Raw genomic sequence first — 144,179 nt, 5'->3', positions numbered from 1 at the left:
GTACTCCCATCTCTTTAAGAATTTTCCTGTTTGTTGTGATCTGCACAGTCAAAGGCTATAGCGTAGTCAGTGAAGCAGAAGTAGGTGTTTTTCTGGAATTCCCTTGCTTTTTCTATGATTCAGTGGCTATTGGTAAGTTGATCTCTGGTTCCTCTGCCTTTTCTAAATCCAGTTTGTACATCTAGAATTTCCCAGTTCACGTACTTCTGAAGCCTAGCTTGTAGGATTTTGAGCATAACCTTGCTAGCATGTGAAATGAGTGCAATTGTGTGGTAGTTTGAAGATTCTTTGGCATTGCCCTTCTTTGGGATTGGAATGGAAACTGACCTTTTCCAGTCCTGTGGCCACTGCTGGGTTTTCCAAATTTTCTGACATATTGAGTACAGCACTTTAACAACATCATCTTTTAGGATTTGCTAAAAGATGGAATTGGCTGGAATTCTGTCACCTCCACAAGCTTTGTTTATAGTAATGTTTCCTAAGACCCTTTTACTTCACACTCTAGGATGTCTGACTATTGGTGAGTGATCACACTATCGTGGTTATCCGGGTCATTAAGATGTTTTTTGTATACTTCTTCTGTGTATTCTTGCCACCTCTTTTTTTTTTTAATTATTTATTTTTGGTTGCACCAGGTCTTCATTCCTGCTCCCTGGCTTCCTTTAGTTATGGAGGACAGGGGCTACTCTAGTTGCTGTGGGCAGACTTCTCTTGTTTTGGAGCATGGACTCTAGGTTCATGGGCTTCAGTAATTATTGCACGTGAGCTCAGTAGCTGTGGCTCTTGGGCATAGTTGCTCTGCAGCATGTGGGATCTTCTTGGACCAGGGATCAAACCAGTGTCCCCTGCATTGCAAGGTGGATTCTTAGCCACTGGACCACCAGGGAAGCCCTTGCCACCTCTTCTTAATCACTTCTGCTTCTGTTAGGTCCTTACCATTTCGTCCTTTATCATCCCCATCCTTGCCTGAAACATTTCCTTGATAATTCCAGTTTTTTCGAGTTCTTCAGTCTTTCCCATTCTGTGGTTTTCCTCTATTTCTTTGCATTGTTCATTTAAGAAGGCTTTCTTATCTCTCCTTGCTATTCTCAAGAACTTTGCATTCAGTTGGGTATATCTTTCCCTTTCTCCCTTGCCTTTCGCTTCTCTTCTTTCCTCAGCTATTTGTAAAGCCTCTTTGGACAACCACTTTGCCTTCTTACATTTCTTTTTATTGGGATAGTTTTGGTCATTGCCTCCTGTACAATGTTACCAACTTCTGTCCATAGCTCTTCAGGTGCTCTGTCTACCAGATCTAATCTCTTGAATCCATTCATCACCTCCACTGTGTAATCATAAGGGATTTGATTTAGGTCATAGCTGAATGGCCTAGCGTTTTTCCCCATTTTTTTCAATTTATGCCTGTATTTTGCAATGAAGAGTTCGTGATCTGAGCCACAGTCAGCTCTTGGTCTTGTTTTTGGTGACTGTAGAGAGCTTCTCCATCTTCAGCTGCAAAGAATATAATCAATCTGATTTTGGTATTGACCATCTGGTGATGTCCATTTGTAAAGTTGTCCCTTATGTTGTTGGAACAGGGTGTTTGCTACGACCAGCATGTTCTCTTGACAAAATTCTATTAGCCTTTGCCCTGCTTCATTTTGTAGTCCAAGGCCAATCTTGCTTGTTATTCTAAGTATCTCTTGACTACCTACTTTTGCATTCAAATCACCTCTGATGAAAAGGACACTTTTGTGTGTGTGTGTGTGTTAGCTCTGGAAGATGTTGTAAGACTTCATAGCACTAGTAAACTTCAGCTTCTTTGGCATTATTGGTTGGGGCATAGACTTGAATTACTATAATGTTGAATGGTTTGCCTTGGAAACGAACTGAGATTATTCTGTTGTTTTTGAGATTGCACCCAAGTACTGTATTTCTGAGTCTTTATTTAACTATGAGGACTACTCCATTTCTTCCAAGGGATTCTTGCCCACAGTCATAGATATAATGGTTATCTGAATTAAAGTTTCCCATTCCAGTCCATTTTAGCTCACTGATTCCTAAAATATCGATGTTCTCTTGCCATCTCCTACATTACTACATCCAATTTAGCTTGATTCATGGGCCTAACATACCAGGTTCCTATGCAATGTTTTTTTTTAGCATCAGACTTTACTACTTTTACCACCAAACACATCCACAACTGAGCATCATTTCCACGTTAGCCCAGCAGCTCCATTCTCTCTGAAGGTATTAGTAATTGTCCTCTGTTCTTCCCCAGTAGCATATTGGACACCTTCCGACCTAGGGGCTCATCTTCCGGTGTCATATCTTTTTGCATTTTCATACTGTTCATGGGGTTTTCATGGCAAGAATCCTGGAGTTGCCATTCCCTCCTCCAGTGGACCACTATTTGTTAGAACTCTTCACTATGATTCATCCGTCTTGGGTAGCCCTGGATGGCATGGCTCATAGCTTCATTGAGTTTTGCAAGACGCTTCACCACAACAAGGCTTCCCATACGTAGAAAACTTCTAAATTCCTTAACTTATGTGGTTTTCTTTCATTAACGATAATCTTTTGATGTTCTGACTACCTGTCCTTTGTTGCAAAACTTCTATATAACCTGACTCTTTCGTCCTCACCTCCTTGGAACAGTTCTCTCAGGGTTACTTGAGATGTTGTGTCCCATGCTTGACGTCCTAAAAATTCCCACCAAATAAAACGTGACTCTCAACTTTTAGGCTGTGAATATTTTTAACATACCTGAAAGACTCAAGGAGGACTCAAGGGATCCCAGGACAAGGTATCTCTCATCTCTTGATCCTGTTTTGTATGGTTCACTCTCAGGAAGTTTCTTTCTTTTTTTTTTTTTATGTGGACCATTTTTAAAGTCTTTATTAAATTTGTTACAATACTGCTTCTGTTTTTTATGTTTGGGTTTTTTGGCCACAAGGTATATGGGATCTTAGCTCTCTGACCTGGGATGGAACCCAAACCCCTCCTCCCCTGCCCGCTCTCACCACTTTGGAAGGTGAAGTCTTTATCACGGGACTGCCAGGGAAGCCCCTCAGAAAGGTTCTTATTAAGTAGGATGCCCTCAGCCTCCCAAGGCCAACCACCCACTATCATTTCTACTACTCCAGTGCAAAGAGGGTCCTCTTATTGCAGTGAAAAGGAAAAAAGAGTAATGAGCTTTTCTCTTTCTCTTTCCTGAGAACAAAGTAAATAAAGAGAACAGTGAGCACACGTAGGCCTGAACATTTCTAGTTTTGTTCTTTTTTTTAACTTTAACTGCTCCTAACTCTGCATGCGTATAACTAAATTTGCTCTTCGGCCCTCTAACTCTGCAGGAGCTACACTTCACACCTAATTTTCCTTTGACTCTATGCTAAATATACCCTGTGTCAGGTGTTTACCCTTCAACCCCCTTCTCCTTACAGTTACATATCAGAAAGAAGGCCACAGAGCCACCGAACTGCCAGACTCAATTTCTGGGTTACTGACAGCCAGTCTACGACTGTCTCTGAAACAATGCAAGAGGAAGAAATCAAGATCTTATCACCTTTGCACCTCATCACTGACTCCTGACTGTGAGCCCTCACTTCATATAAGTGCCTAGACTCCTCACGGAGCAGGGACATAGTTCTTGAGGCACGAGCCTACTGTGTTCCCCTCTGCGCCAGCTGAGAATAAAAGCCACCTTTCTATTTCCTCCAAACGCTGTCTCCATGCTCCATATTTTTTAATTTGACTTTGCTGGGCAGAGAAAGCGAAGATTTTAGCCAGCAACACTCTTTCCTAAGAAACCAGCAGAAGCCCTAGGACTGACTTTCCTTGGCTGGCTTGGGGCATGTGCACATCCCCAAGCCAATCGCTGTGTCTTAGGGACTGAAGAGGGTGAAGGGCCCAGCTGGGTCAGGTCTACACCAGGGGGAGCCAGGCAGCCTCACCTGAGTCACCACTGACTATGAGAGGGACAACAGTTGCTACAGCCAGAAGGGGTCTCCAGCATTGACAGAGAAGACGCACAGATACCCCTTCATCATGTCACCAGCTCCTGCCCCCATTCCTCATCTGTTAAATGGAGATGATGCTGCCTACTCCAGCTGTGTCTTTCTCTTTGCAAACCCATGCACTATACAGTTCATGTAATTCTCCAGGCCAGAATACTAGATTGGGTAGCCTTTCCCTCCTCCAGGGGATCTTCCCAACCCAGGAATTGAATCCAGGTCTCCCACATTGCAGGTGGATTCTTTACCAGCTGAGCCACAAGGGAAGCCCTAAAGAGTCAACAAGATCTCCCAAGTCCTGGCACTTGGCAATATGATAAGTGTAACTGTTCTCACCGCCACTCTTTCTAATGGTTCTATTTCTGTTCATTTTCATTAAGACAGAGCTTGGGCTTCAGACAGCCCTCAAGCCAGTGTGTGCTGTAGTACAACTACTTCATGTCACCAACCCTTCCTTTTAAAATAAATTTTGGCTGCACCCTGTGGCATGCAAGATCTTAGTTTCCCAACCAGAGATCAAACCCATGGCCCCCCTGCATTGGGAGCACAGAGTCCTAACCACTGGACTACCAGGGAAGTCCCACCACACTTCCTGCTCCTGCTCAGTAGTACCAGGCAGCCCTGGAACTGGCAAAACTCCCAAAAGTGCTGGGCTTCCCAGGTGGCACTAGTGATAAAAGACCCACCTGCCAATGCGGGAGACATAAGAGACATGGATTCCATCACTGGGTGGGGAAGATGCCCTGGAGGACAGCATAGCAACCCACTCCAGTATTCTTGCCTGGAGAATCTCATGGACAGAGAAGCCTGGTGGGCTACAGTCCATAGGGTCGCAAAGAGCTGGACATGACTGAAGTGACTTAGAACATAGGTACACACCCAGAAATGCTACACAGCAATTGGTCAGGCCATCTCTTGTTATTTATTCACTAAGTCCTGTCCAATTCTTTGCAACCCTATGGACTGTTAGCTCGCCAGGCTCCTCTGTCCATGGGATTTCCCAGGCAAGAATACTGGAGTGCGTTGCCATTTCCTTCTCCAGGGGATCTTCCCCAACCCAGGGACCGAACCCGAATCTCCTGCATTGGCAGGCAGATTCTTTATCACTGAGCTACCTGGGACGTCCCAGGCCATCTCTAGATAGTTGCAAAATGTTTTCAGTGGATCCAGCAGTGGTTGTGAGTTAACACATCTGTGTGTGGTCAAGACACTGTCTTTTTGAGAAGAAAAAAAAAAAAGATTTCAAACATCTGAAAACATGCATTTTCTTGTGATATGAATACCTCTAGTCAAGAAATTTAGTAGCTTGATTCATTTGTCCCCATGGAGAATTCTGATATTTCCTGGCTTCTGATAACACAGCTTGAGGAATTTTTAGTGTTTTGTTTTTCTGACCAAGGTCAGAAGTCATGCAAGAGGCCAAGAGCTCAATATTTATAGTAGGGATAGAATCCTGTGAAGCAGATCTAGAATATTGGCCTTGGAAGCAGCCTGCTTTTGTGTAAATCCCAACAAGCATTTCTTCCACGCAGTTTCCCCATCTGTAAAATGGAACTTGGCATTTGGGTGTGACACTTCAATGAAGAAACTGGGTCTCAGGCAGGCAGGCCAGCACTCAGGGCAGCGCTCTTCCCCCAGTGTGGGGATGACCTGAAGCAGTCGTTCCGGCCCTATGCGGGGGATGTGCCCTGGGGCCTTCGCCTCCTTTGTCTGCCCCTTTTGTTCACCATCTGTCTGGCCAGGGTGCCGCCTGCCGGCTGGACCCCCACCAACTCCCCTCCCCCAACCTGGGGCTGCCCCGGGGCCTCCCTCAGAACAATGCAGGATGCCATCGGGGTGGCCTGGGTCAGGTCTCTGCTTTGTATCCGCCTGGAAACCCCTCTCCCTCCCAGCCAAGCCCAGATGGGCCCTTGGCCGAGGCCCTTGCAGGGGACATCAAAGGGAGGCTTTGTGGACAGGAATGTGAGTTCCAGAAGACAGGGATGGACGCAGGACAGCTCGGCTTTCCAGATGCCTCCTTGCTCACCCCAGGCCTTGGTCTCCTCGGCAAGGATAGTTCTGAGCTTTTGTGGGAACCAGGCAGGTCTGGAGGCCCAAGTTTGTTTGGATTTACCAGAGCTTTATCCAAAGTTAATTCTGTCTCCTGAGAACTAGTCTTGCTCTCTTTGGGGGCACCAACATATTCAGTGTGTTCAGGTGGCATTCTTTAAGGCAATTCTCTCTTTCCTATCATTTGCTCATGATGACTGGATTTTTTTATCTTCCAGCTGTATTAAAATATTGGCATATGTCATGTCATGTGTAAGTTTAAGGTATACAATGTGATGGTTTGATATACTCATACATTGCAAAATGATTACCGCAAAAAGTTTAGTCAGTACTTGCATTCTCTCCCATAGTTCCTTTTGTGTGTGTGTGTGTAATATTTAAGATCTATTCTTTTAACAACTGTCCAGGAGAGCGGCCGGATCCCCGCAGCTCACCATGCGCCGGGCGGCCTGCGCCCCTCGCCGGCGCCTGCGGGCGTCCCTGAGCGGACTCCTCGGCCCGTCCTAGCGAGGGTACCCCTGCCCCGGCTTCAGCTCCCTGGCCAGCCCCGTGCCCGCCCTCCGAGGAACCGCGCTCCCCGCAGGGGCGGGCCCTCGCCTGTGTCGCGGCGCCGGCAGAAGACTCATCTTTGAAAATATGTATTTGAAAGACAGTCGCGTTCTATTGAATACCTTGTGCTGGTGCTGCCATGGAAAGATCTGGTTACACTCTGGGGAGGTCGGCTGCGGCTGCAGGACTGATCCGCCTCGGCCCTGAGATGAGTGCGCGGCCTGAGCGGGCACACCATAAATAGATACACAACCATCAAGCAACTCGGGGATGGAACCTACGGTTCCGTCCTGCTGGGAAGAAGCATCGAGTCTGGGGAACTGATTGCTATTAAAAAAAATGAAAAGAAAGTTTTATTCCTGGGAAGAATGCATGAACCTTCGGGAGGTCAAGTCTTTAAAGCAGCTCAACCATGCCAATGTAGTAAAATTAAAAGAAGTTATCAGGGAAAATGATCATCTTTATTTTATCTTTGAGTACATGAAGGAGAATCTTTACCAGCTCATTAAAGAAAGGTACAGGGTGGTCATCATATTCTTAGAAATAAATGTGGCAACATGCAAAAAAAAACCACAACAACAACTCTCCATTGTACAATTCACTATTGGTAATCTTGCTGGCCAAAATCTTGGCCTTTTTTTGCCCACCGAAGTTGATGAAAAATACAGAGACAGAGGTTGGAGAAAATAGAAAAGTGGTTTTTATTCTCAGCCAGTGGAAAGGAGAGCACGGTACGCTCATGCCTCAAGAACTGTGCTCTGTCTCCATGAGGAATCTAGGGGCTTATATAAAGCAGGGCTGACAGTCAAGAGTCAGTGATGAGGAACAAAGGTGACAGGATCTTGATTTCTTTCTCTTGCATTGTTTCAAAGATAATCATAGGCTGCTGTCAGTAACCCAGTACTTGAGTCTGGTAAGTTCAGTGGCTCAGTGGCCTTCTTTCTGATATATAACTACAAGGGAAAGGGTGTTACAATGGTAAACAGCAGATAAGGAAAGTATCTACCACAGAGTCAAAGGAGAAAATGTGAATTGTAGCTCCTGCAGAGTTAGGGGGCAGAAAAGCAAACTTAGTTATGCTGCTGCTGCTGCTGCTAAGTCACTTCAGTCGTGTCCGACTCTGTACGACCCCATAGATGGCAGCCCAGCAGGCTCCCCTGTCCCTGGGATTCTCCAGGCAAGAACACTGGAGTGGGCTGCCATTTCCTTCTCCAATGCATGAAAGTGAAAAGTGAAAGTTAAGTCACTCAGTTGTGTCCGACTCCTAGCGACCCCATGGACTGCAGCCTACCAGGCTCCTCTGCCCATGGGATTTTCCAGGCAAGAGTACTGGAGTGGGGTGCCATTGCCTTCTCCCAAAACTTAGTTATAGACATGCAGAATTAGGAGCATTTGAAGTAAAAAACAACCAAGGAATGTTAAGGGGCCTGCTCACTGTTTTCTTTATATTCTTTGTTCTCAGGAAAGGGAAAGAGAAAAACTAATTGCTTTTTTTTTTCCTTTTCACTGCAACAAAAACTATAGTCACCATTCTGTACTCTAGATTCCCAGAACTCATGTATCTTATAGCTGGAAGTTTGTACCCTTTGACAAACATCTCCCCATTACCTTCACCCTCCAGGTAATCACCATCTTACTTGCTGACTGAAAAGTTACATGCAACCTAAAGGTTAAGAGTTGTATTTTATTTGGTGGAAATTGGGGGACCTCAAGCCTGGGAGACAGCATCTCAAGTAACCCTGACAGAACTGCTCCGAGCAGGCAAGGGTTATATAGAAGCCAGGTTATATAGAAGTTTTGCAACAAATTGCAGGTAGTCTGAACATCAGAAGATTATTGCTAAATGAAAGAAAACCAGATATCCTAAGTTAAAGAATTTAGCATTTTCTAGACATCACTTTGCCAACAAAGGTCCATCTAGTAGTCAAAGTTTTGGTTTTTCCAGTGATCATGTATGACTGTGAGAGTTGGACTATAAAGAAAGCTGAGTGCTGAAGAACTGATGCTTTTGAACTGTGATGTTGGAGAAGACTCTTGAGAGTCCCTTGGACTTCAAGGAGATCCAACCAGTTCCTCCTAAAGGAAATCAATCCTGAATATTCACTGGAAGGACTGATGCTGAAGCTGAAACTCCAGTTCTTTGGCCACCTGATGCGAAGAACTGACACATTGGAAAAGACTCTGATGCTGAGAAAGATTGAAGGCAAGAGAAGGGGACAACAGAGGACGAGATGGTTGGATGGCATCACCGGCTCGATGGACATGAGTTTGAGCAGCTCCGGGAGCTGCTGATGGATATGGTAGCCTGGTGTGCTGCATTCCATTGGGTTGCCACCAGTCAGACACAACTGAGCGACTGAACTGAACTATGTAAGGGAAGATGCAAGAATGTAGGCTCACTGAAATCATTCCTTTCATATGCCATCTGGGGCCAGTATCCTGTGTTCTCACATCCTGAGTTTCCTTTCCTTAAGGCTCACCACAGGGAGCGGCTGTAGTCTGATGGCTGCTAGATGGCAGGTATTCTTTCCTTCCTGAGTTCCCTCAGGGCTTACCAGCTCATGGGGGTGGCAGCAATCACTGATGATTGTGACATCCTTGTTTACTGATATGGCAGGAAATACTCCATTTCTCATACTCTCTATTTCTTCAAGTTCAGCTTTAGAAAGATTTTACACTTAAGTAACACAGTTTTGTCTTTCTCTGGCCGACTTACTTCACTTAACCTAATGCCCTCAAGATCCATCCATTTTGCTGCAAATGGCACGATTACCTTATTTTTATGACTCAATAATATTCCATTTTCTTAGCTTGTTCCTATTTCTCAGTTATTGTAAATAATGTTGTAGTGACCCTGGGGGTACAGCTGTCTCAACGAGATAGTTATTTTCCTTTGAATGAATACCTGGAACAGGAGGGAAGGGGGCAGGGCACAACTTGGAAAGAATGCCATAGCCCAATCAGTTCAGTCACTCAATTGTGTCCGACTCCTTGTGACCCCATGGACTGCAGCACACCAGGTTTTCTTGTCCATCACCAACTCCCAGAACTTGCTCAAACTCATGTCCATCAAGTCGTTGATGCCATCCAACCATCTCATCCTCTGTTGTCCCCTTCTCCTCCTGCCTTCAATCTTTCCCAGCATCAGGGTCTTTTCCAGTGAGTCGGTTCTTTCCATCAGTATTGGCCAAAATATTGGAGTTTCAGCTTCAGCATCAGTCTTTCCAATGAATATTCAGGATTGATTTCCTTTAGGAGGAACTGGTTGGATCTCCTTGAAGTCCAAGGGACTCTCAAGAGTCTTCTCCAACACCACAGTTCAAAAGCATCAATTCTTTGGCACTAAGCTTTCTTTATGGTCCAATTCTCACATCCATACATGACTACGGGAAAAACTATAGCTTTGACGAGATGGACCTTTGTCAGCAAAGTAATGTTTCTGCTTTTTAATATGCTGTCTAGGTTGGTCATAGCTTTTTTTCCAAGGAGCCAGCATCTTTTAACTGCATGGCTGAAATTACCATCTGCAGTGATTTTGGAGCCCCAAAAAATAAAGTCTGCCACTGTTTCCACTGTTTCCCCATCTATTTACCATGAAGTGATGGGACCAGATGCCATGATATTAGTTTTCTGAATGTTGAGCTTTAAGCCAACTTTTTCACTCTCCTCTTTCACTTTCATCAAGAGGCTCTTTAGTTCCTCTTCATTTTTTTGACATAAGGGTGGTGCCATCTGCATATCTGAAGCTATTGATATTTCTCCTGGTAATCTTGATTCCAGCTTATGCTTCATCCAGCCAGGCATTTTGCATGATGTACTCTGCATATAAGCTAAATAAGCAGGGTGACCATGTACAGCCTTGATGAACTCCTTTCCCAATTTGAAACCTATCTGTTGTTGTTCCCTGTCCAGTTCTAACTGTTGCTCCTTGACCTGCATACAGATTTCTCAGAAGGCAGGTAAGGTGGTCTGGGTAGTCCCATCTCTTGAAGAATTTTCCAGTTTGTTGTGATCCACACAGTCAAAGGCTTTGGTGTGGTCAATAAAGCAGAAGTAGATGTTTTTCTGGCATTCTCTTGCTTTTTTCTATGATCCAGTGGTTGTTGGCAATTTGATATCTGGTTCCTCTGCCTTTTCTAAACCCAGCTTGAACATCTGGAAGTTCTCAGTCCCCATACTGTTGAAGCCTGAGTGAGAATTTTGAGCATTACTTTGCTAACATGTGAGATGAGTGCAATCATGTGGTAGTTTGAAGATTCTTTGGCATTGCCTTTCTTTGGGATTGGAATGAAAACTGACCTTTTCCAGTCCTGTGGCCAAGTTTTCCTGCTGAGTTTTCCAAGTTTCCTGGCATGTTGAGTGCAACAAAGGACACAACATAAGCTGAGTAGAATCAAATGGGTCCAAATGGGTTAGAGTCCCAAACTGGATTTTGGTCAGGTTTGAATCCCAGCCTTCTTACCTATCACTTTGGCTCTCGTTGAATTTTTTTCTGTGAGGAGACATCAAGAACCTGAGCTTCATTTGGTCCTAAAACCAGATCTGTGACCTCAGTGGGAAACCATGGGTGTCACTGGGTTCAAGTCCCAGCCATGTGGCTTAGGGTCCCAAGCAGAATTTTGGTTCGGTTCAAGTCCCAACACATCTGTTCAAGTCCCAATCTGAGGTAAACGGTTTCAGCTTAAAGTGCTTCATCATCAAGAAGATTCATAGGAAGGCTAAGGAAGCAGTTACAACAGTTCCACATCAAGATGATGGCTACATGGGGATTCCAGCCCACATTGATTGAACAAAGAGCTGCCCTGCCCCTGGGGCCCCTAAATCAGGTATCCAGAGATTTTTACTCTCTGATAGGTAGGGTCCATGCTTCTACTCAGCCTTGAAGCAGTTACAGAAGATGGACCATTGCCCTTTTGCTTCCCTTAATATGGGAGTAAGATCTCTGAGAGAGAAATGAAACAGGAGGGAAGTGGGCAGGGCACAACTTTTGATAGATGACGTGGCCCAAGGACACAACATAAACTGATTAGAATCAAATGGTCCAAGAAGGCTGAAAAGTTAACTTCAACTAGACCTTGGTCCTTCATCAGCAATCTAAATGACACACCTAGAGGCTCCATGAGAGTTCCAAAACACTGTTAAAAGACCAAGGAGTGTACGGTGGCCCAGTTCCTAGAAATCTCCACCCCTTCCCCAAAATAGGTGGAATAATCTTCCCGTTTATTAGCCTATGAAATTGTTGTTGTTGTTCAGTTACTCAGTCAGGTCAGACTCTTTGCAACACATGGACTGCAGCATGCCAGGCTTCCCTGTCCTTCACCATCTCCCAGAGTTTACTCAAACTTATGTCCACTGAGTCGGCGATGCTATCCAACCATCTCATCCTCTATCACCCTCTTCTCCTCCTGCCCTCAATCTTTACTAACATCAAGGTCTTTTTAAAGGAGTTGGCTCTTCCCAACAGGTGGCCAAGGTATTGGAGCTTCAGCTTTAGCATCAGTCCTTCCAATAAATATTCAGGATTGATTTCCTTTAGGGTTGTTTGGTTTGATCTCCTTGCTGTCCAAGGGACTCTCAAGAGTCTTCTCCAATACTGAAACCATTTACCTCAGATTGGGACTTGAATCCATGTTCTGGGACTCAAACTCAGCCAAAACCCATAGTACCCGGATTCAGGACTTAATGAAGCCCAGGTTCTTGATGTCTCATCACAGAAAGAATTCAGAGAGAGACAAAGTGATAATTAAGAAGTGGATTTAGTATGGGCCATACTTCCCTGATGACTTCCCTGGTGGCTCAGATGGTTAAGCATCTGTCTATAATGTGGGAGACTCAGGTTCCATCCCTGGGTGGGGAAGATCCCCTGGAGAAGGAAATGCCAATCCACTCCAGTACTATTGCCTGGAAAATCCCATGGACAGAGGAGCCTGGTAGGCTACAGTCCATGGGGTCTCAAAAAGTCAGACACGACTGAACGACTTCATTTCACTTAGTACGGGTGAGTGCTGCCGTGAAGTGTGGCATGGTTAGTTTTTATAGGCTGGGTAATTTCATATGTTAATGAGTGGGATTGGTCGTGGGGTTGCTCCTCCCTGCCGCTGCCCTTGGCCTCGGGCTTAGGGGCGTGGGGTAGCTCCTCTATGACCTAAATCAAATCCCTTATGATTATACAGTGGAAGTGACAAATAGATTTAAGGGCCTAGAGCTGATAGATAGAGTGCCTGATGAACTATGGAATGAGGTTCGTGACATTGTACAGGAGACATGGATCAAGACCATTCCCAGGGAAAAGAAATGCAAAAAAGCAAAATGGCTGTCTGGGGATGTCTTACAAATAGCTGTGAAAAGAAGAGAAGTGAAAAGCAAAGGAGAAAAGGAAAGATCTAAACATCTGAATGCAGAGTTCCAAAGAATAGCAAGAAGAGATAAGAAAGCCTTCTTCAGCGGTCAATGCAAAGAAATAGAGGAAAACAGCAGAATGGGAAAGACTAGGGATCTCTTCAAGAAAATCAGAGATACCAAAGGAACATTTCATGCAAAGATGAGCTCGATAAAGGACAGAAATGGTATGGACCTAACAGAAGCAGAAGATATTAAGAAGAGATGGCAAGAATACACAGAAGAACTATACATAAAAGATCTTCATGACCCAGATAATCACGATGGTGTGATCACTCACCTAGAGCCAGACATCCTGAATGTGAAGTCAAGTGGGCCTTAGAAAGCATCACTACGAACAAAGCTAGTGGAGGTGATGCAATTCCAGTTGAGATATTTCAAATCCTGAAAGATGATGCTGTGAAAGTGCCGCACTCAATATGCCAGCAAATTTGGAAAACTCAGCAGTGGCCACAGGACTGGAAAAGGTCAGTTTTCATTCCAATCCCAAAGAAAGGAAATGCCAAATAATGCTCAAACTACCGCACAATTGCACTCATCTCACACGCTAGTAAAGTAATGCTCAAAATTCTCCAAGCCAGGCTTCAGCAATATGTGAACCGTGAACTTCCTGATGTTCAAGCTGGTTTTAGAAAAGGCAGAGGAACCAGAAATCAAATTGCCAACATCTGCTGGATCATGGAAAAAGCAAGAGAGTTCCAGAAAAACATCTAGTTCTGCTTTATTGACTATGCCAAAGCCTTTGACTGTGTGGATCACAATAAACTGTGGAAAATTCTGAAAGAGATGGGAATACCAGAACATCTGATCTGCCTCTTGAGAAATTTGTATGCAGGTCAGGAAGCAACAGTTAGAACTGGACATGGAACAACAGACTGGTTCCAAATAGGAAAAGGAGTACATCAAGGCTGTATATTGTCACCCTGTTTATTTAACTTATATGCAGGTACATCATGAGAAACGCTGGGCTGGAAGAAACACAAACTGGAATCAAGATTGCCGGGAGAAATATCAATAACCTCAGAAGGCAATGGCACCCCACTCCAGTACTCTTGCCTGGAAAATCCCATGGGCAGGGGAGCCTGGTGGGCTGCAGTCCATGGGGTCGTGAAGAGTCGGACACGACTGAGCGACTTAACTTTCACTTTTCACTTTCATGCATTGGAGAAGGAAATGGCAACCCACTCCAGTGTTCTTGCCTGGAGAATCCCAGGGACGGGGGAGCCTGGTGGGCTGCCGTCTATGGGTTCGCACAGAGTCGAACACGACTGAAGCAACTTAGCAGCAGCAGCAGCAGATATGCAGATGACACCACCCTTATGGCAGAAAGTGAAGAGGAACTAAAAAGCCTCTTGATGAATGTGAAAGTGGAGACTGAAAAAGTTGGCTTAAAGCTCAACACTCAGAAAACGAAGATCATGGCATCCGGTCCCACCACTTCATGGGAAATAGATGGGCAAACAGTGGAAACAGTGTCAGACTTTATTTTTCTGGGCTCCAAAATCACTGCAGATGGTGACTGCAGCCATGAAATTAAAAGACGCTTACTCCTTGGAAGGAAAGTTACGACCAACCTAGATAGCATATTCAAAAGCAGAGACATTACTTTGCCAACAAAGGTTCGTCTAGTCAAGGCTATGGTTTTTCCTGTGGTCATGTATGGATGTGAGAGTTGGACTGTGAAAAAGGCTGAGCACCGAAGAATTGATGCCTTTGAACTGTGGTGTTGGAGAAGACTCTTGAGAGTCCCTTGGACTGCAAGGAGATCCAACCAGTCCATTCTGAAGGAGATCAGCCCTGGGATTTCTTTGGAAGAAATGATGTTAAAGCTGAAACTCCAGTACTTTGGCCACCTCATGCAAAGAGTTGACTCATTGGAAAGACTCTGATGCTGGGAGGGATTGGGGGCAGGAGGAGAAGGGGACGACAGAGGATGAGATGGCTGGATGGCATCACTGACTCGATGGACGTGAGTCTGAGTGAACTCCGGGAGTTGGTGATGAACAGGGAGGCCTGGCGTGCTGCGATTCATGGGGTTGCAAAGAGTAGGACACGACTGAGGGACTGATCTGATCTGATCTGAATGAGTGGGAGGATTTTTCCATCTATTTTTGGAGAGGGGGTGGAGATTTCCAGGAATTGGGCCTCCACTCCCTCCTTGGTCTATTGACAATGCCTTGGAACTGTCATAGCACCTCTGGGTGTGTCACTTAGCTTGCTGATTCATGATCAAGGTCTAGTCTTGTCCACCATCTTGGTCCCATTTGATTTTAATCATTTATTGTGTCCTTGGGCTATGTCATTCTTTCAAAAGTTGTGCCCTGACCCTTTCTCTCCTGTTACAGTACTACACTTCGAAAGCATCAGTTCTTTGGTGCTCAACCTTCATGGTCCATCTCACATCCATACACAACTACTGGAAAAACCATAGCTTTGACTAGACAAACCTTTGTTGGCAAAGTGATGTCTCTTCTTTTTAATACGCTATCTAGGTTTGTCATAGCTTTCTTCCAAGGAAAAAGCGTCTTTTAATTTCATGGTGGCAGTCACTTTCAGCAGTGATTTTGGAGCCTTTGAAATTACCCAGCTCATAAGAACTTACCATGTCACATTTTGGGGCTCCACACTCATCCTCTGCAATGGCCCACACTCTATCTGAAGAGTGTACTTCTCTCTGACTCTGAATAAATCCACTTCTTACCTATGACTGTTTCTCACTGATTTCTTGCTGCAATGAGACATCAAGAACCTTAGCTTCATTAGGTTCTGAATCCAGGTCTGTGACCTCAGTGGGAAGACAGTGGGTTCTGGCCAGGTTTGAGTTCCAGCCACTGCGGTCAAGTCCCAATTTGAGGTAAACAGTTTCATACCAGAAGTGGAATTGCTGGATCACATGGTAAATCTATTTTTAATTTTTTGAGGAACCTCCAAACTATTTTCCATAGTGGCTGTACCAATTTACATTCTTACCAACAGTGTATCAGGGCTCCCTTTACTTTGGTGGATTTTTTCCAAGTTAGACTCAAGCACAAGGAGATCTTGTGAACAGAGGGAGGGACTGGAGAAAGGTAAGATGGAGAAAGAAGCAAATAGATTCAAATAACTGGTGGAGGGGAAATAGTTCCATTTTCATTTATTTATTTATTTTTTTGGCCTCACTGTGCAGCATTGCAGAATCCCAGTTCCCTGACTATGGACCAAACCCACATCCCCCCAGACTGGACACACAGAGCCTCAATGACTGGACCGCCAGGGAAACCCTTCTGTTTTTAATTATATACATAATATGAGGCTTTGAATGTTTAGATTTTAATATTTCAAATAAAATAAGTGAGGAAAGACACTCCCAAAGGAAAAAGATCATAAATAAGCAGATTTGTCTTCACAGAGAAAGACATCAAATGAGCTCCTTGTAGAAGAATTTTATCTTCACTGTGCTTTTGATCATCATTAATTGAGATGGTTGGATAGCATCACCAAATCAGTGGACATGAATTTGAGCAAGCTCCGGGAGATAGTGAAGGATGGGGAAGCCTGGCATGCTGCAGTCCATGAGGTCACAAAGAGTCAGACAAGACTTAGCAACGTAACAACAACAAGATAACCCTGGGCAGCAGGTAGTATTATCACAGCAGAGCACAAGAAATGAAAGCTCAGAGAAGGTAAGTGTCTTGTCTAAAGTCACATGGCTAGCCAGTAGAAGTCAACTCATATCTGAGTTTTTCTGGTTCCAAAGTCTGTGCTCATTTCAGGGCTCCTGGTCTCCCATGAGACATCAAACATCCTGTGATCAACCTGCTTGCTCACTTGATGTCAGTAAAGAAGGCCCTTAGGGCCAAAGTCTCCATCTCGTGAAGTGAGGAGTTCTCATCCCACTGTGCAAGGCAGTCCTAAGGCTTACGTGAGATAATAGATATGGAAGCATTCTAAAAAATATAAAGAGCAGCTGTTCTCTGTACAGGTGCTGCTTTTTATCCCAGGAGCCCTGTTATTGGTTTTAATTGGCAGCATTTACAGTCTAGGCATGCTCCACAGTGACTCAGGCCTCTCCCCCATAGACATGGGGAGGAATGCAGCAGCTCCAGTCAGAGAGCTGGTAGCTGATGTAAAGCCCCCAAGAAGGAAGGGATGAAGATAAAGAGGCAAAGGCAGCCCCAGCAAGGGCAGGAGGGATGATGAGCATCCTAGCGGCAGAGCCAGAGAGGAGGTCTGACAGCAGAAAGAGAAAATATGCACACAAATGAAAGGAGGGAAGCCATAGGAGAGAAGCCATTTTAGCATCTTGACCTTCTAGTGACCTTGGATGCTCACAACACACACACACACACACACACAAACACACACCCCATTGAGTGTCCCTACTCAGCGTGTGGTCCAGCGTGTGCTTTTTCTACTATTAAATAATGATCTCCAAGATCCTACTTTATTTTCCCTTAAGTATAAAAAAGGCTGATTTATACTTCTATTAACATTCTGTATTTGTGTACAGATACCAATTTTATTGCCCATATTTTAAACTGATTTACTTATTTTCTTATTATTGAGCTGCGAGAGTTCTTCATAAATTCTGAATATAAGTCCCTTTTCAGATATGTAAATGGCATGTATTTTCTCTGCATTGTGGCTTGTCTTGTCATGATTTTTTTTAATGTTTATTGATGCACCATGTCTTAGTTGCAGCATGAGGGATCTTTGGTTGCAACATGTGAGATCTCATTTCCTGACCAGGGTTTGAACCCCTGGTCTCCTGCATTAGGAGCACAGAGTCCTAGCATCTGAACCATCAGGGCAGTCCTGTCTTTTCGTAATCCTAACAGTCTTTCAAAGAACAGAAACTTTTCATTTTGAGTAAGTCCAATTGACCGATTTTTCTTGTAGGGTTCAGGCTTTTTGTGCTCTCTTAAGAAAAGACTTTTGGCTTAGGACTTCTCTGGTGGCTCAGTGGTAAAGGATCCACCTGCCAATGCAGGAGACATGGGTTCAATCCCTAATTCTGGAAGATCCCACATGATGAGAAGCAACTAAACCCTGAGCCACAACTATTGAGCCTGTGCTCTAGAGCCCAGGAGCCAAAACTAGCAAGCCCTTGTGTTGCAACTACTTACAAAGCCTGTGCACCCCAGAGCCTGTGCTCCCTAGAGCCTGTGCTCCCTAGAGCCTGTGCTCTGCAGCAAGAGCAAACTCTGCAATGAGAAGCCCGTGCAAGCAACTGCACAGTTAGTACCCACTCTCAGCAACTAGAGAAAAGCCTGAGCAGCAACGAAGACTCAGCACAGCCATAAATAAGTTGATTAATTAATTTAATTAAATATAATAGAAAAGAAATCTTGGCCTAAATGTTAAGTCAGAAATATTTTACATTAACTCTATGATTCATTTTGGATTGATTTTTGTATTTGGTGCAAGTTTAAGATCATGGTCCTGTTTTTGGTGTTTGTTTTTTAAAAATAGTGTTTTCTCCATTGAATTACCTTAATAATTTTGTTGAAGAATAATTGACTATATACGAATGGGTCTATTTCTAGGCTCCATATGTCTGTATGATCTGTGTGTGTACCAATTTCACACTGTCTGAATTATGATAGCTTTATAGAAAGTTATGAAACCAGGTAATATGAGCTGTTTAGATGGGTTAACTATTACAGATTCATTGTTTTTCCATATGAATTTTAGAATCAGCTTGTCAATTTAAAAAAGCCTCCTGTAATATCGATTGGGATTGTATTCAGTCTATACATCAATTTGAGGGAACTGAATCTTAGTAATGACACTTTTAATTTATGAAGATGGTGTATCTGTTTATTTAAGTCCTCTTTACTCTCTCTCATACAAATCTTGTGCATTCTTTAAACATTTTGTCCCTATGTATTTTGTTTTTTATGCTCTTATAAATGGCACTATTTTATAAATTTCGATGTACAATTGATCATTAATGTTATGTTAAAATACAATTAATTTTTGTATTATGACTTTGTGTTTTCTGATTTCACTTATCTCAGTTAATAGACTTAATAGATTTCTTTGTTGGTTCTTTGGGATTTTTTTCCTGGATGATCATGTCATTGGCAAATAAGGATAGTTTTGTTTTTTTATTTCTGATTTAAATGACTTTTGTTTTTGTTTGTTGCCTCACTGCTCTTGCTAGGATCCCCAGTATGATGTTGGTAGGAATGATGAGAGTGAACATTCTTGTTCCCATTCGTAGAGGAAAGACTTCAATTTTTTACCAAAGGTATGCATTTGCTTATTTAACTTATATGCAGAGTACATCATGTGAAATGCCCAGCTGGATGATGCACAAGCTGGAATCAAGATTGCCAGGAGAAATATCAGTAACCTTAGATATGCAGATGACACCACCCTTATGGCAGAAAGTGAAGAGGAACTAAAGAGCCTCTTGATGAAAGTGAAAGAGGAGAGTGAAAAAGCTGGCTTAAAACTCAACATTCAAAAAATGAAGATCATGGCATCTGATCCCACCACATCATGGCAAATAGATGGGCAAACAATGGAAACAGTGAAAGACTTTATTTTCTTGAGCTCCAAAATCACTGCAGATGGTGACTGCAGCCATGAAATTAAAAGATGTTTGCTCCTTGGAAGAAAAGTTATGACCAACCTAGACAGCGTAGTAAAAAGCAGAGACATCACTTTGTCAACAAAAGTCTGTCTAGTCAAACTTAGGATTTTTTCAGTAGTCATGTATGGATGTGAGTGTTGGACTGTAAAGAAGGCTGAGTGCCGAAGAATTGATGCTTTTGAACTGTGGTGTTGGAGAAGACTCTTGAGAGTCCCTTGGACTGCAAGGAGATCAAACCAGTCAATTCTAAAGAAAATCAATCCTGGATGTTCATTGGAAAGACTGATGCTGAAGCTGAAACTCCAATACTTTGGCCACCTGATTCGAAGAGCTGACTCATTGGGAAAGATCCTGATGCTGGGAAAGATTGAAGGCAGGAGAAGGGGTTGGCAGAGGATGAGATGATTGGATAGCATCACCAACTCAATGGACATTAGTTTGAGGAAACTCGGGGAGATGATGATGGACAGGGAGGCCTGGCATGCTGCTGTCCATGGGGTCACAAAAAGTCGGACACAATTGAGCAACTGACCAGCAACAAATCAGTTTAGCTGTAGGTTGTGAAATTTCCCTTTGTCCCCTTCTAATTCTTGATTTGCTGAGCATTTTTATCCTAAATAATTGAAAAAAAAAAAAAGAATTTTTAAATGCTTTTTGCGTCTACTAAGATGATCACATGGTTTTTATTTTTAACCGGTTGATGTTGTGAATGATCTTGATTGACTTTTGAATGTCCAGCCAATCTTATATTCCTGGGACAAACCTCACTTGGTTGACTTGGTTGTGATGTAGTCTCTTCTTTATATATATATATGTGTGTATATATATATAATTTTATTTCTTTCTTTATTGGTTGTGCTGGGTCTTCACTACTGCACAGAATTTTCTCTGATTGTGGAGAGTGGGGGCTACTCTCTCTAGTTGAGGTAGGTTGGCTTCTCTTTGTGGTGGTTTCTCTTGCTGTGGAGCACACACTCTAGGGAAGGTAGATTCCATAGCTGTAATTCCTGGGCTCTAGAGCACAGGCTTAATAGCTGTGGCACATGGGTTTAGTTGTTCCATGTCACATGGGCTCTGCCCAGATCATGGATCAAACCCATATTTCCTGCATTGGCACTCACATTCTTTTCCACTGAGCCACCAGGGAAGCCCCTGCAGTAATCTCTTCTTTAATAGAGTGTTGCATTAAATATGTTCATTTTTTAAAGGATTGTTTATGTTCATATTGGTCTGTGGTTTTCGTTGGTTTCTTTTGGCCATGTCTTGGGCTTTGGTATCAGGGTGATGCTGGACTGGCTCCTAGAATAAGCTGGAAGAGTTTGTGTAGAGTTCTAACATACAATTATAATAGCTGCTTTTAAAATCCTTACATGCTCATTTGAATATCTGAGTTATCTCAAGGTAGGTCTTTTTTCTTGATAATGGGCTAAATTCTCCTGACCTTCATATTTCAAACACATTTGGATTGTATCCCCAACGTTGTGCACCTTATTTTGTAGAGACTCAAGATTCTGGTTTGTATATTTATTCATTTGTTTCTTAGCAGATGATTATCTTTGTTGGATCCCTCTCTTAAGTAGTAGCTCAAATCTCAGTTCACTTCTTTTTCCCCGATGAGGCTGCTCACCATCTGCCCTAGGCATATATGGGTCAGTGGTTCTAGAGATGTGAGTGGAGATTGGTACTGAATTTGGGACTTCCTCTCCCCAGCTCTCTCCTTTACAGGATCTGCCTTCAGTTTTCAGTAGCTAGTTGCCTTGAACTCTATCTTCTACTTTTTCAGGCCCAAAAGTGCAGGCTTTCTAGCAGAGATTTACCTACCTCATGTGGAGCTGACTTAGGCTTACTTTAAAGCTAATACCCATAAATATGTGTAACTCACCTTGTGCCACGCATTTTTTTCTTAGATTCATCCTCAGAATCTTCCTGCTTTGGTTCATTCTTCAGTGTCTTCAGACCTTTTTTTTTTTTTTTTGGTACATTTTTCTGAAGTTTTAATTGTTTTCTCTGGAAGGATCAAGTCCTTTGGCCCTATTGGCAGGGAAAATATCCTTTCTTTCTTTGTCCATATACTTGTTCCTTTTAATTTATTTTAAGTTTTGTAAACATACATCTCGAAGAAGGCAATGGCACCCCACTCCAGTACTCTTGCCTGGAAAACCCCATGGACAGAGGAGCCCAGTGGGCTGCCGTCTATGGGGTCGCACAGAGTCGGACACGACTGAAGCGACTTAGCAGCAGTAGCAGCAGCAAACATACATCTGACAAAATACTGCCCAGTTTAAAATGAAATTTTCATTTTGCCGAATTCTAAAAACCATGACATCAACAAAAATCTAAGATATAAAAAGGCCTGTTGACAGCCCTTCTGCTTTTCCACAAGAAAGTGTTCATTCTTGTGTGTTCCAACAGTGCTGAGCAGGGAGCCTTTTGTGGAATGCTTTTCCGTGATGAAGGCAAATTCTTTAAAACAAATGTTTTTTAAAACTTTATTTACTTATTTATGGCTGTGGCGGGTCTTTACTGCCTCGTGGGCTTTTCTCCAGTTGCGGCAAGTGGGAGCTACTCTCTGGTTGCGGTGCTCAGGCTTCGCACCGTGGTGGCTTCTCTTGCGGTGGAGCACAGGCTCGAGGGTACACAGGCTTCAGTAGCCGTGGCACACAGGCTTAGTTGCTCCGTGTCACGTGGGATCTTCCTGGATCAGGGTTTGAACCCGTGTCTCCTGCATTGGCAGATTGATTCTCTACCACTGAGCCACCAGGGAAGCCCCGAAGGCAAATTCTTTAGCTCATATCGTGTTGGAAGAACAGAGACGGGCCATGTTTGGTAAACAAGGCCATGCTTCCACAAGGGAAGACACCCCCGACCCTCCTACCCTCCCCTGGGTAGGAGCTTCATTTACTCATTAAATATTTACAGAGCACCTACCGTTTGTCAGACAAGGTTCTGGAGACAGAGATGTGATTATCAGTGACTTACTAAGGGAGCCAGGCATGAAACAACACCCAGGTATAGGATTTGAAACTGTGATTAAAAGTTATGCCCTGAGTTAAAGCATAGGAAGTTACTAGAGTGAATAACAGGGTGCTTGGTACAGCCTGAGAGGTCTGGGAAGGCCTCCCTCGGGAATGAGAAATCATCAGAAAGAAGAGTAAAACTTAATGAAGTGTGTGTGCTAGTGGGCCTAGTTCCAGGAAGAAGGAAAAGTACATGTGAAGACTCGAGATGGGAGAGGGAATTGGAAATGTGCAGGAGGGAGAGACCCAGGTGAGCTAGATTGTAGAGGACCAGGAGGGAACGGAGTATAAGATGAAGACTTTAAGCTCATGAAAGTGCACAAACTGTGATCTGATCACTCGAACTTGGGGTTCCAGTTTTGTTGTTTTTCAGTCACTCAGTCATGTCTGACTCTTTGCGATCCCAAGGACTGCAGCAAGCCAGGTTTTCTTGTCCTTCACCATCTAACGGAGCTTGCTCAAACTCATGTTCATTGGGTCAGTGATGCCATCCAACCATCTCATCCTCTGTCCCTTCTCCTCCTGCCTTCAATCTTTCCCAGCATCAGGGTCTTTCCCAGTGAGTCAGTTCTTCCCATCAGATGAACAAAGTATTGTAGTTTCAGCTTCAGCTTCAGTCCTTCCAATGAATATCCAGGATTGATTTCCTTTAGGATTGACTGGTTTGTTCCTTGCAGTCCAAGGGACTCTCAAGAGTCTTCTCCACACCACAGTTAGAAAGTATCAGTTCTTCAGCTCTCAGCCTTCTTTATGGTCCAACTCTCACATCCATACATGACTACCGGAAAAACCATATCCTTGACTAGACGGACCTTTGTTGGCAAAGTGATGTCTCTGTCTTTTAATATGCTGTCTAGGTTGGTCATCGGAGAAGGCAATAGCAACCCACTCCAGTACTCTTGACTGGAAAATCCCATGGGCGGAGGAGCCTGGTAAGCTGCAGTCCATGGGGTCGCTGTGTCGGACACAACTGAGTGACTTCACTTTCACTTTTCCCTTTCATGCATTAGAGAAGGAAATGGCAACCCACTCCAGTGTTCTTGCCTGGAGAATCCCAAGAACAGGGGAGCCTGGTGGGCTGCCGTCTATGGGGTCGCACAGAGTCGGACACGACTGAAGCAACTTAGCAGCAGCAGCAGCAGGTTGGTCGTAGCTTTCCTTCCAAGAAAAAGCATCTTTTAATTTCATGGCTGCACTCACCATCTGCAGTGATTTTGGAGCCCAAGAAAATAAAGTCTGTCACTGTTTCCATTGTTTGCCCATCTCTTTGCCATGAAGTGATGGGACAGGATGCCATGATCTTCGTTTTTTGAATGTGGAGTTTTAAGCCAGTTTTTTCACTCTCCTCTTTCATCTTCACCAAGAGGCTCTTTAGTTCCTCTTCGCTTTCTGCCATAAGGGTGGTGTCATCTGCGTATCTGAGGTTATTGGTATTTCTCCTGGAAATCTTGATTCCAACTCATGCTTCATCCAGCCTGACATTTTGCCTGAAGTATTCTGTGTATAAGTTAAATAAGCTGCTGACAATATGTATATTGTCACCTTGATGTACAGCCTTGACATACTCCTTTCCCAATTTTGAACCAGTCCATTATTCCATGTCTGGTTGCTTCTTGACCTGCATACAGATTTCTCAGGAGGCAGGTCAGGTGGTCTGGTATTCCCATCTCTTGAAGAATTTTCCACAGTTTGCTGTGATCCACACAGTCAAAGGATTTAGCTTAGTCAATGAAGCAGAAGTAGATGTTTTTCTGGTACTCTCTTGCTTTTTATATGATCCAACAGATGTCGGCAATTTGACATCTGATTCCTCTGCCTTTTCTAAATCCAGTTTGTAAACCTGGAAGTTCTCGGTTCACATACTGTTGAAGCCTAGCCTGAAGGATTTTGACCATTCCTTGCTAGTGTGTGAAATGAGTGCAATTGTGCAGTAGTTTGAACATCCTTTGGGACTGGAATGAAACTGACCTTTTCAAGTCCTGTGGCCACTGCTGAGTATTCCAAATTTACTGGCATATTGAGTTCAGCATTTTAACAGCATCATCTTTTAGGATTTGAAATAGCTCAGCTGGAATTTCATCACTTTCACTAGCTTTGTTCATAGTGATACTTCCTTAGGCCCACTTGACTTCGCATTCCAGGATGTCTGGCTCTAGGTGAGTGATCACACTATCATGGTTATCCAGGTCATTAAGAGCTTTTTTGTGTAGCTCTTCTGTGTATTCTTGCTACCTCTTCTTAATACCTTCTGCTTCTGTTATTCTTCTTAATATCTTCTGTTTCTGTCTTTTATTGTGCTCATCTTTGCATGAAATGTTCTGTTGGTATCTCTAATTTTCTTGAAGAGATCTCTGGTCTTTTCCATTCTATTGTTTCCCTCTATTTCTTTGCATTGTTCACTTAGGAAGGCTTTCTTATCTCTCTTTGGTATTCTTTAAAACTTGCCACTCAATGGATATATCTTTCCTTTTTTCCTTTGCCTTTCATTTCTCTTTTGAACTGTGATGTTGGAGAAGACTCTTGAGAGTCCCTTGGACTGCAAGGAGATCCAACCAGTCCATTCTGAAGGAGATCAGCCCTGGGATTTCTTTGGAAGGAATGATGCTGAAGCTGAAACTCCAGTACTTTGGCCACCTCATGTGAAGAGTTGACTCAGTGGAAAAGACTCTGATGCTGGGAGGGATTGGGGGCAAGAGGAGAAGGGGATGACAGAGGATGAGATGGCTGGATGGCATCATGGACTTGTTGGACGTGAGTCTCAGTGAACTCTGGGAGTTGGTGATGGACAGGGAGGCCTGGCGTGCTGCGATTCATGGGGTCGCAAAGAGTCAGACACGACTGAGCGACTTATCTGATCTTATCTGATTTCTTCTTTTCTCAGCTATTTGTAAGGCCTCCTCAGACAACCATTTTGCCTTTTTGCATTTCTTTTTCTTGCAGGTGGTTTTGGTTACTGCCTCCTGAACAATGTTACAAACCTCTATCCATAGTTCCTCAGGCACTCTGCCTATCAGATTTAATTGTCACTTATATTGTATAATTGTAAGGGATTTGATTTAGGTCACACCTGAATGGCCTAGTGGTTTTCCCTACTGTCTTCAACTGAAGTCTGAGTTTTGCAGTAAGGAGTTCACGATCCGAGTCACAGTCAGCTCCTAGTCTTGTTTTGGCTAACTGTATAGAGCTTCTCCATCTTCAGTTGCGAAGAATACAATCAATCTGATTTCGGTGCTCACCATCTGGTGATGTCCATGAGTAGAGTCGTCTCTTGTACTGTTGGAAGAGGGTGTTTTCTATGACCAGTGTGTTTTCTTGGGAGCACTCTGTTAGCTTTTACCCTGCTTCGTTTTGCACTCCAAGGCCAAACTTGCCTGTTACTCCAGGTATTTCTTGACATCCTACTTTGCATTCCAGTCCCCTATGTTGAAAAGGACATCTTTTTTGGGTGTTAGTTCTGGAAAGTCTTGTAAGTCTTCATAGAACCGTTCCAACTTCAGCTTCTTCAGCGTTAGTGGTTTGAGCACAGAGTTGGGTCACTATGATATGGAATGGTTTGCCGTGAAAACAAACGAGATCATTCTGTCCTTTTTGAGAATGCACCTATGTACTGCATTTCAGATTCTTTTGTTGACCATGAGGGCTACTCCATCTCTTCTAAGGGATTCTTGCCCTCAGTAGTAGATATAATGGTCATCTGAATTAAATTCACCCTTTCCCATCCATTTAGTTCACTGATTCCTAAAATATCAATGCTCACTCTTGCCAGCTCTTGTCTGACCAGTTCCAATTACCGTGATTCATGGACCTAACTTTCCAGGTTCCTGTGCAATACTGTTCTTACAGCATTGGACTTCACTTTCACCTCTAGAAACATCCACAACTGAGCATAGTTTTTGCTTTGGTTCAGTCTTTTCATTCTTTCTGGAGCTATTTCCCTGTTCTTCTCCAGTAGCATATTGGACACCTACCAACTTGGGGAGTTCATCTTCCAGTGTCATATCTTTTTGCCCTTTCATACTGTTCATGGGGTTCTTGAGGCAAGAATGCTGAAATGGTTTGCCATTCCCTTCTTCAGTGGACCACATTTTGTCAGAACTCTCCACCATGACCCGTCCGTCTTGGATGGCCCTACAGGGCATGCCTCATAGTTTCATTGTTAGACAAGGCTGTGACCCATGTCATCAGTTTGGTTAGTTTTCTCTAATTATGGTTCTCATTTTGTCTGCCCTCTGATGGATGAGTATAAGAGGCGTATGGACGCTTCCTGATGGGAGGGACTTGCTGTGGGGGAATCTGGGTTTTGCTCTGGTGGGCAAGGCCACACTAAGTAAATATTTAACCCAACTTTCTGCTGATGAGTGGTGCTGTGTTTCCTCACTGTAGCTTGGCCTGAGGCCAAACTATGGTAGGGGTAATGGTGACCTCTTCCAAAAGGACTTATGCCAGCATGCTGCACCTCCCAGCATTGCTGTGGTCAGTGCCCCTGACCCCGAAGCAGGCCACTGTCAACCTGCTCCTCCACCAGGGACTCTCAAACTCTCACAGGCAAGTCTGGCTCAGTCTGCTGTGGGGACACTGTCCTTTCTCCTAGGTCCTGGTATGCACAAGGTTTTGTTTGTGCCCTCCAAGTTTCCTCAGTCCTGTGGAAGTTCTGAAATCAAATCCCACTGGCCTTCAAAGTCAGAGCCCCTGGGTGTTCTCAGTTCCTCTGCCGGATCCCCAGCTTGGGAAACCTGTTGTGGTCCAGTTCAGGAATTTGTTTTTTCCTTCTTCTCCTGTTCCCTAGTCTCCTCCCTCTTTTACCCCTTTTACCCTTTTGTTAAGTCATTAAGAAAATGACTCATGAGTTACAGTCAAAACCTCGGTGTCCTCTCCCTGTCTCCGCCCCAGGCCATTGCGATGACCATTGTCAAGGTTTCTCGTATATGCTTCTAGAACGATTTCACAAACATACGTCTAATATACTGTATAGATATTTCTAAGAAACAATGGGTATATGAGGGGAAGGCAGATGTGGTTTTACTTGCAGTATTTCACACTTTCATTTGTTTCACTGGACAACACATGTAGAGACTTTTCCAGGTCAGCACAGTTGGTCACACACAGGTTTTTTTCCAAGGGTTGCACGGTACCCCAATGCATAGATGTGACATTATGTATTTACTCAATCTCTGATTGATGGATATTTTAAGCTCTTAACTGTTTTTCATTGTTAGAAACACTGCAGCCCAAAACACTCTTATAAAGACATATTTGGGCACGTGTGTGAGTATATGTATAGGATAAATTCACTTCTGAAGAATTTCTTGGTGAAAAGTGTGCACCTTTATAATTTTGAAAGGCATTATCTAATTGTCCTCTGGAGATATTTGTCCAGGGCCCTTTTACCATTAAAATGTTCTATAGACATAGCTTAGCATCAGGGGCCTAGGAAAATGTCTGAGCACTGAACAGTATAGATTAGCTTTCTGACACAGGGAAACTGCAAATTTGAGATCAATAAATATTTAATTAAATATCTCTACAATGTATTACTTGTAATGCTATTATTCATACAGAGTTCATTATATTTGAAAACAATTTGTAGGTTATATATTTTGCTTACTTTGCAAGAATTCACAACTATGTATAATGACTGTTGAGAAATAGGCTATTATAAATTAAATAGCTTATCATAAATTGAACAACTCATCATAAGGATTACTTCAGTTCAGTTCAGTCGCTCAGTCGTGTCTGACTCTTTGCAACCCCATGAACCGCAGCACGCCAGGCCTCCCTGTCCATCACCAACCCCCAGAGTCTACCCAAACCCATGTCCATCGAGCTGATGATCCCATCCAACCATCTCATCCTCTGTCATCCCCTTCTCCTCCTGCTCTCAATCATTCCCAACATCAGGGTCTTTTCAAATGAGTCAGCTCTTCCCATCAGGTGGCCAAAGCATTGGAGTTTCAGCCTCAACATCAGTCCTTCCAATGAACACCCACCTAAAGGACTGATCTTCTTTAGGATGGACTGGTTGGATCTCCTTGCAGTCCAAGGGACTCTCAAGAGTCTTCTCCAACACCACAGTTGAAAAGCATCAGTTCTTTGGCGCTCAGCTTTCTTTATAGTCCAACTCTTACATCCATACATGACTACTGGAAAAACAATAGCCTTGACTAGACGGACCTTTGTTGGCAAAGTAATGTCTCCGCTTTTTAATATGCTGTCTAGGTTCAAACGGTAAAGTGTCTGTCTACAATGTGAGAGACCTGGGTTCGATCCCTGGGTTGGGAAGATTCCCTGGAGAAGGAAGTGGCAACCCACTCCTACTCTTGCCTTGAAAACCCCATGGATGGAGGAGCTTGGTGCAGATTACTATCCGTGGGGTCACAAAGAGTCGGGCACGACTGAGCAACTTCACTTTCTAGGTTGGTCATAACTTTCCTTCCAAGGAGTAAGCGTCTTTTAATTTCATTGCTGCAATCTCCATCTGCAGTGATTTTGGAGCCCAGAAAAATAAAGTCTGACACTGTTTCCACTGTTTCCCCATCTGTCTGCCATGAAGTGATGGGACCGGATGCCATGATCTTAGTTTTCTGAATGTTGAGCTTTAAGCCAACTTTTTCACTCTCGTCTTTCACTTTCATCAAGAGACTCTTTAGTTCCTCTTCACTTCTGCCATAAGGGTGGTGTCATCTGCATATCTGAGGTTACTGATATTTCTCCTGGCAATCTTGATTCCAGCTTGTGATTCTTCCAGCCCAGCGTTTCTCATGATGTACTCTGCATAGAAGTTAAATAAACAGGGTGACAATATACAGCCTTGACGTACTGCTTTTCCTATTTGGAACCAGTCTGTTGTTCCATATCCAGTTCTAACTGTTGCTTCCTGATCTGCATACAGATTTCTCAAGAGGCAGGTCAGGTGGTCTGGTATTCCCATCTCTTTCAGAATTTTCCACAGTTTATTGTGATCCACACAGTCAAAGGCTTTGGCATAGTCAATAAAGCAGAACTAGATGTTTTTCTGGAACTCTCTTGCTTTTTCCATGATCCAGCGGATGTTGGCAATTTGATTTCTGGTTCCTCTGCCTTTTCTAAAACCAGCTTGAACATCAGGAAGTTCACGGTTCACATATTGCTGAAGCCTGGCTTGGAGAATTTTGAGCATTACTTTACTAGCGTGTCAGATGAGTACAATTGTACAGTAGATTGAGCATTCTTTGCATTGCCTTTCTTTGGGATTGGAATGAAAACTGACCTTTTCCAGTCCTGTGGCCACTGCCGAGTTTTCCAAATTTGCTGGCATATTGAGTGTGGCACTTTCACAGTGTCATCTTTCAGGATTTGAAATAACTCCACTGGAATTCCATCACCTCCACTAGCTTTGTTCGTAGTGATGCTTTCTAAGGCCCACATGACTTCACATTCCAGGATGTCTGGCTCTAGGAGAGTGATCACACCATCATGATTATCTGGGTCATGAAGATCTTTTTTTTTTTTTTTAAGATCTTTTTTGTACATTTCTTCTGTGTATTCTTGCCACCTCTTCTTAATATCTTCTGCTTCTGTTAGGTCTCTACCATTTCTGTTCTTTATTGAACACATCTTTTCATCTAACACAACTGTGTAGAGAGTTGTCTGAATCTTTATACCTTCATCAGGCTTCCCAAGGAGTTCCAACGATAAAGAATCTGCCTGCAATGCAGGAGTCCTGGGTTCAATTTCTGGGTCATGAAGGTCCCCTGGGGAAGGGCATGGCAACCCACTCTAGTATTCTCACCTGGGAAATCTCATGGACAGAGGAGCCTGGTGGGGTACAGTCCATGTGGCCACAAAGAGTCAGACACAACTGAGCACTATACCTTCATCAACATTTTGTGTTTTCTTTCTTTTTTTTAATTTGTGTATTATTTTTGGCTGTGCTGGGTCTTCGTTGCCACATGCAGACTACTCTCCAGTTGCAGGGAGCAGGCTTCTCATTATGATGACTTCTCTTTTTGTGGAGCCCAGGCTCTAGAGTGAGTGGGCTTCATTAGTTGTTGTTCCTGGTCCCTAGAGCACAGGCTCAACAGTTGGGGTGCACAGGCTTCATTGTTCACTGGCATGTTGGATCTCCCCAGACCAGGGATTTAATCCATGTCTCCTGCATTGGTACATTCCACTGTGCTACCAGGGAAACCCAACATTTTGTGTTTTCAAAATTATGAATCTATGTCAACCTGATATGTAACATTTTTGTTCTTTAGTTTCATATTTCTTTAATTATAAGTGCAGTTGAGCATCTTTTCTGTGTATTTCTATGCCATTTTCCTCTTTACTGTGAGCTAAATTGTTGTGTTCCAGGTCCATTTTGCTATTGGAATTTGATCCTTTCTGTGTCTATTTGTTAGGTCTTTTATATAATGAGGACTATAGCTCTTTGTTACTCACATGGTGTTGCGAATATTTCCCTCCAATTTATTCTTTGTTTTTAGCCTGCTTTATGATCATTTATGTGTGTTCTTTTTTAGCCTCTTTTATACATTTTCCTAGTTAAATTTAAAGTTTTCCTTTATGGCTTCCTGCAGGAAGTCCAAGAACAAAAGGAAGCATTGAATGGTTTTTAAGCAGGAAAGTGATATAATCTGATTTGTATTCTAAATGTGGCTGCTGCCCAGGGAACTGAAGATTGGACTCTCAAGAGGGCAAGATTAAATCCAGGGAGAGTGGTTAGAAGGTGAAAGGTGATGGCGACCTGGCTTGAAGAGGATAAATGGGAGAAAGATCAAGAGGCAAAACCAGTGCAGCTGAAGATGGAGAATAAGGCAAGGGCGGCAACAAGGATGAGTCTCAGATTCCGGTTCTGATTTTGGAAAGGAATGGAGCAGCCACTCTCTGACATAGCAAACACTAAAGGAGGACTAGGGATTTATGTACTTATTGTTTGTTTATTTCAGTGAGGGTTGGGGCTTAGGTTGCTGAGACTGTGAGTTAGGATTAGGACATGATGAGTTGAAGTGTTGTTGACATATCTGGTGGAGAAGGAGAAGAGGCAGTTGGATCCATGGTGATGGAGCATAGAAGCGAGACATGTAACAGGTGTGTTTCCACTTTATGAGTTTTGGTTTCCACATTCAGCATCAAAGTTCAACAAACCCCTTTGTGGTCTTGACTCACCAGGTTTCACTCGAAAAGTTCAATTTGGGTCTAGAAGTTGGCATAGATTTAAGGAATTGCTAAATGATTTTCCTGCTGAGAAAAAAAGAGCTTTTGGTTTAAGCAAAAATACACACCCATCTTAACAGTGAACTGATGGCCCTAAATTTTTTTTAATTTAAAAATAATATCAAACATACAGAAAAGCTGTGAGAACAATACAAAGAATGCCCTCTTTAAAAAAGTCACTCTCCCTAGTGCTAGTTATCTGTTTTTGCGTTTAAAAACAAAACAAAAGAAAACTGCTGCCAAACTTAGTGGCTTAAAACAGCAACCATTATAGAAGGTATCATGATTTTCTGTGTCAAGAATTTGGGCAGAGCTCAGCTGGGTGATTTCTGTTCCATGCGGTGTTGACAGAGGTCATGGAATGCTATTTAGCTGGTGGACAGAATGATCTAGAGAATCTAAGAGTGCTTCACTCACAAGTCTGGCACCTTGGCGGGGAGAGCAGCAAGGCTGAGCTGAGCGGGAAGTGTCAACAGGAGCACCTATGCATGGCCTCTCTAGTGCGATGGTCTCAAGTTGCTGCTAGATGTCTTAAGGGCCCTGGAGAGAGCTTTCCAAAAGGCCCAGACTGAAAGGGCAAAGCTTCTCATAACATAGTCAAGGAAGTCCCAGAGTCGCTTCCCACCAGCCTGGTGGTCTAACAACTGACTAAGACCAGCTCAGATTTAAAGATAGGAATTTGTCTGTCTCCCCAGTGGTTCAGCAGTAAAGAATCTGCCTGCAGAGTAGGAGAGGGGGTTTGATCCCTGGGTCAGGAAGATCCCCTTCAGAAGGAAATGGCAACCCACTCCAGTGTTCTTGCCTGGAGAATTTCATGGACAGAGGAGCTCCGAGGGTGGGCTACAGTCCACAGGGTCACAATGAGTCAGATACGACTGAGCGACTAAACAACAAGCAACCCAATCAGAAGAGTAGCAATAAGGGTGTGGCCATCTCTATTGTACCACAATTCACCAGTTGTTGGTATTTTGCCATGTTTGTGTCATAATTTTTCTTTCTGAACTAGTTGAGAGTAAGTTGCATACATCATGCTTCTTTATCCTTGAATACTTTCCTATGTATTAATAATTGCTAAAAACAAAATAGTCTTTTTTTTTTTTTAGCTGCACTGAGCAACATGCAGGATCTTAGTTCCCTGACCAGGAGCACTTTTCCTGTGCTCCCTCTGCAGTGAAATGCAGAGTCTTAACCCCTGGACCACCAGGGAAGTCCCAAACAAAAAATTCTTTGATGGATCTATAATCCATATGATAATTGTCCAAATATTATAATTTATAACAAACCTTTTTCTGGTCGAGGATCCAATCCAAGGTTGTATGTTACATTTAGTTATCAGGTCTCTTTAGCTTCCTTTAATCTGGAATGTTTCCTTACCCTTTCTTTTTCTTTTATAACTTGGACGTTTTTAAGAGCCATGCCAACTGTTTTGTAGGATACCCCTCAATTTAGGTTTGTCTGGATATTTCCTCATTATTAGTTTTAGGTTAAGTACTTTGGGCCAGAACACCACAGAAGTGCAAAATATAAAGAGGCAGCAAGGTTAATTTGTCCCATTATTGGTGGTGTTAACTTTGATCATTTTATTAAAAGGGTGCTTGCCAAGTTCCTATTTTTCCTTTTCTAATTAATAATTACTTGGTGGAGAGATTTGTTGAGACTGTAAATATCTTGTTCCTCATTAGACTTTCAACCACATGTTTTAGCATCCCTTGATAATTTTTGCCCAGCTCTTTTACTAGGATGGTAGCAAAACAGTGGTTTTCTAAAACTGTCATTTCTTCTGCATTTTTCTACAACAGGGGAGAGCTGTCCCTAGTGTGTATATATACGGACTTGGATGAACTTATAGATTCTTGTTATTAATATATTCCGTTGGTTATAACCCATAACTGTCATACATTTGGATGCTTACTGCCTTTGGGTGTCTCCTTGTACTTTTGATCTATTCCTATTACTAATATGTCTTATTTTCTGTCACAGTCCATGTTGCAGACTCACCTTGTACTTTCCCTGCCCCAATCCTTGAATCAGCCATTACTTCAAGGACCCCTGCTTTTTTTTTTTTTTTAAACAAAGAATGCTCTTTATTTTTAAATTTTATTTAAAAAAATTACCTTTAATGAGAGATGCCTCATGGCCTGTGGGATCTTAGTTTCCAGACCAAGGATTGAACCTGCACCCCCTGCCTTGGAAGCACAGAGTCTTTGAATCGTCAGGAAGTCCAAGAATGCTTTTCAGAAACGAAATCTGTGTGCTGGAGTGTGCTCATTGCCAATTATGTTGACACTTCAAGGTCCTTTCACTGGGCAAAGCTAGAAATACAGTGACGTGAAAGTGTTAGTCAGTCGTTTCCAACTCTCTGCAACCCCATAGACTAGCCCACCAGGCTCCTCTGTCCATGAAGTTCTTCAAGCAAGAGTACTGGAGTGGGTTGCCATTCCCTTCTCTGGGGGATCTTCCCCACCCAGAGATGGAACCCGGGTTCTCCATCACCTGCATTATAGACAGATTCTTTACCATCTGAGCCACCAGGGAAGCCCAAAGAGTCATGCTCTAGTCTCTAATTCCCATCACACTCTGTGGGGCTTTGCTTGCTTTACTCCATTTCAGGTTTGTTTCTTCCATAGTGAGAACTCTGATTCCTAACATTAGTATATTCATTTATTTGTTCAGATCTAAAAACATAGAAGATAGTTTCAGAATCCTTGTACTCATACTATTACAGCAAACCAAATCTACTAAGTAAAAGATTGTTGCTGCTGCTAAGTCGCTTCAGTCGTGTCTGACTCTGTGCGACCCCAGAGACGGCAGCCCAGCAGGCTCCGCTGTCCCTGGGATTCTCCAGGCAAGAACACTGGAGTGGGTTGACATTTCCTTCTCCAACGCATGAACGTGAAACGTGAAAGTGAAGACGCTCAGTCACGTCAGACTCTTAGCGACCCCATGGACTGCAGCCCACCAGGCTCCTCCATCCATGGGGTTTTCCAGGCAAGAGTACTGGAGTGGGGTGCCATTGCCTTCTCCAAAGTAAAACACAAGACTTATTTATTTATGTGTGTAGTTGCAAAGAGAGGCTGAAACCTATCAAGATTACTCCTTGGATATATTGTTACTGGATTAAAACTATCATTCTGGTAATGCCAAAAGGATGGGGGACCTTTTTGGTGGGCAACCAATAATGATTGCCACAGTCTATCAGGGTGTTATTTGGAGAACATTGTGGGAAGGGAGTGAGGTGAGTGAGAGGAGCCTAAACTGCTAAGGGATTTCCCTGGTGGTCCAGTGGCTAAGACTGTGCTGCCAATGCAGGGCCTTGGGTTCAAGCCCTGGTTGGGGAACTAGATCTCACATGCCACAATTAAGAGTCCGCATGCCACAGCTACAGATCCTGCATGCTGCTACAAAGATCAAAGATCCCACGTGCCACAACTGAGACCTGGCACATCCAAATAAATGAATATTAAAAAATGAATAAATGAACTGCCAAAGTCCAGCGACAAGATGGTAAATACTGGAACCAGGGAAGCCCACCATTGCCCATGAAATCATCTAACCCTTCGAGAATCTTACATACTCTAGTCTGTGTCAGGTCCCTGGATAATACATGTCAAATGTATAGCCTCCTATGTCAGAAGAACGCTAGCTGTGTGACCTTGGAGAAGTTATTAACCTCTCTGAGCCTCGCACAAATCACTTTGGCTCCAGGAGAAAGGGTGTCAGCCTGTCCATGATGGTGCACAGAAAATTCCTCCAAATTTGCTTTTAATCAATCGTTTGGGCCAATAGCATGCTTTTCTTTCATCGGCAATTACATATTGTTTTAAACGCTGCAGGAACCCCAGGTCCTTTTCATAGATGCCACTGTAATTGCAGTTTTCATCTTAAACCATTTTATTTTCAGAGAGAATGAGAGACTATGTCAAGAATGTAATGAGATGATTCAATGAAAAATATGAACTGCTTGACTACCACACAGGTAATAGCTGATAAAAAAGTCTCCAGTGGCAATGGATCAGGTAGTGTGAAGCGGGTAACTTTTAGTTGTGTGGGTGGAATATATTCGGTTATTTAATCCCCATGTGCTCAAGGCCAGCCAGCCTCAGTGATGGCTTGACCTGGCTTTCTCTCAACGCAGGGAGTGGTATCCATATCAGTAGTGGGGTGTAGAGGCAACCATCGGAGCTTTGAAGTCAGTCAGACCGGTATTGAGATTCCAGATTATTTATTACTGTCTGATACTTAGCTGGTAAAGAATCTGCCTGCAATATGGGAGACCTGGGTTAGATCCCAGGGTTGGGAAGATCCCCTGGAGAAGGGAAAAGCTACCCACTCCAGTATTCTGGCCTGGAGAATTCCATGGATTGTATAGTACATGGGGTTGCAAAGAGTTGGACACGACTGAGTGCCTTTCACTTTCTGTTTTCACTTGGCTGTTAAATGGGGTTAAGAAATCTGAGCCTGTAAGATATTATGTGCCTTTGATGAGATAATAAATGGTGAAAACCCAGCACAGAGACACACAGTAAATGTGCTTTTCCCTCTACCTCCACAGCTTCGTGGATTTCCTTCTGTGCCCTGACAAAGTCTTATTTATCATATCTTCTCATCCCCACAATGCCCTCAGCCAGCAATGAGGATTAGACCACCAAGGGATGAGAGCAGAAAGGAGAAATACTTTCTCCTGAACCACACCTGGTATGTTTTTCAGGACTCGAGGAGCACTGAGTCATTAGCTTTACCCTTTAAAAAAAAAAGTTGGTTTTTTTAATTTATTTCTTTTTGTCTGGGCTGGGTCTTTGTTGCTGCACAGGACTTGCTGTAGCTGCGGTGAGTTGGGGCTACTCCCTAGTTGTGGTGTGTGGGCTTCCCACTATGGTGGCTCCTCTTGTTTTGGAGCACAGGTTATAAGCATGGGCTTCAACAGTTGTGGCTTGTGGGCTCTAGAGCACAGGCTTAGTAAGTGGGGCTCACAAGCTTAGTTGCTCCAAGGCATGTGGGATCTTCCCGGATTAGGGATCCAACCATGTCTTCTGCATTAGCAGGCAGGTTCTTCACCACTATGAACCACCAGGGGAGCCCTGCTTCTCTCTTTATAAATACATTTAGTAATGTTTTTAAGCACTTGTACAGTGCGCAGTCTCTGTATTGATCTTTATGGATGAACCAAAGAAGCATAAGATGTAGTCCTTGCTTTCCAGGAACAAAAAAATCCCACTAAGGGCCCAAAATAATTATTATAAAACAAAAATAAATAATTATAACCCAAAGCACACACAGACCTGAGTTCAAACCCTAGCTCTGCCACTTATTAGCTTTGTGACCTTGAACAGTCACTTAGCTTCTCTGTATGTCTATTTCCTCACCTGTGACACAGAGCAACCTGGTGAGGCCATCACAAGGTTTAGAATAGCTGCTCCATGTAAGGGACCTGGCACAAGGAAGGCCCTTAGAAAATCCGAGTTCCTTTGTCTTCAAACCATATGGTAGATAAATAGAAGTTAAACTGAGGACCTGTTACAAAACTGCCTGTAAGTCATTGTCAAGTGAAAGGCCCTGAAATAAAGGCTCATGGAGTTTGGGGGAGGAGAGAACTGTTCAAGCTGAGGTGGGTGGAGGATATTCTTTCATGAAGAAGGGAAGTGCCTAGCATCCTGTAAGGATGGACTGATTTGCTCAGATACATCATGGGAGCCTTGTTTCCTGCACAAAGATAAGGGATAAAGATTTGGATGCCTAAGACAAGTGGCACATGGAAGACTGAAGAAAGTCATTCACTTACCCACCCAGTGCCCAGACCACTGATATTGTTTGTCCTTGAGCTGCCAGTTCTCACTGTCCATCTGTCTCAATGCCTTTGAGTCCACTTTGAATGCATTGTCCCTCCTCATGCAGTAATCAGAGTCCACTGGGCAATAGCAAATGAGCCAGAGGACAGGTACGTACCTAGGAGAAAGGAAATGCTAATGGACAGAGATGTGTTCACCCCAGTGCTCTTCACAAAGTATTGCTTTGAGCAAAAATATACAGAGAAACTTACTTGCAGATGTTCATAACAATCACCAGCTATTGTAAATTATGTTTTGTTCCCAAGTATCAGCTCCTTCGGGCTTCCCTGGTGGCTAAGATGGTAAAGAATCTGCCTGCAAGGCAGGAGACCCGGGTTTGATCCCTGGAAGGGGAAGATCCCCTCCAGAAGGAAATAGCTACCCACTCCAGTATTCTTGCCTGGAGAATTCAATTGACAGAGGAGCCTGGAGGGCTACAGTCCATGGGGTCACAAACAGTCAGACATGACTGAGCGATTTCCACCACCATCACCATCAACTCCCTCTTCTGTAAGAGAATCATACCTCTCTTCTTTGCCAGAACTCTCCAAGGATGGAGTATAGTGGTATCCCATTGACTTTAGGATAGCCAATCGAATGTGAGAGGATGCAACAGGCAGCACATCAGAGCATAAACATTAAATGCATCTCATGATTTATTTGGTCTCATGTTCTTGTCTTCTTAGATGATGCTACTGTCAATCTGCATCCTAGAATAAGAAAGCTTGGTGCTCAAGGGGAGCTAAGCACAGCCAAGTCATGACAGATAAAGACCAGTAGACCAGAACACCCGTGAGCTAGATGTGTTTGTTATTGTAAACCGCTGAGGTGTGGAGGTTGGTTGTTGACACAGCAAAAGCTGACAAGTACATCAACATTAACTGAACACTTGTTCAGTGCTGACACTATCCTGAGCATAGATGTGTGTTCTCTCATTTAATCTTCACATTAATCACGCAAGGTAGTGTTTCATCCAGTGTTTTCTATTGTAAACATCAGAAAATTACTCTGGCTGTGTACAAAAGGAAGTACAAGGGGAAGACTTCTGCTTCCAGCCAAGAGGCAACAACAGAGGCTGGATGTGCTCTCATACCCGAAAGAACTAAAAAGGATATGAAATATATAAAACTGTGGTTTTTAAGATATTAGATGATAGGCAGTGAAGGAGAGTAATCTCTGAGACATGGGAGCTTTCAGGTCATGGTGCAAAAAAAGGGGAAGCCTGGCAGAGCTTAGTGATCTCCTTGGTTTGGGAATATGGAGCTGAGAGCAAGAAGGCCAAGGCAACTAAAATTTTCAGGGAAGCATACTGGAAAGGAGAAAGCTACACAGAGAGAGAACCAGGGAGATTTTCAAAAGGTGCCCCTCAAAGATGCAGTTGAGCACAGGTCAGAGCATGCATAAGAGGAAATTCTGTAAGGCGTGGCAAGTAATACCAACGAAACTAGAGGGAACAATCCCTGGAGCTCACCTAAGACTAGAAATAACACCTCTCCCCACCAGCCAGAGTGGACATCAGGCAAAATACAAAAAGGGTCTTACTCCACAGTGGGAAAAAAATTACCAGGCATGCCAAGAAGCAGGTACCTACAATCCCATAACCCAAAGGGAGGAGAAAAATCAATCCACTGAAACGAACCCAGAAATGACCCAGATAACAGAAGTAGTAGATAAGGACATTTTGAAAAGTATTACTGTATTCATATGTTCAAGATTCTAGAGGAAGGATTGAATATGTTAAATAAAGACATGGGAGATATAAAAAAGGTCCAGGTTGAATTTCTCTTTTTTATTGGAGTGTAATTGCTTTACAATGTTGCATTAGTTTCTGCTGTACAACAAAGCGAAGCAGCTACATGTATACCTATTCCTTTTCTCTTGAACCTCTCTCCCACCCCACCCCCATCTCACCTCACTAGGTCAACACAGAGCACTGAGTTGAGCTCCCTGTGCTAGATAGCAGCTTTCCTCTAGCTAGCTATTTTACACATGGTTCAGTTCAGCTCAGTTCAGCCGCTCAGTCGTGTCCGACTCTTTATGACCCTATGAATCACAGCACACCAGGCCTCCCTGTCCATCACCAACTCCCAGAGTTTACTCAAACTCATGTCCATCAAGTCAGTGATGCCATCCAGTGATCTCATCCTCTGTCGTCCCCTTCTCTTCCTGCCCTCAATCCCTCCCAGCATCAGAGTCTTTTCCAATGAGTCAACTCTTCACATGAGGTGGCCAAAGTACTGGAGTTTCAGCTTCAGCATCAGTCCTTCCAATGAACACCCAGGGCTGATCTCCTTTAGGATGGACTGGTTGGTTCGCCTTGCAGTCCAAGGGACTCTGAAGAGTCTTCTCCAACACCACAGTTTAAAAGCATCAATTCTTCGGTGCTCAGCTTTCTTCACAGTCCAACTCTCATCTCACATCCATACATGACCAATGGAAAAACCATAGCCTTGACTAGATGGACCTTTGTTGGCAAAGTAACATCTCTGCTTTTCAATATACTATCTAGGTTGGTCATAACTTTCCTTCCAAGGAGTAAGTGTCTTTTAATTTCATGGCTGCAATCACCATCTGCAGTGATTTTGGTGCCCCCCAAAAATAAAGTCTGACACTGTTTCCACTGTTTCCCCATCTATTTCCCATGAAGTGATGGGACCAGATGCCATGATCTTTGTTTTCTGAATGTTGAGTTTTAAGCCAGCTTTTTGACTCTCCTCTTTGACTTTCATCAAGAGGCTCTTTAGTTCCTCTTCACTTTCTGCCTTAAGGGTGGTGTCATCTGCATCTATGAGTTATTGATATTTCTCCTGGCAATCTTGATTCCAGCTTGTGCTTCTTCCAGCCCAGCGTTTCTCATGCTGTACTCTGCATAGAAGTTAAATAAGCAGGATGACAATATACAGCCTTGACGTACTCCTTTTCCTATTTGGAACCAGTCTGTTGTTCCACGTCCAGTTCTAGATGTTGCTTCCTGATCTGCGTATAGGCTTCTCAAGAGGCAGATGCAGTGTATCTATTTTACACATGTAGCTATCTATTTTACACATGATACCCCTATAATGGCAGAGAGAAAAGAGGCCTCTTGATGAGGGTGGAAGAGGAGAGTGAAAAAGACAGATAAAACTCAATATTAAGAAAACTCAAATCATGGCATCTGGTCACATCATTTAATGGCAAATAGAAGGGGAAAGGGTGGAAGCAGTGACAGATTTCCTCTTCATGGGCACTAAAATCAACGTGGATGATGACCACAGCCCTGAAATGAGAAGACGATTGCTTCTTAGAAGGAAAGCCATGAAAAACTTAGACAGTGTATCCAAAAATAGAGTCATCACTTTGCTGACAAAGGTCCATATAGTCAAGGCTATGGTCTTTTCAGTAGTCATGTACAGATGTGAGAGCTGGACCATAAAGATGGCAGAGCACTGAAGAACTAATGCTTTTGAACTGTGGTGCTGGAGAAGACTCTTGAGAATCCCTGGGACAGCAAGGAGATCAAGCCAGTCAATCTTAAAGGAAATCAACCCTGAATACTCATTGGAAGGACTAATGCTGAAGCTGAAGCTCTGGTACTTTGACCACCTGATGTGAAGAGCTGACTCTTTGGAAAAGATCCTGGTGCTGGGAAAGATTGAAGGCAGAAGGAGAAGACGGCAACAGAGGATGAGATGGTTGGATGGCATCACTGATTCAATGAACATGAACTTGGACAAGCTCAGGGAGATGGTGAGGGACAAGAGGGCCTGGCATGCTGCAGTCCACAGGGTCACAAAGAGTGGACATGACTTGGTGACTGAACAACAACAATAAGTGTATACGTGTCAATGTTACTCTCTCAATTCGTCCTACCATCCCTTTCCCCAACTGTGTCCACATCCAGGCTGAATTTCTAGAAAGAAATCTACAATGTACAAGATGAAAATACACTGGGTGGGATTAATTGCAGATCGGACATAGTAGAAGGAAAAGTTAGTGAAACTGAAGACATAGAAGCGGTTGAAAATGAAGCACAGAGAAAAAACAGATGAAAAATCTAAATGGAATAACAGCTAGCTGTGGGGCAATTTCAGGCAGCCTGTGCAAGTAGAGTAGGGGTCCTTGAAGGATATTTGAAGAAATAAAAGCCCCCATATTTCTCAATATGAAGAAAACTCTAAACACACAAATCAAAAAAGTTTAAAGAAACTCAAACATAAGACACATAAAGAAAACTACACCAAGGCACATCATAATTGAATTGATTAAAACCACTGATAAAGAAAATTAATTGAAAGTAGCCAGGGAAAAGGAGGGAACATATTACATACAGAGGAACAAAGAGGATAACAGCAGGTTTTTTTTTTGTTTTTTTTTTGGTCAGAAACAATTTAATATAAAAGACCATGCAGCAACATCTTTAAAGCAATGGAAGAAAATATCCATCAACCTAAAATTCCTTACTAAGAAGAAAGCTTTCAAAAGTGAGGATAAACAAGGCTTTTTCAAATAGACAAAAGCTTTAAGAACTCACCACCATCAGACCTGTACTATAAGACCCATACAGGTTAAAAGTAAAAGGATAGAAAAGATATATTATGCTCACACTAATTTTAAAAAGAAATGAAAGCATATTTAACAATAGCAAACAAAAGACATTTCAGAGCAGTGAGTATGAGCAGGCAGAAAGAGAGTCGGTTCATAAAGAAACATAACACCCCAAAAGTATATGCGCCTAAAACAAGGCTTCAAAATACATGAAACAAAAAGAGAGAGAACTGTAAGAAGGTGCAGACAGATTCACAAGTATACTTATATACCCTCTCTTAATGATTGACAGAACAGATGGGCAGAAAATAAGTAAGAATATAGAAGACTTGAATAACACGGCTAACCTAATGTCATTGGTATTTCCAGAGCAGTTCACGGGATAGTAGCAGAATACACATTCTTTTCAAGGGCACTCAAAACATTTATAAATATTTATAAAGCTCAACTGTATTCTGAACCATAAAATAAATTTCAGTAAATTTAAAACTATTCAAGTTATAAGAAGAATGACCACATAGAAATGTTAGGAACCAATACTGGAATGATGTCTGGAAAATCTTCAAATATTTGGAAACAAAATAACTAAATTCTAAGTAAGCTATGCGTCAAAAAGAAAAAAAATTACCATGTTTTTTGAACTGAATGTAAATAGAAATACTATGTTGCGAAATTTGTGAGATGCAGTATTTAGAAAACAATATATGGCACTAAAGGCCTGTATTAGACTAGAAAAATGGTCTAAAATAAATGATCTCAGCTTTGCACCTTAAGGGAAAGAGCAAATGGATGCCAAAAGTAAGCACAAGAAAGGAAAGAGAGCCAAAAAAGCACAGAGAAAATAAATGAAAACAAAAGTTGATATTTGAGACCATCAATAAAATTGATAAACTACTAGCCAAACTGAACAAGCAAAATAAGAAAGAAAAGGCCCAGAATACCAGTATCAGAAACAAGAAAGCTGACATCACTACAGAAATTCTCATGTAATAAAAAGATAATAAGGAAAAATTATGAACTCAATGCCAATATAGTCAACAATTACCTGACATGACAAACGTCTTGAAAGATATAAACTACTATAGTTCATTCAAAAAGAAACACAATAGTTCTGTATCTATTTCAATATAATTGAATTTCTGTTTAAAACTCTCCCCGTAAAGAAAACTCCAGGGCCAGATTATTTCACTGGTGAATTCCACAAAACATTGAAGGAGAAATATTATCATTTCTATATTTATTTTTTCTTAGAAGAAAGAAGAATGTTGTTAACTCATTCTTTTCTTTCTTTTTCTCTTTCCTTTTTAGTGCAATTTGTTAACTTATTCTTGAAATCCAGTCTTCATTTGGTGTCAAAGCAAGACCAAAATATTATAAGAAAAGAAAAGCACAGACAGTATCCTCATGAATATAGACACTAATGGAAATCCAACCATGTAGTAGAAGGACAATATATCATAGCTAGGTGGGATTTATCCCAGGAACGCAAAGCTAGTCCCACATTCGAAACCCAATCAGTGTAATTCACTCTATGACTAGATTTAAGAAGAAAGAAAATTGGGAAATCACAGAATGACTGGGAAGGCTAGAGAGCAAGATCCAGGAAAAAGATACCATAAAAAAAGGCAGGAACAACAAAATCAGCAACAAATGCAGGGCTCAGAAATACAGCTGGAATCACACTCCAAACCCAATCTACTGAGCTGCCATTGACAGCCCTGGTCATTGGATGTAGGAGTGGGTACCACAGCTGATGGCATCCTTGGGGGCTGGATGTTGCTGCTGCCAATGCTTCCATCAAAATGAATTCTCCGCCCTCTTTGTTTTTTTTGGAATAGCTGGTTCCAGCTTTGAAAACCCAGGAGGAAGGGTGTGATTAGCCAAGCTGTCAGGAAGACTGGAAAAGGGAAGGTAACAGAAGGAGTTCTTAGTTGCCAACAGTAGAATCCACTCCACCTATTTCATGCAGGTGGGGACTTAGTGAAGCAGAATAAATAGCGTACAGAATCATTGGGATTGTTGAAAACTAGGCTCCGGATGGAACTTTCAGGAAAATAATTCTGTCGACAGAATGGGTCTGGTAAGGGAACGTCTGCCACAAATGAGATGAGGAAGCTGCCACTCTCACTCCAATTCCAGAAAAGAGCTTCCTCTACTTTCCCAGAAGTACCAGCCAGAGGGGATTCCGTAGGCCTAGAGAATGTTCTAGAGGAGTGAACTTCTGAATCTGACTGGTATGTTTGTCTGGCAGAATCCAGATCACAGCCGAATCCAGGGCAAGGGAGGCTAGGACATGAAGGGGTTTTATTTGGTTGATTTTACCAAAAATAAAATGCAATGAGCAGTTGCAAGAAATTTGAGAGCTATGAGTGGGAACTGGGCATTTTTTTTGCCACGCAGCCTGGCATGTGCAGTCTTAGTTCCCCGACCAGGGATGGAACCTGTGTCCTCTGCAGTGGCAGTGCAGTCCTAACCACTGGACCACCAAGGAAGTCTGATGGGCACTGGGCTTTTTGTTCATCTGTAGGAAGCAGAGTTGTTTGAATTCATGTGGAGGGGAACTTCTCAGGCTTGGAGAGGTGGTTCAGCTGCTCAGTATTTCAATGTGAGAAGTGCCACTAAAGAAAGGTACTTTTAAAAAAGTCTTTCTTGAACTTGTTACAATATTGCTTCTGCTTTATGTTTTGGTTTTTTGGCTACAGTCATGTGGGATCTTAACTCCCCAACCAGGGATGGAACCCACACCCCCTGCATTGCAAGGCAAAATCTTAACCAGTGGACCACCTGGGAAGTCCCCTACATAAAGGTACACTTATTAGTTCCATTTTCCAGGCATTTGGTAACTCATGAGAGATCACAATATGAAGAAAAAACATTTGCCAAGCCCTTATAGACAGCACCTCCTTTAATCCTTACAACTCTATGGGGTAGACAGTATCTCTACCATTTTATATAAACATGAGGATTACAGAAATTGATTAAAAGGCTAAAACCCTGTAGTGTGACCCTGCTGTGATCTGTCCTCTGTCTGCCACCTTATTCCAGTGTACCAGGGTCCAGGACTCTGGACATAGCTGTGCATATGCATGCCTGTGTGTGTCCTTAATACCTTATCCTGCACCAAGTTCAGCATTCACTGGATGAATTTGGGTGTCTGTCACTGAGTCACACCTGTCTACTTTGTCTACTTTCTTGCTACAGATTAACTATGGGGTGCTCAGTCCTCTGGACACCAGTAGCTCTGCTTATCTAGGAGAAGGGGAATGGGATAACCTGAGATCTGCAACTATGTCAGTATGCAAATCATTTGTATGCAAATGAGTCCAAGGAAATAGTGTTGGGGATCCCTAGGTCAATCATTGTGGTAACCTGTAAATGGTGCAAATTATTTTCGGTGCATTTGACCCTTTGTGGTTGGACTGAAACAGTTAAAAAAAACAGACTGTATTTTTAGAGTAGTTTTAGGGACACAGAAGAGCAGAGTGGAAGGTACAGAGATTTCTCATACACTTCCTGCCGTAACACATGCAAAGCCTCCCACATTATCAGCATTCCCCACCAGACTGGTACATTTGTTACAGTGATGAACCTACACTGACATATCATTAGCACCTAAAGTCTATAGTTTGTCTTACGGTCACTTTTGGTGTACATGCTGTGGGTTTTGACAAATGCCTAATGACCTTTATCTACCATGATAGCATCACACAGACTGGTTTCACTGCTCTAAAAATCTGTGCTCCACCTATTCATCCCTCCCTCCCTCCTAACCATTGGCTAACAGTGATCTTTTTACTGTCTCCATACTCTTTTACCTTTTCCAGACTGTCATATAGTTGAAATCATACTATATGTAGCCTTTTCAGACTGGCTTCTTTCACTTTGTAAGAAATACAAATTTGAGTTTCCTCCATGTCTTTCATGCCTTGAGAATTCGTTTCTTCTTAGTACTAAATAATATGGCTTCCCTGGTGTTTCTGACAATAAAGAATCTTACTGCAATGCAGGAGACCCAGGTTCGATCTCTGGGTTGGAAAATTCCCTGGAGAAGGAAATGGCAACCCACTCCAGTATTCTTGCCTGGAGAACTCCATGGACAGAGGAGCTTCACAGGTTACAGTCCATGGGGTGGAAGAGAGTCGGACATGACTGATTAATATTCCATTGTATGAATGTACCACAGTTTGTTTATCCATTAGCCTACAAAAGACATCTTGTTTGCTTCCACATTTTGGCAATTATGAATAAAGCTGTTATAAACATCCATGTGCAAGTTTTTGTGTGAAAACTTCAGTTCCTCTGGGTAAATACCAAGGACTGTGATTGCTGAACTATATAGTTAAAGTATGGCAGAAAGTGAAGAAGAACTAAAGAGCCTCTTGATGAAAGTTAAAGAGGAGAGTGAAAATGTTGGCTTGAAGCTCAACATTCAGAAAACTAAGATCATGGCATCTGGGCCCATCACTTCATGGCAAATAGATGGGGAAACAGTGGAAACAGTGGCAGACTTTACTTTGGGCTCCAAAATCACAACCATGAAATTAAAAGATGCTTGCACCTTGGAAGGAAAGTTATGACCAACCTAGACAGCATATTAAAAAACGGAGACATTACTTTGCCAATAATGGTCCATCTAGTCAAGGCTATGGTTTTTCTAGTAGTCATGTATGGATGTGAGCATTGAACTATAAAGAAAGCTGAGCTCTGAAGAATGGATGCTTTTGAATTGTAGTGTTGGAGAAGACTCCTGAGAGTCCCTTGGAGTGCAAGGAGATCCGACCAGTCCACCTTAAAGAAAATCAGTCCTGAATATTCATTGGAAGGACTGATGTTGAAGCTGAAACTCCAATACTTTGGCCACCTGATGCGAAGAACTGACTCATTTGAAATGACCCTGATGCTGGGAAAGATTGAGGGCAGAAAAAATAAAAATAGAAAAAATAAAAAGATTGAGGGCAGGAGGAGAAGGGGACGACAGAGGATGAGATGGTTGGATGGCATCACCGACTCAATGGACATGAGTTTGAGTAAACTCTGGGAGTTGGTGATGGATAGGGAGGCCTGGCATGCTGCAGTCCATGGGGTCTCAAAGAGTCGGACACAAATGAGCTACCGAAATGAATGAATGAATGATAGTAAGAGTGCTTTCGTTTTATAAGAAAGAACCAAAGTGTCTTCCAGTGTGGCTCTACCATTTTGCGTTCCCCACAGCAGCGTGTGGGAGTGCCTGTTGCTCTGTATCCTGGCCAGTACTGGTGCCATCAGTGTTCTGGATTTTGCCCGTTTTAATAGAGCTGTAGTGGCATCTCATTGCTTTGATTTGCATCTCCCTGATGACATTTGATGTGGAGGATTGAAACAGTTTTTAGAACTTCTTTGGATGGGCTGGCCCATGCTAGACAGTGCATCAACAAGTCCACCTATGAACAGGCCCAAGAAAATATTAGCATGGATGCAGGAGGGAAGCTGTTTGGGAATGTTCATAGCAGCACTGTTCCTAATAGCCCCCAGACTAGACTCAACCTCAACATCCCTTGAAAGGACCATGAAAAATAAATTGCTGGCAAAGATGCTTTCTTTTGACCAAACTTGAATGTCTCCTCTGCTCATCCAGGCCTGGTCTTTGGCTTCCCTTTCCATCCCTGTAGAGCTTGAGTAAGAATCTTACTAAATCAGTTTAGCAAAACCCTCCCACACTTTTGTATCTGACCACCCTCAGTATCTGATCAAAGACCTCATCCCTCAGGCTGGTCTGCCTTCAACAAGGACCCTGTTGAGTCAGTCTAGCAAGAATCCATCTTACCTCTGGGTTTGCTTCCAGCAATTTTCCATGCATGGACCGCACCCTCCACCTTGCTCCTTGGCTGTAAATCCCTACTTGTCCTTGTTGTACTCAAGTTGAGCCTGATGTCCCTCCCTGGCTATGAAACCCCACTGTAGTCCACACATCACCACCCACACATCACCACCCGCCCACTCCCCCAACCCCCACCAAAGAGTCTTCCTTACCATCTTCAACAAGTGTCATGAATAATTTTTTAACATTGTGTTTATTCACATGATAAGCTACCATAGCCAAGAAAATGAATGAGCTACAGTTGCGTGCATATCATTATGGATGAATCTTGTTGAGTTCAAAAAGCAAGTCCTAGAAAACTACATACAGTATAGCATCTTTTGATAACAGTCAAAAAACAAGTAAAACTAAATAATGTTTAAGCAAGGGCTTCCCTCGTAGCTCAGTTGGTAAAAAATCTGCCTGCAATGCAGGAGACCCGGGTTCAATTCCTGGGTAAGAAAGATCCCCTGGAGAAGGAAGTGGCAACCGACTCCAGTATTCTTGCCTAGAGAATTCTATGGACAGAGGAGCCTGGTGGGCTACAGTCCATGGGGTCACAAGGGTCGGACAGGACTTAGCAACTGAACCACCACCACCACCATACAAATATATGTATATACACAAACTGGCCTTTCCAGGTGGCACGTTGGTAAAGAATCCACTTGCCAGTTTAGGAGATGCTAGAGACTCACTTTCCATCCCTGGGTCGGGAAGACCTCCTGGAGTAGGCAATGGCAAGCCGCTCCAGTATTCTTGCCTGGAAAATTCCACAGACAGAAGTCTGGCAAGCTACAGCCCATGGGGTCGCAACGAGTCAAACACAACTGAGCAAATGAACACTCACTCACATACACACACACACACACACACACACACACACGACACACACACCCAGTTGACCCCTGGGATTGATCCATACAAGTTCACTTATGTGTGAATGGTTTTCAACAAATATGTTCTACGAAATCTGTGGTTGGTTGAACCTCTGAATGTAGAACCTCAGACACAGAGGGCCAACTCTAAAGTTATATAAAGATTTTAAACTGTGAGGAGATTGGCACCCCTAACCCCTGGATTTGTTCAAGCGTTAACTGTATAGATATTTGAAAAAAATAATCTAAGAAAATGAAAAGTCTTAACAATCAGAAGAGTAGTTTTATGTGACAAGGAGGCAGAAAGATGGGCTAGGATAGTAGCACATGGGAGATGTAGGTGCCTTGGGTTGGATACCACGTGCTTACATACTTAATATTATGAACACATATGTAAATACATAAGGGCCATGCATGGGTTAATGATGAAAGTGTGTCATGAACCAAGGACTATGATTAATTCAATTCTCAGCACTGATCTCAGAAAGAAAGAGAGGGAGGGAGGGAGAGGAAGGAAGGAAGTGGGTAATGGAGATAGGTTTTCTTCCTCCCAGCCTCTTTCTTTCCTTCTTTCTGTCCTGCCTTCAGTCATTTCTTCCATGAACATCTATTGGCTGTCTGCTGCATACCTGGCATTAGGTTGGGTGCCAGGAGCACTGGGGTGAAACAGACACAGTTGTGCCCTTAGCAGAGCCACTGTCTGCTGCGGGAGTCTGACAGTTCCCAAAGGGTTTGCAAAGTGCAGTGACAGAGGGAAGACAACAAGCTGCTGTGGGGCTCCAAGAAAGGGGCCCTAATCCACAGGGGGAGGGGTCCTGGGGAGGACCGTGTTGCTTAGAGAAATTAGTGAGATGTAAATGGAAGAGAAATTAGTGAGATGAAAATGGAGATGGAAAAAAAAAAAAAAAAAAGAAGAAAATGGAGATGGGAGGTGGGAGTGCAAAAGCTATAAAGAAGAAAAAGACAGCTCTGCCCTGGAAGTGCTCACATCTTGGGGGAGGAGAGGATGGCAAGAAAAGAGGCAGCAGGAACAGTGGAATGGGAACCCTGGGTGGGGGACCAGGCAGGAGGGCACACACAGGACAGCGGACCCTGAGCCCATTGTGTTGGGAAGGCTTCTTGGAGCAGAGGTCATGCAGACAGGCAGAGAATCGGAGTTACCTAGGCAAAATCCGTGCCAGGGAGCAAGGTCAGCGTGTTCGAAGGCTGGTGTCAGGGAGGAAGCGTGGCTCGCTGGAGTAGCTCAGGGGGTCTTGGTGTGGCTTGGCCCAGAGCAAAGGTGCAGGAAACTGAGGCTCGTGCCAGATTCAGCTAAGAAGTGGGAAAACCATCCTGCGGGCCATTCTCTGAAGGGGGTGGCACGGGTGACTTTGAGAAGACAGCTTTGGCTGCAGAGCAGAAGTGAGAAAGCAGAGCCATTAGGAAGGAGACAGTGGTGCATAAGCTGCAGAGGGGCTTCCCAGGTGGTGCTAGTGGTAAAGAACCTGCCTGCCAATGCAGGAGACTTAAGAGACTAAGGTTCGATCCGTGGGTTGGGAAGATCCCCTGAAGGAGGGCATGGCAACCCACTCCAGCACTCTTATCTGGAGAATCCCATGGACAGAGGAGTCTAATGGGCTACAGTCCATGGGATCGCAGAGTCAGACAATACTGAAGTGACTTAACACGCATACAAGCACTAGAGGGGACCAATCTCAGACAGGACCGACCCACGCCCTAGGCTAGGCTCAAACGAGGTTTCCTCTGAGGGAGGGCGGAAGACACGCCACCTGCACACCGCAGAGTCCTCCTCCCTATACACCTCCTCGGAGCAAGCCTTGCTAGCCAGAATTTCTCAGGTCTGAGAGTTTTTCCTCAACTTCTATTAAACTACAGTTGATACTGCGAAGGAGACCATGTTTGCTGAGACCTAGTAAGTGGATTCCAAGTCAGCTGGGAGAAAGAGGCAGGCAAATGGTGGGGTTCACAGCTTTGTATTAAATGTATTTAATTAGTTTCCTTTTGGTTGCTCTGGGTCTTGGTTGCTGTACGAGGGCTTTCTCTGGTTGCAGCAAGTGGGGGCACTCTTCATTGTGGTGCACAGGCTTCTTATTGAGGTGGCTTCTCTAGTTGCAGAGTTTGGGCTCCAGGTGCATGGGCTTCAGTAGTTGTGGCCCACAGGCTTAGTTGCTCTGTGGCATGTGGGATCTTCCCAGACCAGGGATTGAACCTGTGTTCCCTGCATTGGCAGGTGGATTGAGTATTGGCCCACCGCATAAGTCCACAGTTTTGCATTATAAACAGCGATTCTGGACCCCTGACAATAGCAGCCCCTCCTCGGACCTTCTGCTCCAGGCCTAACTTTGCCTTAGCCCAAGAATTCCAAGAATGCTGCAGATCTTTGTCTACTGCTGAGAAGTGGAAGAAAAAGATTTATTGAGTACCTACTCTGTATGTAAATGCTACAACACATGACCATACTCAGGAAATCCTTCTGTCCCCATTTTATAGTGAAAAAGCTAAGACTCAAAGAGCCTGAATTGAAATTAAACCCAGAGGCTGCCTAGCCATACCTGTGAAATATGTGTTTTCTTTGGAGTGAGACTGGTTAGTTCTTCAAGGGTTTATTTTTTGAATCGCCCTTGGGTAGTTAAGAACATCTTGCATGAGTTATCTATTGGTGCACAACAGATTACCCCCGAAAAAGAACAGCTTAATACAATGAACATTTATTCTTTTACAGTTTCCGTGGTCAGGAATCTGGGCACAGTGTAGTTGAGTTTCTCTGATTCAACGTCTCCCATGAAATTGCGGTCAAGGTGTCAGACAGGGCTGCCTTCTCATATGAAGGCCCAGCTAGGACTGGAGGGTGGGATCAGCTTCTAAGTTCACTCGCACGGTTGTTGGCAGTCTCTGTCCCCACCACACGGGTCTCTCCACAAGGCTGCTTCAGCACACAGCAGGTGGCTTCTTCCAGAGAGCTAATTCAAAAGAGAGAGAGAACATGCAAGACAGAGCGTGCATGCTCAAAGCCGAAGCCACGATCTTTTATAACCTAATCTTGGCTGGGCCATCCATTACTTCCACATTATTCTCTTGGTGAGAAGCAAGTCCATGAGGCCGGCCACACCTAAATGGAGTGGTTACACAAGGGTATGAAACCAAGGGGCAGAGATTGCTGGAGACATCTTAGAGGCTGCTTACCTCAACATGAAGTTTTATTAAATAACACCCAGGCTATTTTGACTTCTCCCAAAACGACAAGTCATTCTGCTTGGTATACAAGGGCAGGAGTATTTTAGGGACACTTGGAGGGGTGGTGTGTCTACATCTTTGGGCCTAAGGCACATCTGGAGAGGTCAGCAGGTTGAACCTATCTGGATCCCCCAGGGAAAAATTAGTTTCTCAAACTGTGACCATTGTTCATTCCCTATCTTGTCCTTGAAGCTGTTGTGATATTTCCTAGCAAAAAGGGCAAGAGATGGGCATATCCCTCCCTCCCCCACCCAGTCAGCCAGGTGGAGAAACCACTGAAAATCTTTCAATTCCCTTTGGCTTCTGTATCTTTTCCCCAAAATTTTCTCTTCTTGCCCCGCATCTGTGTCCATTGCCCCCTCAGTAGCTTGCAGAATAGGTGCTCCAGGAGTTTCCTGATGGGGGATAGAAAGGACTGCTGTGGAGACCCCCCAAATACAGTAAATGTGAGTGCAGGTCAGAATGCCACTCAGGTCAATTCAAAGTACATTTATTCAACATCTGTTCTGGGTGGGTATAGAGAATTCAGGCATGTATAAAAAGCGTTCTTGCCCTTTGAAGGGGTTCACAGCTTTAGGAGGGAGACACGTACAAACAGGCAATGACAGAACAGTAGGAAATAAATACTTGATCAATACCCCCTTTGGCTGTCCAACCAATGGCTAAACTGGTTTGTGAAGCGCCATCTTTTGCTTGGACTGTATCAGGAGTTCCAAGCTTGCTTTCCTCCATCCATTCACTCCGCTGAGAGATCTTTGAAGAATGTAAATCTGGTAATGCATTACTTTGATTAAAGGCCTCAACTAATCTTGAGGAAAGATCAAACTCTAGTTGACTTCCAAGACCCTAGCCACTGTCCATCCCTCCAGCCATATCTTACCTTGTCGTTTACACTCCCGTCCATACCAGAGGCTCCATGCTGTATGGTATCTAGAGATGACCACCCTTCCCCTGTCTCCAGGGCTAATTCATGTAGCCCCCTCTACTAGGAAGCATTTACAGATTGCCCTTCCCAGCCTGAAAAAGGAGCCCCAGAGCTGCCATCTGTTTCCCTAGGTTGAGTTACCTTTTACTTGTCTGTGTGGCAACCCACTCCAATGTTCTTGCCTGGAGAATCCCAGGGACGGGGGAGCCTGGTGGGCTGCCGTCTATGGGGTCGCACAGAGTCGGACACGACTGAAGCGACTTACCGGCGGAGGTCCCATATGAACCGGCGCTTTGCCCCTAGGCCGTTTGGTATCCGGCGTAAGAGAGGGCTGAGGTCAGACCAGATCATTGTGGAATGAACTAAGCTCACCTCTGGGAGCACAAAAGGCACCCAGACCCGTAACTGTCAATTTTCCAGAGAGAGCAGATGCTACAAGCACCCTCCTGGCCTCCGCTCTGGCCACGCCCTCTTCCTCCGCTTCAGGCTGGCGGGCAATCGGGCGGCCCACCTCCAGTCCTGGCAGCAGGCAGAGTAGAAACACCTCTTTGCTCCTCGAGTGGTCGGGGTAAGGCTCCGAGAAGCAGGAGAGGTATGAAGTTGTACTTTAGAAGATGAGCTGGAATCTGATCTTTAAAAAATAAAGTGTAGACACGCTCCTGAGGAAGAGGTCATTAAACCAAGATCTTTCCCCGGCTGCTATTTCCCACACCAGATGCGTAAAGACAGCAAAGCTGCCGAAAGACTGTCTCCTCCGGCTCAGGGGCACCCACCCTGGCGCTCCCGGCGCGCTTGAATGAATGGGGGTGGGGGGGCGCGCATGAATGAGTGCGTGAGTGAGGGAGTGCGCGGGCTAGCGGGCGGGTGAATGGCGACCGCGCCGACTCGGCACGCGGCCGCGGGCTCCACTTCCCTCTCCCGCCAGCTGGTGGCCTCGGAAAGGTGGCGGCTCCGGCAGCGGCCCGAGCTGGGACGGGCCGGGGCGCGGGATGGTGGGGGAAGGGGCGTTCCCGGCGGCCGCGCCTTCCGCGGCTATTGGATTAGTGGCCTTCAGGGATGAGCTCAGCCGGATCGGCTTTCAGCTGCAGCCTCAGGGCCGGCCGGGAAGGCTGGGAGCGGGCGGCGGCGGAGGAGGAGGGGGAGGCGGCGGCGGCTGCAGCATCCAGAGCTGGCCGCGGCGGCCGGCGCGCCCCGCGCACAAAGACGCCCAGCCCCTTGGGGAGGGCGATGAGCGCACCGTAGCCCGGACCCGGGCCCCAGTTTCGAACACCAATGCGTGCGCCCAGGGCGAGGGGGAAGACGCCGGGCGCGCCAGGGGCGGGCGGCAGAGGCGCGGCCCGTGCGCCTTGAGCTCGGGACTCGCCGCCCTCCAGGTCCAGCGCGGAGCTTAGGAACCGCTGGAGCGCAGGCCTTGGCGCGCCCCCGGGATCCGCGCAGAAAAGACGCTTCCCCTCTCCCACCCGACCTCCTGCGCCCTCTCGCCGCGCTGGAGCGCCAACTTCCCCAAGAACGCTCCAACTCCGGGCCACCCTGCTGGGCAGAGGGGGCGCTGCTGCGGGGCTCGAGCCGTGAGGACGCGCCCCTGGCCCCGGGGAACAAGCCGGTATCTTCGGGGTCGCTCGGGCGCCCCTGAGCTGGTGGCAGCGCCCGCAGACGTCTCTCCTCGGAGTCCAGGACCTGCCAGCGCTGGCGATTCCTCCAGGGCAGGCGCTTGCCCTCTCTTTTATGGTGAGTATTCTCCATCTTCTGGTGAGAAGCGCGCGGGAGCCGAGGTCTGGCCGCGCGGACCTCGTGCGGGCCGGCACTGGCCACAGTCCGCGCTCCTGGCGTCGGTCCGGTCCAGATCCCCGGGAATTCCTCTCTGCGGACTGTGGCAGTCCGAGCTGGTTAGTTTGCCTTTGGGCGTTTGGGGCCGGCCCCTGGTACCATGGGTTCGAAGCCCGCTGCTTTTCTGCGTAATGGAGACAGCACAAAAACTAACCCCCACCCCGCCCCGCCCCCGCCGGAGTCACCCTGCCTGGGTTTAGGTCCATGATCTGTCATTCACTGAATGAGTGACCTTGGACAAGGAGCCAAACCTTGATTTCTTCATCCGTAGAATGGGGGTGATAATGGTACCCTTTTAATAGGGCTCTTAGTAGCATCTATGGGGTGGTTGTCGTAATGTACGTAGACCTGTTCCTGACACATAAGAACCACTCGATCAAACGTTAGCCAGCATTATTATTAGCTGTGTGAGCCCAAGCGTGTCATCCAACTTTCCGGAGCTGCAGCAGTTCTTTCGTCGATGTATTGGGGACAGTAATTTCCAGGAGTCTGTTCGTCCGGGTTGGGGGGCGGGGGCAGTTCAGAGCGATGGAAATCAAGCGCCTGGCACGCAGTGGATACTGGTGAAATGGGGGCTGTTGTCACTGTTTACTCTTGACGCTGGATAGTGAGGCTGGTCGCCCGGTCCGAGCGCTGCTTGGGGCCAGCTCCTGGCCTTGCTTGGAGACAAACTTGGCGATGCTTTGGAAGGGAGGGGGTCGCGTGCAGAGTGAGTCACGGGCAGGGGAGGGGGGTGGGGTCTGGGAAGAAGGGAGGAGGCCAGAGCCTGGAGCGCGGCAAATGTGTCCGCCCTGGTAGGGCAAGACGCGCCACGGGCTCAGAACCAGGAGGGGACGCCGAGCCCAGGACCTCTCCCTGGAGGGAGAAGAGGGCTTGAGGGGAGAGGGGGGGAAGTGGCCGCTCCCGCGTCCGGGATGCAGGAGCATGGGCTGTTACGGACTGGCAGAGAGAGGAGGGCACTTGTGGGCCGTAGCGCTAGGAGACGGAGAGCTCTCTGGAATAAGCTTGATTGAGTTCGAATTCCGCCTCCACCATCAGCCCGCAGTGTGACCTTGGACAAGTACTCTAATCTTTCCCAGCTCAGTTTCCTCGTCTGCCCCAGCCTCCTCCTGGGGGAGTTTAGGGGTTGAAGGAGTTCTCTCCTCTCTAGGAATCAGAGCCTCCATCCTCCATCCACCTTCCGTCCTCCTGCAATCGATGAACATAAATCAGGAAGACGTGCCTGAGCTTGGGGGAAACGCTATTAAAAGGAGAATACAGGAGCTGCCCGCCCCTCCCCCTCCAGGCGGTCATTGCACCTAAGGAAGCAGCACCCGTGCAACACATCTCTCCCGCCTCTCCCTCTCTTTCCCCCTTGATGCCCCTCTCCTCCAACCCAGTTCTGCAATCTCTGTCACTGAGACTGATGGGGGATCCTTCTTCATCCTCCACAACTCCATTTTTCCAAAAGTGCTGCTGATTAATGGAGTTTGTAGAAAGACACGGTGTTGGTAGCTTGATACAAACATGTTTGACACAAGACACCATCCTCCTGAGACACATACCCCTCTGATAGATTCCATTTTACAAACTTCCTTTAAAAGTACCAATAAAAGGAATTTAAGCCACCTTGGGCAAACAACAAACAAAATTCTGCTTGCTGACCATTCTACTCAAATATCTCTCCAGGCTGTATTTCTATTTTGCTTAAAAGACTGGTAAACTCAGTTATATGAGAAGAAAATCTACAGGGACATCATCAGAAACAGTGAAAAGACATGACAAACTGGGAGAATTGTCACTCCTGTCACAAAGGGCTCATCTCTTTAATGTGTAAAAATGTCCTCAAGTCAACAAGAAAAAGACCATTCACAGTTCACATGCACAAAGTAAAACTGAAATATCAAGCATATGACAAGTTGCTCTACCTCATTTTTCTTGAATAAGAAAAATTTAAGTTCAAACTACAAGACAATTTTCACATATCACATTAGCAAATAATAATCATTTATCAGAAACATCTTTTAAAAATATAATATAGATCAAATCCCTCCTAGTCTTAGAATCTCCTTGAGGCTGCCCAGGAGTAAGATTAAGGTGCCTCCAAAGATCTTCACGACCCAGATAATCACAATGGTGTGATCACTGACCTAGAGCCAGACATCCTGGAATGTGAAGTCAAGTGGGCCTTAGAAAGCATCACTACGAACAAAGCTAGTGGAGGTAATGGAATTCCAGTGGAGCTATTTCACATCCTGAAAGATAATGCTGTGAAAGTGCTGCACTCAATATGCCAGCAAATTTGGAAAACTCAGCAGTGGCCACAGGACTGGAAAAAGTCCATTTTCATTCCAATCCCAAAGAAAGGCAATGCCAAAGAATGCTCAAACTACTGCACAATTGCACTCATCTCACATGCTAGTAAAGTAATGCTCAAAATTCTCCAAGCCAGGCTTTAGCAATACATGAACCGTGAACTTCCTGATATTCAAGCTGGTTTTAGAAAAGGCAGAGGAACCAGAGATCAAATTGCCAACATCCACTGGATCATTGAAAAAGCAAGAGAGTTCCAGAAAAACATCTATTTCTGCTTTGTTGACTATGCCAAAGCCTTTGACTGTGTGGATCATAATAAACTGTGGAAAATTCTGAAAGAGATGGGCATATCAGACCACCTGACCTGCCTCTTGAGAAATCTGTATGCAGGTCAGGAAGCAACAGTTAGACCTGGACATGGAACAACAGACTGGTTCCCAATAGGAAAAAGAGTATGTCAAGGCTGCATATTATCACCCTGCTTATTTAACTTATATGCAGAGTATATCATGAGAAACGCTGGACTGGGAGAAACACAAGCTGGAATCAAGATTGCCGGGAGAAATATCAATCACCTCAGATATGCAGATGACACCACCCTTATGGCAGAAAGTGAAGAGGAACTAAAAAGCCTCTTGATGAACGTGAAAGTGGAGAGTGAAAAAGTTGGCTTAAAGCTCAACATTCAGAAAACAAAGATCATGGCATCCAGTCCCATCACTTCATGGGAAATAGATGGGGAAACAGTGGAAACAGTGGAAACAGTGTCAGACTTTATATTTTTGGGCTCCAAAATCACTGCAGATGGTGACTCCAGCCATGAAATTAAAAGATGCTTGCTCCTTGGAAAAAAAGCTATGACCAACGTAGACAGCATTTTCTTTCTTTCTTTCTCTTTTTTTTTTTTTGATAGACAGCATTTTCAAAAGCAGAGACATTACTTTGCCAACAAAGGTCCATCTAGTCAAGGCTATGGTTTTTCCAGTGGTCATGTATGGATGTGAGAGTTGGACTGTGAAGAAGGCTGAGCGCTGAAGAATTGATGCTTTTGAACTATGGTGTTGGAGAAGACTCTTGAGAGTCCCGTGGACTGCAAGATCCAACCAGTCCATTCTGAAGGAGATCAGCCCTGGGATTTCTTTGGAGGGAATGATGCTGAAGCTGAAACTCCAGTACTTTGGCCACCTCATGTGAAGAGTTGACTCATTGGAAAAGACCTTGATGCTGGGAGGGATTGGGGGCAGGAGGAGAAGGGGATGACAGAGGATGAGATGGCTGGATGGCATCACTGACTCAATGGATGTGAGTCTGAGTGAACTCTGGGAGTTGGTAATGGACAGGGAAGCCTGGCGTGCTGGGATTCATGGGGTCGCCAAAAGTCGGACTCGACTGAGCGACTGAACTGAACTGAACTGAAAGACCTACAGGTCTGGTTCCTGCTACCTTTCACGCCTTTCTCACTGTTTTCCTCTCTTATTAACCTCTACTCCCTGACCTTTCTGCCTTTGCTCCAACACTTAGAAGACTTTTTCCTTGGCTTTTATCAAACCTGGCTCCTCCTCACTTGGACAGGCCTGTCCTTGGGGAGCTTCACTTCTACTCCAGAAAGTGACCAAGACCTGGGCCAGTGCTGAGTTCCCCTCCTCTCTGGGAAAAGACCTAGTTCCCTTCACCCTACAGGGGCTACTTGATTCTCCCCGAGAGAATGATGCCTGACGTGGTTACATAGCCAGGGTCTTCAAGGGCCCCTTCTTTGTTGGTATAGGAAAGAAGGGTCTCAGGCAACCTCGCAGCTAGAACAGGCCACAGGGTGCAGAAAATCAGGGGGTGTGGAAGTACCTGAAGCAAAATTACCAGACATCTCTGCCTCAGAGTCATTTTTAAAAACTAAGTATATGAGTGCATACACACAACTGATGTGAACATAGCCATACACACTTGGCAAGAAAGATCAACAATAAAAAATAAAATAGCAACACATTTGATTTTTCTTTTTCAGTTTTTATTTATTTTTGGCTGCCCTGGGTCTTTGTTGCTTTGCACGGGCTTTCTCTAGTTGCAGTGAGTGGGGGCCACTCTCGGTATGGTACATGGGCTCCTCATTGCAGTGGGTTCTCTTGTTGCAAAGCACAGGTTCTGGATGCGTCGGCCTCAGTATTTGTGGTGCGCAGGCTTAGTTACTCCCTGCCATGTGGAATCTTCCCCAGCCAGAGCTCGAACCTGTGTCCTCTGCATGCGCAGGCGGATTCCTATCCACTGCACCACCAGGGTAGTCCTTTATTTTTTAAATATTTATTTATTTATTTGACACCAGGTCTTAGTTGCAGCATGTGGAATCTTAGTTCCCTGACCAGGGACTGAACCCTGGCACCCTGCATTAGGAGCTCAAATTCTTAACCACTGGACCACCAGGGAAGTCCCCAGCAACACATTTTAAATAAAATATTTTGAATAAAATATGGTCCGTAAATAAGGCTCACAGGGGGTACCTGTTCTGAAGCTGTAGGAAAAAGTCATCTCTGTTGAGTCCTTTGGGAAAGAGGATTGAAGACCCAAATCAGGAGTCATGAACCTTCCTGGGCGGTGTGGACTGCGTGTGATTTTTTTGCTATACATATTGAGTTAATCCCCATTTAAAATGTGTACTTTAATTATGAGAGAACAATGTTGTTTGTTGTTGAAAAGGCAAACTGTACAAGAGGTGTGGAGCGGAAGTGTCTTCTGCAGCCCGATGTAGCCAGTGGTAGCAGGTGCTGGTAGGAGGCAGAGGCTGGGGGGTGGGTGCTGGCCTTGCCAGCAAGAAACAGAGCCCATGGTACAGAAGACAGCTGGGGATGCAGGATGAGGCCACAGGGCAATGGAGGAATGCCACAGAGGGTGCCCAGCCCCACTTGGAAGTATGAGGAGAAGGAATATCAGTCAGGCCAGGGAAGGTGAGAAGGATCCCAGGAAAAAGGATGGGCAGGATAGGATTTGTGAGAGGAGTCTACTGTGACCGCTCTGACGGGGGCCATGCTGGGAGGCTGACTGGTATGGGAGAAATAAGCAAGGACAGGTCTTGGGGATCCTTATGTATCAAGGAAAGGGGTACAGCTTCTCCCTGGTGAAGCCACCTGGAGAGCTGAACAAAAGGTGAGTGGGTGCCTCCGTTAGATTCACCCTGTGGCAGCATGGATGGTGGCTTGGGGCACCACTGGGAGACCCTTGTAGTAATCCAGGCAAGATCTGAACTAAGGGAGAGCCAAAGGCACTGAGGGAGACCGAGAGCCAGGGAGATCCACGGCAGAAAAGAGGACGAGCAGAGAGGAACCAGGTTTGCCAGAGAAGAGAAGAAAGAGGCTGCTTTCAGCCCTGGGCGTGTAGATTCTGAGGTGCCTGTGGCCCCTAAGCCGCCATATCTGCTATCTAGGATGGGTGGGCATGTCCACAGGGAAAGAGGCCTCCTGGCTTTACAGCGTCATTTGAAGGAACAGCTAGTCTGGGGTGATCTGGGGTGGCCAGAGGCTTCCGAGTAGGTGGGTCTGGTGCTGAGGAAAGAGAGCAAGGCTGGAGACCCAGTTTGAGAGAATCCGCAGAGGGCTGGGAATGCCAATCACGAGAGAGGGGGCACGCAGAGAGGGAGCAGCAGAACTGAAGAGGCAGCAGTGGGGGAGCCCCATTTATGAGGCAGGCCAGGTGCACCCTGGAACAGAAAGCTGCAGGAAACTGCCGGAGCTCTGCACCTCCGTGTGCTGGTGTGCGCAGAAGGAGGGGCCCAGAGCAGCTCCCAAGTCCTCCACCCGGCTTTCAGAGGTGTGAAAAGTCACTGATGGGTGAGCCTGGAGCTCTGCCTTCTCCAGAAACCAGTCTGTGGCTTTGTTCACAGAAACGTCTCGCCTGTCAGCCACATTCTGTGAGATGCCACGTCCCATGGCTTTCTGGGGCCATAGTGGCTCCCTGCTGCCTAGGGCTCCCTGTCTCTCCTCTCTCTCTCTCTGGGTCTCTCTGTCTCCCCATTTCCTTCCATCCCCTCTTCCTCTCTAGTTGCGCCCCCACCCCACCCCAGTATCTCAAAAATGCTCCCAGAGACACCTGAAGCTTAACAGAAGGACCTTCAGAAATTCCAGCAGGTTCCTATTATGATCTCCTAGACCAAGCCTGAGGCACGCAGTTTCCATTTTCATTCAGGCATTGAGATTTCAGACAACCAGTTATACCAAGCGAGCAAAGTTCGGTTAGGGAGATAAATGACAGGCTAGACATGAAGGTCACTGTGTTTTCTTTCTTGAAGTTTTTCCTTGAGGGTCCTGTTACACCTCACTCACCCCCAGCCGCTTTCTCCTAGGTAGGTCTGCTGCAGCCTTACAGAGGCCAGCTGTCCCACAGAGCCACCCACACATGCTTGGGGCACTGGGGCAGCTGGAGCAGGAACCAGACTCTGCCAGGAAACCACCTGGATGTAGGGCCTCTGGCCTCGCTGCCTTAGAGGTGTGTCTCTTTCAAGTGACCTTGCAGAGCAAGCTGGCTTGGTCACTGCCTAGCAAACCTTCTTCATCCCATCTCCTGCGCTCTTTGCTGACTGACAGCCTGAGCTTCCGCCTTGGGGGCTCCTGGCTCTGTCACATGTGGGAGGATTCCCATGGAAACCCCACAAGAAGGAGAGGCGCAGGGAAGCCTCATTGATTCATGCTCCCGGAGGATGGGCGTGAGACGGTTCCACCTGGAGCTGGACAGATGGCTCTCTTTGTGAGCTCCTGGTAAGAAAGGGCCTGCCCCAGCCAAGTGTCGCTTGAGCTCCATGCATGTCTAGAGAGAAAAGCTAATGGACGCCAGTGAATAAAAGCTTGGGGGTTCTTTGGCTCATTCACTATTGGCAGGTTCACTCTCAAGGAGCATCTTTTAATAGAATAGCCTCTTTGCTTAATATTTATACCAAGAAAATCTTAGGAACATCCCCGTCGAACCAGGTCCAAGTAGGTACCATTGGCACCATTAGGCAGAGGTGAAAACTGAGGGCTGAAGATGTAAGTGATTGACTCGCCCAAGCTCACGGTGCTCTGCTCTCTCAGTCATGCCTCAGTGGAGGCTCTTTCCGAGGCAGCAGGTTGCTTTTATTTCTGTGCTCATGCTTTCGCTCCCACTACTTTCCCTCTGAGCCAGAGCCCTGCAGAGTCCCAAGGACTCTGGTGGCGGACCCAGCCCCTGCTTTTGAGTTGTCCCCTGTCTCAGAGGGAGGGAGGTGGCTGAGGAGACATCAGTGATAAGTCTGTGATGGAGACAGGTGCAGGGGCTCTCAGAGCACAGGATGACGAGCTCCCCAGAGGCACTGATACCTGAGTTGAATGAATTACCCAGGTGAGTATATGTGGGAGGGGTGTGCAAGGGAGAGTGAATGGGTGAAGGCGGCAGAGGTTCAGGACACGAGTGTGTGGGCCCCTGTGGTGCCTGTGGGGAAATTCACACAGCTTAGTGGGAATGCTGTGAGGGGCTTCATAGAGGGAGATGGGCCAAGAAAGCATTGTGGAGCTTTTGTGGGGGGAAGGGTTAGGAGAGGCTTCCCTGGTGGCTCAGTAGTAAGAATCTGCCTGTCAATGCAGGAGAGAGCAAGTTTGATCCCTGGATCAGGAGGATCCCCTGGAGAAGGAAACGGTAACCCACTCCAGCACTCTTGCCTGGGAAACCCCATGGACAGAGGAGCCTGGCGGTCTACAGTCTATGAAAGAGTCAGACATGACTTAGCAACTACACAACAATAAAAAGGGTTAGGAGTTTGTACTTTCTTCTGAAAGCCCTGGAGAGCTGTGGGGGATTTTAAGCATGGAATATGATTAGATCAGCTTTGCATTTCACAAGAGCTGTTACATATGTTTGAAAGCAATAATCAGTCTATTATAGGGATTCAAGTGGTATCAAAATGCACTTCTTTTTACAGTCCTTGTCATTATTCAGACTTGTCACTGAGTCTGACCCCTCAGAGCTCTCCTGGACCGGAAGTGATCAGGTCTTACACTTTCCTGAAGCCTCACATCTCCAGGGAGGCACCGTTACCACTGGTTAAATGAAGGAATGAAATCCACCCCCAGCCCCTTCCCTAGCAAGTCCAAAGCCAGAGGCCACATTGAGGGGAGGGCATTTCACCCAGTCATCATCAATCCTGCAGCAGTCCTGTCTCTTGGGAGACCCCATGCCTGACTAAGTCCAGCAGACAAGACTCCGAGAATGGGATTTGGGGTCCTGGGCCTCTGAAGAATTGAGTATCACATTTTGCAAACAGCTGAGGCTCCTTACGAAGTGCGACATCCACGCTTTGTGTCTCCTCATTTCCCTCTCGGGCTGCAACACCCGCCAGGGTCCTGGGAAGGGCAGCTGACAATTTGAGTTTTTGTTTTCTTGCTCAGCCATCACTGAAGCCCCAGGGCGGATCCTTCCGGATAATGTCATTAAGCATCCCCATTCAAGCATGGCCTAAGAAATTAAGTTTGGTTTGAGGAAATGTGACGGAGGCACTGTTCAGTATGCCCTCCGCTTGCTGGGTTGACAGCTGATGTTACTCCTACCAGGGAGTTAGACCCTGTTGTATCTCGTCTATGCCTAGTCCAGTGCCATGTGCTGTGGTGGAGATGAGAGGAGAGATGTGACAAGCCCTCACTCCCTCTGGCTGGAGAGAGGGGGCAGGGGCTGAGCCCGACTTGGCCACTACTGCATGCCCCTAGCTCTCAGCAGTAAAGAACCTGTCACATGGTAGCCATCCACCAAGTCTTTGTCGAATGAATAGATGAGAGCTGGAAGCAAGAAGGGAGCACAGCAGTATCTAACAAGGGGCAGACTGGATGTGACCCAGGCCCAGAGACTCAGAGATGGTGACTGTGTTAGTGGGGAACAAGGTCCCGTGTTCCCATCTTCTGACTCCAGCCCTGGACCTTTTCCTGCCAAATCCTCTAGAAAGAACAGAAAGCGAGACCTTGCCGAAGGCCAGAATCTCCTCTTCACACCATACATGTACTCTGCCCTGTCTTCAAAGCACCATGCTTATATGTGTGCTTGGGGAGAGGAGGGGGGTTATGAAGAAGCCCAGGGGAAGCTTCTTGTCCCCAGAGCAATGTCCCTTGAGGTAGGAAAAAAAAAAAAAAAACAGGATAGTGGACCAGAAAGTCCTGGCTGACTTAGGAGGGACAGGCACCTAGAGGCCTGGAGGATCAGGGCAGGCTTCCTGGAGGAGGTGGGGCTCTCGGGCAGGATTGGGAAGGTGAGGAAGGAAGGTCTGGGGCCGCAACTGTGCATGGACAAAGACATGAAGATTGATGTGTCACCCTGGTATAGAGGTTGGGACTTTGCGTTAGTAACTTTCTGTCTCCCAGCTCTGGCCTTGGCCCTGTCTTTAGCTGGTCATGCTGATCCTGACCTCTGCCTCTGACAGCTTCCATGGGAATAAGCCCAAGTAACTCAGCCCCTCTTTTATTCATTTGTTAGTTTAGTCACAGTTGTAGGAGACTGCAGGAGCTGGAACTTGTCTGGGGCGAGGACTGCAGAGGCAATGTCCCACTGGGGTGCTGGACAGGTATGGGCAGAGTGGATCTGGCTGGGAGCTGGGCACCCGAGAGAAAGTCAGAACCTCCTATTGGGAGCATTTACACTGATCTCTGTCCTTTGTTGCTATGAACCACTCTGCCCTTTGCTTCTGTAGCTAAATCCTAGCGCATGCCCTTTTTCCTTTTTTTGCTTTTTATTTTTGGCTGTGCAGGGTCTTCAAGGGGGAACATCAGCTTTTTCAAGTTCGGCGCTCAAATTTAGTCATGTCCGACTCTTTTGAGACAGCATGGACTATAGTCCACCAGGCTCCTCTGTCCATGTGACTCTGCAGGCAAGAATACTGGTGTGGATTATTATTTCCTTCTCCAGGGGCTCTTCCTGACCCAGGGATCAAGCCCACATCTCCTGCACTGCAGGTGGATTCTTTACTGCTGAGCCACCAGGGAAGCCCTTGGGATGCATTCAGGTGGTTAAATGGCTAGGGCAGAGGACACGCACAATTTAAAGAAGCATGTAACATTCACCCGGTGCCTCCCAGGTACCTGTGCCATTCCAGACAGGTGTCTCCCCTGATCCTTGCAAAGACAGGCAAGGTTAGCCCATAGAGTGCTTTTCAAACCCGTCTCAGAGAGGTTAAGCCCTTACGCAGGGCCCAGTGGACAGGAAGGGATTGAACCCCTGCCCTTTGTTATATTGTGCTGTCACTAGCTTTCCTTAGTGAAAGACCATTAGTGGACATGAGCACTCTGCTGTGATCCTGTCTTGTGGGGAGCAGCACAGGGGTTGCTGTGTGTCCACCTCACTATTGCCAGTGGGAGCAACTTTTGAGGTCCCCACCTGCCACTAATGGGGCAGAGGCTTCAAGGCCAGAAAGGAAAGCAGCCAGACCTCCATGACCTGAAAGTGACTACTTTCAAACCCAGTAAAGGTGTCTCTTCAGCTGTTCCAAAGTTGGCCTAGTGTACATAGGATAAAGCCATTTGCCTTAGAAATGTCCTGCGTGGGCCACGGAGCTGCTTATAGTCCTGCACCACCAGAGGCTCTGTTCTTTCCATTTGTTGTGTTTTAGTTGCTAAATTGTGTCCAATTCTGCAGCCCTGTGGACTGTAGTCCACCAGGGACCTCACCCATGGGATTTCCCAGAAGACTGGAGTAGGCTGCCATTTCCTTCTGCAAGGGATCTTTCCGACCCAGGGATTGAACCCATGTTTCCTGCATTGGCCAGCAAATTCTTTAACACTGAGCCATCAGGGAAATCCTGGTTTTTTATTAGATCTTTTTCTATTTTATTATGCTTAATTTATATATTTTCACTCTTCTTCATGCACTAATATGAGTACACCAGCCGTGATTTCCTCTGAGCTCTACTTTAATAGGATCCCTCAGATTCTAATATATGGAATGTTTTCTATATTTTATTTTCTAGATACTCTTCAGTTTTTATGTAGGGCTCTTTTTGATCCAAGTTGTTTAAAATAGAGTTTTTAAGAATGTCCAAAGATAGAATTTTGTCATCCATAATTTTGTGATTAATTTCTAGCTTTTCTTCTGTATTCAGTTCAGTTCAGTCACTCAGTTGCGTCCGACTCTTTGCAACCCCATGAACCACAGCACGCCAGGCCTCCCTGTCCATCACCAACTCCCAGAGTCCACCCAAACCCATGTCCATTGAGTCGGTGATGCCATCCAACCATCTAATCCTCTGTCGTCCCCTTCTCCTGCCCTCAATCTTTCCCAGCATCAGAGTCTTTTCAAATGAGTCAGCTCTTCGCATCAGGTGGCCAAAGTACTGGAGTTTCAGCTTCAACATCAGTCCTTCCAATGAACACCCAGGACTGATCTCCTTTAGGATGGATTGGTTGGATCTCCTTGCAGTCCAAGCAACTCTCACGAGTGTTCTCCAACACCATAGTTCAAAAGCATCAATTTTTCGGCACTCAGCTTTCTTTATAGTCCAACTCTCACATCCATACATGACCACTGGAAAAACCATAGCCTTGGCTAGTTGGACCTTTGTTGACAAAGTGATGTCTCTGCTTTTTAATATGCTGTCTAGGTTGGTCATAACTTTGCTTCCAAGGAGTAAGCGTCTTTTAATTTCATGGCTGCAATTACCATCTGCAGTGATTTTGGAGCCCAGAAAAATAAAGTCAGCTTCTGTATTATCAGACTGTATATTATTTCTGCTTTTGGGGAGAGGTTTTATTTGTGGCCTAATATATGGGAACTCTTTTAGAAATGTATATACATTAATTGGCTTTCCTGGTGGCTCAGAGGTAAAGAATCCACCTGCAATGCAAGAGACTGCCTGCAATGAAGGAAGCATGGGATCAGTTCATGGGTTGGGAAGATCTGCTGTAGGAGGGCATGGCAACCTACTCCAATATTCTTGCCTGGAGAATCCCATGAACAGAGGAGTCTGGTGGGCTACAGTCCATGGGGTCACAAGGGTCGCACACAACTTAACAACTAAACTTCTTCCACTAACTACTACTATACATAAATTAAATCTGTCTTATTAAGTATGTAATTTTGGTTTTTCTATGTTTTTACTTAGTTTGGTCAGTTGATCTGTCATGAGCTAAAAGAGGTGAATTAAAATCATCTGCCTCTACTGGGTATCTGATCTTCCTTGTATTTTCTGTAGCTTTTGCTTTGAATTTTGGTGTTGTTATTTAACGTAGTCAGTCTTCAATTGTGGATTATATTCTTTCTTGTTATAAAGTGTTCTTTGTCTCATTTAAAATCATCTGCCCTTAATTAACTTTAGTTGGAGAAGGAAATGGCAACCCACTCCAGTATTCTTGCCTGGAGAATCCCAGGGACACAGGAGCCTGGTGGGCTCCCATCGATGGGGTTGCACAGAGTTGGACACGACTGAAGTGACTTAGCAGCAGCAGCCTAATATTAAGGTTACAGTACCTGCTTAGTTTGAGGTTGCTTTTATTTGGTATATATTTGCTTTTCCTATTATTTTCAACATTGTTGAATTACTTTGCTTTGGGAGTGTCTCTTAAACATAGCATATGGTTGAGGGTTTTGTCTTGTTACCTTAAAATCCTTAAAATCTTTTCTTTTTAGGAGTTTCCTATGGCCATTCATTGATATATATATAGGGTTTTGGTCTTAGTTTTATGTCTTTGTGTTTTTGCTTCTATTGCTTTTTAAAGCAAAATCTTTTGGTGTATGGTCTGTTTTATTTTGTGCTGTGTTTTTTATGACAATTTGGAAGGTTTGTGTTTTATTTTGAGTTCTTCTGGAGGTTGCCTTTGAACTGTGTAAAATGTATTTAATCTTTTTTTTTGAAGCCTGTACTAGTTGCCTCCCTTATGAAATAAGTGATCACAAAATTAGTTTACAGATTTGGTCACAGTTTTCATCTGTTTTGTGACAGCTTTTTTCTGGTGAGTTTTCTTGGTTTGCCATCTTTTTTCCTGTTCTTTTCCTCATTTCTTTCTTTTCCAGTATCTTTGACTATGTCATGTGCTGCTTCTCTTTGGAAGAGGTGAACCTTCCTGATCAGCATTTTGCAGGCGGTGTGTGTAGAGGAAGTGCCGTGAGGTGTTTTAGGAGAGCAGGATTGCTTCCTGGTTCGTGGTAACTTTGTTCACAGGCCTGTGGCAACGATTTGTTCTAGCTTCTTCCCAGTCAGCAGGGCTCTATAGCCATGGGCTTCCCGCAGTTCAGGCCCTTCTGCTACTCTGCCTCACAGCACACTGCTTCCTGTGAAGATGGCGGACGGTAGTTTTCTCCATTAGTCCCATCCTCCTTTTTCCCCTATAGTGTCAGAGGCAGATCCCATCACTGGACCACACACCCTGTACCCATTGGTCTTGATTAGGAATCTTCGTTTTCCTTCTTCAGGGAGTGCCAGCTACTGGCTGACTCTGCCATCTTCATCAGCCATCTGCAGCCACAGGTATCTTCTGGAGGTGTTCACTCACACCTCGTTTGATCTTCACTGCTTTTGGCAGCCCTTAACCGGTTTTTTGGCAGCCTTTCCTTATAAGTTGTGGTTTGGATTACAAATGTGTTCTGGTTTTGCTGAAGATAGAATCTGCATTCCGGTTTCTGTTTCTCCTTTATTTTGGGTGATTTTGGATATGAAGAGGAGTAACTATTTTGCTATCTTAGAAATGTCTAGTGTTGCATATTTTTACGTATGCTGGTATCCCCTTAGATTAAACATTAGCCAGAGCTCTCTGGATAAGGTTGGCATGTGCTGAAGCTGAGGTCTGACAATAGAAAGGAAAGAACATAGAGCTGAGAATAAGATTGGAAGGTTCAAAAAGCAATGCTCACTATTGCAGCCAGTGCTGTATGGCACTTTGGCTGGGACTGTACCACTATTTGGGTGCAACGGCGTGGCCAGGCAGAGCAGGGCATGGGAAATGTCTGCCTCCTGGTCTGTCTCAGGGGAAAGTGTTCTGAACCTAGCAACTCTCAGACCAGGGAGGGGAAGACACATGCCTTTGCTCTAGATGGGCTGCAGGGCTCAGCTCTCCATCTCTCCCCACACCCAGGGTCCATCCAAACACCCCAAGAACCCTGAACTCTGGCCGGTCTCTTAGTGATGGTGGCCAAGTTCTCCTCCCTGAAAACCAGGGTCTTGTCTCAGAGGAGGTTGTCCAGAGTCAATGTTGTTAATGGGGTTTATACGCCCAAAGACAGAGCTTGCCCATCCAAAGGGAAGTGGTACATGCAAGATGTCTAGAAGACAGAGCCAGAAAGGAAAATCTGCCGGCAGAGTCTCAGGTTTGGCTTCTGATATTGTCTCTTAGCTTCCCATACCACTTGGAGGGAATATTTTATTCCCATTTTATAGACTGGAGTCTTAGACAGGCTAAGAGAAACTTCCTGTGGACGCACAGCTAGAGATGGAGAGAGGGATTTACATATAGTTCTCTCTGGCTCCAGAGCCTGAACACCAACTCTCTCATCACCTTGCTTCCAATTCATCTTACCATGGAGACCTCACCCTATCCTCAGATGCTTGCCTTATGTCCTTGTTCATGTCCCTGGGTGACCTTGATGAATCCTTGCTCAGTGTCTAGTTTCTCAAGACTGATTACACTTTAAATGCTATTTAAGCTCCCCAGGGCAGCCAAGGATAGGAACCAATGGACCATACCCTAAACATCTCCAATGTCCCTGTCTTGAGCACCCTGTTCCCCCTACCTAGGGCACAGGGCTTGTTTCTTGGGACCAAGTGCACTGGAGTTCTCTATGATTTTGAGCAAATCACAACTTCTCTGGGCTCAGTCCTTATTTTGAAAATAAAATAGCCTGTGATTTCTCCAAGAGCAGAACACAAACTCTGAAGCCAGATGGCCTCAGTGTGGATCTTGGCTCAGCCCCTTCTTAACTGTGAAACGTTGGTTAATTAGTTATCTCCTCTATGACCTATGCGTTTCTCATCTATAAAATGGGAATAATAATGAATGTCTTATTGGGAGGGCTTAAGGATTAAATGAGCTAATAAATGTGAATCATTTAGAGCAGTGTCTGGCAAATGGTGAATTCTAGATAAGTGCCATATATCATTCTATTCATTAGTTATTATTATGAATGCATGCCCAGGGCCCAGCCAAGGCATGGGCATAGATGGCTGTCGAGGCTGCTGTTATAACCCGTGTCCTTTGCTTCCTTCCAGGAGCTTGGTTCCCTGCCCCAGCCCCGTGGAGGCTGTGGGCGTGTCCGGTCCAGACGCCTGGTTCCCAGCCCCGTGGCCCATCCCTGGCTGCGGGGAGCGGAAGCTCCCAGGAGGTAGCGGTGGCCCGCAGCGGCCCCGTCCCGGCAGCAAGCCATGGGCCAGAAGCTCTCGGGGAGCCTCAAGTCGGTGGAGGTGCGGGAGCCGGCGCTGCGGCCGGCCAAGCGCGAGCTGCGGGGAGAGGAGCCGGGGCGGCCGGCGCGGCTGGACCAGCTGCTGGACATGCCGGCGGCGGGGCTGGCAGTGCAGCTGCGGCACGCGTGGAACCCCGAGGACCGCTCGCTCAACGTGTTCGTCAAGGATGACGACCGGCTCACCTTCCACCGGCACCCGGTGGCGCAGAGCACGGATGGCATCCGCGGCAAGGTGGGCCACGCTCGTGGCCTGCACGCCTGGCAGATCCACTGGCCTGCGCGGCAGCGGGGCACGCACGCAGTGGTGGGCGTGGCCACGGCGCGGGCCCCCTTGCACTCAGTGGGCTATACTGCGTTGGTGGGCAGCGATGCCGAGTCCTGGGGCTGGGACCTGGGCCGCAGCCGCCTTTACCACGATGGCAAGAACCGGCCCGGCGTAGCCTACCCCGCATTCCTGGGGCCTGAGGAGGCCTTTGCGCTGCCTGATTCACTGCTCGTGGTGCTGGACATGGACGAGGGCACACTCAGCTTCGTCGTGGACGGCCAGTACCTGGGTGTGGCCTTCCGTGGCCTCAAGGGCAAGAAGCTCTACCCGGTGGTGAGTGCCGTGTGGGGCCACTGCGAAGTCACCATGCGCTACATCAATGGCCTTGACCGTAAGTGCAGCCTGCTGTGGGGGATTGTGTGGGTAGGGGCTGGGCAGGGATGGGTCCAGAGGCTGCCAGTCCCTAGTGGAGCTGGAGAGGGAAGGGAGTTTGGAGGGAGGGGAAGCAGGTGAGGCCCCATCCGCCGTCAGCACTTGGGATCATCCTGCGGCATGGACTGGTGGTGAGGATGTGGACCCCAAGGCCAGGCTCCTGGGTTTGGATCTTGACTTTTTTCTGCTCACTTGGTGATCTTGGGCTGTGCCTCAGTTTCCCTCTCTGCAGAAGTGACTCAATGAGAGTAATCTAGCTCAGGGTTGTTATGAGAAATCAAATAAGATAATAATAATGTGAAGTGACCCTGATGCTGGGAAAGATTGAAGGCAGGAGAAGGGGGCAACAGAGCATGAGATGGTTGGATGGCATCACCGATGACATCAATGAACATGAGTTTAAGCAAACTCCCTGAGAGGATAAAGGACAGGGAATCCTAGCACATTGCAGCCCATGGGGTCACAAAGAGTCAGACATGACTGAGCGGCTGAACAACAACAACGAACATGAAGTGCTTAGGACAGTGCTTAGAACGGTCGGTGCTAGTCACAAACCTTTCAGTCTCTGTAAAGTGAGAGTGAAATTGCTCAGTTGTGTCCTACTCTTTGCGACCCCATGGACTGTAACCTACCAGGCTCCTCTGTCCATGGGATTTTCCAGGCAAGAGTACTGGAGTGGGTTGCCATTTCCTTCCCCAGGGGATCTTTCCAACCCAGGGATTGAACCCAGATCTCCCACATTGCGGACAGTCGCTTTACCATCTGAGCCACCAGAGAAGCCAGTCTCTGTAAGGATTGTGCCAAATGATGTCTCCTGTGTACCTGGCTTCAAGTTCACAGCAGGAGAAGAGAGACAAGTAGAAGACAGAGTCTCTGCACTTGAATCTCTTGCACTCAAGTTACTGATAAATAATAAGTATTGATAGTAACTATCATTTATTGAATACCTGCTGTATGTAGGGGCTGAACACTCAAATCTAGGTCTTCCTGCTGAACTCTCTCTTAAAGGGGGGCATCTCGCTGACTATTGCCTCATGGGAATGAGAGCCAAAAGTTGTGGAATCTTCTGACTTCTTTCCAGAGGACCCAGCAATCTAGATTTTGTGCAAACTATTCCCATTTTTCAAGTTGGCAGCTGCTAAAGACACCGTGTGGACAAATAGAACTCCCTTGCAGGTTGCAGATAAGCCCACAGGCTGTTGGGTTTGACTCCTGACACCTCTGAGGCCTTCTCTCATTTAATATACACAGTCATCCTGTGCAGCTAGCTTTAAAAAAACCCTGGTAACAAAAACGGTTGTTGATTTTAGGAGGGAGTCACTCAAGCAGGGTGGCCCCTGGACAGAGGTGCACATGACTGTCTGCCCCCCATTGAATTCCTGCTGAGTGGAGCCTGGAGTTGGGCACTTGTGGGCTTGCACATACCTTATCCACTTGACTTATACCCCTGATGAAGCTCCTGAGGTGGGCATTTAAAGCCAGAATTCCAGCTTATTAACTTTAAACCAGCAATATAACTGCCCCCTTTTAGAGAAGAGGAAACTGAAGAGCGGAGTTTACCAAGAACAAGAACCCGGGCCTACCTAATTCTCTCAGCTCTGAAGCCCATTCTTTTCCCATGCTCCCCACTTTAGCTGAGGGACTGAGAGTAACACTCCAGGAAAGAGGTCAAGGACAAGATTATACTCAAGTAAAATTGACATTGACTTGATCTAGGGTGGGTTGACCATTTTCAAGGGTGACAGGCCACCAGGAAGTGGCTGCTGTGCTCTATTCCATGGTTTAATTGGCAACACTTTTGCTCACATTTCATTTCCGTGGTTGTTGGACTAAGATTGACATTGAATGGCAAAGTGTTGTTCTGTTTTTTCTCTGATTGACTGGTTAAATAAAGAAAAGATGAATATTTGTCCTGAGATGGGCTAGCTTAGTCACCACAGTGCCTAGTGGAGAATGCTGGGTGACATGGTAACCAGGCAAACCCCAGTGCTGAGAAAACCAACAGCAACAGCAAATTTTATTTTTGTTAACAAATACTCTTGTAAAATGGAACTGGGAAGTCTACTTGCCAGAACTGCTCACTGGACTAGAAGGATGGCCTTGATGTACCAAGGCTCTGGGTTCTGACATGCCTGGTTTCCCACTGCATCCTCAATGCTCAGTGGTTTTGTGTCTTTGGTGAACCACTCTAATGCCTCAGGACTCATTTTACTCATCTGTAAAAGGGAACAGTGTCAGGTCCCTTTCATAGCTGCTGTGAAATCTCATGCCGTGGCACCAGTAATATGATAGCTGGGATGAAAGGCTGGCATTGATACCCAGCAGAACTACCTGAGCCAGCAATTGGGCCCCCAAGGTGGGCTTTCCCTTGGGTATTGATTCCACTTGGGTATTACCTGCTGCTTCATTTTTAGCTACAAGCTAAGGTGCTAACAGGGTTGCAGCTAGTGGCTCCCCCACACAGGATAGGATCAAGAGCAGTCAGGCCTTGATGTTCTGCTGAGGGCAGAGTCTGGATGGGAAAGGATAGTCGTGTCCTGACATCTGGGGCTTTTGGATCCTTCAGGTGGCTGGAGATGCTTGGTGAGACTGAAACTTGGAATGTTCCATCCTCCCCTTTGGCAGTGATTTTTTTCCAGTTGGCAGAGGCTAGAATGCCCATCCAGGAGGCAAGGGGAGGCCAGGATGTCATGTCATATGAGCCTTGGGCATTTCGTATTGGGTAACAGGACTGACTTGAGTACTATGATCCTGGCCTCTTCTCAGATAGGAGTGATGTTTTCTATATTGGGCAGGGTGTGATTCCCAAAGGGGGAGCTCAGCTTTTCTGGGCTTTGAAAGACCCATGGTCCATGGGACAAGACCTGACTATAGTGTGGACCACCAAAGGACAGGCCGAGGGGAGTCTGACAGGGACTGGTGGGGAGGGGATTGTGCAATGCCTATAGCTAGTAACCTGGGCTGAAGTCCAGTGGATTCCTGGGACACTGAGAGGGGTTTGGCCCTAGGGAGTCCCTGGGTGATCCAAGATGGATTTCTGAGTATGAGGAGAAGTCTGAGCAACACTGCTTGTGGACATGAAGGCAGGTCCCCAAATTCAGCCCTGACCAGGAGATTAGGGGACTGCAGTCACAGAGAGAGGTTATGGAGTAGAGAGGCAGATGGAGTTCCTCTCTGGGATGGATTGATTCCCCACAAGATCACGGTGGGGAGAAAAGATGGGCTTAGAGTCTGGCCCCAGCACTTACCAGGAGGCCGTGGACAAGGATTACCTCCTTCCTGTGGACCTCAGTGTTCTCCTTTGTGAAACAGCTGTGGTAAAGCTCGCCAGCACAGAGCAAGCCCACAGCGACGGCTGCTCACTGCTTTGATTAACTAGGTGAGCTGGGCCAGGTCTGGGGGTTCACCTAAGGATAAAAATCAAAGTGGCCTCAATAAGGCCTTCTCCAATATGTAGGAAGGAAGTTAATGGACATCATTTTCTCAGTTTTTTTAATTTTTACAACTATAAAAGCAAGACTTAGAAAGAGCTAACTGCTTGTGACTCTGAAGTATGTGTTTGTGGAGGCTAAGAGCTCCTGGAAGTGCATTTTCCTATTACAAATGTGTTCTTCGGCTACACCCTGGAGCAAAACAGATCAGCATCTGGGGTGGGGGGTTTACTATAAAGAACTACAGGATGCCCAGGGACTCTGCCATTTGAGTGAGTCGAGAAGCACAGAACCGAGGCTGGGCAAACTGGCAAGCTGGCTCAAGGTACCTGTGTCCCGGGCCAAATAATAGCAGTGACGCCATCACCCATAACTGGTACTTAGTGTGGGCTGGGCTAGATTCTAAGTACTTTGCACATTTTAATTCATTTAATGCTTGTAACAACTCTTTATAGCTAACCACCTATATGATCATCTTCATTTTCCCATAAAGAAACTTAAGCCCAGAGAGCTTGAGTAAGTTGCTAAAGGTCACATAGCTAATAAGAGGATCAAACTGAGGCAGGCTGGTCCAGTGGGTTCCTTGTGCAGATGTTTACAGATAAAAGGGAAGGAACAGGAGAGGCTGCTCCATCGGGCTGGGTGGCTACTCAGCAAAGGATGGAACCCTTTCCTTTGGCAGTGAGTTTGGAGGAGGCCCTGAGAATCTGTCCCTCCCACTGGTTTCACCTCCAGCCCTCAAAGCTCTTTGCTTAGCACAGAGCTCTGCGGGATGTTCTGAAAAGTTTGTTGCATAAAGACAGCCCCAGCAGTGTCTGTGAATCAGGCGTGCTTTGGTCGCTCACAGGAGAATGTCACTGAAAGCATCCCAACCACTGTGAGGGTCGTCCCTGGAGTGGGCCCGGCCTTTGGAATCTGCTCCAGGCTGGTTTCCGGAATTGTTCCCCGGCCCCTGGCTCCTCCTTCCGCATGCTGGCGGCCAGGAGGCCTGACAGAACAGCTTTGTCTCCTGTCTTGGAATTCTTGGGTGGTAAGTAGTATGTGAGGGCTTTCCAGATGGCTCAGTGGTAAAGGACCTGCCTGCCAGTACATGAGACATAAGAGATGTGGGTTCGATCCCTAGGTCGGGAAGATCCCCTGGAGGGAGAGCACGGCAACCTTCTCCAGTATTCTTGCTTGGAGAATCCCATGGACAGAGGAGCCTGGCGGGTTATAGTCCATGGGGTCACGAAGAGTCAGACACCACTGAAGTGACTTAACACACATGCACAAGTAGTACGTGAGTGACCGAGGAAGAGGAGAGGGGCCTCAGACACAGAAGCTTTGATTTGGGAGTCGTGTAATTCTATGTATGGAGGGGTACCAGCTAGGTTCTATGCCCTAGGCCAAGTGTTTTACTCACTTTTTTTTTTCAGTCCACACAGTGAACCTCGAGGCAATGTTATTGTTATTATCCCCATCTTATAGATGGGGAAACTGAACCTTGGAGAGTTGAAGAGTTGGCTCAAGGCCCCACAACTAGCCACTGGCAGGGCTGTACTGAAGCCTGGGGCACTCCTGCACCTTGCCTCCTGCAGCCTGGGCCAGCCCTGCTTCCACTCTGCCTACCAATTCCAAAGAACAGGTTTCGAGCCCGGGACTGACTTTCTGGGGGATGGGGGGCGGGAACCTCTAGCATCTCAGGCCTGATAAGCAGGGAGGGCTTGTCCACCTTCCTCAAGCCAGAGACACTGTGGTTCCAGACGTCATTCCTAGATGGTTTAATTGATCTGCCAACAAGTATTTATTGGCGCAACAGCTCCTCAAAGAAGCCCTGGCGGCCAGCCAAGGCTTCTGGTATTGATGAAGGCCAGAGAGAGTTTTCTACCAGGATGACTGCAAGGACACTGTCCCCTTGCCAGAGCTGTCTGCTCTGTACTCACGACCTTCCTGCCCAACTCCCGTGTGTCTCCTGGTGGCACGGTCCTCCTAGCCGTCCTGACATCCGGACTGTGCTTCTCCTCCCTCCTGACTCAGGTCCAGGCCTCGTCTCCCCTTTGACCAGTGCCCTATCACTCTGCTCTGACTCCGTCTCACCCCAGCCCTCAGCCCATGGCTCTGTCCCCTGAGCCCCCAATTCAACACTGAGTCCTCCTCCCGCTTCACTCCACTCACTACTTTTCCACATGTGTATGCCTTCTTTCTCCAGGTGGGTGTGAAGTTCCCCAGGGCACAGATGGTCACCCAGGAGGCACGTGTGGGGAAACGGGCAGAGTGGGGGCTTTATTTACTTATCTTTAAAATAATTTTATTTAGTTTTGGTTATGCTGGGTATCCATTGCTGCAAGGACTTTTCTCCGGTTGCGGCGAGTGGGGGCTACTCTCTAGTTGCTGTACTCGGGCTTTTCACTGTGGTGGCTTCTCTTGTTGTGGAGCACAGGCTCCAGGGAACACGGGCTTCAGTAGTTGTGGCACATGGCCTCAGTAGTTTTGGCTCCTGGGCTCTAGAACACAGACTCGATAGTTGTGGGGCGTGGGCTTAGTTGCTCTTCGGCATGTGGGATCTTCCCAGATCAGAGATCAAACCCGTGTCTCTTGCATTGGCAGGCAGATTCTTTACCACTGAGCCACCAGGGAAACCCCAGAGGGATTTAAAAATATGTGTGCATTTACTTTTGAAAGGTAAACGGTGCATGTGACAACAAATTTAAATGTTACAAAAGACTGGTAAAATACCCCCACCCCAAAGCTCCCCAGCCTCTTCCTGCTGGCAACCACTATCGTCACTCTAGCCTGTGTCCTTGCAGAAGCCTCACGCCGGCGTGATCTTACAGTGAACGTTGCTCTGCATCTCATTTCCCCTCTTAGTAGATCTTGGTGATTTTTAAAATATGATTAACGTAGCGCTGCCTCATTCCTTATTAACAGCTGCATGGGTTTCTGTGTAATGGTTGTATCATAATTTGATTATCTAGACCCTTACTTTTGGACATCTAGGTAATTTCCAGTCTTTGAGGGTACACTTTTGATCCTGATTTGAAGTTTTATTTTTTACCCCTGCTGGCTAATTGACATCCTCGAGCCTTAGTTTTTTCCCCTCTGTGCAGTGGGAAGAATTAAATATACCTTGCAGAGTTGCTGTGAATATTAAGATTGATGCAGAAATGCAGCATGCACCAGCATGCAACTCACATTAGGTGTGGGATGGAGGGGAGCCTTTGATATGACAGTATTTCCTGTGTTACCCATCATGCTGTGCCAATGCTGAGCTCGTCTTTGGCACCTGATGAATGCTTATGAATGGTTTGGTTTCTGGTTTAAAATATAGCACAGTTGCTTTAATTTTGTATTAAGATGGCTTCGAACTCATTGTTGGACCATGATCATTTGATTCAGTCAGTTCAGTCAGTCTTTATATGGGATGCATGTCAGTACAGTGAGGCCACTGGGCCCTTTCTTGCACAGAGCCGGTCCATGTGCTCTGCTGTGCTTAGTCACTCAGTCGTGTCCGACTCTTTGCAACCCCATGAACTATAACCAGCCAGGCTCCTCTGTCCATGGCGATTCTCCAGGCAAGAGCAGGTCCATAAGAAGTGTGTTTTGCTGATTTTTTTTTTAACCTTTCATTATTTTGTTATTATAGTTAGACAATGGAAACTCAGAAAAACAACAGTAGTTTCTCTCAAGTCAGTGAATAGCAGAATGAAACTCTTAAAAGATGTCTTTCTGGGCTTCCCTGGTTAGGAATCCAGCTGCCAGTGCAGGGCTCACAGGTTCCATCCCTGGTCCAGGAAGATCCCATGTGCCATGGAACACCTGAGCTCGAGCACAACAGCACCTAAGCCTGTACTCTGGAGCCCATGAGCCACAGCTACTAAGCCTGTGTGCTGCAACGACTGAAGTCCGTGCACCTAAAAACAGTGCTCCTCGACAAGTGAAGCCACCAAAATGTGAAACCCACAGATCGCAACTAGAGAGTAACCCCGGCTCACTGCAGCTAGAGAAAAAGCCTGCAGGCAGCAACGGCAAAAATAGATAAATAAATGAAACACGCCTTTCTTATCACAACATACTTTGTTTTATTTATTTACTTATTTATTTTTTTTTTTAACTTGCTTGTTTTGCTGTTTTGTTATTGCTGCTGCTGCCACTGCTAAAAGTGGCAGTTCTTTGAGGCCAGAAGTGCATCCTAGTCTCCTCAGCCACCCCTGCAGCAGAGTACATAGTAGGTGCTCAAGCAGTGTGTGTTACTGTGCTGAGCTCCCACCACCTGCTTGGCTTTTCTCTTCTCCACTGCGGTGCGGCTGGAGTCATAGTTGGTTGGATGGGAGTGAGCAGGGCTCAGAGCTGCCGCCTCCTTGAGGCCTGACCCCGGAGCGACCCATTTCCACCCCTCATTGTGCGTCATGCACCGCACATCTGTCCCCGTACCCAAGCCAAGCAGAGGCTGCGTGATGGCCCAGCAACTCAATTCAGGGTCTCAGCATTCAGAAACTGGCCCCTACCCTTTGTTTTCCACAAAAAGGAACAGACTTTCAGCTGAATAAAAGGGCTTCGCTCAGACAATGTGGCCCTGCTTTGAGAGTTCTTTTCACACTTCACGTAGTCATGAGTAGGGTCATGACTAGTAAGTCCTGCCTGCAGAAGGGAGCTTTTTGTTGTTGTTGTTAATGTTTATTACTTTATTTATTTGGCTGCATCGGGTTTTAATTGTGGCATGAGTGATCTTTCGCTGAAGCACACTCACTCTCTAGTTTTGGCATGTAGGCTTAGCTCCTCAACATGTGGGATCTTAGCTCCCCAACATGTGGGATCTTAGCTCCCCACCCAGGGATCAAACCGACGTCTTCTGTATTGCAGAATGGATTTTTAACCACTAGAACACCTGGGAAATCCCGGAAAGGAGCTTTGAAACGCAGGCCCATTTGGTACAAGGGTCACCATGGCCACTGGGGAGCTGCTGTCGGCTTTCTTGGGGGGCAAAGCCAAGGGTCATGGGAAGAACTGCAGCTTGGGTCTCCCAGCCTTGGCCTCAATTAGGACTTGGCTGCTAGTTAGCTCTGACCCAAATCACCACCCCTGAGCCATAGTGTCCTCACTGTAATAGTAACAGAAATGTACTTTGCCATAAGGCATCAGGTTCATAGGTCACATATAGAAAGTGACTGGACTGGTGCCTGGCCCATAGTATGTACTGAAAAAGGTGGGTTTAAAAATTACCAGTTTGGACTATTACAGCTCCCATGCTGCTGCTAAGTCACTTCAGTCGTGTCCGACTCTGTGCAACCCCATAGACAGCAGCCCACCAGGCTCCCCCATCCCTGGGATTCTCCAGGCGAGAACACTGGAGTGGGTTGTCATTTCCTTCTCCAATGCATGAAAGTGAAACGTGAAAGTGAAGTCGCTCAGTCGTGTCCGACTCTTAGCGACCCCATGGACCACAGCCTACCAGACTTCTCCGTCCATGGGATTTTCCAGGCAAGAGTACGGGAGTGGGGTGCCATTGCCTTCTCCCATAGGTTGGTAAAATTCTTTAGTGTTATTAGACGTAGAAGCAATTATTGTTGTTAAATGTGGGTCCACGTTGTGAACACTGATGGATTCCACACAAGGGAGGTTTGGGGAAGTTTATGTCTCTTTTCTCTTTGAGATACGTGATGGAAATGCCACCAGAGGTTCAGAGGCCACTGTGAGTTTGTCACAAATGAGCTGGGAGCACTCAGCCTTCCTATGAGCAGTTTTAAAGGTTTCCAGGTAAAGTGTCTGCTTCACACACTCTGTAGCTTTCAGTGGTGAATTGCCCGGTGAGTGTTTTCAACACGGATGTCCAAACATGCAGTGTCCTCACCAGTTATGTCATGTGTATATTCAGCAGAGATGAGCTGTAAGGTGGTAGGCCTGAGGGGCAGCGTGTGCCTCTGAGCAGATGACTGCTAGGCCTGGCTGTGGACTGGGCACTACTGGACCTTGAAGGAAAGGGAAAGGGATGGGGCGGCCAGTCTTCACCTCTTAGGGACTGGCATAGGGTGAAAGCACCCCCACCTTGGGCGTTAGGGCTGGAACTGCCATTGGACAGCCCATGTAAGACCCACATTTTACAGATGGGAGCTGAATGGACCAGAGAGCTGGGAGGAGTTGCCCAAGGTCACCTGATAATTTTAGTGGCAGAACCAGAGCTAAAACCCAGACCTCCAATGCCGACTTGGCAATGCACCTCACCAGAAAAAAGAGGCTGAGATTCAATGCAGTTTATGAGCCTGCATTGAAAAGCCCAACATCAATGAAGGAGGACACAGGAGTTTAGGAGAAGCAGGATGGATGGGGGTTAAGGGCCTTTGGAGCTTGGGTAGAGTTTAGAATAGGTGCTCCCCCACCCCCACCTCCACCCATCGGAAGACCCTCCTTGGCCTCTCAGTCCCTCCTACATGTCAGACACCCTACCCCTGCTCAGACACAGACCAGGGGGTTCAGCACCATCAGGACGAGACGTAAGTGACTTCTCGACTGACTACCTGGATGGCCTGGGCGTAGGTTTCCTGACTTCTCAAACCTGTGCAGTGGATGTGATGCTGGGACTTTCCCATAGACTTGCTGTCAGCGGAGCATCTCAGACCTTCGTGTGCACTCAAGTCAGCTGGGGATCTTGTTAAAACCAGCTTCTGACATAGCAGGTCTGGGCAGGGCTCCGGGCTGTGCCTTTCTGACGAGCTCCTGGTGATGCTCATGATGAGGCATCAGGCAGTCTGTTTAGCAGAAGGGTTTCCTGAAGGAGGTGTCAGCAGCTGCCACTGTGTTTGAACACCCTCAACTACAGCACAGCCAGCCTGTTTGTTCTCACCCCTGCCGATGGGCATCGGTGAGACTGGGGTGGGTGCCACTGGAAGGGGCAGTGAACTGGGGGCATGGGCAAGGCCTCCACATGCAGGGCCCTCACTCCCCTTCCTCCCCATCCCCTCCCCCTGCCTAACCCCACTCTGATCCTGCAGCCCAGCTAATCCCCTTGGCCTATGCTGACCTCTTTTCTTTGTTGGAAATGGCCCGCTTCCCCCGCCCCAGCAAGACCCAGGGTTGCCTAGCCTGGCTCTCTGCCTGCCGCCCTCCCTCCTGGCTGATGCAAGGGCGAGTCCTGTGCACCCTTCATCCCACCCCCGCTCCCAGCAGCCCAGCTGTGCCTGCTACATAAGACCCTTCCCCTTCCCGCCCCACTTCTCTCGTGTCCTTGTCTTCCCCCACCACTGCGGGACTCAGTTTATGTGTCCTGAGACCCAAATTTTCAGTTGCCAGCAAGATGTACCCAAGTGAATCCGCACTATCATCCATGAATTTCCCGTGAGGGTAACTTCTTTTGGGAAGGGGTTACTGCAAATAGAAACAGCTCTGTGTTAAACAGCCCTCAAGTGAGCACTTAACAAGAGACCAGACGCTGCTTAGCACAGCGGGTGCATCATCTGACTTAAACCACCACAGGCCCCTGCCAACAGCTAGTGAGCATCCCATGCACGTTATCCCATTTCATCCACGGATGAGAAGGCGTTGCTATCCCACTTCCCATGTGAGGAGACTGAGGCAAAGGGTCATGAAGAGCCTGCTCAGGGCAGGAGCTTGGGAGACAGCCAGCCTGCAGATTTGAACCCACACCTCTCACCTCCATGACGCTCGGGGTCATGTGAGTCTTCCGTAGCTCTGTGGGTGGTCCCAGACCTCGGTGCTCGGGTGCTCATCAGAAGGGTTTCCCGACGCTGGTGTCGTCCGCCCCCACGGCCCCAGCCTGTGAACACCCTTACACCGACAGCCAGACCATCCATCCTCACCCCTGCCCGTGGGAGTGGGTACAGTTGGGCTGGCAGTGGATGGAGTAAGCACGTTTGCAGGAGGGTATTTAAAACATGGGGAGAGCAGACAGCCTGCTGGGCTGTGCCTGCGGCCGGGGAGCCGGCTGACCCTCCCTGTCTCGTCACTTGGTTGGGGGCGGTTAGCATGAGTTACGGCTTAGCCCAGACACTAATAAGGCTGCTTGTCTGAGGCCTTCCATAATTCAAGTTAAGGCTGTGCCGTTTAATGGCCCTTCTTCATCAGATCTTCCAGGACTCGGTGCCTCCTTAATGATTTATTTGCTTGGGATGAAATTAAGCCGAGACAGCGTGAGCTTGGAAAATACCGCTGAGCCGGTTCTCCCCAGTTCTTCATCCTTCGCAGCAGCCACTTTCTATAAATAGAGCTGCGAGCCCCGCGTCGTGACCCGCCTGCCGGGAGCCCCATCCCCCTCCTCCCCCCACCGGGTACAGGCTGCCCCATCCTGGGCCCCCGGGACCACACTTGACGAGGCAGCCCACCCGAGGCTGTGACCCCAGCAGAGCCGTGGTCCTCCCCGCGGTGGAGTCATTAGAGTAGAAGCATGAACCCATCCGAGTCAATCCATTAGAAGCCACAGCCGCCTTCCAGGTCTTGTCCTATTGGTTGATGTTTCTCTCTCAAAATGCACCCACAGGGGTGTCCTAGGATTAGAGCAGTTTTGCCCTGGTGTTCAGTAAGGTGGACGATAGCTTTCTGCCTGTGTTCAGCCCAGGCTGGGAGGGCCGCATGGGATCTTCTCCCTGAGGGTGGCTACCTCTGGGACAGGGGTCAGAGTCACAGCCCAGGGCCATTCAGAGTTCACCTGGGGGCCAAGCTCTGAGAATGTGGGGGGGTGAGGGGAGATTTAGTTGAGGCTCCCTTGGACCGCCAGTCCTCAGGAAGGATCCAGGTTGCCTCCAGTAAGAAGGCAAGTGTGTGGTGGTGCGAGTGGTGGGTGGGCCCAGAAATGGGATGTTCTCCGGCAGCCCACCGCTGCCTCCACTGCACATTTGCCCCCAGACCCCTTCCCGCCCCACTATGCCCCACCTCTCCTGTGTCTTGTCTGTTCCCTCATAATTTGGGCATCCCTTGGGGTTAGCTCACCATGGCCCTGACACCGCCCCCTGGTCTCTGACCACTTCCGGCTCACTATTAGCCAACACGCTATCTTCCCAGGTCTTGGTTTAAAGTCCTGAGAGTCTCCGATGGGCTCAGCGCTTCTCAGGTGCAGATAGAGGTTCCCCCTAACCCTCTGATTGGTACTTCTGGCTCGGGTCCCACCTGCTGGTTCCCTTGGTTGTGGGAGTCCTGGAGCTGGTCACTTACCGCATTTGCCTGACCTCAATGTCCCTCAGGGAGAGTGTGAAAACACGGATTTTGGCTGTCTTTCCTCTGCTGAATCCATGGGCCCTGGAAGGAGTATGTGTGTGTGTGTTACAAGCTTCCCAGTTGCAGTGGATCTTGCCATCAACCCAGCACTGGCTGGAAGTCAGCTGATCAGGATTCCTGGCTAAAGGAGGCTTCTTGGGTTAGTAGGGGTGCAGTCAAGTAGTGAGGGGATATGGGTGGCTAAGCAGTAATGCCCCAGGTATACAGGTACTGGTTGTTGGGAGGTGCTTGGAAAAGAGGGAGGGCGGACTGGGAGCCAGAAAACCTAGCTTAGCCTCTCCAGCTTGGCAACCAACTGTGTGACCTTGGGCAAGTCACCTCCTCTCTCTGAGCCTCTGTTTCTCCATCACAAGAAGGAAGGGATTAGACAAGATGACCTGGAAGGGTCTCCATTATTCTTTGCTATCTAATATCCAGAGTGCACATTTGATTTTTTTTTTTTGATGACAGACTTTACATACCCTCTGGTCCAATACAGAAGCCACCAACCAGGTGTGACTATCTACATTTAAGTTTAAATTAATGAGAAACAAATTAAAAATCCAGTTTTTCAGTTGCACTTGCCACACTCAGTGACTCCAAAGCCACAGGTGGCTGGTGACTACCATGTCAGACAAGGTCAGCGTAGACCATTTCCATCATCAGGCCAAACTCTAGTGGACAGCGCTTCTTGAGTGCCACTGGGAGGACTGGGGAGCCCCATGGAGAGGGCATAGGCCACTGTTTCTGCATCCAGGGCTGCAAGGAGGTTCAGCTCTCCCATGAGCTATTCCAGGACCCAACTCAAGGATGAGGGTCAGGAAGGACGCTGGACTAGGCAGCAGCAGGAGGACCAGGAAGCCTTAAAGAATGTCGTAAGTCCTGGGTGGGGAAAGCCAGGAGTGGGGCACTGACAGGAGGTATGCCAGGAATGCGAGGAGGAGGGCCAGGGCGCAGCAGGGGTCAGGAGCTCTCTTGGGGGGAGGGACAGCTGCAACAGAGAGGCAAGAACCCAGGACCCCCAGGCACGGGTTGGGGGCGCAGCAGAGCCCCTGACTAGATCTGTGTCCTTGGAGCATCCAGGGATGCTGCGCCAGCTGAGCCTCCTCCTCCTAGTGGGTGAAAGGGGAGGAATGAGAAAGAGGATTGTTATGGAGATGAAATAAAACAGACTCTTGAGAGCCCTTTGTAAATGGTGGCCTGGATCAAGGTAGAGACTGCTTCACAAGACGCTGTTGATGGTTCGCTTCGACTTGTAATAATCATAGCTGCCTCAGTGGTGGTTTTAAGGTTCTGAGGTGTCTGTCCTGTCTCTCCATCTGGGCAGCAGGCTCTTTGGAGAAAAGGAGGGTTTGTTCTTCCCTCGTCCCTGCATGCAGGCGGCTTCTGTCCACACCATCCCTCTGCAGCTGGGCAGAGCAGCCCTGGTGGCTGCTGCGCAGGGGCCATGGCTCTTGCTTCTTCCTCCTGACCTAGTGGCCTTTTGCCGGCATGAAGTCATTCCCCTGGAGTCTTCCAACAATTTTCCTTGTCCCTAACACACATGTGTGTCTGCCTGGATCTGGTTGTCGTTTTCTGAACCCATAAGCTCCTCTCAGCTCTGACCCCAGCCCCAGTATATAAACAATCCAAGGGCAGAGGTCAGAGGCCAGGGCAGGGGTGCACTTGGGGTGCTCTTGGCAGGAAGTGGCCTGGTGTCTAGTTTCACGATGAAGTGGACTTTCATCTGCATTCCTCGCTGGGAGGTGACATGTCTGGCTGACTGTGGATAATGGATTGCCTGCTGCACCCCAGCCCTGGATGGGTTCATGGCTCAGGTCTGGCTCTGGCATTTCATGAAGTCCCCACCAGCACACACAGAACATAGAGATGGGAGTTGAACCCCCCCAGAGCCACTTGTCATGACACCCGATTGATGGGTTTCCTGACGGAAGTGTTCATGAAGATAAGTCAAAGTAAACATTTGCTGAACACCTCCTTGCCCCAGAAATGCTATATATATATGCAGTTCCATTAACTCCTTTTTGGCAGGTCATGTTAACATCCCCATTTCATGGATAGGAAAACTCAGAACCGGAATGTGGACCCTAATCTGTCTGATTCTCAGGTTCAAATGTCCTGAAGGTCCCCTTTCTCGCCCCTGGTATCTTCCATCTGATCACAGTGAGGTTTTTCAATGCCTGAAATGCTCCTTGCACTCCTTGCTTAGCCTCAGTGTGAGAATCTGAACTTCTCTGGGTGAAGGCTCAGGGCCAGATTTTGCAGAGCGCTATGACCTGGGCCAGACACACAATCCTTCTGAGCCCACGTGCCCTCACTAGACAGTGGGGGCACCTTACATATCCAAGGAGCTGGAGGGGTGGCATGCCAGGCACACGGCTGCCCCCAGGTTGTTTGGAGGGGTCCCAGGGAACTGTGCTCCATGGTTATCTGAGGAGACAGTCCCCATGCTACCCACTCCCACCACCCCCAGTAGAACCCTGGGCAGTACCTCTCTTGACCCAGGACATGTCCAGCAGAGGACACGGGGAAAGCATCAGCACCACAGGGGCCCATGTTCTCAGCCTTCTGAGAGTACAGATGGCTCTGCCCTGGGGAGTGGGGGCTCTTTGCTGCACCCCTTTCTCAGGGCAGACTCCAGGAGATGTGCCTTATATGTGCCCTCTCTCACCAGAGCTGGCTTCTTACCACTCTGTTACAAGAGTTGGCCCTGGGTCCTCAGGCCAGCATCCGCATCTCACCAGGCAGATTTGACCTCCACACTTTCACCTATGGCTCCTTGCCCGGATGCCATCTTCTCCATCTGCCTAGTGCGATCCTTTCTCCAGGCTCTGAGAGATGCCTGCGTTGTTTGTAAAGTGCTCCTGGTGACCTCAGTTGGTACTAACAACTCTGCTCTGCACGGCTGGAGTGCAGTTGGGGGCATGAGGGCCTGCAGGGCTTTCTAACTCAAAGTTGAAGGCACGACCACATTCTTAAAGACCAACGCTCCAGCGTCTTTCTCTGTGGCTCCCTCTCATTAGACTCTGGTCCCCACTTACCTCTCCACCTCTGGAACATTCTGGGGACCCCGCAGGACAGGGAAAAGCTCTGAGGTCGGGTAGAAAGCCCGGGTTTGAATCCTAGCTCTGCCTTTCCTGGCTGGAGCCTCTCTGTCCTTCCCATTGGTGTCATCATCTGGAAAGTGTGGCTGATGATGGCCATGGAGGGTGGCAGAGAGAGGGCAGGGGACCTGCCGGCTTGGCAAGCCCAGCTCAGCGCTGTGGGTGGGGCTGCACTGGGGTTCATTCCTTTGCTCTCCCAGATAACAGCAGCCCCACATACAGCCCAGACAGTGAGCACACAATAAACACTTCTTTGCTTTTCCAGTACTGTCTTTTTTAAAAAGATTAATTTATTTATGTAATTTTCGGCTGTGATGGGTCTTCCTTGTTGCACACAGGCTTTCTCTAGTTGTAGCGATCAGGGGCTACTCTCTAGTTGCAGTGCTCGGACTTCCCATTGTGGTGGCTTCTCTTGTTGCAGAGCATGGGCTCCAGGCACGCAGGCTTCAGTAGGAGTGGACCACGGCTTAGTTGCTCCATGGCATGTGGGATCTTCCGGGACCAGGGATCAAACCAGTGTCCCTTGCATTGCAAGGCTGATTCTCGACCACAGGACCACCAGGGAGGCTCTCCAGTACTTTTTTTTTGGCGATGTTTCTCTATTAAAAGCAACTCGAGACCCTCAAGGCTGAGAGCAGAGGCCCAGTGTTCACTCAGTCTCTGAGGGGCCCCTCCTGGCTCTTCCCTCCTCCTCCTCCCCCACTCCCATGCCTTGGCCTCCCTGTGCCCTCCCTCCATGCCGCCCGGGTGGCTGCACTGGCCTATAAATCAAACCTGTCCCTGGAGACCTCTGACCCAAACCAGATGGCTGTACAACGCCGGCACAGAGGCGGCTCAGCTTCCAACGATGCCTGACCCCTCCCCTGCCCGACCTGGGGCCTCGGAGATTCTTCAGGCAGCTGCCCTGTCAATCACTACCAATTGGGGATCCAGGCCTGGCAGCAGCTGGGGGCTGTGACCTCTCAGAGACACTTAGAGACTATCTTGAAGACATTCCATTAAGCCATATAAAGAGCTCTTGACAGTTTGTGGTGTCTGCTTTCTATGCCACAGGTAGTCGCCTGGTCCAGTAGCCTGAGCTAGTATACTCTGTGCCATGGTCTTCCTCCTCCTCCAGGAAGCCTTCCCTAGCTACCGCCGCTGCTGGAGCTTCTGTGGCATAGAATGTCTGACCCTCCAGGCACTCATTCATACCGTGTTTATTCTGTCTCTAAGCATTCATTGTGCTTCCTCTGCCTGGGCTCATGGGGAAGCTTGGACATTGCCTTGCTACCAGGACCTTGCTCCCTGAGACAGCTAAAGCTAATTACAAGACAGGGTGAGCAAGGGACGCAGAGCACCATTAGAATTCAGAAGGTGGAATAACCTTGGTGGCAGTATAACCTTGGAATCCAGGACAACTTCCCAGACAGGAGCACTCGAGCTGTCTTGAAGGATGAGTTGGTGTTCGCCAGGTAGAGGAATGGGCAAGTGTGTTTCAGACAGAGAAATGTTTGCCGCGGGTACCAGCTCGGGGTGTGAGGAAGCTTGATATATTCAGCGGCCTACAAATTGGAGAGCAGGCAGAAAGTATACCTGGAGGATGATGGGAGCTTACAGCTATATCCATATGAATTAGGTTGGATTGTGTACAACCCCAAATTCCTAATATCCAGCTTAAACATGAGTAGAGATTCATTTCTCTCTCACTTAAGACAAGTCTGGAAATAGGGAATCCAAGGATATTGTGGGACTCCATGAGGTAATCGATGCCTCAGGCTCCACCTGCTTGCTGCTCTACCTTCCCAGCTTGTGATTTTTTGTCTCAAAGGTATCTCCTGGTTCAGAATAACTGCCAGACCTCCAGCCTTGGCACCTGCATTCCAGGAAGTAGGATGGAAAAACAGCTGGAGAGCACACTGTCTCTCTTTAAAACGTTGTCTCAGAAATGCCCTACTATGCTTCTGCTTAAAGCTCAGTGTTTAAAACATTATCACATTCCACTCTTAGCTGCAAGGAAGCTGAGGAATGTAGTTCTGATCAATAGGTGCTGACTAGAACATTGTTCTGCAGAGGCTCTGGAGGCTCTACCTTGGTTTTGTGGGAAAGAACACTGCTCACTTAATGATGTCTCCCTTCATTGTGGGCATGGAGCCAACAGCATGCTTCCCAGTGTTCGTCTTGCTGGTCTGCTGCCAGAAGGTCCTCTCCCCAGGGATTCCCAAGGTGTTTGGTACAGTTCTTGCAAAAAGAGCCAGGCACATGGCCAGCCACTTTCCAAAGCCCCAGAGCTGAGCAGAATTCTAGGTGAAGGGTTTCTTGGTACTTTGCAGTCTGATCTTGTATCTGATCTATCGCATTCTCCAGACGTCCATTGCCCTTTAGCAAGCCTAGAGTCTGCAGGATGGGCTGTGCCATGAGAACATGGACTAGGAGGATGAGAAAGGAATACAGGGTCACCGAGGTCACTGCAGCCTCATCCCCCAGTGAGAGCTTTTCCAGAAGGTAATAATACAGAAAGAATTTGAGGAAAGTTCTGAGCTATTTTATTTTCACAGCTGGAAATGCATTGTCTCCTGGTTTAATTTTACACCCGCTTAGTGTCAGAGCCCTGGTTTCCTTAGCTGTGAACTGGGGTTAATCCTCCCTGTCTTGAGGGGTTGTTGGAAGGATCACAGGAAGTACAAGACGGCAGAGGAGGGAAGAGACAGAGGGCAGCACAGGCTCTGGCCTCAAACTGCCTGGGTTCCAGGTCTGGCTCCGCTGCTGGTTGCTGCGTGACCTTGTGTGTGTTACATAACCTCCCAGCTCCTTTGTCCCTGTATCCATGAAATGGGGATGATGATGATACTAGTACCTACCTTGAAGGGCTGTTGTAAGGCTCATACCTATCATATTATGCAATAAAGGGCTTACATACCTGGCGCATTGTCTGCGCATGTAGGAGATAACAGGTCCAAAGGGCACAGTGTTTGGGGCCAGGCAGGCCTGAGTTCCCTGGTGGCTCAGCTGGTAAAGAATCCGCCTGCAATGCAGGAGACCCGTCTTCAATCCCCGGGTCGAGAAGATCCCCTGGAGGTGGAAATGACAACCCACTCCAGTAGTCTTGCCTGGAGAATCCCATCGGCTATAGTCCATGGCATCTCAAAGAGTCAGACATGACTGAGTGACTAAGTGCCACCACCAGGCCTGGGTTAGGATTCTGGGTAAATGACTCCTTTGGGCTCTAGTTTCCTCATTTATAAAGCAAAAATAATAGGACCTGCCTTGCAGGGTGAGGGTTAGTGATGGAATCGCTGTAAAGTGACACGCAGGACACAGTCAGTACATCAGCACTATGCTGACGGTTATAATAATACCACATCCCAGGCTCCGTTACATCTCTTCCTCTTCCTAAGAACACTAGACAGCTAGGTTGCTAGTGACATTCTTCCTGGAGAAAGGGAGACCTAGGGACTTGCCCAGGGTCACACAGCTGTGAAAATGAAGCTGAGATTTGACCTCCTGAGTTCGCTGACCCCCAGCCCAAGTGGCCCTGCACGGGGATGTTGGTTCTAAAAAGGAGGAAGCCCTGGGTTTAAAGGGAGAAAGGCTGGGGGTGGAGGCCACCCAGCTTCAGGGACAGCTGCGCCAGAGGTTCTAGGTGACACAGAGGACCAGAGCTTCCGAGCCCTTGTAGTCAGATTCGCAACCAGGACCCTGACCCTGACCCTCACCCACAAGCTCTCTGGGCCCGTCTTGGAGGAGGCTGTCCTTGTGGGGCTCCCATGGCAGGAGTGTGACTGTGGAAGGGAGACAGTGTGGGGCTTGCTCCCTCAAGCTTTAGATCTGCAGGTAGGTAGTGGGAAGCGTGGGAGGGGCTGGAGGAGCATGGTGAAAGCCAGGTTTCTGCAGGAGTCCCTGTTAGCAGAGGGTTGAGTGTGAGGATCATGGGCAGACAAGACTAGAGCAGAAGGTGGAGGAAGGCAGGCCGCGTAGGGAGGTGGACCCAGAAGGAGGGACCCAGCAAGAGTGGGAAGTCCAGGGTGTGCTGGTGGGGCCCCCAGTTTTGGGGTCCCAACAAGGTCAGGCACTGTGCCAGCTGCTTCACATCCATGATCTTGGTTGATCCTCAAATTGCGCTGGGAAGCAGGTGTGACGTACCCGTTTTCCAGATGGCAGAGCAGAGGCTCCAGAGGTGCAGGGGCTTGCCTGAGGTGATCGAGCCTGGAGCGGCAGAGCTGGATGGGGGCCCAGAGCTGAGTACTAAGCTGGCCCTGCCAGGCTGAGTGGGCAGGTGGCATGGGGCTGGGTGTGGGGGAGGGATGGTGAGCATCTCCAGCCACCTCCTTGAGGAATCCCCTTCCTTGTCTGTGGCGGGGATGGTGGTGGTGGGACTTTTCAGCACTTCCAACCTTAAAGGATAGACTTTTCTTTAGGAAGCAAAAGTTTGGTCGTGCTCAGTGAGCAGGAAAATGGAAGTGACCCTGGGGCGGAGATTTAAGGCCCTGTTGGCTGCCTGGGCAGCCTTGTTTAATAGCTGGATGGCAGCAGTGGCGGCAGTGATGAATCTGCTCTGCACTTCGGGGTGGGGGCCCTCCCTCCCCTCTGAGCTCCACCTGGACCCCAAACTCCTTACCAAGGCTGGCTCGGAAGTGCGCTGGTGGTTGCCCCTCCCCCCTCCCGACAGCAGAGCTAATAGCACCAGCTCTCAGGGGAGGTATCACCTGTGTTCCGTGGGGACACACAAAGAGGGCACAAAGCTATAGGAACTGCATGAATCCTAAAAACGAAAGCTGTAGGAACTTGGTGAGCACTAAAATATAACACTGGGAGGCGGTGCTCCAGGCTGGTTATCTCAGCGGCTGGAGAAGAGATGAATTCCCTGCATCTTTGTGCTTCCTTTCCTTTCCAAATCCACACTCACGAAAGGATAGAATTATGAAAAGTCCAGGCGTTCTCCAGCCATCCGCATTTCGTATTTGATTCTTGGGGAGCCCACCCCATTCCCTGCGCCCCACACTGGTGGGCTGTCCCAGCCCGGAGCTTCCTGCAGGGCAGCATTCCTCTGCTCTCCCCTAGCCACAGGCGGCCACTCTGCTGGATGTGGGTTCAACCTCGAGGGCTCGCCTCAGCCACTGGGGGCACAGGGATCAGTGGATGCGTGTCCCCAGCCTCCAGTGGGACAGTTCTATACAGGCATGTTCTACATAGCTGCTCAGAGGCTCTGAGCAGGAGCCCCCATCTGTGTCCACTTATTAACACACCCTCTCTAGTCTTGCCTCCCTTTCCTGTTTCACTCTTCCCTCGCCAGCAATTTTATTTCCTGAGATCGCCTCCCCCTCCCCAAACTACCTGCACCCAAAGTTTCGTCTCTGGGGACCCCCAACTAAGACAGGCCCACTCTGACCACTTTTCTATAAAGCATCTCAGACGTGTTCTAGGCATATGCAAGGGCATCTGTGTCCGGATCCAAATACTGGTTTCCAGATTCATATCTTGTTCCTTTATGCTTGTCTTATTTCATCTACTCAATAAATTTACTAAAACTAAAAAGAAAAAAAAAATCATAAATGGGACCATTCTGCAATGTGCTTCCTTTTAACTGCACAAGACACTTCTGGGAGTTTCATGTGTCGCTTGGTGTACCTAGGAGCCCTTGCTGGTGACCTCAGGCCTGCTTACGGGGGCACCCACATCCCTTAAAAACAGGATCAGCTAGAAGTTCCTTCAAGGAAGGAGAGTGTGTGACAGATCCTTGTCCTCGTCCAGGGTCAGTTTCACTCCATAAACACTGGCTGAGCGTTCTCCACCTCCCCCAGCAACCCAGACCTGGGTGGGGGCCTTGCAGCTGCAAAGATGGGCCAACACGGTCCAGCCCATATGTCCAGTAGGAGTGGAACCGTCTAGTAGGAGCCCCAGGTTCCCACAGACTGCAGACAGGGACAGAGGACACACAGGAAACAAAGGTATCCAACCAGGGAGAGCCCTGCAGAAGAAGGGACTTGTGCCAAGTAGGGCAGAGCCCGAAGGAGCAAGGCAGGCTGTGAGGACTGCTGGAGCAGAGGTGTGGAGATGTGAAAGCTCATGGAGGGGTGGGGAGGGCGGGACAGTGAGCCGGGGTGTTTGTAACATCTGAGCCGATCATCTTCTCGACTGCAATGAATTCTTCAGTTGCAGACTTCCACAAGCAGGCCTCTGTCTGCCAGCAGCCTCGGGGTCAGGAACCAGATGAGACGATGGACGCACTTGGACCGAAGCCCATACTTATCCCTTAGGAAATTTGTCAAAAGCCAGTTATCTATGAAAAACCAATTTTCAGGGATTTCACAGAAATCTTTTCAGAATTTGTGGGTGTTGACAGCTGTGCCATTAATCAGCTTGGGATGACCTTGGGAAAGTCACTTTAGAGTTTGCTTGGAACTGCTCTATTTTTTTCTTTAAAGCAGCTAGTGAGATGTAGGTACATCCGCTATGTGGGAGGGATGGGAACATGCATGAACACCAGTCTGGGTGATGCTGACCACCCCCCACTTTTTTTCTGCTCCTGCTGCCCTTCTGGACTTCTCTGTCTGTCTTTCTCTCCCACCGCCTCCCAGACTGGGAAGATACAAAGGGTCAGTCCAGAATTTAGACCCCAAGTCTACTACCGTATGACCCCAGGCAAGTAATTTTTTAAGAACTCATTCATTCTGCACATATTAATTGAGTACCTTATATGTGCCAAGTACTATTCCATGCCCTGGGGGTACAGAACTTCAGGGACAAAACAAATGAAAATTCCTATCCTTATGAAGCTTATATTTTAATAGGTGGAGACAAGAAGAATCAGCCAGTAAGTGGGACTTCCCTGGTGGTCCAGTGGTTAAGAATCTGCCTTGCAATACAGGGGACACAGGTTTGATCCCTGATCAGGGAACAAGGATTCCACATGACGTGGGGCAACCGAGCTTGTGTACTGCAACACTGCAATGAAAGATCATGCATGATGTAACAAAGAACCTCTGTGCCCCAACTAGGACTGGACGCATACAGATAAATAACATTTTTTAAAAAGAGATTCAGCTAATAAGTGCACTGTTTGTGGTGATGAGTGTTATGGAGAAAAATAAAGCAGAGATGGGGCTGGAGTGTGTTGGAAGAAGCTGGAGTTGTCAGTTTAAAGAAGGTGGTTGAGGAAGGCCTTGTTGAGAAAGTGACATTTGAATGAAGAACTTGAAAGAGGAGCAGGAATGAGCCATGTGGACATGTCCAGGAAGGGCTATCCAGGCAGAAGCAACAGCAGGTGCAAAGGCCCTGAGTCACATGGTCACCTGGAGAGAGGAGAAAGGAGGAGCAGAGTGAGGCCAGAGAGGAGCCAGGTAGGGATGGGCAGACCGAGAATGACCTTTGGCTCTCTCTGAGGTGAGGAGTCACTGCAGACTTTTGAGGAGAGGAGTGACCTGATTGTCTTAGGTTTTAACAGGGGCACTTTAATTGTATTCTTGGGAATCAATTGTAGGGGTGCAGGATAGAGGCAGGGAGGCCAGCTAGGAGGCTGTTTCAATACAAATGAGAGATGCTGGTGGCTTGGATCAGGATGGGAACAGTAGAGGTAATGAGACGTAGCTGATGCTGGATGTGTTCTGAAAGCAGGGCCAAGAGGATTTGCTCTAGGGGGTGAGGGAAGGAGTCAGGATGACCTCCAGGTTTGGGGCCCCAGCACCTAGAAGGATGAAGATACTTTTATTTGAGTTGGGCAAGACTGTAGGTTAGGGGTGGTGGTCAGGAGCTCGACTTGGGACCTGTGAGGGTTGAGATGCCCACAGGGCATCCAAGAGGAGGTGCTGCATAGGCCATGGTGTTTATAATCACGAGACAGTGTGAAATCTCCTGGGGGATGCATGTCACTACTGAAGAAAAGAGATTCCAGGACAAGCCCTAGGGTACTGTAATGCTCAGAAACCAAGCCTCAGTCTTTCCTTCTGTAAAACAGGGATAAAAACCATAACTACTGATACCTCCTAGAGGCTGTTGTGGAGATTATGTGAGATGGTACATGTAAAGCCTCTCATCCTCTGTCGCCCCCTTCTCCTCCTGCCTTCAATCTTCCCCAGCATCAGGGTCTTTTCCAATGAGTCGGCTCTTCCCATCAGATGGCCAAAATATTGGAGCTTCAGCTTCAGTATCAGTCCTTCCAATGAATGTGAAGTGAGTGAAAGTCACTCAGTTGTAGGAGATCAAACCAGTCAATCCTAGAGGAAATCAACCCTTCCAATGAATATTCAGGGCTCATTTCCTTTAGGATGGACTGGTTGGATCTCCTTGCAGTCCAAGGGACTCTCAAGAGTCTTCTCCAGCACCACAATTTGAAAGCATCAATTCTTCGGCACTCAGCCTTTTTTATGGTGAGATGGTTGGATGGCATCCACTCAATGGACATGAGTCTGAGCAAACTCCAGGAGATAGTGAAGGACAGGGAAGCCTGGCGTGCTGAAGTCCACGGAGGCTCAAAGAGCCGGACATAGCTTTAGCGACTGAACAACAACAACAAAGCCTCTAATAGTAAATAGCATAGTGTAGGAGTACCATAAATAAGAGTAGTTATTAATGATAGAAATTATTGTCTCAACAAACATAATTCATTTTATTTACAAGTGCATTTCAACTTTAAAATCCACTTTTTAAAAAATTATTTTTGACCCTCCGAAGTGTCCTGAGCAATAAGACAGGACGTATTTATCCCCATCTGGCAAGCAAGAAGCCTGGGGTTCAGGGAGTTTTAAGAGAGGTGCCCAGCTCTCTACCGCATGTTAGCGACAGAGCCAGGGCTCAAGTGCGGACCCCAGACTCCAGCTGCTCTGATCTTTTTGCCGCAGCCTGTTAATGCTGGCGAACAACTTAGTTAAGCAGAGCAGGTGCTGCGTGACTGCAAGAATGTGGATGCCAACTCTGCTCAGGACAAGCCCCAATGGCCATGCCCACTGCGAGCGGTGCCAGGGGCCCAGGCTCAGGCTGAAAGGCCGGGGACACGGGCTGAAACCTACAGCGATAGTGACATGGCAGGGCACCTTCCTTCTGTGGGAAGACTTCCTTTTTAAAAGCAGATGTAGAGGTAGAGCTCCTTCAAATCCCAGCTCCTTCAGCAAGCCTGGTTTTCACTGGAGCCAGCCCACCCCACTGCTGCTGCTTGTCTTAGGGGGTCAATATATCGTCCAGCCCAGCCGTAAACAAGCTTTGGAATAAGCCATGAACCCAGAGTTAGCCATTTGGGCATGAGAAGCCTGGGTTGCCTTTGAGTCGAGCTGTTATTATTCAGTCGCTAAGTCTTGTCTGACTCTGTGACACCATGGACTACAGCATGCAATGGTCCCCGTCTCCTGGAGTTTGCCCTGATTCGTGTTCATTGAATTGGTGATGCTATCTAACCATCTCATCCTCTTCCACCCCCTTCTCTTTTTGCCTCCAATCTTTCCCAGCATCAGGGTCTTTTCCAATGAGCCGGCTGGCTGTTCGCATCAGGTGGCCATAGTATTGGAGCTTCAGCTTCAGCTGAGTGGGGTTCAAATCTCAGCTTCCTTTGTCCCCAGCTTGGGAGGCCTTGTGTAGTTATTTCACCTCTTTGAGCTTCAGTTTCCTTTCCGCATGGTGGGGAGGGAGGCTTGATTCTTAGCATCGTTCATGGACTGGATATAAAGTATGTGGCACAAAACAGGACTTGATAAATAGTAGACGATATCATTATTAGCAAACCAAAGGAAGACTTCCAGGGTGAAATCAACCTGCGTTCAACCAAGCCCTGCTCCGTCATTAACCATATCTTCCGTTCTCGACTGTCACGAGGGGTTGATTCGGACATTCTGCGTGGAAGGCCTTCGTCACTGATACAGTTAGCACCTCTATGCCCCTGTGCACCAGGAGTGAGCCTGGAGACGGACGCGGCTAGACTCTGCTGAAGCAGCTCAGGCAGATCCTGGCTTTGCCCATGGGTCCGTCCTCTGGAGGAGTGGTTGGCCCAGGGTCTCAGTCCCCTGCTGTGGGGTTTGAAGCATTTCCAAGGGCCTCCCAAGTAGACTGACTGCTTGGAGTGAGCATCCAGCCCTCAGCTCCCCAGGAAAGGAAGAGCAGGGAGGAAAACAGGCAGGATGAGCGGCCTGGTAGTGACCCACAGCCGGGAGAGAGAGGAGGCATGCCCCCTCCATTGGGAGGGCGCCCCCTCCCATGTGCCAATGTATGCTCGAGAGTGTATCGGCTCCTTCACCCCTGCTCCACTGTAGGGAGGGGCTGCTCTCCCCGCTTTAAGGGGATCAGGGAAGTAAAGCAACTTGTTCAAGGTCACACAGCTATTTCCAGGACAGTCTGATACTCAGGTTTTGCTCTTTCTCCTCTGCCTCCCTCTCTCAGCCCTACTCAGAGAGGGCTGTGGGCCCCACTGTGGCTCTGAACAGAGGGAAAGTAGGGCTGAGCCTGACCTGCCTGGAGATGAAAGGTATTGGATCCCCACTCAGAAGGGGAAGAGGAGGGTAGGAGGCCAGGCAGCTCCACCGATGTGGGAACATTTGCAGAGGTCATGTAGGGCGATGAAGCTGTTCTTTTTCATAATAGAGTCTGTAGGGAGAAATCAAGGCTTCTTGGAACTTAAACCTAAAAATGCCAGCTGGCCATAATGACAACAACAACAATGATAAAATATGTAGTAATGCCGTATATTGTGGTAAGCACTTTTCCTCTTGTAAATCGTCCCAGCGATCTGCCAAGCAGACATTACTCCCTACTTTACAGATGAGGTAATTGGGTTCAGAGAGGTCACTTAACCTGCCCAAGGTCACCCAGCTAATAAGTGACAGAGCCAGGATCCAAACCAGAGTCTCTGTCATTCCCAGAGCATGCTTATTCTGCTGGACGAACACAGGTGTAATTTAATCATCACAAGGTTCCACCTTAGATGGCAAAGAGGAGGCCCAGAGAGGTTAAGCGGGGCTCGAGGCCACAGCAAATTAGTCACAGCTGGGGAAGCTTCCAGATCTCCAGAGCCACCTTGCCACCCTGCGGTACTGGAGAAGGGCCATGTGCCAGCTGCCGGGCCCCACTGCATACTCCGCTCCCCATCCCTCCCCCCACACACATCGATCACACACACGTACACATTTTTACCGGCAGCTCAGCTTCTTCCAGAGGCTCAGACCGGAAGCCAAGCTGAGTGTGAAGAGCCGTTTGCCCACTCCCTCAGTCACCCAGAGCCTGAGCCACCCCTTCAGAACCCCAGCCCCCTCCCTTAATCGCACGTGAACCTCCTGTGTGACCTTGAGCAGGCTCTGGGCCATGTTCTTCCTAGGCCATGTTCTGGGAAGTGGAGGGCAGCAGCACCCTCTTTCTGGGACATCAGGGGGCTTTGGTGTGGTGGTGTCTATAAAGAAGGCACCCGGGTGCCCGGCATGCCGTGGCTGTTGAACAAATGCCACCCTGGCCTGGCCAGGTTCCCTTTAGTTACTGATAGCTGGCCATGCTCACCCTGTGTCTGGAACAATCTTTGTGGTAGCCTGGCTGCCCAGGTCCAGCTGGAGTCCAGTGTCACCTTATGCTGTGGACACAATCATGCCCATCTTCCTCTTCCTCCTGTGGCCCCTCCGGTGGCAGCCTCTGTTCTCCCGCTGGCCAGCCCCAGATGACGGGCACTGTCCACTGCTCCCTCTACTGCAGAGTCGGAGTTTAGGAGCTCAGTGAATCACAGAGTTCATGCTCTGGCCTTGGGCAGGTCTGTGCTTCCCCCATGGGCACCCCGAGGAGCGACTCTGCCAGCCTTCACCAGGCCGGCAGGGCAGGACGGGGCAGCTCCTTGTCCCCACACTCACCTCAGAGGCAATGGGGCAGTAAAGCTGCTCCTTCCACACACTCTGTGCTCTGAGCTCAGGAAGGGCGGGCAGAACACGGCAGGCTTCTCGGAGGAGGCGATTTTTGAGTTGGCCTGAGGAGAGCATGACTTGGATCTTGTGCTTGCTCTTGGACTTTGCTTAGCCCACCCCAAAAGTCATATAAAAAAACAAGTAGAAACTCCTCTTTCCTCACAGGGTGAGACTAGGGGAGGCCCTGTGAATCCCCGGACCCTCTGTCCTCCATTTCCTGGCCCTGTCCTCCATTCCTGCACTGGCCCTGAAGGCTCCCTTTGGCCGTGGTAGCCAGCTGGAGCTCCAATACTTTAGCCACCTGATGCAAAGAACTGACCCGTTAGAAAAGACCCTGTTGCTGGAAAGATTGAAGGCGGAGGAGAAGGGGATGACAGAGGACAAGACAGTTGGATGGCATCACCGACTCAATGGACATGAGTTTGAGCAAGCTCTGGGAGTTGGTGATGGACAGGGAAGCCTGGGGTGCTGCAGTCCATGGGGTCGCAAAGAGTCAGACATGACTGGGTGACTGAGCAAACAAATTGCCTGCTCTCCACCCCCTGCGAGGGAGCAGCACAGTCACTTCTGGAAGTGGGGTGTGAGCACCCCTGCCCCTCATCCTCAGGTGGGGTCTCTCAACGCAGCTTCTGGCCCCGGGGTCCCGCTGCTGGCTCTCAGCAGTGGCTGGAGTGAGAACACTTTCCTAGTGTCACCTCTGCCCTCCTGCCCCTTGCTGTCTTGTCCCCACCCTACATGGTTTCCCTGCGGCTGCACTCTCCCTCTCAGAGAGCAAGGGGGCTTACGCAGTGGCCTCAGGGGCCAGCAGGGAAGCATTTTAGGAGAAAGCATGTCAGATAAAGTCTTGACTGTCTATCTATTCTGACTAGCCTGTTCCCACTTGAAGAATGCACACCTCTGCCCTGGGGCCTGCCTGGAGGTGGCAGTGGGCACAGCAGACCCGGCCCGTCGGGGTCCGCTGTACCGAGTGTTGCAGCGTGCGAGGGCAGCGCCCCAGGAGAGGCCTGCTCCGCCGCCCAGACTGCGGAGGGCATGTTCAGGAAGGGATTTCCGGGCTACTCTGAGGCGGAAAATTTGAGACTGTAAGCTCCTCAACAGCTGTGTCCTCTGTATTGTTTGGGCGGCTGCCTGGAGCACCATGGCTACAGGATGAATACAAATGCATAATGGAAGAGGCTGTCCTGGGGCTCAGAACAGACTTATTCATCCCTCGCTCCCCCACCTGCTCCCTTCCGGCTCCCCTGAGACTTTGCTGGGACTTGATGTTGTCAAAACTCATATAAATCCTAATGTCATCAGGCTCTGTTGGCTGTAGAGCCCCAGACATCAGGAGGAAGGAGGGAATTCTCACTTTTCTCTGCGAGGGGAGTGGCTGGGCATGGCCCCTGCCTACCCAGACTTCCTAGGAAGCAGCTGGGACCTGGAATGTGGGGATGGCTTGGGACCCTTGGCGCCCTGGCCCCCTGGACGATTTCAGGTAATCTGCCTACTGCTTTCTGCTTAGGAGGCTGGGCTGGCACTGAAGGCAGAGGGACTCCCAAGATAGGGAAGAACTAGGAGGCAGATGTGGCATTATTAAGATCTTGGGTTCAAACTAGAAGCAAGTCTGGACTGAGTCTGTGCCTGGATTCAGGAAGCTATAAGAAGAGCGTAGCGGAGGTAGAAATAACACCCAGGACAGAAGAACTGGAGGTGTCTTCTGCCTCAGCCGGAAGCTTCTTATATGCTTTCCTCTGAAAGAGGAAAACCTGGACTGTGATGACCACCCAGGGCCAGCGGTAGAAGCAGCTTAATAGGTTAATAAGACAGCGAGTGAGTTTAGTAACCAGAGGAGTTAGATGGTACACTGCCTAGTCAGGACTTCTCTAACACAAGTTATAGTGGGACCTCACCTCCTTTCTTTTGATACAGTCTCTGTTGTGCTCAGTCACTTCAGTTGTATCCAACTCTTTGTGACCCCATGGACTGTAGCCCGCCAGGCTCCTCTGTCCATGGAATTCTCCAGGCAAGAATACTGAAGTGGGTTGCCATGCCCTTCTCCAAGGGATTGTCCTGACCCAGAGATTGAACCAGTGTCTCCTGCATTGCAGGTGGATTCTTTACCACTGAGCCACTGGGAAAAAGCAGGCAGCTATCATTGTCCAGTCTCAGGGAGCTTGTGACTCTTTTGCAGAGAATTATGTCACAGAATAATATGTCCTGCCAGCTGGATTTACTTCCAAGGCCTGAAAGCAGGCCTTTATAGGCATCCTTGATGGGTTCCACCTTACTGCACTACACCAAATTTCCTAGAATATGGAGTGCGTTTGGGTTTTCTGTTTCTATGCTCTGTATTATCTGTCTTTTCCAGCTTGTGCTTGCTTACATGCATGGTAAAGTCCGTAACAAACATGTTAAAATGTACAACATCTTACACTACATACAATGAATGTGTGACTGTCAGTTGAGTTGCTCTTGACTTCTTGCCACTGTACTTTTTATTTTGGTAAATATTTGATTAAGCATGTGTTAATTTTAATTTTACAACTTTCTTTCAGTAGCTTTTGAAGCAATAAATTCACCCCAGGTCTCAAACTTTTTTTAAATCCCTTGAAAATTTTGTGGTTCGGAGCCTTGTGCCTGTAGTGCCCCAGTGATTAAAACAGGTCTCCCCTCTCCTGGGCAGCTGCATCAGCATCACGGATGGCCTTCCTTAACCAGGCGTCTTTGGTACCTGGCTTCCAGATTCATCATCCTGGAATATCATTTCTTTTTTTTTTTTAATGAATTTTTTTTGGGGGGCTGTGCTGGATCTTCATTGCTTCTGGGGCTTTTCCCTAGTTGCAGGGAGTGGGGTCCATAGAGCACAGGCTCAGTAGTTGTGGCATACGAGCTTGGTTGCTCTTCGGCATATGGGATCTTCCCAGATCAGGGATCGAACCTGTGTCTCCTGCTTTGGCAGGCAGATTCTTTACCACTGAGCCCACCAGGGAAGCCCAGGAATACCATTTCTTTTTTGTTCCATTCTTTATTGAAAGTCTGCATAGTTAAGCAGAACCAGGCCAGACCACTAGCTCCTAGTCCCTGTGTGACCCAGTGGCCCCTGCCCTAATGTAGGGCATCCTTGAAGTCAGGCCCGGGCCTTTCTTAGCCCCCAGACCCACCATGCTGATTCCTCCATTTCCACCACTGTCACTGCTCTTACCCGCCCTGCTGCTGCTGCTGCTAATTCGCTTCAGTCATGTCCGACTCTGTGCGACCCCATAGACGGCAGCCCACCAAGCTCCGTCATCCCTGGGATACTCTAGGCAGGAACACTGGAGTGGGTTGCCATTTCCTTCTCCAGTGCATGAATGTGAAAGGGAACTCGCTCAGTCCAACTCTCCGCAACCCCATAGACTGCAGCCTACCAGGCTCCTCCATCCATGGGATTTTCTAGGCAAGAGTACTGGAGTGGGTTGCCATTGTCTTCTCCACTTACCCACCCTGAGAAGGGGAAAACTTCAGTGATCCTGTCCTGGGGCCACGACAGGCTTTTTAAACAAGACTATGTTTCCAAGGCTTCCCATGTTTCTTTCAGAAGACTCCCATTTCCCAAAGTATCTACCCTTTCTCAGGAGGTCTCCTAAGGACTCTGCTTGGACTCTCTGCTTGTCTCCCATGAAGGACAGAGGTTGGTCTCCCTCTGTTCAATGAGGAGGGATGGGTCAGGGGTGTGCAAGCAGCTGTATTTTGGAGGGAGAATCAGATGGGGAGCTGGAGTGTGGCTTCTGCCGCAGGACACAGGGCCCTAGGGGCTCTGATTAGATGGCAAAGTGGTATTAATAATATTGAAAAGTTAAAATAATTTTAAAGTAAAATAAGAATAAATTATTGATAGTAACTGTGACCTTTCAGTGAGTACCCAGTACGTTTGAGACCCTTTACCGAGCCCTTTGCATACATTGCCTTTTTTAAGTTTTCACAATATTCACATGAAACAGAAACAGGCTCAGAGCAAATGCCACCAGCATCCAAGGCCACACAGGCTGGGAGGACAGCCCAAGTCTGTCTGGCTCTCAAACCCATGCCCTTCCTTCCCCACCAGACCACTTTCCTACAAGAAGCAGCTTTTTTGCCAATTCTTGGAGAAATGCGGCATTCCATTGACCCGTGGGTCTAGGCCTTCCCCAGGACCACATGGCTTTAATTACTGTAATGCCGTGATTAAAAATGTTTCAATAGCCAGTAGTACAGCTCCTGCCTCATTACTGTTTCCTCTAGTGTTTTTCTGTTTCTTCTTTTCTGTTTACTTTTCCAGACAAACCTTAGTTAATCATTTTGGTAAGGTCCCCGAAAATCCTATAGGTATTTTAATTGAGATCATACTGCATTCATAGATTATTTTAGCGGATAATTGGCATGTTTTGAGTTATTGAGTACGCCACTGCAAGCATAAAAATATGTCTTTCCATTTTTCCAAGCTTTCTGATACGTCCTTTCGCATGATTTCAATTTTTACTCTTACAGGCCTTACACACACCTCGTCGTGTTCAGCCCTAGGTAGTTCATCATTTTTGTTGTTGTTATGGAAGAAATCCTGTCTTCCATTATATTTCCTAGCTTGGTATGTGTCTATCGGGAAGCTGTTGATTTTTGATTACCAGTGATTTTCTGCCTCACTGAATTCTTGTGTCTCTAGTAGGTTCTCTTTTGCTTCTCTTGGGTGTTCTGGGTCTACAAGCATATTGTCTGCAGATAGTGACAATTTTTCTTTCTTTCTTTCTCTTATCTAGTTATTTGGCCAGTACTTTTAGAACAGTGTGTGTACAGGTAGTATTGGTGGGGTAATATAATTGTTAATGACTAAATAATTTGTTGCCATTTGGTTATGTCATAATATAATTAACCATCCTCACTCTCGTACATTTAGGTTGTTTCCAATTTTCCCTTTTACAAGTAATGCTTTATTTGTGCTTGCTGTCCTTTTTATGTATATCAGCAGGGTGGATCATTAGGAGTAAAAATAATGGCTCAAGAAATAAGAACTGCTTTTCAGATTGCTGATACTGACTGCCAGCTGATTTTCCAGGATTCTCTAATGAATTAAACTAATATATATATATATATTTTAAAGCTTAGAACTTTTGGTTAGTACCTTGCAGAGTCTCAGGGACTGTATCCTTAGAGGAGATTTATCTTGTGAGCTTGGTTGTTAGTCCTGTTGCATAGGTATTTTATTGTGAACTCAGGTTTAGTTAAGAACAAGAGATTGGAGCATTAGAATGGGCTGGTGCTGAGGCTGTGGGCCTCTTGGGGCCCCCGATCTGAACCCACTACAGCCTATGTTTACCTTCTGCAAATCTCCTGTTAGAGTCTGTCGTAAACTGCGCTCATCAGATATGCGCGCAACATTGTCTTGGCTGGTTTTGCCCTGGCCTAAGGAGCATACAGCAGCGCTGGCTGTCAGCCCCACAGCAGCCATGTGGCCCCTGCTCTGGCTCCCAGGGCTCTGCCCGCCCACCCCGAGCTGCCTTTTGCTTGAAGTCTCACTTTCTTTCGTTGCTCTCCAGTAATGTCTTTAGGACCCTTGTCAACCCAATTGTGCTGCAGTCGGATGCTGGACTGTGTCCTTTTCTTCCCTATCACTCTGGTCTTCCCTCCTGGTCTTCCCTTGCATAAAGTAAAATAGAGCATTATGGGTTGGCTTGTGTCCCCCTAAAATTCTTGTTCTTAAAGTCCTAACCCCTCGTACCTCAGAAGGTGACCTCACTTGGAAGTAAGATGCAATGAAGATGAAGTAAGATGAGGTCATGAGAGTGAGCTCTAATCTAATATGACTGGTGTCCTTATAAAAAGCAGAACACAGAGACACAGCTGCTAGGAGAATGCCACGGGAACACAAAGACAGAGATCAATGCGGTATGTTTACCAGCCAAGGACCACCAAAGGTCAGCAGCAGACCACCAAAGGTTGGCAGTGAACCACCAAAGGCTATGGGAGAGGCCTGGAACAGACTTTGTCTCTCTCAGTCTCAGAAGGAACCCACCCTGCTGACACCTGGGTCTTGGGCTTCCAGCCTCTGGAACTGTGAGACAGTACATTCCTGTTGCTTAAGCCACCCAGTCTGTGGCACTTTGTAACAGCAGCCTTAGCTAACTAATATGGAAGGTGAAGCCTTGTCTGCTCAACACAGGTCTCCATGTGCTCAGGAATGAGGCATCAAGAGGGCCTGAACAGGCAGAGAGGGACAAGAAGGGGGCAGAGCCTGTAGAGGGGGTACCCTGGCTCCCAGGACTTAGCTGGCCTGGGTGTGAGCCTGGAGCCTAAAGAGAGAAGGTGAGGGTGCCCTTGTTACCCACAGAGGGAACCACGCAGTATTTCTCTGGGGAACACCTGTTGTTCACGCTTGCTGTATGAACCATCAAGGAGTCCCTGTGAAGGGGTCAGAGGCCCCCCCTTTCCAGGGCGCAAGTCAACTAGCTGTTACCTTGGTGGTGGAGGTACATGGTGACCAAGCAGGGATGTAACTTCAAGGAGGCAGAGGATGGGCTTCAAGAGGCTGCAGCTCTGCAAGTACAAAAGGGCAGCTGGAAGGTGCATGGGGCTGCCCTTGTCCATGCCCCCCAGACTTTCCAAGGCTGGCAGCTGGGGAGGTCTCAGTGGAAAAAGATGGGGGACCTTGGAAGTCATCCGCCACCCCCCTCAGACTGACACATGTGCCCTAGTGGCCTGGTCCGAGTGGTCCAAGGGTGGCCCTTTCCTCTCTGGCCTCTGCAGACCTTCAGGCTGGGAGACTAGGGAAGACATGTCTAAAGACCTGGGAAGCCAACCTGGCAGGGCCGGAAGCTGGGAACTTTGTTTCCATGGCAGCAGTTCATCTTCAGCTCTGGGGACGCCTTCCCAGAGGCCCCTGCCCAGCACCTCGCTCTGCAACCTGGAAGTCCAGCTGCCTAGGGTCAAGCCCACCTCTGCCACAGCAAGTTCTGTAACCTTGGCCCAGTTGCTCAGCCTCTAAACTTCCATCTTCTCATCTGAAAAATGGACATAGCTCCCACTTTTCAAAGTTCTCTTGAGGATTCAATAATATAAGACATATAAACTGCCCAGCACAGTGCTGGCACCCTGATGTGGTCGCTGCCAGGTAGCTCTTGTTCATGTTGCCCAGTCAGGTCCAACTCTTTGCAACCCCATGGACTGTAGCCTGCCAGGCTCCTCTGTCCATGGAATTCACTAGGCCAGAGTACTGAAGTGGGTTGCTATTTCCTTCTGCCCGGGATCTTCCTGACCCAGGGATCAAGGGAAGATCCACGTTAGCAGCGGATTCTTTACCACTGAGTCACCAGGGAAGCCCCAGCTCTTATTACTACCTGCATAATACTCTTCAGATGACAGATACCGAGGTCCTTTCCACCTTACGGATATTTCCCCCTTCCTTAAGCTGAATAGCAAGCAGCACACTAAATACAAGATGCATGATGATGCACACCCATCTCAAGTTCATCACTGTAGGTTATCTGCTGTTCATTTCCACTCACCAGTCTTTGCTCACAAGAGACGTTTCAGGATTCTCCCAAAGCATTTTACAGGGATGCTTGTATGTTCATTGAGCTTTGTTGCAGGCAGTACTCCCACTCAAGGGCCTTCTCCTCTGAGAATACTTCTTTTGCCACACATTTAGTGCTTTTTCAGTTGTGCAGTGGCAGGCCTCAGAAAAGATGAAATCTCTGAAATTCTGATAGTTTAGTGGTTCATTGATTTATTTACTCCTTCATCAAAGAGCGGGGCTTCCTTGGTGGTTCAGATGGTAAAGAATCTGCCTGCAACACAGAAGACCCACAGAAGATTGAACCAGAAGACCCAAGTTCATTCCCTGGGTTGGGAAGATCCCCTGGAGAAGAGAATGGCAACCCACTCCAGTATCCTTGCCTGAAGAATTCCAGGGACAGAGGAGCCAGATGAGCTACAGTCCATGGGGTCACAAAGAGTCAGATACGACTGAGTGACTTTCACCAATGAGCAGGAATGACTTACGCAAGAAAGTTGTATACAGGGAGAAGAGCAAGAAATTAGTTTTGTTTTTTGGTCATTTTATTTTTTTTTTGGCCATGCTATGCAGCATGTGGGATCTTAGTTCCCCAACTAGAGATCAAACTCATGCCCCCTGCATTGGCAGCATGGAGTCTTAACCTTACTGGATCACAGGGAAGTTCTATAATTAGAGTTTTGAGAAGGATTGGGGTCTGGGGACAGCTCAGCATGGCTCGAGCTGGAATGAAGGGTGTGACTGATTAATAGCAAGTATTTACTCATCACGAACCATGTACCAGGCATGGTGCTAGGTGCTAAAGATAAGGCCATGAACAGGCAGCTCAAGGCCCCACCCCATGGAACTTAGAACTCAGCATGGAGACATGTTACAGCCAAGTACAGAGATTATTCTGTGATTCCTGTTGTGTTAGGTGGCACACCAGGGAAGCAGAGGGTGCTGAGAGTGTGAGGGGCCTGGTCTGTCTTAGATGTCAGAGAAGGCCAGTCTAGGGACCCTGTAAACTCAGAGTTGAAATTAACTAGCAAAGTGTCTGCTATGTGGTGAAAGTAAGATAGGGTGTTCCAGGTGGAAGGAACAGCATGTGCAAAGGTCCTGAGGCAGGAAGGAGCCTAGGACAGTTTAGGAATGGAGATCCAGGTGGCACACATGGAGTATGACAGGAAACAGAGCTGGTCGTGGGGGCAGGCAGGGTCTCATGAAGGTTAAAGGAAGCAAGCAGGAAGTAAAGCTTGATGTACCTAAGAATTTTGAATAACGATAATTTGGGGCTGTGGGCAAAATTGCAGGTTTACCAATAGTGCCCAAGGCCAGGTGGCCAAGTGTTACCTTTGAGATGCCTCATGGTTAAAATGGCTGGAGGAAAGCAACATCATGCACTGCTTAGCAGAGCTCATCAACCTCAGGGCAGCCAGGCCGCCCTGCCTGTGGGACAGAGGCCACACCTCTGCCTCCACGTCCCAGCTGGGCTCCAGGGGCCTCATAGGCCCTTCCTTCCTCTGTTCCCAGATCCTGACAGTGCTATATAGTCATTGCACCCAGCTTGCCCTTGGTGCAGCGCCCCTCTATTCCCAGGCCTTAAAAAGAGGATTTACTGCAGCCCAGACCAACTATAGTAACTTGCAAGAAACCAGATGTTTCCTTAGTAGTCACGCCTGTTCTGTATGCCACATAAAGTTGCTGGATATCTCTATTTTCCCACGAACCAGAGATCAGATGCAACAATTGTTTGCAACAAGGCTTTCGAGATCCTTACCTGCCCTAAAGGTACATCCTCTGGAGACAGCAGTCACTAGAGACCTGGAGCCACAGACACTGGGAGCCCATGTTGAGACCAAGCCTGCTCCACCTGCAGGCCCAGCCACCCCTTCAGGATACAGTTGATTCTGAAGTAAGAGCTGATGGTAGAGCTCTGGGATGAGCCACATCCAGGTCACACGTCCCAGAGCAGGTCAGCTGGGTCCTGTTTCTAAGCTTCCCTGGGTCAGGTTCTGTATGGGCACAGGGGACCCTACTCATCACCCCCAAGGACGCATCAGCACAGGAACAGTGCATTTATGTGTCACTCTCAGCTCTACATAACACCACCCCTGAGAATGAACAGAAAGACTTACTTAAGACCTTGAAAGGAACTCTTCTCAGATACTATTTGCTGTTCATCCACACGCTGCTTCCATTTACACAGGCTCTGCTGTCTGCCTCCCACTCCCTTTGCAGAATAGAAGCAGTACATGGGAGCCTGGGGGGTATGTGAGGTCAGAGAAAAGCACACTAAGGGTACCCCCGGCAGCAGGGACCCCCTGCCCACATGGAGGGACACTTGGTCACAGCAAGTGAGAACTTCTGAAACAGCCATTTGGGGCCAGTCAGCAAAAGGGGTGGGACAACCCCCACCTTGGGAACAGAACAGAGCCAGGTCATGGTACCAAAAGTGGCATTTTCTTTTCTAATCCTGAATCCTCAAAAATGGATTCCATTACATTTAGGGATAAATCCATTAAGAGGAGGGCATAATACCATTTGGCAGTATCTACATGTATCAAATAATTGTGGTTCACCTTAAACTTATGCAATGGGTGCACGCGTGCTAAGTCGCTTCAGTCGTGTCTGACTCTTTGTGACCCTAATGGCCATAGGCCACCAGGCTCCTCTGTCCACGGGGATTCTCCAGGCCAGGATACTGGAGTGGGTTGCTGTGCCCTTCTCCAGGGGATCTTCCCAACCCAGGGATCAAACCTGCATCTCCTACACTGCAGCCGGATTCTTTACTGCTGAGCCACCAGGGAAGCCCAAACTTATACAGTGCCATCTATCAATTATATTTCAATGAAACTGGAAAAAAAATTTTAATGAAGGCATACCAATGTATTTTAGAAAAACTGCCACCCAAAGAGATCAGACTAAAGGTAAACTGGTACTTAAATGGATAATTTATCAGAAAAATTTACTGATGTTGAAAAAGCGCCTTCCCTAAGTTTCAAATAAATGAGGTGTCAGTGAAATAAATCACTCCAGCATTAAATAATAAGAGGCACCCCAAGAAGGTATGATTCATTATCTAACAAGGGGCATGGGCAGGGAGTGCTGTCAGCTCCTGAAAGGGACTGGTTTCTGTGGGCACAGAGTGACAGAGGGGTTGGGCGAGAAGAGGACGTTGCGCGGGGCTGGGAAAGGGCGTGCATGGGTGGATGGGACAGGGAGAAGCGGTCCAGGCAGGCCAGATGGGGGAGCAAAGGCAGGGAGGCTGGGAAGCACAAAGTCAGTGGGCGGATTCCCTGAGGGAAGCCTCCTGGGGACAGATCACGACCCAGACACACTGCTGACATCTCCCAAGCGGGGTCTGCTGACCAGTCCACAGAAGCTTCTTTGAGGGCCTCCCTGCCCCGGAGGATCTCCCCTGCAGGGCCGACAGCTGGCGTTGTTTTTGGCAGCTCAGAGTCTGGAAGCATGTGGGAGGAGATGGCCAGGCCTCATCGCCTGCACACAGGTGGCTGGTGTCAAGCGAGCAGGGCTTGTCTGCAGACCTTGCTGCCCAGACCTGGGCAGGGCCACCCATCACAAGCAAGCCTTTGTGGCCCCGGCTTACAAAACCAGCCAAATATTTTCCCTGTTGCTTTATGAGGTGCTAGCTCTGCCCATTCAACCCGGGAAAAATAAAGCGTCACATAATTTGCTCCGTTGGAGTTGAGAAGTTTGAAGTTAAGAGAATTCTGTGCCCCTGGAAAGGCCTGTCAGCCCGAGGGGGAGGGGCGGTCCCAGGACCCCTGGAGGGGTGGAGGGCACCAGCCAAGCCAGCTGCAGGTTCTGCAGACAGAGAGAGTGAGGCCCGGAGCTTGGGAAGTCAGTCCTCGAGCCTGTGTTAGAAGAGGAGAGACCCTGTTCCCCAAGAATCTTTTTTTTTTAATTGGACTATAATTGCTTTGGACATCCCAGGTGGCGCTAGTGGGAAAGAACACCCGACCCCCACCCCCCGCCAATGCAGGAGATGTAAGAGAGGAGGGTTTGATCTCTGCTTCAGGAAGATCCCCTGGAGTAGAAAATAGTAACCCACTCCAGTATTCTTGCCAGGAGAATCCCATGGACAGAGGAGCCTGTCAGGCTACAGTCCATAGGGTTGCAAAGAGTCGGACCTGACTGAAGTTGACTTAGCAGGCATGCACGTAATTGCTTACAATGTTGTGTTAGTTTCTGCTGTACAGTGAAATGAATCAGCTATATGTATACATATATCCTCTTCCCCTTGGACCTCCCTTCCACCCCACCCGCACAGAGCACCGAACTGAGCTTGCTGCACTATACAGCAGCTTCCCCCAGCTCTCTGTTTTACACATGGTAGTGCATATATGTCAGTGCTCATCCCCCAGTTCATCCCACCCTCCCCACCCCTCACCCTGAGACTCTTCTGTACAGCCACACTTTGGGGACCGTTAGCCCGCTGCTTACCGGTGAGGTCAGGGAGCTCCCTGAGAAAGTGAATGGGGATTGTCCTGCAGACCCTCCTCACAGAGCAGAGAGGATTCTAGAAGGGCTTCAGAACCGAGGTGCATGATGGGGGGAATGACGTGCACTGAGGTTGAAAAGCATCAGCCTTGAACAGCGAGCAGGTGGGCAGCCGCGGACATCCTGGCATTCCTGCAGGGCTTCCAGGGAGTTCTCACACCCCCTACAGACTCCCTACAGTTTCACTGGTAGACGTGCCTCCCTTCCGCCTGTAATACGAAGTGTCCTTTATCGAGCGTTTGCCATCTCATGCCGGGCACTTCAGTAGGTGCCTTCATTCCTTCAGCTGAGACCTACGGAACACTGCATGCTAGCCCTGGTGATGCGGCAAGGAAATTCCTCACAGCAGCCCTGTCCAGAGTAGGAGTGAACCCATGGTTACAGAGGGGCTGTGGAACTCAAAGAGGAGTGACTTGCAGAGACACGCATCTGAGACCTCCACTGAGACACGGCAGAGCTGGGTTTCACACAGGCCAGTCTGACTTCAAAGCCTGGCTTCACTCCCTGCTCAGCAGGGTTAGAAAGAAGCAAGCAGTTGGTGAAGAGGAGACAATGTATGTAGCCTGCCTATAATCTTTTGGTTTGTCCCGGAGGTTCTATTCAGGTTAATCATAATTTTATATGCTGATTATCGTTTGAGACGATGCTTTTATGTAAAAGCAAATCCACGAGGCCCGCTTCCTGCCACACAGAAATGTGGTGACTCCATATCGCCACCTGGTGGCAGAGCCTTGTCATAGCGGGAAGAGAGATTTTGAAGAGCAAAGACTTAACCGGACAACAGCTGCTGAGAGTGGGCGGGACTCCTTGTTGAAAGTGAGAACTCATGGGCTCTAGTCCATCTCTGGACCCGCCTCGCTGGCACTGAGCCGCTTCAGCTCTCCGGACAGCAGATCCTTGGTTGTGCAGTTCCTGCATGGACTGGTATTCCTGGAGAGCCCCTCTAACAACAGACGTTCCGTGGCTCTTCTCTGTCTCTTTTTTTAAAAAATGATAGCTGTATATATATTTATTTGGCTGCGCTAGGTTTTAGTTTTGGCATGTGGGATCTAGTGCCCTGACCAGGGATCAAACTCAGGCCCCCTGCATTGGTAGTTCAGAGTCTCAGCCACTGGACCACCAGGGAAGTTCCTGTTGTCGCTCTTATGTTGCAGTAAACTTGAAACAAACAAACAAAATGCTCAGGTAGTTTTTGAAGCACCAGAGGGGAAGCCGATTTGGGCAAGTGGGACTTTCTGGAGCCCTCAGGCCACTCTGTAAAGGTGACACCTTTTCCTACAAGTGAGCAGCTTGGCCCGCTGACGGCTCTCACTCTGGGATCCTCTCAGACTCCGGGCCATGATGAACACTGGGATACATGTGTCTTCTTCAATTATGGTTTCCTCAGGGTATATGCCAGTCAATCTTAAGGGAGACCAACCCTGAATATTCAATGGAAGGACTGATGCTGAAGCGGAATCTCCTGTATTTTGGTCATCTGATGTGCACAGACAACTCATTGAAAAAATCCCTGATGCTGGGAAACACCGAGAGCAGAAGGAGAAGAGGGTGTCAGAGGATGAGATGGCTGGACAGCATCACCGATGCAATGGACATGAACTTGGGCAAACTCCAGGAGATGGTGAGGGACAGGGAGGCCTGGTGTGCTGCAGTCCATGGGCTTGCGAAGAGTCAGACTGGCCAACTGAACAACAACAGGGTATATGCCCAGTAGTGGGATTGTTGGGTCATATGGTAGTTTTATTCCTAGTTTTTTAGGGAATCTCCATACTGTCTTCCATAGTGGCTGTATCAATTTGCATTCCCACCAACAGCACAAGAGGGTTCCCTTTGCTTCACACCCTCTCCAGCATTTACTGTTTGTAGATTTTTTGATGATGGCCATTCTGACCTGTGTGAGGTGATACCATGGTGTATTTTTGTTTTGCATTTCTCTAATAATGAACAATGTTGAGTATCTTTTCATGTGTTTATTAGCCATCTGTATATCTTCTTTGGAGAGATGTCTGTTTAGATCTTTTGCCCACTTTTTTATTGGGTTGTTTGTTTTTCTGGTTTTGAGCTGCATGAGCTGCTTATATATTTTGGAGATCAATTCTTTGGCAGTTGTTTAGTTTGCTGTTATTTAATAATGTGCTTTTATCACTGTGACTACTCCTGGGCTGAATCTGGCTTCAACTTCACCTGTATCCAGGGTTCAGACACTGTCACCAGGATCTAGATCGGGTTTCTATTTCTCAGCCTGATCTTGAGTGGCCTCAGCCTGCAGCAGCTTGAAACAGGATCTCAGTTTCCCAGCCAGAGATTGAAGTCAGGCTGCAGCAGTGAGAGCGGTAAATCCTAACCACTAGAGCACCAGGGACCGTGGCCAGTGACAAGCCCCTGGCCCAGCAGCTTTGGAGAAATGAATTTCCACAAAGAGATGGAAAGTAGTAAAACAAATAAAGTGTTTATTAGGAGGGAAAAAAAAGAGTACTTGTGAATAGACACACATGGGCGGACTCAGAGAGTCATGTGCTGGTGGTAGTTTAAATCACTTAAATGGGGCATTGTTTCTGGATTTCCTTTGGCCAGTCATCTTACTTTGGCTATGAGTCCATATTTGGTCCTCACCTGTGTGTGTGCATCTCTTAACCAAGATGAATTCTAGTTAAGAGGCCGATGGGGAGTTGACATCACTCACTATGGGATGATGCCCCCTCCCTTGTTGACCTCAAAGGGCTTCCCAGGTGGTGCTATGGTCAAGAACTACTAATGCAGGAAACACAATAGACCCAGGTTCAATCCCTGGGTCAGGGAAGATCTCCTGCAGAAGGAAATGGCAACCCACTCTAGTATTCTTGCCTGAGAAATCCCATGGACAGAGGAGCCTGGCAGGCCACAGTCCATGGGGTCACAAAGACTGGAATATGACTGTAGCAACTTAGCCTTTCGGCACATGTGTAGTTGGGAAGGTCTCCTTCACCTCAAGGATGAGAAATGTGTGCTGTCTTGATCTTCTAGGGCTTCCCAGGTAGCACTAGTGGTAAAGAATCTACCTGACAGTGCCAGAGATGCCAGACACGGGTTTGATCCATGGGTAGGAAAGATTCCTGGAGAAGGAAATGGCAAGTCACTCCAGTACTCCTGCCTAAAAATTCCATGGACAGCTCCAGTCCCCGGGGTTGCAAAGAATCTGACACAGCTGAGCACTTAGCACCTTTATCTTTTATCTGGACAGGACTCAGCTCCTCCTTGTTCCTGCTGTTATCTTTATCTTGGAGTATCTGTCCTCAGGGGACAAACTCCAGCTGCTCAGCCTGGGGCCCAGCTATGTCTTGTCTCAACCCCTTCTTCCTTCAAGCCTTAGGGGTGTCTTATGTGGCTTTAGGTCTTCATACTCTCAACCTACATGAAAAGACATGAAAAGTAAAGACAGCGATTCCACATCAATGCCACAGAGCATCATCCTTCAGCCCCTCCTACACACATTCTGGATGGAGGCCCATGGTTGGGCTCTTCTTTCTAGGGTCCCAAAACAACCACAGGAGCCCCTTGGGGGCACCCCTTCCCTCCTGATCCAGCATGCTTATGCCCTGGAATGCATTCTGATTGGCTCCATTTGGGTCACATGACCCTCCCTCAACCAATCACATGGCCACTGGATTGGAATGTGCTCACTGTCTCAGCCCCTGTCAAAGGCTCCACCCATGGGGCTGGGAGGGGGCCAAGTCTCAGAAACAAACACACTCCACAAGGGAATCCAAAGATGTTTTACTAAAGGATGAAGTAAAGAATGCTGGAGGCAAAACCATCAGAAATCCATTAGTAACTAACGTAAGGGTTAGTAGAATGAAGGTTTACAAATGATTGATCTTTCAGATAAATCAGGGTGATTATCAGGGCTGTCTTTCTGATAGCATCACTTCATTCGCCTGGGAAGTTTCGTTTGGTAACAACTGTATCCTGTCCTCTCGTGCTGCCATTCACAGAGGACAGTCACTCTGAAGACAGATTTCAGTGGTGACTTCAGAGACCTGAAAGAAGAGAGGTGTTTCCTTAGGGTTTCAGGATTTACACATGGGCCTTGCAAGTGAATATCTTGGGCTTCCCTGTAGCTCAAACAGTAGCTCAATGCAGGAGACCAGGGTTCAATCCCTGGGTCAGGAAGATCCTCTGGAGAAGGGAATGGCAATCCGCTCCAGTATTCTTGCCTGGAGAATCCCATGGACAGAGAAGCCTGGCGGGCTACAGTCCATGTGGTCGCAAAGAGTCGGACACGACTGAGTGACTGACACACACACTTGCATGTGACTGCATGTGACTGTTTTGCTATAACCATTGGAGCTTCCTTACACGTCCTCCTCTGCTCTCGGACGTTCACTGGGAGACTTGTTTATCTAGAGTGGGCTTCTCTCACTGTTCTGCCCTGCTGGGGCTGATGTTTAAAATTCCAGATAGAAAATATAAAATAAAATTCCAGATAGAGTTCCAAATAGGCAAGGCTTTAGGGACCTGGTCCAAGCCCCCTCCACTGGTATACATGGGGACCAGAGAGGATCAGGGGGACCCTGGGCTAAGTCCCTCATGGGACTGTGGATGGGACCCATGAGGGTCAGGGCCTTGCTGAGTTTCTCCAGGCAGTTAAATTGCAGAGCCAAGACATTCCCTGGGAGTGCTTTCTCTGGGGTGCCTCATTAGCATGGGATTCCTGAGCGTGCAGGCAGGAAGGCAACTGAAGTGAAGGCCTGGATGACACCTTTGTGGTGAACAGTCCACAGAATCAGTTTTCCCCAGTCAGGCAGGCCCCTCACAGTGGGGTTGCTGGTACCTCTACTGCAAGTACTTCTTCCTACAGCTTCCAGATGGCGCTAATGGTAAAGAACCCATCTGTCAATGCAGAAGACATGAGATGCAGGTTCAGTCTCTGGGTGGGGAAGGTACCCTGGAAGGACAATGGCAACCCACTCCAGTATTCTTGCCTGGAGAATCCCATGGGCAGAGGATCCTGGAGGACTACAGTCCATTGTGTCACAAAGAGTAGTGACGAAGCACACATACTAAATATATTCATTAGGCTTAATTAAAACAATAATGGTAAGTCCCCTGCCCACCCGTTTCCAGCCACCCTCCCCAGAAGCAACCAGCGCTTGTCAGATTTCTCACATTTTCTTCTGAGATATTTTTCCAAACGATACAAACAGCAGCATTGCCCTCGCTGCTGCCCTGCACCCTGCTTTCTTCACTGCCTGGATCTTAGAGGTGACTCAGCACACAATGGGCATCTTCCTTCTTCTTGATGCTGGTAGGAGTTCCGATGCCCCGCCGGTGCATTTAGAATTTGGAGACCTTTCGCCCCCACTGCTGTTAGTGGAGAAGGCCAGAGGCCCAGAGGGTGGAAAGCTCCCCCTGCCCCACGTCTCCCAGCTGTCTAGCGACTGATTCAGGACTGAAACTCAAATCTTCTGCCCTCCCATCTACCAAGGGCCAGCCAGGCCCACCTCTCTACCTCTCCAGTCCTCATTTGTCAGACCAGCGATTAGAAAGGGGTGGGGGTGAGGCTGCCGTTTGGGGCGGTCATTATAGACCATTGGTGGACTTAGCTCCACCTCTTACGGCGTGGTTCCAGATTTCCTAGGAACCTTCAGCCGTGTGCCCTCCCCACCGCCTGTCCCTTCGCCTCCTCCTTCCCACCTTTGCGGCAGCAGCCCTGCGTCCAGCCTCTGCCCCAATCCTAGCTCAGCAACGGTCACTATGACAACGCGGGCCTTCCTTCCAAAAGTGGCATTCCAGGTATTTTATTTTGAGCCCCAATTAAGCAGGGCAGGCTGCCGGCAGGGAGCGAAGCAGGGAAGTGTGTTTTATGGCCTGTGAGAGAGCCCAGGTGCTATTTATAGCTCCTTAATCGGTGTTGCTAAATGGGGTCTTAATACAAGTCCTGAGGCAACTGCGCATTCTCATCACGGAGAATCTCCTCCCCGCAGCCTCTCTCCCTCCGTCTGGTCCTTCTCGGAGGCACCGATGCCTCCTCTGTGCTCAGCAGCTGTCAGCAGGCTGCCTGGCCCTGCTGACCCCTTCTTGACACAGGCGGGCCCTTTACAGCCTTTGGAGATATTGGGTCCACAGCTGTCACTTCCATCAGGAACCTGGAGTCCTTGTGCAGCTGTTTGTCTCAGGGCTGGGATTCTGCCCCCCTCACCGCGCTCCCCGACCCCATCCTCTCCATCAATGCTCGGCTGGATCAGGGATACCTATGACTCAAAACATCAGCTGCTGCTGCTGCTGCTGCTGCTGCTAAGTCGCTTCAGTCGTGTCCGACTCTGTGCAACCCCATAGACGGCCTCCTACCAGGCTCCCGTCCCTGGGATTCTCCAGGCAAGAACACTGGAGTGGCTTGCCATTTCCTTCTCCAATGCATGAAAGTGATAAGTGAAAGTGAAGTGGCTCAGTCCTGTCCGACTCTTAGCGACTCCATGGACTGCAGCCCACCAGGCTCCTCCGTCCATGGGATTTTCCAGGCAAAAGTACTGGAGTAGGGTGCCATTGCCTTTCCTGCAAAACATCAGAAACATCCAGAAAATCTTTTCCATGCATACCTCATTGGTTAACAGTCATTTCAGTTATTTAAAAGGAGCAAGGTAGCTATTACTGCCTCCACCCACTCCCTCCCTCCCTGTCACCATTCTTTACCCCAGGGGAATTCATGCCCAGCATGGGAAAAGGTCAACTGATGTCACTGCCAGGCACCACTGGGAGTTTTACTTGTGCCACCTGATTCAGTCTTCACACTGGTTGTTTACAGAGAAGGAGCCTGTACCAGTCAGGATGGGCCAGGTCTTGCTGCTGTAATAGACAAGCCCCAAGTCACTAATGTCAAACAACCAAGATTTATTTGTCTTTGCCCTTGTGCATGCTCATCCCTGATCCCCTGGAAGCTCTATTCTGCAAAGTCTGTGTCCTCACTTCAGGTCCAGGGCAGAAGGAACAGCCCCTAATGGTCACCAACCAGCTGCTAAAGCTTCTAGCTGGAAGTGACACGCACTTCCACTTATTAGCCAAAGTAAGACTCATGGTCGCACCTAACTTCAGTAAGTGGGGAAGGGCATGGTGACCCTGTACGCAGAGGATGAGAGCTAGAAAATTTGAGAACAGTCTTCTCACAACCTCTGGAGAAGTCGAGGGGTCAGGGTGAAGCGATTTACCAGAGTCCACAGCTCATAAGTGGCAGAGCAGGGAGTTCAGCACTCAGCTGTTTCTCCCAGAAGTCTGTGCTGTTTCTCCATGTTTAGATGGGTGCTCTCAAGACAGACCTCTGGCTTGAATCCTATCTCCAGTACTCACCAGCTGCATCACCCTTGCTCAGCAAGCCACTCCTCCACTTAGAGTCTCATTTCTCTGTCAGATGAAGATGCTAGCACAGGGCGATGTTCTGAAAAAACAAAACTTCATTTCTAAGTTTAGGGCAAACTCCTTTGACGGCCAGATCAACCAGCACTGATGTGAGGCTATTTTTAGTAATTTCTATTTCACTCAGTGTGAATATTCATAGGTTTTGCTGTAGAAATATCAACGTGTGTGATTGCAAGCACTGCCCCAGTCCCCTTGGGTGTTGGGCAACAAATGGTATGTGCCACCTAATTACTGAACTCTGAAACTCTCTGAATTCCCAAACCACCTGTCCCAGGGTTTTGGATAAGGGACCACAGATCTGTCACACCTCCCTCAAGGGGTTGTTGTGAGCATGAAGGGCAAAAGGATTCTCGTGCTTTGGCAAAGAGACCTGCCCTTTCCCTTCATAGAGGCTGAAAACTGTCATCGTGGGTGCCCCTTAGACTCGAGTTAAAACTGCCTGGGTTGGAATCTCAGCTCACTAGTTGTGTGACCTTGGCCTGTTATAATCCCCCTGTGATACACTTGCCTCATCTATAAAAGAAGACGTTGATGATTGTGGGAATTAAATAAGTTAATTTATGAAAGTTCTTAAAATAGTGCCTGGTACAGTACACACACTAGAAATGCTGTTACTATTATTATATATGTTATTATGTTATTAACATCACAATGAGTTTGTGGCAGAGTCAGACCTGGATAAGACTTCAAGAGTCTTATCCAACTTATTCCAAGTTTTTGAAAATAAGAAGTGGTGAGGATATGGAGAAATTCCTGATGGGAATGTACAGCAATGTGACTACTGTAGAAAACAGTCTAGCGGCTCCTCAAGAAATTAAACATGGAATCAACGTGACCCAGCAGTTCCACTTCTAGATGTATGTGTGTATGTGTGTGTGCATGCTAAGTCGCTTCAGTCGTGTCCAACTCTTTGTGACACCATGGACGGTAGCCCGCCAGTCTCCTCTATCCATGGAGATTCTCCAAGCAAGAATACTGTAGTGAGTTGCCATGCCCTCCTCCAGGGGATCTTCCCGACCCAGGTATTGAACTCGCATCTCTTATGTCTGCTGCATTAGGAGGTGGGTTCTTTACCACTAGCGCCACCTGGGAAGCTCTAGGTGTATACCTGAAAGAAATGCAAAGATTCTTAAACAGATACTTATACACTGATATTCATAGAAGCACTGATCACAATAGCCAAAAGATGAAAATACACCCCAAAATGTCCATCAGTGGATGAGTGAATATGGGTATATCATACAATGGAATATTATCAATATTTAGCCATTAGAAGGAGCGAAATTCTGATACATGCTGCAACATAGTTCAGTTCAGTTCAGTCGCTCAGTCGTGTCCGTCTTTGTGACCCCATGAATTGCAGCACGCCAGGCCTCCCTGTCCATCACCAACTCCTGGAATTCACTCAAACTCATGTCCATTGAGTTGATGATGCCATCCAGCCATCTCATCCTCTGTCGTCCCCTTCTCCTCCTGCCCCCAATCCCTCCCAGCATCAGGGTCTTTTCCAATGAGTCAACTCTTCGCATGAGGTGGCCAAAGTATTGGAGTTTCAGCTTTAGCATCGTTCCTTCCGAAGAACACCCAGGACTGATCTCCTTTAGGATGGACTGGAACATAAATGAACCTCAAATACATTATGCTGACTGAAGAAAGCCACATACAAAAGTCACATATTGTATGATCCCGTTTAACAGAATAGATCAGTTCATAGAAGAAGAACACAGATTAGTGATACCCAGGAACTGTGGGAAGGAGGACTGTGGAGGAAATGCCTAATGGATACAGGGTTTCCTTTGAGGGTAATGAGAAGGGTTTGGAACGAGACATAGGTGGTGGTTGCATAACATTGTAAATGTGCTAAATGCCACTGAGTCACTTTAAAGTGGTTCCTTTTATGTTATGGAAAAGTGTTAGTTGTTCAGTCTTGTCCGACTCTTTGCAACCCCATGGACTGGATTCCTCCTGGCTCCTCTGTCCATGGGATTTTCCAGGCAAGAATATTGGAGTGGGTTGCCAATTCGTACTCGAATGTTACGCAAACTTCTCCTTAATTAAAAAAATAAAATTCAGTGCAAGGAAGTTGTCCCCAGGCTTCAATCAACAGGCTAGCTGTGTGCATGAAGGAAATATCCCAGGGGTGAACTTAATCACTGTGAGCATGGTACGGGGGAAGCACCTTTCACTTCCCAAGACCCCCAGGAAGCTGTGCACTTCTCAGATTGAGGGCGTCTGACTCATTTCCAACTCTCCAGCACCTGGTTTGGCACACAGCAGTTCCTCAAGAAATGCAGGATTCCTGAGGATCATCAACAAAAACAGAATGCACATCAGTCTGCCCTCCCCACCCTCTATGAAGTTTTGTGTTGGCAGCTCAGCCTCTGTGCTTGTTTTCCTCACTGAGAAATAACCCAGGACGTGGTACCATGTCTATACTCACTATGTTGGCCCAGTAAGATGATACATCTAAACCGGACCAGGCTAGGCTCAGCCCAGAGGCAGGGCTCAGCAGAGGGCAGCTGCTACTTGCCTTAGGTTATTATTGTTATTTTAATTGGGGAAGAAATCTTTTAGTTCCCCACCTTTCAGTCAATTCAGTTCAGTCTCTCAGCCGTGTCCAACTCTTTGCGACCCCATGAATCGCAGCACGCCAGGCCTCCCTGTCCATCACCAACTCCCGGAGTTCACTCAAACTTATGTCCATCGAATCGGTGATGCCATCCAGCCATCTCATCCTTTGTCGTCCCCTTCTCCTGCCCCCAATCCCTCCCAGCATCAGGGTCTTTTCCAATGAGTCAACTCTTCGCATGAGGTGGCCAAAGTATTGGAGTTTCAGCTTCAGCATCATTCCTTCCAAAGAACACCCAGGACTGATCTCCTTTAGGATGGACTGGTTGGATCTCCTTACAGTCCAAGGGACTCTTAAGAGTCTTCTCCAACACCACAGTTCAAAGGCATCAATTCTCTGGCGCTCAGCTTTCTTCACAGTCCAACTTTCACATCCATACATGATCACTGGAAAAACCATAGCCTTGACTAGATGGACCTTTGTTGGCAAACTAATATCTCTGCTTTTGAATGTGCTATCTAGGTTGGTCATAACTTTCCTTCCAAGGACTAAGCGTCTTTTAATTTCATGGCTGCAATCACCATCTGCAGTGATTTTGGAGCCCAAAAAAATAAAATCTGACACTGTTTCCCCATCTATTTCCCATGAAGTGATGGGGCCAGATGCCATGATCTTCATTTTCTGAATGTTGAGCTTTAAGCCAACTTTTTCACTCTCCTCTTTCACTTTCATCAAGAGGCTTTTGAGTTCCTCTTCACTTTCTGCCATAAGGGTGGTGTCATCTGCATATCTGAGGTTATTGATATTTCTCCCGGCAATCTTGATTCCAGCTTGTGCTTCTTCCAGCCCAGCGTTTCTCATGATGTACTCTGCATGTTATTTAAATTGGGGAAGAAGTCTTTTAGTTCCCCACCTTTCAGTCAGTTCAGTTCAGTCGCTCAGTCGTGTCCAACTCTTTGTGACCCCATGAATCAAAGCACGCCAGGCCTCCCTGTCCATCACCAACTCCTGGAATTCACTCAAACTCATGTCCATCGAGTCAGTGATGCCATCCAGCCATCTCATCCTCTGTCGTCCCCTTCTCCTCCTGCCCCCAATCCCTCCCAGCATCAGAGTCTTTTCCAATGAGTCAACTCTTCGCGTGAGGTGGCCAAAGTACTGGAGTTTCAGCTTTAGCATCATTCCTTCCAAAGAACACCCAGGGCTGATCTCCTTTGGGATGGACTGGGCCTCTCAAGAGTCTTCTCCAGCACTACAGTTCAAAAACATCAATTCTTTGGTGCTCAGTCTTCTTTATGGTCCAGCTCTCTGTCTAGGTTTGTCATAGCTTTCCTTCCAAGGAGCAAGTATCTTTTAATTTCATGGCTGTAATCACCATCCTCAGTGATTTTGGAGCCCAAGAAAATCTGTCACTGCTTCTACTTTTTCCCCTTCTAATTGCCATGAAGTTTTTGCCATCACCTCATATAATTGCCATTTCTTATTTGTACTTTTGAGATCTATCCCCTAGCAACTTGCAAGATTATTAATAACTTTATTAATACTGTATTAATAATACAATATTATTAGGTTGTTATTATTATTTAAGGTCAAGGGGATCTGGTTTTGCCACACCTTGAACTAAGGGATTTTTCTGCATTTTTCTCAGCTCACAATCAAAAAAGTTGATTTTGTCCATCATTTTTCTCTATGAATATGTTTTTGTTCATAACCCTCTACTATCTGCAACTCCTTGTCTGGAGTAAAATAAGAAATGTGAAGTTGTCTGATTTTACAGGAAAATGGGTATTATAGGTGGCTTATACCCAATGCAGAAGTGTTCTGGGCACTGAGGGGTGTCTCGTGAGGAACACAGACTCTGGAGCCCACGGCTCTGCCTATGCCCAGAAGGCATGAGCCCTCTCTGCATTTGAGCCTCCTTGGCTCTAATGTGGGCACACAGGGCATGTGCAGAGGTGCTGAGGACTAAGCAGGCTCCCCTGGGGCGGTGCTCGCCCAGCACCTGCGGCGTGAACTCCGTATCTGCTGCAGTGGTGGTACCAGTGCCATCCTCCAGTGGGGGCCTTTGCAGTACCCCCGACTCCTGTCGTCCTCACGCTGGCACACACCAGCCTGGTACCCACATGGAGAACTGGAGGGGAAGAGGGAGTGGGTGTATCTGGTGAGATCTGCCCAGTCTGGACTCTCAAAATCCACGCTGAGACCACAGAGAGAAAACGGGTTTTTGTGAAGCTCGGGTTTGCTTGTTTGTTTTTACATATAATTGTGGATATTATGGCCATGGACGGACAGTGAGCAAATTTCTGGGTCCACTGGAGTTTGTGCCTCTGTGGTTGGATCAGACCTTCTGGCAGCTCATGGGGGATGAGCTGCCCCCCAGGTGGCAGGTCCCAACTTCCCATCACTGTGGTAGATAAGCTTCACTCCGCAGTAGAGGCGACACTGCCAGTCTAGGGCTGTGTCTGGGCCTAGAAATATTTTGTGTGGCCATCCTAAATTACAGTAACTCAGACATGTCACATAAACATTTTGAATTCTTGGCTTTTTTGGAAAGGGCAGGGAATCTGGTAAGGGGGGCCCACATTCCTGCTGGGAGCTGAGGTCTGAGCTGAGCTGTGGCCCCTGGCGTGTGCGTCTCCAGTGTCTGTGGGTGCCACCACCCTCCCCCTGCCCGCCGCTTCCATCTGCTCCACACTGGTCCCTTAGGGTACCTGCCTGGCCGTGAGGCATTGGAGTTTGCAGCCTCTGGCTTAAAACACAGATGTACTTGTGATACTAGAAGTGGTTTCCATTCATGCACTGGTGGTCATTAGCTTTTTAAAAAGTTGTTTAAAAACAAGAAGTCATTTGCCTTGAAACTAGAAGTAGAAATAGAGTGGTCGTTTCTAAATTTACTAGCTATTATCCCTTATCAGAGCTCTAAACATACTGAAAATATTCATTTGCAGATCTCATCATTTACCACTTCTTAGTAGACACAATCTTCTTCTTCCAGAGCTATTTCATAAACACGGGATTCCTCTTGAGTCTGACTGGATCTTTTGACTAAGGGAGCGGGGAGCCAGGGTGAGAAACCTCGGCAGACTCCGTCCAAGAAGCCAGTGTACTCATCAGTTTCACTTAGCTTAAGAAAAACAAGCTTCCCCCATCCTCCGCTGGGCCTGTTCTGAGCTCACACTGGGAAAGGTCAAATAAACACAATCAATCCATTAGATGGCCTTCGTATTAAGCCCCTGGGGCTGATGCTGTTTAGCAAGAGGCTGAAGTGATGCTGTTTCCCAAGTGGAAGGAAGTTGGCCTGACCTTGGCGATTTGCTAGAAAACAGGAGTCAACTGTGCCAGTTGGCCTGAGTCGTTGGGAGGAGCGTAGTCCCAGGGCTGCGTGGGAAGGGGTGGGTGGTTCTGTGGTTGGACCTGGAACGGGGAGGCCCCCTCGTGTGGTCTGCACCTGTTTCCTTCTCCTCTCCAAGGTCTGCAGGCCAAATCCCGGACAGAACCAGGTGGATTGGGCAACCCATTAGTAACTAACCCCATAGGCGAGCGCCTCACCTGGGCCACCTCACAGCTTACCTGCCAGCCAGGGCTGGACTTTGTTGGGCCAGGGGCCTGTCAGTGGTCCATTCAGGGGCCTCTAGTGCACAGATAGCAAGCTAGCACCACCGCCTAGAGCTGGGCCAGGGTCAGGGCTCGGGGCAGGAGCACTGCCACCGAGTGGTGGAGTCGGGAGGGCTGCCTTTCCAGTGCGGACTGTCACGCCACCTCCCAGGAGAGTTTGACTACAGAACGTGCCCCGAACCACACTGCCTGAATTCCAGTCCCATTTTCACCACTTAACTGCAGCTTTCAGCCGGTTACTCTGGGCCTTGGTTTCCTCAGTCTATAAATGGGCTCTCATGATAGCAGCTGCCTCACTGGGCCATAGAGAGGAGTACGTATAGTAAGATATAAAGTCCTTGGGACATCTCATGACATAGGAAGTACTAGGTAGGTTCTTGCTCTGACTGTTCATAACTATGATTATTTCCAAAAGTCCAACCAAAGGGCCCAGTAAGAACACCAAGATGGGCTTTGAAAACCTACCAATATTCATGCTTCTGATGAAAAGACTGGAAGGAATGTCCTCCAAAGTAGAAGAGGCAGATGGACAGGACTGGATCAGGGTCCCCTGGGCCTGGGTCCAGACCCCTGCTCCTAATGCACTGGCTGCTCTGGCCTGCTCAGGCCTCTGGTCGGAATTATCTGTGGCTGTCGACATGCAAGCATCCCACACGGGGTGTCAGGGCCTAAGCTCACCACACCAGCTGCCTCTTTTTTTTTTTTTTCTCCACCTTTTCCTAAAGGACTAACTGCTCTGAAAACAAATATATGACCTGCATATGCCAGGTCCTATGCTGGGTGCCTCTGCCACCCTCTCATCCTCTCCCTGCTCCCCCGTGAGGCAGGGGTTGTCACCCTTGTAAAAGGAAGCATCTGCCATGTGAGACCAGGATTAACTCCACATCTTCTCACCCCAGACCTGTGCTTCTCCTTTCTAGTGAAGTGATGTCTTCTCCCGAGCTATACTACGTTCTCAGCAGACGAGAGTGTAATTACCCATCAACTAGAATTTAACTGTAATTCATCTTCCAGCCAAGCTCTCATTTGAGCCAGACTGAGGCCAACTCGTGATTTTCCTCATTAGCTTTTGCCCTTTTTCCTTTTTTTTGTTTTTAACAACTTCTGATGGGCTTCTTGGGTGGTGCTAGTGGTAAAGGACCCACCTGCCAATGCAGGAGACAAAGAAACGGGGGGTTTGATCCCCGGGTTGAAAAGATCTCCTGGAGGAAGGCATGGAACCCAGTCCATTTTTCTTGCCTGGAGGATCCCATAGATGGAAGAGCCTGGCAGGTTATAGTCAACAGGGTTGCAAAGAGTTGGACACAACTGAAGCAATTTAGCATGCACACACGAACTTCTGATACACAGCATTGGTTGTTTGTTTATTATTAACCATAACCTTTGGTTGCAATACACTATCATCATTGATCCCATGCATAGTCCTCTTTCATTCTGCTGTGGTGATTCCTATATTTCTTTCTCTCTAATATTATGCCACCATGAATCCATCAGCCAACTTAGGACTAGAACATTGACAACCAGGCACCTCTGTGCCTCCCTGGTCCAGCCTTGTTAACTCCCTACACCCTGCCTCAAAGCCACCACTCCTGAATTTTGTATTTGCCATTCCTTTTAGATTTTTTTAGGCACATATAGTATGTGTCTAGATAATGCCTTGTTTAATTTCGTTCTCAGACTTTCTAGTTTGCCCACTTCTGTTCCCCTACCACACTGTGTTCATTACCATGTGAGTAGTGAAAGTGTCAGTCACTCAGTTGTGTCCGACTCTGAGATCCCATGGACTGTAGTCCACCTGGCTCCTCTATCCGTGGAATTCTCCAGGCAAAAATACTTGCCTGGAGTGGGTAGCCATTTCCTTCTCCAAGGGATCTTCCTGTCCCAGGGATTGATCCAGGGCCTCCTGCATTGCAGGCAGATTCTTTACCATCTAAACCACCAGGGAAGCCCGTTCATTATCATAATTTTAAGTAAACCTGCTCTCAGGCTGGCAACTCCTGCTCTCCACACACTTATTCTTCTTTCAAAAGAGACACTTCAGGAGGAATGGGGGTCCCATCCCTGAGGGCCCCGACCTTGCCCTGGATGGGATGAGTACCCTGCTCCCTGCTTTGGTCTTCGCATGTTGGACGTGCTTCGTTCAGTAGGGGCAGCCGGGTTGTTCCCATGGCTGCAGCAGCAGAGAAAACTTAAGGGTGTTGGGATGACCCATGGTGTAGGGTGCGCGCCAGCCAGGCCTCCTCCCACTCCCCCAGGGCTCCTCTCCCCACATGACCAGGGGCTGTCCTAGCCCAGGGGCAGTGTGTCCAGCCATCGTGCGGCTCCCTGGGGCAGGCTCCAAACTGAAAACAGTCAGATTTTATGGGAAATTTTTCAGCTGAGTCAGGAACATCCCTCCAGCTCTAGACCAAGGAGCTGCGCAGAGTGTTGCTAATTCTGTCTGCCTGCAGGAACCTTGCTGGAGGCTTCTTGAGCTGGGTGGTAGGAAAAGGCTACTTTTAAATTCGTTCCTTGCACCAGAAGAGCTGGGCCATAGTTTACTTTGTAGAGATGAAGGCTCGCAGCAGCTGCCTCCCTTGCCCCAGACACCAGCCCCCCTATTCTCGTGGGCCCAACCCCCACGATGTCCAAAGCAGAGCCATGGGGCTGGGCACAAGGACAAGAGCCAGTCCCTGCCTGGGGGATCTCACAGTCCTCAGGGGCGAAGACGACGTCACCATGACGTCAGGTGCTGCCCAGGATGTCACGTGGGGTGGGTCCATCCCCAAATGCTCCCAGTCACCCAGATGGGCACTTGACTAAGACCCCTAGGGTACAGCCATTTCCAGTGAGAAATGGACACCGACTTATTTTAATTTAACAGACTAGATTTTCTGCAACAATTGATTGTTGTTCCTTCAAAGTATCTGCTGGAAAACTGTGAACTTTCCCCATGTTACACAAGAGAGATTCTTTGAACACATCTTAGAGGTATGCCTTCAGAGGCAACAAATATCCTTCTTACCCATCAGTGGAGCTAACTCTTATTCAGCTAAGAGAGCTAAACTTCTCTTAATTGCTGCCTCCTCCAGGAAGCCGTCCTGGACACTCCCAGGCTGGCTTAGACGGCCCCTCTTACTGGCTCCCACAGCTCCCGCTACAATTCCTTCTCTTAAGCATAGACCCCACTGGGCTTATTTCAATCTCCCTGTCCTGTCTGTCATCCCATGAATCTCTGGGTGTCTGGCTGTGTACTCAGGACCTGCAAAGCACGTCTATACATAGAAGTCTGATGAATACATGCATGAGTGGTGAGCATGAGTTGGACAATCCTCAGAGTCCACAAACATGACATTAGAACTCGGGTATCCCTCCAAACCCTTCTTGAGAAGGCTTTCATTAAAACAGTGATGTCTTTTGTGCCTTGGCTTCTCCATCTTCAGGATGGACCAGTGAAGTTATCTTCCATGGTTCAAGTTTGCTGCTGAAGCAGACTGGCCTTGGCCTTGTACTAGGGTGGAGGCTGAACTTGGAATCCTCTCCAGTACAGCTTCCCACACCCGAGCCAGGCTCTCAGAAGCTGGGCAGGAGATGGGAGCATCTTCCTTCTCCCCACTCTCTCCCAACCCCAGCACATAGAGGCTTCTCCAGGCTGCCTCTGCTTGGAGGTTGAGACGCCTCAACAGGGGCCAAGGCCATGAAGCCCCCAGGAGGGAACTCCCCAGCACCCTCCTGGAGCTATTCTTTCATTCTCACAGCTGAGGGAGTGCAGCAGCTAACACCTCCTGGCGTTGGCGAGGCCAGGCATGGCTGCAGAGTAAGCAGAACAGCACCTCCAGCCCTACTGAGATCTTGGCCAGCAGGGCAGAGAGTATCAGTGGAGGAAAAATCCATAGACAGAGGATTCAGGTCAGCAAATCCCTTGTTCTTTTGACAGTTCTGTGGCTAAAATGAGCCTCACCTGGTACAGCCTCTAAGCTGCCAGCCTTGCCTTCTAAATAATAGCAGGTTGTAACCAGCTAGCCTTGGGCTTCCCTGGTAGCTTAGCTGGTAAAGAATCCATCTGTAATGCAGGAGACCCCCATTCTATTCTTGGGTTGGGAAGATCCTTTGGAGGAGGGATAGGCTACCCACTCCAGTATTCTTGGGCTTCCCTGGTGGCTCAGATGGTAAAGAATCCACCTGCAATGCAGGAGACTTGGATTCGATCCCTGGATTAGGAAGATCCCCTGGAGGAGGGCATGACAACCCACTCCAGCATTCTTGCCTGGAGAATCCCCAAGGACAGAGAAACCTGGTGGGCTGCATGCATTGGCTCTAAAGAGTTGGAGGTGACTACCCACGCACCAACCAGCCTCAGCATCACCTCCCCCAGGAAGCCTACCTGGCCTGTGCCAACAGCATGGGAGCCACGACCCTGAGTTTCCAAGCCTCCCCAGCATGTATCTCACAGGTCTCCTTGGCCTTGCCATTCACTTTTTCTTGTGCACTGAAGCCTAATTTGATTGGGTTCAGTCAGAGTCCTTTCACTGCCCAGATGAAATGCGACTTATGTTCCGCCAAGCGTCAGCTGGTGGAAAGGACCCCCAGCCATCTTGTCAATCCACTTGCCGCACTGGTAGAAGCTAAGGCCCTGAGGAGGACGGGAAGGCCGCTCTGCCAGATGGTGGCCGAGGCCAGCCAGAGCCCAGGGCTGCCAGCTGCTCGGTCACTTCCCAGTCAGCTGTGAGGTGGAACGGGACACACGTGACCTGAATGCCAGAGTCTTCTTGTGCCCAGCTCGTTGTCCAGCCCCCAGCCCTGCACTTCCACTCCTCGGCCACCCCATCCCACCTGCCTGCCTCCCCCCATACTCTTCGTTCCCGGGAATAATGAATTGTTCAGCTGGGTGAGGAGGGGGGGCGAGGAAAAGCAGTGCTGATGGGCTGAGCAACAGAGAGCGAAGTAATGGTCACGGAGGGGAGGGGAGAGGCGGAGGCTGATAGGCAGTCACTGGGTTCCTGGAAAGGACGTTGAGGGGCGATGCTGAGGTCCGTGGTGTGGCCCAGGACGTAGGTTGGAGGAGCGTGGCCCTGAGGATGAGGCAGTCCAGAACCAGGAGGTTGAGTGATTGAGAGGGTTGTGCCCTGGAGGAATCCATCTTCAAGGGGTGGCAGGTATTGGTGGAGAGGGGACCAAGGAGGCCAGGCCAGAGCCCCAAAAGATGAGGGGCTAGAGGCCAGCAGATGACAGCTTTGAGGATCAGGAGAGGATGGAGCCAACTGGTATGAGCCACAGAGGAGCTGGGACTTCTTACAGCAGATGGAGGCTATAGAGCTTGGTGTGTGGCTGACGAAGCAAGGGGTCCTGCCCACCTCCTGCCCTGAGTCACCAACAGCCCCCAGGGAAGGCTGAAGGGTCAGGGGTGTCCTGGGAGAGGATGCTGGGTTCAGTTAGGGTGGGGTGCCATATCTGTGTGAAGCAGCACTTCCAGAGGGCACAGTGGAAGGTCTGAGGCTGGGGGAGCCGGGGCCTGGGGTCAGAGGTCAGGAGGCATGGAGCACTACACGGGGCAGCACTTTAGAGACATGACAGCCGCTGGATGGAGGCTTTTCCAAGCATCACAATCTAATGGGTCTTCATATCACCTACTCTACCTTCCTTTGCTTCTGTGTTCCATTTACTCTCCCCATTTCCTGGAAGCTTGTGCCATCGTGTTTCTTGAATTCCTTTTTCATTTTGCTGGAGTATCTCCTGAAGTAACTTTCAGGCTGGGTGGGCAGAGACTCTTCTTTTAGAGCCATGGAACACATCTGAAAATGCAGCTGCTATTCACTCCACGGCAGTGTAGTTCCCCTCTGCTTGGGAGCACCGTGGAGTCTTTAGGTGAGCATCATTTGCTGCCGAGTCCTGGGTCAGGGAGCTGGTGGGTGGGCCAGCCCCTCGGGCACTTCCACCTGATAGACGTGTCTGTGCCCGTGATACTTGTTGGCATTGAACAAGCATCTGTTCATCTGAAGATGCTGCTTTTGTCCCAGATGTAGTCACAACCTTTTTTTAATTGGAGAAACAGTGAAGCTTGCTAAGAGAAAACTCCAGATGCTATGAGCTTTCTAGATGTAAGCCGAGGTCTCTGTTGGCCGTGAGAGGGCTAGTTGGTAGAGGGGTGCTGTATTTTAGAAGTGAGCTGGTAATGACACATCCCTCCATTTGTATAGTTAGCTAAGTGGGTTGACACCTGACAGATGCAGTCCTCGAGGGTGGGGGAACCACCTCATTAGGGAGGAGGCGACACTTAATTTGAGTCCTGAAAGAGGACCTACAGATGTCTGGCAGGCAGTACAGGGAAGGGTGTTCTAGCTGAAGGAACAGCATGAAGGGAGGCCTAGAGGCATGCAGGCAATGCTGTGAGTCCTTAGACACCAAAACTGTAGTCTGTGGAAAGTGGTTAGTACAGTGTCTGACATGCAGAGTGTGGGTGTGCTTGCCCACATGTGTGTCTTCTCTTTCTTTCCCTGAAAACAAAGTGTCTACTCAAGTTCAGATTTCAGAGCTGTCACTGAAAGCTTCCCCCATCTGCTGACCATTGTCTAAACTGTTTCGAAAGAATTTCATATCTTGACCTTTAAAATGTTCATCTTTTTTTTTTTTTTCAAAATATGATTGCAGGAATGGGGGTAGGGTGATAATTGGTATCTTGGCATGTCCCCACCATCAGCAGAGGAGGCTTCTAGGGACCCAAATAAGGAGCTTAAGGCACCAACTGCCTAGATCTCCACTGTTTCCTTCACATAGACCATCAAAACCAGAGGAGCTAATGCATCCATTTTATTGACAAGAAAACAGAGCTCGTGGGAAGTTTTGTAGGTCACGCAGCGGGTAAGTGGTGGAGAATTATCAAAAATTCAGCTCACTGGAGAACTTTGGAAATGATTGCCTTGTGATATTTTTAGCACGGAACCAGACATCCAGCCCTGGCTCCAGTAAGTCTTCATAAAGAGTAGAGCATTGTCAATTAGGATGACGTACTGGGGCATTTTTAGGACCATAATAAGTAAATTATTTACTATTTTTAAAGGCTCCTCTTGGGCTGATGACATAAGACATACTGTAGAGAAAACGCCTTTGCAGCAAGAGGCATGTTGTGTCATACCATCATCACAAGGCATAGATAGAGGTGTTGCTACTCCCGTTTTACAGATGAGAAAACTGTAACTCTGGGAGGATGAGCCAGCTCTCTGGACCACTGGTGGTGAGAGCAGGAGCTGGGATTCCAAGCCAGCCCCTTCCACCGACTTTGTCTGTTGAGGCCAAAAGGTGGGAAGGTGGGAAGGTGCCCACCAGGGAGACAAGGCATTCCTAACTCAGCCAGTGATTAATTTTTTTAACATAAACTTGAAGTATAACATATAGGATGAAAGTATACTAGTTTCAGGTGATTAAGCCTGATGGTTTTTACAAACTAAACACGCTAGTATTGCCAGAACTCAAAATCAAGGAGCAGAACAATATCCAGTCCTCCCTAGTCACTGCTCCCCACCAAGCCCGATTTCATGCCCAGTGTCACCACTGCCCGATTTCATCATCCTGCTATTGAGCTCTGTACAGATAAGGTTTCACCATAAAGTACTTTCACTTCGAATTATTAAGAGTGGTTCATCCATTTTTTTTTTTAATGTAATTGTGGTTCCTTTGGGCTTCCCAGGTGGTGCTAGTGGTAAAGAACCACCTGCCAATGCAGGAGACATAAGAGACTTGGGTTCGATCACTGGATTGGGAAGACCCCCTGGAGAAGGAAATGGCAACCCACTCCAGTATTCTTGCCTGGAGAATCCCATGGACACAGGAGCCTGGCGGGCTACAGTTCAAAGGGTCACAAGAGTCAGACACAACTGAAAGCGATTTAGCATGCACACACGTGGTTCCTTCATTCTCATGGGTGATTAGTATTCTACTATAAGAAGAGACTGGGGCCTTCCCAGGTAGCTCAGCTGGTAAAGAATCCACTCGCAGTGCAGAAGACCTGGGTTCGATCCCTGGGTTGGGAAGATCCCCTGGAGAAGGGCATGGCAACCCACTCTAGTATCCTTGCCTGGAGAATCCCATGGACACAGGAGCCTGGAGTCGCAAAGAATTGAACACGACTGACCAACTAAGCACACACAGCATGAGAAGAGCCCACTAATCACCCCTGAGAATGAACAGCTTAGCGACTAAACACCACACACACTGCACCATGGGAAGACACAGCTTGTAGGTGCACTCCACCACGGGTGGAGAGTAGAATTCTTGAAGCATCCAAGCACATGCATTTTGGTGAGCCTGTATATACCAGGGGAGGCTGTGGGCCATAGGTGCAGTCTCAGTAGACACGCCCAGTTTTCCAGAATGGTTGTGCCCATTTACACACCCTCCTGAAGCCATATGCGCACTCCAGTTGCTTCACATCCTCACCAGCATTTACCACTACCTTATTTTCACTTCAGCCATTGTTGTTGGCATATAGCAGAGTCACATCATGGTGTTAATTTGAACTTCCCTGATACTTCTTGAAATTGAGCACTTTTTCATGTATTTATTGGTTATTTGGAAATTCAGTTTTGCAAACAATGATTCCTTTTTAAATACATTTTTGTCAGAAAATATTTCTGAGAGTAGCTCCCACGCTGAAAGATGCTGCATTTCTCTTCCCACCTGGGTGATCATTTCTAAGCCTTGACATCTGGCAGTTCTGAGAATGGCTCCAAAGCCAGAGGGAGCAAGAAAGAGGAGCTGGGGGATGGCCCAGGCCACACTGGACATCCTCAGAGCTCTGGAAGCTCCACAGCCATGGCAGGAACTTTCTCTGTATGCTTTGGGGTTGCTGTGAAGTCATCAGTTAAAGTTCCCTCAGAAATTAGGAGAGATGGTTTACATTTCACATTGAGGGCTAAAGGCACACTCTGAACTCCAGCCCCTCTTGCTTGACTCAATTCTTTTGGAGTTTGGGCTCTGGATTGATTTCAGTGACTATGGAGGAATGGGGAAAAACAGAGCTCTTTCCCTCTCTTCAGCTCCTAAGTGGGCAGGGAACACACAGAATTGAGTTTGCTGACCAGGCTTAGCATTCTGGACATTGAAGACCTAGTATGTGCCTGGAGCTTTAAAGCTCTTACAAAAGCTCTTAAATCCTGGCAGTGATTGTCAAACCTTAACAGCTCCAAATTTTCCTGTTTCAAAATGCAAACCCATCTCCCGTCACTCAAAGAAAGAATTGCTGTCCTCCCAGCAGTGCTTAGTCGCTCAGTCATGTCCAACTCTTTGTGACCCCATGGACTGTAGCCCGCCAGGCTCTCCTTCCCATGGGGATTCTTCAGGCAAGAATACTAGAGTGGGTTGCCATGCTCTCCTCCAAGGGATCTTCCCAATCCAGGGATTGAGCCCTGGTCTCCCACATTGCAGGTAGATTCTTTGCCATTTAAGCCACTGGGGAAGCCTGGCCTCCCAGCAGACCCCATCTCATTAACAGCCCTGCCCAAGCTCATCCTCACAAAGGGTGACCTGGATGGGGAAGAGATAGTCAGAGGTGCCAAATGTCTGACACCTACTATGTGCTGGTTACTGTGCCAAGTGCATTATACTTTCTAACTCATTAGCCCTCATCACAAGCCTCTTGCCCTGTTCTCAGGGGGTTTACAGGAGTATGGGGAGCTAAGCCAGAAACCTTGCCAGTTGAGAGCAATTTATTTCAATAGCTTGAAACAGCTACAGAAGACACACCCCAAAGTAGCAAGTCAATTCATTCATTTAATAGACAGTTTCTGGGCCATCCCCCTGTGACAGGCCCAGGCTGGTGGTTGGGGGCCCTAAGACAGATGTGTCAGGCTGATGTCTTTTAAATTCACCATCTCCTTGTAATTGTAATTTAACAATGAATAAGGAGATTAAAGGGACAGGACAACTAAATGCAACGAATGATTCTTAGCTGGGCTCTTTGGCTAGAAAGGACATTTTGAAACTGTGGGTGATCCTTGAATGGGGCCTGAGTATCATTAATCCATGGCAGTGGTGGCACATAATCTGGTTTAATGGCTGCACTGTGGTACATACAGGAGAATGACCCCATTGCCCATTTGTTAGGACATGCACACTAAAGTGATTGGGGGTGACTGGGCATCAGGTTGGCAACTTACTCTCAGATGGATCAGGAAAAAAGTTCTTTGTACCATACTCACAAACTTTCTGTAAGTTCATTGTTTTTAGAATAAATGTTTTAATTTTAAAATTTTAAAAATAATGTTATGTATTTATTTATGGCTATGCTGAATTCTTGTTGCTCTGAGGGCTTTTCTCTAGTTGTGTTTGGCAGGGGCTGCTCTCTAGGTGTAGCGTGCTGGCTTCTCACGGTGGTGGCTTCTCTTGTTATGGAACACGGGCTCTAAGTGCCTGGTCTTTGTAGTTGCAATACAAGGGCTGGGTTGTTTCAGCTCCTGGGCTCTGGAGCACAGGCTCAGTAGTTGTGGTGCACGAGCTTAGTTGCTCCATGGCATGTGGGATCTTCCTGGATTAGGGATTGAACGCATGTCTCCTGCATTGGCAAGTGGATTCTTTACCACTGAGCCACCAGGGAAGCCCTAAAAAAAAATTTTAAGGTAAAAAGAAAAAAATGAAATATAAAGTCCTTGCCACGTTTGTCTGGGCCAAGGAAGAGAGCACTTCCAGTCAAGGTGGTGCCCAGGCCTGTTCCACCAGTACACCAAGAGTGGGGACCAGTTTCCCTAGCTCCTGCTATGCACCATGCCCAGGGTGAGGCACTATGCTTTTGTCATTTCCTTTAATCTTCTCTGGGAACCTGGGGATTGTTGCTCCATTTTACAAGTGAAGAAACAAGTGCTCCCAGTGCCAGACAGAGGCACAGATAGAGTTAGCAGAGTTGGAGCTTGAAATCAGGGACTTCGAATTCCTGGAGATCCCCCAGAGGGTGTATGCCAGAAGAGGGGGGTGTCTGATGGCCCTGAAGAATGCGAGAAGGGGAATATGGCTGGCAGGATCCATGTTGAAATGGGCAGGTGTGAGAGCAGAAAAGGCGTCTTGGTAGCAGGGCAGCCCCTTTCAGTTCAGTTCAGTTCAGTCGCTCAGATGTGTTGACCCTGTGACCCCATGGACTGCAGCATGCCAGGCCTCCCTGTCCATCACCAACTCCCAGAGCCTACTCAAGCTCATCTCCATTGAGTCAGTGATACCATCCAACTATCTCAGCTTGAACATCAGGAAGTTCATGGTTCATGTATTGCTGAAGCCTGGCTTGGAGAATTTTAAGCATTACTTTACTAGCTTGTGAGATGAGTGCAGTTGTGCGGTGTTTGAGCATTCTTTGCATTGCCTTTCTTTGGGATTGGAATGAAAACTGACCTTTTCCAGTCCTGTGGCCACTGCTGAGTTTTCCAAATTTGCTGGCATATTGAGTGCAGCACTTTGAAAGCATCATCTTTTAGGATTTGAAATAGCTCAACTGGAATTCTATCACTTCCTCTAGCTTTGTTCATAGTGATGCTTCCTAAGGCCCTAAGGCAGCCCTTTATGTGGATGCAGACCTCATGGTGGGAGAGATGGTCATTGGTGACCTGAAAAGTGGTCAGAGCCAGAGTAAGAGTCTTCGGACTGTGTGAGCCTGGGAGGCAGGAGACCCTCTCCTTCTTCATACTTTAAGTGATCTTTCATTACTGCATGGTGTTTAAAGGAAGCAGCGTGAAGCTCCACATACAGGCTTTTGTTCTGTGCTTGTCCAGACAAGCCTCTTTCCCTCTGAGTCTTAGTCTCCTTTTTTCTGAAGTAGATGGTGTCAACTCTAAATGAAATAAGCCTAACATAGCAAAGGGACAATAGAAGCTCAATAAGTGTGGCTAAGATATAAGACAATTTTCAGTTTCTAGCTGCCTGAGTCCAACTCCCAGCTTTGCCATTTACCAGCTGTGTGTCTTAGGACAAGTAACTTACCTCTTCTGTATTTCTATTTCTTCCTCCTTAAAATGGGGATGATAATAGCGCCTACCTGATTCCCATGTGAGTGGATACAGTCGTATCTGACTCTTTATGATCCCATGGACTGTCGGCTCCTCCATCCATGGAATTCTCCAGGCAAGAATACTGGAGTGGATTGCCATTCCTTTCTCCAGGGTATCTTCTCAACCCAGAGAACGAATCCAGGTCTCCTGCATTGCAGGCAGATTCTTTACTCTCTGAGCCACTAGGGAAGTCTAAAGAGCACATGAGTTGGGAAAGACAAAGAGCTTAGCACAGCACCTGGCCTCATAACACACCTTCAGTAACAGTAACTACAACTGTATTTCATCTTTCCTGTTGCCTGGTAAGTAAGTAGCAATTTCTCATTAAATAAGGACTTAAGGTTTTTTTCTCCCTAATGTCCAGTGGCACAGACAGCAAGCACTGGTTCTACAGGAACTAAAAGGAGATCATGGGAAGGTCAAAAGGTCAAAGATGGGACAATTCAGGTGGAGAGGCAGGGAAAGGGGTCCACAGAGGCCTAATTTTGGGGACAGTGCAAAGCTTGGATGGGAACCAGGTGGGGAAAGGGGGAGGAGAGCTGGGTGCAGGGGTGTTGCTAGGGGGGAGATAAGGACATCTCGAGGGGGGGTGTCAGGTGTTGGCCCAAGCATGTTGACCATGTGACCACAAAACTCTGGGTGAGGGAAAGAAGGGATGTCTGGGCCTCCCTGGTCAGCCTAAAGAGTTTGTATGAGGATGGAAAGAGGATACAGAGCTGAGAGCATTTAAAACCACCAACACTCCACCCAGATATGCCACCAGGCATCCTCGCCCCACATGAAGGACGGCTAGGTATGCTCCTGTGTGTGGCTCCCAATGCAGCAGTCAAGTCTGGCTTTGATTTTAAGGGTTCTTCCCATTAACTCTGCAACTCCAATAAATGAAAATTCCTATAAAATGCACTCTCAACACTCCCCCATTCTTTCCATTCCCTTGTGATATTATTCCAATCACAGCTCTTGTGTTAGTGCTTATCACTCACAGTTTTATTGTATCTTAGCATGTTATAGAATGCTTTTTAAACATCACATGTTCTATTGACCAAAAGAAAGTGCTAAGATGCAGCTGCAGGCCTCTAGCATGTTCCTGTGGGCTTGGGAAAACTAGGGTTGCACGAGCCACATGAGACAGCAAATGGCAGCATCCTCTTCATTCCTGATCCAGATGAGTAGCACCATGCCCCTCTCTCCAGACCTCCCAGCCTGTCCTATCTTACACCTCTATGCTTTTACCTGTTCTCTCTGCCTAGAACACGACTCAACTCACATCACATAAAACTCCTATTCACCCTTCAAAACCCCATTTCAGGTATCCTCCCTTTAAAGCTTTTCAAACAATGGCCTGGCTTCTGTCCTTGTGCATGTAACATACTGCATATGTTACACTCTACTACAGTTATTCATGTGTTTAAACCTCCAGACATCAAGCCTTCCTCCACTTTCAGGGCTGTCTTTGGCCTTGGCTTAGAGCTGTCTGTACTGAGTCCAATCAGTGGGCCTGATCGGTATCCCCAGAGTCCGATCAGAGGGCCTGGAAGAGAATAAGAGTTTCATAAGTGTGTCTGCAATAAACCTAGTTAAAACTTGGTCCTATGTCCAGAGGTTCCATGGTGGATGACTTTTAATTCATGAATTTTTTTCCAGAAATAGACATTAGAAGAAAATGCATTCTTCCACTGACTATCAAAGGAGATTATGAGGAGACGTTTGAGGGTTTAAAGACATTCCAAATAGCCCCCGCCCCACCTGTTTCTAAGAGGATACACCCTAGGTCAGCTGCTCTAACTTTTATCATGACCTGCAATGAGAAGTATTTTTTGCATTGAGACATGATAAACACCTACATCGGAAAGAGAGCTTTCACGGAACAGCATGCCCTTACTATGGGCATGCCTCTCTGTTTTGTTCTTTTCTTTCCCTTTCTTTTCTTTATCGCTGGTCACCACGCAATGAATTGATTCCATGAGTCTTTAGTCTGTTGCACCCACAGTTTGAAAAACACTGCTCTAAGCCTTCAGTTTCTCCTAATATGACCATAGAAAGCTTCTCAGAGGAGCTCAGGGCCCCGAAGGGCAGTCCCGGGGCAGGTATCTGGGACTGTGCATGGGGTGGATGGGAGAGATGTGAGGACAGGCTCTCATAAGACTCTAACCCTCCTCCCTCTCCTTGCAGCCGAGCCCCTGCCACTGATGGATCTGTGCCGGAGATGCATCCGCCTGGCCCTGGGCCGCCAGCGCCTGCAGGACATCAGCTCCCTGCCCCTGCCTCAGTCTCTCAAGAACTATCTGCAGTACCAGTGAGCCGGGGGCAGCGGGGGCACCCACAGCCTGGGCCTGTCCCTTCTCGGTCACACAGTGCATCAGGAAGGAGTCTCCCTCCCCACCCTGGTTCACCGGGACATTCAGTTCTTTGAAAGGCCAGGACGTCTTCCCCAGTTTGGAAACACAATGTCTGTTGCCAAAAGGATTTGCTGCCTTGGAAGCCACCCTCCGAAGTCAGACACCTCTTTGGAAGCCAGGAAGAGCCGAGCCCGTGCCGGGTTGGAGATTCTGCCCCGCTGAGCAGGACACAGCGGCCACTGATATTGATCCGCTAGCCTGTTTCCTTATTCAAGAGAATGAATAAAATATTTGGGCAGGAGACTTTGTGTGGTGGCCCCACTGCAGACAGGGCCAGGGGAAAATTGGCCCGCTCTGGGGAGAACTTTGCCTCTGAATAATGAATGGTGAAAGCAGCTTGATGCGTGCCCTTTGGGCCCCCGCCCCTCCCAGAGCAGCAGGATTGTCAGGACACTTTCAGACGCTCTGCCCCTTTGAAAGACTTGTGACCCAGGGATGCCCAGCTGTGGAGTTGGTGAGCGGACAACGCAGTGTTGAGACTCGTCCCAGCTTACCTCTCTGAATGTTGTTTACCTCCCCTCTCATGCGTTCCCCTTCCCAACCCTGACCCCCAGGCTCTGGAAGCTCCAGGCACCTCTCTTCAGGGAAGCTGAGTCTGACAAATTCACCCCAGGGAATGAGTGTCTCCTTTATTATTGTTGTTATTTTAAGTAGTGATGCATTTTAAAAGAAGAGTGTGGTGAGGGCAGTACTTAGTCCACAGGTGCTATTGGGGGGCTTGGGGGCCTTGTGACACCCAAGGGGGTGATGTCCTTGGCTGGGGAGCCTTCCCGGGGGGCTGAGGGTCTCCAGGCAACTGTCCATTCAGGATGCAGCCTGGCTGCCACAAAGCTTTATTTGAGCGCATTATTTTTTCACTTGAGGAGACTCAACGCAAGTTTGCTTCTGTCTCACGTGTGTGTGTGTGTCTGTGTGGGTGTGTGTGCGCGCCCGCTCATGCGTGTGTGACGTGCTGTGTATTTATCAGCTTGGGGCCACGGGGCAGCCTTGTAAGTGGAAGGGTGGACATGGGGCACCTTCTCCACCAGCCTGGCCTGTCCTCCCTGGGGACCCATGCTGCTGCCGCCACCACCACAGAACATCTCTTGTGTTCCCAACATTCCCTGCCCAGACCGATTTTTAACTGGAAATTGTCGCAACAGTGGGACACCAGAGCCTCAGACGGCACTGCCTCCTGCCACCTTAATGTGAATTGACTGATGAATGAAGAGCGTTTCTAATAAAGTCTGTTGTTCAGTCCTTCAGCTGTTTATTCACTGCTTTTTGGGGAGGGGCTGGGAGAGCGTCCTCTGTCAGCCTAGCTGCCAAACCCTGAGAAGGCAGGCCTGTACTTCCCTCTCCAGGCACGTCCCATCTCTTCTGTCTGGTTGTCCCCATGTGAGCCCAGACTCTAGGCATTTTACAAAGGCCTGCCCCAGCCAAGAGAACGGGCCTGGGATTGGGGGCCATATAAGGCTAACTACAATGGTGGAAAAACAGGCCAAATTATGGATGCCAGCACTGTGATATCCATTGGATGGCTCTTCAAGGTGCACAGGGTGGAGCAGGATAAACCCAAAAGGCCAACAGTTTCAAAGTGACCCAAAAGTGGGGTTGGATGCAACTTTGGCGGGACATGCCATCTACAAGGAGCAGTGCAGATTGCCAAAGGGTGAGTGTGTGGGTCAGCCAGGCTCAGAGTTGGAAGGAAGTCAGGAGCCAGTTCAGGCTGGGTTCTAGGCCAGGACTGGTGCAGTATCCATTCAGCAGTACAGGCCATCAACACGCACTCTGCCAGCCTCTGAGGACCGTGAGCTCAAGCAGATCCATCCCCAGTGGAGTCATTCATGGCACAGCCTAATGAAGGAAGAGGGAGCTCTTGAAGGGACTGGAGCAGATAGAGCCTGAAGGGAGGGCTTCCTGGAAAAGGCACTTCACAGCTGTTTCTTTAGGGAAGACAGCCCTGGTGAGGATAGATCAAAAGAACCAGACGTGCTGCACCACCCCCAGGACCCCAGGCCAGGACTCAGCCTCAGGCAGGTCTGGGGTGTAGAAGGCAGGCGCTGCCTCAGGCTTTGGGGTTAGAGGCCTGGGTTTGAATCCAGATTTATATATGCTGTGACCTTGGATAAGTCACCCCTTCTCTACACAATATATGGGCTAGACCAGGTTACCGGAGGGTAAGGACCCTTTTCTCAACTCATAAGGTCCCAGTTTCAACACCAGCTCTCCAGCTCGACTGTATCCTGCTCATGTAATTCCTTTCCCTCAGCAGTGTGCTCCCAGTCCTCACTGCATGTTCTCCAGGATCACCCTCCCCAAAGAGCTCTGAGCCACTCTCTTCCACGAAGCCTCCTAAACCCACCCACCAAAGTCCACCTGCTCTGAGAGTCAGTTCCTTGTCTCCCAGGCTGACGATGCCTCTCCTGGCACCTAGGACCCCTGCTCAAGCACGTGAACTGGAGCCCCTCTCTGCCCTGTGACCTCATTTGCTTTTGGTCCATGAGCCTTGGAATGGTAGGGCCTGGGCCTGCTCCTTCCTACATAGTGCTGGGATCAAACACATGGACTCAGCAAAGGCCTGGTGGCGGGTAGAGGGGTCCCATCTACAGTTAGGGTGCCCATGGAACCTGCAAGGAGAATCCGGGGAGGGGAGGCAAGCGGGTGGCAGGGAGGACTTCCTGGATCCTCTGGAACCTCAGGCCTCTGACTCCCTGGCCATTCTGCAGGCATTGTTGGGCATTTGCATGCACCCAGCACTGCCTAGGGACAGGAGGGAGGTGTGGGCTGTCTGATGGAGCTCACATTTTAAGGAAAAGGTGATGATGCAGAAGCAAAACAACTGTGAGATGACATCAGAGGGAAAAGATGAGCTGGGCCAAGGGCACCAGAGTGGGGAGCAGAGGGATCCCATTGCTGAGGGCAACCAAGGAAGGCCTCTGGAGAGATGCTGAGTTCTGGAAAAACACAAGGGAGCCAAACAAGTGATAGGGAGTGGATGGTGGGGGCCCCTCTCGATGAGGGGAACTTCCGGCTGCCCCAATCTGCTCCAAGCGGGAGGTTCTGCGCCGCTGTGAGCTGAGCTGAGGTTGAGAGCCCCTGTTTTCTCTGCCCCAGGTTCCCATTCAGATTGCCTGTGTATGTGCGACACACGTCCAGGCTTCCTTGTGTGTTGGTACCTCCTACACACACACTTGGACTTCTCTGGTGGCTTAGTAGTAAAGAATGTGCCTGCCAAGCAGGAGATGTGCTTTCGATCCCTGGGTCAGGAAGATCTCCTGGAGAAGGAAATGGCAACCCACTCCATTATTCTTGCCTGGGAAATCCATTGACAGAGGAACCTGGAGGGCTACTGTCCGTGGGGTCCCAAGAGTTGGACATGACTAGTGACTGACCAACCAACACACACACACACACACACACACACACACACGACAGCCTTTCCCTCGTGGACACCCTGGGCACCTCCTTACCACCCAGGGCCAGTGTCCGTCATCCCCCAGCCCCTGGCCCTCTCACCCCTGGCATGTTCTCCGAGGTTCCTGACAGACGCACTTACTCAAACAGTCCTGCTAATCACTTTTTAATTGTCTGCAAAATAGCATACGGTGGGCTGGGTTCCCCACAGACCCGAGCCCTGCCGAATGCCCTCCCATCAGCCCCACCAGTCTCTCTTTACCCTCAATGTCACATTCCCAATTTCTGGAGCCACCCCTCCTTCCCTTACTTTCTTCCCATCATGACAGCAGTTGGCTACTTTGGCGGGGGGTTTCTTTCACCAAGAAACAACGGCTTCATCACCTTACGATGTCACAGCCAAAATGGTAGCAGGCGACAGGTCGCAGAGTCACATGGCAATTGATCTGTGCCAGGACAGTTTTACCCACTCCCCGGGACCTCTATCCAACATAAGTCACACCTGTGCCTCAGCAAAGGGGCAAAACAGCCTGTGCATTGCTCCCCAGGTCCGCAGTGAGGAGAGAAAATCTCCACTTTTAATCTAAAACACAGAGAGTTGGACTGCTGTTCTCTCTAGTTCTGGGGGCCTGGGTCCCATCCCAGTCTGTAGATGGGGTTTCGTCATTCTACTTAAAGTATGTGTGTGATTTAATGAAATTGAGCCCAACTCAGAAAAAAAATCAAGTAATTGAACAGAAAATCCAGATTTCTGACCTCTTAAAAATTAGGGAGATGTGGTAAGACCAAGCCCGCATTCCTTGCTGGTGATGCTGGCAGAGGCTGAGTTGTGACCGCCCCTTGAGAAGGGGCCCTTGTTCTGTGATCCACCCCTCCCAAGACACAGGGGACCTCTAACTGCCAACCTCCCTCCTGGGCATTAACTGTCTGAGTTGGGGTCAAGGCATCTGCATTCGCCTCTCTGGACTATCCCCAGGACATACATCAGTGGGTAAACACACAGGCACACACACACACATGCACAATCAAACCAAGGGAGGCTTCACAAAGGGCGTCTGCTGGTTCTGGACTTGACTTTGAAATATCTCACATGCTTAGCCACTGATGTCCAAAGAGCTCACAGGCATCAAGGATCTCTCCCCAGACACCAGACATGCCCTGAGTGTCTCTGGTTAGACAGTGAATTCCTTGAGGACCAATTCCTTGGGTCCTCCTGTTAATGAGCTGTATTATATGACTATACAAGCCTGGTTGCATGTTAGAATCCCTTGAGGAATACTGTAAAAACTCCCAGGACCCAGGTCCTTCCCCAGACCAATTAAATCAGGACCTCTGGGGGTGGCGTCCTAGCCTTGGTAGTTTTTAAAGCTCTCCAGGTGAGTCCAGGGTGCAGGCAGGGTTGAGCCCACCTGGATGAGGTGCTTGAGTCCATCATCTCAGTGAAGACGGGGTGATGTTAGTGAGCATGTACAGTCTTCCCTCAGTATCCCTGAGGGATTTGTTCCAGGGTTCCCCAGAGATACCAAACTCCTCAGATGCTCAAGTTCCTTATGGTATAAGATGGTGCAGTGAGGTCAACCCTCCTATTTGCGGTTCCACATGAGCAGATTCAACCAACTGCAGATGGATCTGGTTGGTTGACTTGCAGGCTGCAGAACTCCTGAATACAAAGGGCCAACTGTGTGTTATAGAAGAGAAAAAAGCTGACCCAGCCCACCCAGCGTTCTCCTAGAGGGGAATATTTTGAATGGCGCTTGTCACCAATGTGCCTAAGTCCAAAGCCAGGGAGTCCTCCTCCTTTTCCCTTCCTTTAGTGATGCTGACCCGGTTGTTTTCCAGAGCCAAGGAGGAAGGACCAGCTGGCTTTGCCCTGATGCTGCACAGCTCATGACGGATTGATTCCAGCCCTACTTATCCTCCCTGTTCTGTGGGGCCCAAGGTATGTGGAGAATTTCTCAGAGAGTGTTGCATGACCCGTCAGAATAACTGAAGAATAACTAGTGTGAGACAGACTGAAAATGGTTTGGTTTTGAATGGAAGAATTTGAGATAGTGAGACCTGGCTGTAATTTTCCTAAT

The 144,179-nt window shown here is 47.8% G+C and overlaps 1 protein-coding gene across 1 annotated transcript; it reads left to right on the top strand.

Annotated features, from left to right (window-relative positions):
• Positions 1 to 54,097: 54,097 nt before the first annotated feature.
• On the top strand, positions 54,098 to 139,944 carry SPSB4 (splA/ryanodine receptor domain and SOCS box containing 4). The gene is made up of 3 exons (XM_006078046.4): positions 54,098 to 54,725; positions 70,282 to 71,128; positions 138,479 to 139,944. The coding sequence occupies exons 2-3, from the start codon at positions 70,435 to 70,437 to the stop codon at positions 138,604 to 138,606; spliced, it is 822 nt and encodes a 273-aa protein (XP_006078108.1). The 5' UTR covers positions 54,098 to 54,725; positions 70,282 to 70,434; the 3' UTR covers positions 138,607 to 139,944.
• Positions 139,945 to 144,179: the final 4,235 nt, after the last annotated feature.

Source organism: Bubalus bubalis, chromosome 1 (assembly GCF_019923935.1).
Source record: "Bubalus bubalis isolate 160015118507 breed Murrah chromosome 1, NDDB_SH_1, whole genome shotgun sequence".
In the NCBI taxonomy this organism is placed as follows: domain Eukaryota; kingdom Metazoa; phylum Chordata; class Mammalia; order Artiodactyla; family Bovidae; genus Bubalus; species Bubalus bubalis.
This window is presented reverse-complemented; position numbering and strand designations above follow the sequence as displayed.

Excerpts from the sequence above, each read along its gene's own strand:
- SPSB4 (XM_006078046.4), top strand. The coding sequence starts at position 70,435 with ATGGGCCAGAAGCTCTCGGGGAGCCTCAAGTCGGTGGAGGTGCGGGAG. Across the intron at positions 71,129-138,478 it reads CTACATCAATGGCCTTGACC|CCGAGCCCCTGCCACTGATG; the intron begins GTAAGTGCAGCC and ends CTCTCCTTGCAG.